Source organism: Mya arenaria, chromosome 14 (genome assembly GCF_026914265.1).
Source record: "Mya arenaria isolate MELC-2E11 chromosome 14, ASM2691426v1".
Classification (NCBI taxonomy): Eukaryota; Metazoa; Mollusca; class Bivalvia; order Myida; family Myidae; genus Mya; species Mya arenaria.
Genome location: NC_069135.1, coordinates 26,117,319 through 26,244,865, shown reverse-complemented (window position 1 = coordinate 26,244,865; position 127,547 = coordinate 26,117,319). Strand labels below are relative to the sequence as shown.

General features: G+C 34.9%; 5 protein-coding genes across 12 annotated transcripts; 4 read left to right on the top strand and 1 right to left on the bottom strand.

Moving 5' to 3' along the window:
- The first annotated feature begins 2,450 nt into the window (after nucleotides 1-2,450).
- Nucleotides 2,451-5,483, top strand: LOC128215954 (uncharacterized). Its single transcript, XM_052922553.1, has 2 exons — nucleotides 2,451-2,785; nucleotides 3,200-5,483. Exons 1-2 carry the CDS (start codon nucleotides 2,451-2,453, stop codon nucleotides 4,563-4,565), a joined length of 1,701 nt encoding a protein of 566 aa, XP_052778513.1. The 3' UTR covers nucleotides 4,566-5,483.
- Nucleotides 5,484-26,614: 21,131 nt separating this feature from the next.
- LOC128216650 (uncharacterized) lies at nucleotides 26,615-33,284 on the top strand. Its single transcript, XM_052923272.1, has 5 exons — nucleotides 26,615-26,664; nucleotides 31,730-31,866; nucleotides 32,063-32,148; nucleotides 32,509-32,775; nucleotides 33,096-33,284. The coding sequence occupies exons 2-5, from the start codon at nucleotides 31,763-31,765 to the stop codon at nucleotides 33,119-33,121; spliced, it is 483 nt and encodes a 160-aa protein (XP_052779232.1). The 5' UTR covers nucleotides 26,615-26,664; nucleotides 31,730-31,762; the 3' UTR covers nucleotides 33,122-33,284.
- A 7,808-nt stretch (nucleotides 33,285-41,092) lies between these two features.
- On the top strand, nucleotides 41,093-98,531 carry LOC128216639 (uncharacterized). 5 transcript variants are annotated; one of them, XM_052923251.1, is made up of 10 exons: nucleotides 41,093-41,307; nucleotides 64,899-66,971; nucleotides 67,361-67,456; nucleotides 67,886-68,984; nucleotides 88,970-89,120; nucleotides 89,949-90,087; nucleotides 90,538-90,963; nucleotides 91,500-91,688; nucleotides 92,613-92,752; nucleotides 93,811-98,531. In XM_052923251.1, the coding sequence occupies exons 2-10, from the start codon at nucleotides 64,913-64,915 to the stop codon at nucleotides 93,997-93,999; spliced, it is 4,488 nt and encodes a 1,495-aa protein (XP_052779211.1). In that variant the 5' UTR covers nucleotides 41,093-41,307; nucleotides 64,899-64,912; the 3' UTR covers nucleotides 94,000-98,531. The 5 variants fall into 5 exon arrangements, with proteins under 5 accessions (XP_052779211.1, XP_052779215.1, XP_052779213.1 ...); XM_052923255.1 differs by lacking the exon at nucleotides 41,093-41,307 and adding an exon at nucleotides 57,484-57,568; XM_052923253.1 differs by lacking the exon at nucleotides 41,093-41,307 and adding an exon at nucleotides 57,544-57,680.
- A 3,752-nt stretch (nucleotides 98,532-102,283) lies between these two features.
- LOC128216645 (cysteine-rich with EGF-like domain protein 2-A) lies at nucleotides 102,284-114,706 on the bottom strand. 4 transcript variants are annotated; one of them, XM_052923267.1, is made up of 10 exons: nucleotides 114,277-114,706; nucleotides 112,955-113,037; nucleotides 110,840-110,897; nucleotides 109,962-110,076; nucleotides 109,458-109,546; nucleotides 109,108-109,281; nucleotides 108,546-108,774; nucleotides 107,935-108,078; nucleotides 107,597-107,613; nucleotides 102,284-103,719 (listed from the first exon to the last, which is right to left on the bottom strand). In XM_052923267.1, the coding sequence occupies exons 1-9, from the start codon at nucleotides 114,406-114,408 to the stop codon at nucleotides 107,609-107,611; spliced, it is 1,029 nt and encodes a 342-aa protein (XP_052779227.1). In that variant the 5' UTR covers nucleotides 114,409-114,706; the 3' UTR covers nucleotides 102,284-103,719; nucleotides 107,597-107,608. The 4 variants fall into 4 exon arrangements, with proteins under 4 accessions (XP_052779227.1, XP_052779223.1, XP_052779224.1 ...); XM_052923263.1 differs by lacking the exon at nucleotides 107,597-107,613 and having other exon boundaries at nucleotides 102,284-105,919; XM_052923264.1 differs by lacking the exon at nucleotides 107,597-107,613.
- Nucleotides 114,707-114,760: 54 nt separating this feature from the next.
- Nucleotides 114,761-125,682, top strand: LOC128216647 (mannose-1-phosphate guanyltransferase beta-like). The gene is made up of 10 exons (XM_052923269.1): nucleotides 114,761-114,877; nucleotides 116,460-116,599; nucleotides 117,254-117,334; nucleotides 117,697-117,745; nucleotides 118,130-118,272; nucleotides 118,551-118,709; nucleotides 118,967-119,045; nucleotides 119,748-119,875; nucleotides 120,912-121,094; nucleotides 121,591-125,682. The coding sequence occupies exons 2-10, from the start codon at nucleotides 116,471-116,473 to the stop codon at nucleotides 121,720-121,722; spliced, it is 1,083 nt and encodes a 360-aa protein (XP_052779229.1). The 5' UTR covers nucleotides 114,761-114,877; nucleotides 116,460-116,470; the 3' UTR covers nucleotides 121,723-125,682.
- Nucleotides 125,683-127,547: the final 1,865 nt, after the last annotated feature.

Here is a 127,547-nt window from a genome sequence, read left to right as displayed (position 1 = left end):
CCATGAAAGTACTTACAATATGGTTTCATTTTGAAAGAGTATATGAGATGACCATGAAAGTTCTAACAATATGATTTCATTTTGAAAGAGTATATAAGATGACCATGAAAGTTCTTACAATATGATTTCATTCTGAAAGACCATGAAAGTACTTACACTATGATTTCATTTTGAAAGAGTTAAAGATGACCATGAAAGTTCTTACAATATGGTTTCATTTTGAAAGAGTATATTAAATGACCATGGAAGTACTTGCAATAGGGTTTCATTTTGAAAAAGTGAAAGATGACAATGAAATTATTTACAATCAAAATATAGCTTCATAATGCACGCTTTGCTATATGCACCAGTAGATCAATACTTATATTCATGAGCAACCACATGATATCAGCATGCAAATACAAGTAATACGTTTACACATGTACCTGGAACTCGTCAGCTAAGGTCACAGCTTCCTGATAAAGGGCATCCCATACAAGGCTCTCTCAGCTTGATCTATGTATGAACACCTTCGTTTGCTCGATTGCCTCCAACAGATCTTACGAGTTACCTACAAATGCGTTCCAGATTCAGGCGCTAAAAGGTTATTTAGTTATGGTTTGAGAATTTCACTTAGTAACTTAAGTAAGTAACATACTAAGTGGTTAACTAGATAAGATTCGTGTTACCACTTACTAAGTGAAACACGCAAATCATAAGTAGATAACCAGTTGTATAAATATATCTTATCACGTTTAACCAGTTAGTATGTTACTTACGAAGTGGAATTCGCAAACCATAACTTGATAACCAGTTGCTGCTACAAGCCAAAAGTGCATTTATAGATAAGAGGTAACACGAATCTTATCTAGTTAACCAGTTAATATGTTACTTATTAAGTGGAATTCGCAAATCATTACTAGTTAATCTGTTAGTGTTGTATAGCTAAAAAGGGTAAAATAGTGGCAGTTCTGGGCACTTTCAAGACTTATTTTAGTCTTATGATATTTATCTTATCAAAAAAGTATCGCGAGTATTAACTGGATAACTAGATAATTAACGTGAAAATTAAATGGTTAACAAGAAACAATTCGCTCACACTATCAGGTTATCTTACGGCAGTGATACGCCACCATAGAATATAGACAAAATAACTGTAAATATTTAAATATTGTATTGACGGGCATGTGTGGACGGACGGATCAATGGACGGAGTAAAGACGGACTGTTGGGTAGATTGTCTGCGTACGGGTGGATGGAAGAGGGGATGCAGGGAGGAATGAAATCACGACAGGAACGGAGAGATGGACGGAAGGACAATTGGATGGATAAACTGATGGGTCGATGGAAGGATAAACATACGGATTGTGTTAGGACGGACGTTCTTACGAGACGAGACATATATTCTGGGTTCTTGTGTTTTTATCTTTTTTACCCCACAATGTTTTTGTTAACCCCACTATCCAGTTTTATGGTTTAACCCACCATGACAGACTTAACAATTAAATGATAACCTAAAACCCTATCCCTGACCATAGCCCAAACCACAGAATATAGGTTTTGTATTTACGGATGTACAGGCGGATGCATATATGGATAGATGGGTGAACGAACGGACGATCTGACGGACGAACGGAAGGGAAAAGTAACAGTAAAACATAGTACCTAGCAGTATATATTTATACATTTTTCTTGACGGGTGAAAAGGTGAATAGGCCATTGTGATAAAAGGAAAGGAGGGATTGATTATAAATGAACTGCAGAAAAGTGTAACGTTATTGTTTACATAAATGGTGTAAGTTTATTAAACTAAGAAGAATTATATATCAATACAGCAGGAAAAGGCAAAATATAAAATATTAAAGTTATAATAGTTGCTACCTTTTTGTTCTATGATAAATCAAGATAATAATAATAATTTATTTTTGTCCGAAATTCCGAAACTTTTCCGATTAAACATCTGTCACACGTACCTCGATGGAAATTTGAAATCACTGACCAACTCCCACTTCTGTGATAAAAGTTTGAGTTTGAAGTCATCATTCCACGGTCGGGGTAAGGGGGAAATATGTTAATGACATTCAAAATATACTCCCGCTTTGCAACTTGTATACAAAACCGAGTTAAACAGATGCTTATTGAAATCATGCGCTTGTTAAAATATTATCGACTGTCTTCAAAACGTAGGCACTAAACGTTTTTGAAAAAAAAATTGCTCAGTTAACCTTGTGCGGTTAACTTGAATGTATATTAGGCATAAGCTGTCACCCCCCTTACGTTTCAGTTTTTATAGCAGATTTGGACGTTTTGTATTTTTCATTTTTGGAAACGATGTGTAGGCCCTGGCCTACCGTGCCTATTGGAGCTACGCCGATGCAGGTTGATACGATATATTTACTTCCCTTTTTGAAAGAGGGCGGAAGGACTCTGAAACGTTTTGATTGTATTTAAATCCAGGGTGTGACAGGAATATGGCATCAAACGTTGAATCCTCCATTCATAGGGGCGGTGATTTCATCCACGATTTCGTCTGTTCCGCTTGCGAAGAAGATAGACTGAACACGGAAGCTCAACATTTCTGCTCACAGTGCACAAAATATTACTGCGATAACTGTGTCCCGGTTCACAACAAACTGTACAAGAGACACGCGGTGCTCGATCGGAAGGACGTAAAGAAATGGGCGGCGGCACCAGGGACGGTGGATGCCATGGAAAGATGCGAGAAACACCCCGGTAAAGCATTGGAGCTCGTGTGTGTCGACCATGACAAGCTATGTTGTCCGGTGTGCGTCGCTGTAGGTCACAGGTAGGTTTCGAAGTTTACCATAACAGAACATAAGCATCAATTTCTGAAGTAGACATTCTGACTTATATGCTTCTGATAAACCCAAAGAAACAACTAATCATACCTGAACGAGCTACTCTGTTGCAGTTTTAATTTAGGGGCGTAATCTTTTGAGTTTCGCCCCTCAATCCGAACCGAAATTTATTTGGTTGAAAACGTTGACAGTTTCTTGTGGAACTGATCCATTTTGATCGTATTTTATTACTTTTTTCCTCCTATATAGATATTGAAAGTAAACTTGGATTTTGACTGGATCCGGTAGTGAATTCATAGTTAAAAACTTTTTGTTTGACATTGACACGCTTATTAATAGGCAGAAATAATCACACTTGATAAAGCACAAATTTGTACCATGTATTTATCTTTCGTTTCCAGACAATGCGCATCGATACTGCACATTCCAGACGTTGCAAAGGGCATCCGCAAAGATCCAATGTTTACACAACTACCAAAAGAGGTAGCTGATTTAAGAAAGCAATTAGAAGACATGGAAGACGCCAGAACGAAAAATAGCGCCTCACTGTGGGATACTCGAGCTGTCATTGTTGACGAAAACAAGACAATCCGTGAAAATATAAACGCCAGTCTCGACAAGATGGAGAAAACAACTGTAGACGAGTTGGACAGCCTGATAGCGAAACACGAAACGGTCATAAAGAAAGATATCGACTTCTGCAAACAAATGCATGAAGATCTGAAGAGCTTGATGGATGCAATTGAAAACAAAAAGTCGTCAGGCGAACCCACTTTGTACATTGGAGTTAAGAAGTGTGGAGACAAAATGAAGGAAGCAAGAGCACATGTACATAGAATGTCATCAGTTGAAACATACTATCTAACATATCAGCCTGACAAAACAATAGAGAAATGGTTCTCCTCTCCACAAAGCTTTGGAGTGCTAAATGAATGTGTTACTGTTGCAGCACAATTCCCACAAGAACATGTTTTCCAAGTGCTAGGATCCAAGGAGTATAATGTTAAGATGAGTTCCGAAACCCTTGAATGTGATATCGGGGGCGTATGTGAACTTCCTTGTGGACAGGTTGTTATCACAGACCGGAACCACAGTAAAGTAAAACTTCTAGACCGGGAGTACTTGGTTGTGGACGTCTATGATGTCGCCAGGGCTCCTTGGGGGGTGTGCCACATTTGCGGGGATGAAGTTGCCGTTTGTGTAAATTACTTTGATCAAATATGCGAACTTCAGTTCATGTATGTTGCAATAGGGAAACTCTTTGTAAGGAGGAAGTTAAGTTTTAATCATAAATGTTTTGCCGCTGTTTACCACGGGGATCAGCTATACATATCCTCCGGTACCGCTCTGTACGTCTACACGATGTCGGGACAGCTAGCGAAGAAGCTGTACGAAGACAAAACAGAGAGTGATGCGGTTGAGAAATGTGTAATCAGTAACGATGGGAAGAGAATCTACATCACAAACCCCTCCAAAAATCAACTGATCACACTAGACAACATGGGCAACACGCTGGCCACATTCACCGACCCTGACATGATACAGCCTACTGGAATAGACGTGTCACCTGCCGGTCACGTGTTTGTCTGCGCATGGGACTCCAAAACAGTGCTGCAAGTTGACAAGGACGGGAAGACGAAGTTGACCACCCTAGCCAAAAAAGTAGACGGAGTGTCCTGCCCCAAAGCTTTGTTCTTCAGCAGCCGTACTTCCTGTCTGTTTGTCGGCAGGTGGAAAGATACGCTTCTTGTCATAATGCTGCAATGAATAACAATACAAATATGTTTACGGTATTCTGTAAATTGAAAGGAACGAACTACGTGGGATTATATTTAAAGAATCCTTATCGATTTCTTGTCGATGATTTGGATAATGTTTAACTCTCATTAATGTGGATAATAACTCTCGTTAACAACATTCTATATTTTCCCGTTTTGAATAATATATCGGTACATGTGTCACTGTAATGTATATTTAATGATTTATAAGGCATGTTATTACCGTAAACATTAGTATGACATAATGACGACGGGGAATATTATCAACAAACGTATTGTGGGATCAGGTCTCGAATTATTTATTCTTGGTTGTAGTGAGATATATTTTGAAACAAATCTTATGGTTGCAAATATCACTCTAGCCTAGGCTTAAAAAGATTTGACGGCTAACAACATTAAATTCTATTTTTTACACTTGCTTAGTATTCAAAACGTGATCTTACGATAATTTGTCTTAGGCTTGTTGATTTATACAATGCCCCTTATATGTGTAATCATCTTTGCTGTCTTACTTACTTACGCACACACACACACACACACACACACACGCACACACGCACACAGGCACACACGCACACACGCACACGCACACACACACACACACACACACATATATATATATGTATAGTCTTGCGTTTAATTTGATGTAGGGTTGAAACTGAATAACATGTTAACAACGAACGAACGAATGAATGAATAGATGCATGGATGGATGATGGATGGGTGGATGGATGAATTAATGAATGATTGAATAAATAAATGAATGGATGGATGGATGGAAAGAGTCGATGAAATCTTTTTCACAATGCATGAACATTCAAATGATGCACACTTGAACTGAGAACTGTGCTCTCTTAAATATTCCATTTATGTGTGCCAATATGTAGTTTTATGACGACACAGTAAATGAAAATGATTCAGTATGTACTATGGTCCACGTATTTATCATTATATTATTAAAATATTGTTTTGTCTTAGCACTCATGTGTGTAACTACTCTTAACATGCAAACATTGAATAGCTCTCAACCTTTTATTAAAATGCGAAAAAAATGATGACATTTCCTACAAAGAAATATCAAATGTATTAGTACAATTTAAATATTTTGAGATTCCGTTTAGAAATGGTATGTTATAACCTTTAAACATACAAAAGTTATACAGTCATTATACAGTAGAAACTATAGAGGCACAACACGGAGGCAGATACTTGGAAAGAATAAGTAGACATATGTAAATTAAAGGAAAATATGGGGAAATGAATGAATGATTTATTAATCAATAAAATAATCATTCTATTAATTTATCATGTATTTAAGCAATCGATCAGTCATCCAATCAATCATTCAATCAGTCAATCGATCTTAATATATATTGTTTTCTAAGTCTCATGGTTTGCTGCTGGGATACAATCTTTAACTGTTTTGCTGCTTGGAGGGCCAAATGGAATCAAGACTTAATCTGTTTTGTTGCTTGAAATCAAAACTGTTCTTGTTTTCTGCAGGGAGGGCCATATGAAACCAAGACGTATCTGGTTTGTTCCTGAGAGGGCCATATGGAACCGAAAATTAATTGGTTTGCCGCTGGGTTGGCCATTTGGAATAAAGCCGTGTCTGGTTTGCTACTGGGAATGACCATATAGAATCAAGAGATGTCTGGTTTGGTGCTGAGTTGTTCATATGGAATAAAGTCTTTTCTAGTTTGTTACTGGGAGAGCGATGTGGAATAAAGGCTTGTCTTGTTTGCTGCTTGGGTGACCATATAGAATCAAGAGATGTCTGGTTTGGTGCTGGCTGAGATGCTCAAATGGAATAAGCCTTGTCTAGTTTGTTACTGGGAGGGCCATGTAAAATAAAGACTTGCATGGTTTGCCGCTGGGAGGGCCATATGGAATAAAGGCTTGTCTTGTTTACTGCTTGGGTGACCATATAGAATCAAGAGATGTCTGGTTTGGTGCTGGCTGAGATGGTCAAATGGAAAAAGCCTTGTCTAGTTTGTTACTGGGAGGGCCATGTAAAATAAAGACTTGCATGGTTTGCCGCTGGGAGGGCCATATGGAATAAATACGTGTCTGGTTTGCTGCTAGGGTGACCATATAGAATCGAGATATTTTTTATGCTGGCTGAGATGGTCGTATGGAATAAAGCCTTGTCTGGTTTGCTGCTGGGAGGGCCATATGGAATAAGACCTTGTCTAGTTTGCTGCTTGGAGTAAATGTAATGGAATAACGAATGGAATACAATGGAATAAAGGCTTGTCTAGGTTGCTACTGGGAGGCCCATGTGGACTATAGACTTGTCTGTTTTGCCGCTTGGAGGACCATATTGAATCAAGAATTGCCTGTTTTGCCGCTGGGAGGGCCATGTGAAATAAATACGTGTCTGGTTGCTGCTGGGAGGGCTATATGGAATAAAGACATGTCAAGTTAACTTCTGGGAGGTCCACATTGAATCAAGACTTGTCTGATTTGTCGCAAAGAGTGCCATATAAAATGAAGACCTGTCAAGTTTGCCGCTGGGAAAGCCATATTGAATAAAGACATGTCTATTTTGCTGTTTGAAGGGCCATATTGAATAAAGCCTTGTCTATTTTGCTGTTGGAAGGGCCATATTGAATAAAGCCTTGTCTATTTTGCTGCTGGAAGGGCCATATTGAATAAAGCCTTGTCTGGTTTGCTGCTGAAAAGGTCATATTGAATAAAGCATTGTCTGGTTTGATGCTGGAAGGGCCATATTGAATAAAGACTTGACTGGTTTGATGCTGGAAGTGACATATTGAATAAAGACTTGACTTGTTTGCTGCTGGAAGTGACATATTGAATAAAGATTTGACTTAATTGCTGCTGGAATGGCTATATTGAATAAAACCTTGACTGGTTTGATGCTGGAAGTGACATATTGAATAAAGACTTGACTTGTTTGCTGCTGGAAGGTCTATATTGAATAAAGACTTGACTTGTTTGCTGCTGGAAGTGACATATCGAATAAAGACTTGACTTGTTTGCTGCTGGAAGGGCTATATTGAATAAAGACTTGACTGGTTTGATGCTGGAAGGGCTATATTGAATAAAACCTTGACTGGTTATCTGCTGGAAGGGCCATATTGAATAAAGACTTGACTGGTTTGATGCTGGAAGTGACATATTGTATAAAGACTTGACTGGTTTGATGCTGGAAGGGCCATGTTGAATAAATCATTGTCTAGTTTTCTGCTGGAAGTGCCATATTGAATAGAGACTTGACTGGTTTGCTGCTAGAAGGGCTATATTGAATAAAGCCTTATCTGGTTTGCTGCTGGAAGGGCCATATTGAATAAAGACTCGACTGGTTTGCTGCTGAATGCCGCTGGCAGGGCAATATCGCATAAATCCTTGTCTAGTTTGCTGCTGGGAGGACCATATGGAATAAAGACCTGTCTGGTTTTCCGCTGGGAGGGCCATATTGAATGCGGATTTTTCTGGTTGCTGAATGAAGCCTTATCTGGTTTGCCGCTGGGAAGGCCATATTGAATAAAGCTTTGTCTAGTTTACTGCTAGGGGACCATATGGAATAAAGACCTGTTTGGTTTTCCGCTGGGAGGGCTATATTGAATGAGGACTTGTCTGGTTGCGGAATGAAGAATTTCTGGTTTGCTGCTGAGATGGCCATATGGTATGAAGCCTTATCTGGTTTGCTTCTGGGAAGGTCATATTTAATAAAGCCTTTGTCTAGTTTGCTGCTAGGAGGATCATATGAAATAAAGACCTGTCTGGCTTTTCGCTGGGAGGGCCATATTGAATGAGGATTTGTCTGCTTGCGGAATGAATACTTGTTTGGTTTGTTGCTGAAATGGCCATATGGTAAAAAGCCATATCTGGTTTGCCGCTGGGATTCACGACTTATCTGGCTGGCTGGCTGCTTGGAGGGCCAAATGGAACCAAAACCTAACTGGTTTGCCGTTGGGAGAGCTCAAAGGCATTAAGACCTAACTTAAGTCGCTGTGTCAGTGTGCCGCTGTGATGACCATATGGAATATAGAATTTTATGGTGTACTGCTGAGCTGGCTATATGAAATAAAAACAGATGTTCTGCGGCTGGGAGGACTATATTGAATAAAGACTTATCTGGTTTGCTGCTGGGAGGGCCATATAGAATAAAGACCTATATGTTGATTGCCATAGGAAATACAAATTTTTCTGGTGTGCTGGTGTGCTGCTTTGATGACTACATATAATTAATTAATATAATAAATACAATAAAAAATACAGGGACAAGCGCAGTAGTCGAATATTCAAAACAAACTCTGTTTAAGGGCAGACAACAAGAGCCCAAACGACAAAAAACTATTGACACAAACATATTAACACCACATACACAAATACAAACATCATAACCAAATTTACACAACATACACAAAAAAAAACAACACAAACAAACTATACCCTCATCAAGATTGCTTTACCGTTAAATGATCGGAATACCGTTTTGGACAATCAGTGAAACAATTGGACTTTACTGAGGGCTTTATCTAGTTAGCATTGCCTTATTCTAACACATGTCCAATCAATTATTAACGTGTCTGGTTTGCTGCTTTCATAACCATATGGAATTTAAAAAAAAACGTGTCTTGTTTGCTGCTGAGTAGGTTATATGGAATAAAATAAATTAAAATAAAACTGGTTTGCCGGTGGAAGAGCCATATGGAATCAAGATCATATGGATTATAGGTTATTGTAAGAAGACAACAGCATTTTGCTGGGAGGGCCACTTGCTCTTAGTATTGTAACAAGACTGGTTTGCTGACGGAATTGCAATAATGGGCCAGTAACTGGTACATTCGCTAAACATAAAGCGATGAAGATTTTCTTGGACATTGCCCCAGTTGTCTAAGTATTGTTACTAGACATCTGGTTTGCTACTTGGTCATATGGTATTATTATTATGACAAGACATCTGGTGTGTTGCTAGTATGGCCATATGGGCATACTTTTGTAAAAAGACATATGATTTCCTGCTTTGAGGGTCATACAGGATAATTCTTATCACACAATATCCGATTTGTTGCTGGGAGGGTCATATATGGTATTGGTGTTGAGATCAGATATCGTGATTGCTGCTGATTGGGCCACAGGCTGTTATAATTGTAACAAGACACGGTGTTGGCCGCTGGGAGGGCCATACTGGCATTGTATTGTAACAAGTCATCTGGTATGTTTTATAATTAAAACAAGAAACCTGATTGGCTGATCTTGGATCTTGGTATTATGTTGAGCTTGAATTGTGTTTTGAAAAAAGTGGTTTGAGCTTGAACTCGTGTTCAAGATTCAATACTAAATACAGAATGATGGGCTAACTATTACCACTAATTTGTGTGTTAGTGCCGCTGGGAGGGCCATATGGAATAAAGGCTTGTCTTGTTTACTGCTTGGGTGACCATATAGAATCAAGAGATGTCTGGTTTGGTGCTGGCTGAGATGGTCAAATGGAAAAAGCCTTGTCTAGTTTGTTACTGGGAGGGCCATGTAAAATAAAGACTTGCATGGTTTGCCGCTGGGAGGGCCATATGGAATAAATACGTGTCTGGTTTGCTGCTAGGGTGACCATATAGAATCGAGATATTTTTTATGCTGGCTGAGATGGTCGTATGGAATAAAGCCTTGTCTGGTTTGCTGCTGGGAGGGCCATATGGAATAAGACCTTGTCTAGTTTGCTGCTTGGAGTAAATGTAATGGAATAACGAATGGAATACAATGGAATAAAGGCTTGTCTAGGTTGCTACTGGGAGGCCCATGTGGACTATAGACTTGTCTGTTTTGCCGCTTGGAGGACCATATTGAATCAAGAATTGCCTGTTTTGCCGCTGGGAGGGCCATGTGAAATAAATACGTGTCTGGTTGCTGCTGGGAGGGCTATATGGAATAAAGACATGTCAAGTTAACTTCTGGGAGGTCCACATTGAACTAAGACTTGTCTGATTTGTCGCAAAGAGTGCCATATAAAATGAAGACCTGTCAAGTTTGCCGCTGGGAAAGCCATATTGAATAAAGACATGTCTATTTTGCTGTTTGAAGGGCCATATTGAATAAAGCCTTGTCTATTTTGCTGTTGGAAGGGCCATATTGAATAAAGCCTTGTCTATTTTGCTGCTGGAAGGGCCATATTGAATAAAGCCTTGTCTGGTTTGCTGCTGAAAAGGTCATATTGAATAAAGCATTGTCTGGTTTGATGCTGGAAGGGCCATATTGAATAAAGACTTGACTGGTTTGATGCTGGAAGTGACATATTGAATAAAGACTTGACTTGTTTGCTGCTGGAAGTGACATATTGAATAAAGATTTGACTTAATTGCTGCTGGAATGGCTATATTGAATAAAACCTTGACTGGTTTGATGCTGGAAGTGACATATTGAATAAAGACTTGACTTGTTTGCTGCTGGAAGGTCTATATTGAATAAAGACTTGACTTGTTTGCTGCTGGAAGTGACATATCGAATAAAGACTTGACTTGTTTGCTGCTGGAAGGGCTATATTGAATAAAGACTTGACTGGTTTGATGCTGGAAGGGCTATATTGAATAAAACCTTGACTGGTTATCTGCTGGAAGGGCCATATTGAATAAAGACTTGACTGGTTTGATGCTGGAAGTGACATATTGTATAAAGACTTGACTGGTTTGATGCTGGAAGGGCCATGTTGAATAAATCATTGTCTAGTTTTCTGCTGGAAGTGCCATATTGAATAGAGACTTGACTGGTTTGCTGCTAGAAGGGCTATATTGAATAAAGCCTTATCTGGTTTGCTGCTGGAAGGGCCATATTGAATAAAGACTCGACTGGTTTGCTGCTGAATGCCGCTGGCAGGGCAATATCGCATAAATCCTTGTCTAGTTTGCTGCTGGGAGGACCATATGGAATAAAGACCTGTCTGGTTTTCCGCTGGGAGGGCCATATTGAATGCGGATTTTTCTGGTTGCTGAATGAAGCCTTATCTGGTTTGCCGCTGGGAAGGCCATATTGAATAAAGCTTTGTCTAGTTTACTGCTAGGGGACCATATGGAATAAAGACCTGTTTGGTTTTCCGCTGGGAGGGCTATATTGAATGAGGACTTGTCTGGTTGCGGAATGAAGAATTTCTGGTTTGCTGCTGAGATGGCCATATGGTATGAAGCCTTATCTGGTTTGCTTCTGGGAAGGTCATATTTAATAAAGCCTTTGTCTAGTTTGCTGCTAGGAGGATCATATGAAATAAAGACCTGTCTGGCTTTTCGCTGGGAGGGCCATATTGAATGAGGATTTGTCTGCTTGCGGAATGAATACTTGTTTGGTTTGTTGCTGAAATGGCCATATGGTAAAAAGCCATATCTGGTTTGCCGCTGGGATTCACGACTTATCTGGCTGGCTGGCTGCTTGGAGGGCCAAATGGAACCAAAACCTAACTGGTTTGCCGTTGGGAGAGCTCAAAGGCATTAAGACCTAACTTAAGTCGCTGTGTCAGTGTGCCGCTGTGATGACCATATGGAATATAGAATTTTATGGTGTACTGCTGAGCTGGCTATATGAAATAAAAACAGATGTTCTGCGGCTGGGAGGACTATATTGAATAAAGACTTATCTGGTTTGCTGCTGGGAGGGCCATATAGAATAAAGACCTATATGTTGATTGCCATAGGAAATACAAATTTTTCTGGTGTGCTGGTGTGCTGCTTTGATGACTACATATAATTAATTAATATAATAAATACAATAAAAAATACAGGGACAAGCGCAGTAGTCGAATATTCAAAACAAACTCTGTTTAAGGGCAGACAACAAGAGCCCAAACGACAAAAAACTATTGACACAAACATATTAACACCACATACACAAATACAAACATCATAACCAAATTTACACAACATACACAAAAAAAAACAACACAAACAAACTATACCCTCATCAAGATTGCTTTACCGTTAAATGATCGGAATACCGTTTTGGACAATCAGTGAAACAATTGGACTTTACTGAGGGCTTTATCTAGTTAGCATTGCCTTATTCTAACACATGTCCAATCAATTATTAACGTGTCTGGTTTGCTGCTTTCATAACCATATGGAATTTAAAAAAAAAACGTGTCTTGTTTGCTGCTGAGTAGGTTATATGGAATAAAATAAATTAAAATAAAACTGGTTTGCCGGTGGAAGAGCCATATGGAATCAAGATCATATGGATTATAGGTTATTGTAAGAAGACAACAGCATTTTGCTGGGAGGGCCACTTGCTCTTAGTATTGTAACAAGACTGGTTTGCTGACGGAATTGCAATAATGGGCCAGTAACTGGTACATTCGCTAAACATAAAGCGATGAAGATTTTCTTGGACATTGCCCCAGTTGTCTAAGTATTGTTACTAGACATCTGGTTTGCTACTTGGTCATATGGTATTATTATTATGACAAGACATCTGGTGTGTTGCTAGTATGGCCATATGGGCATACTTTTGTAAAAAGACATATGATTTCCTGCTTTGAGGGTCATACAGGATAATTCTTATCACACAATATCCGATTTGTTGCTGGGAGGGTCATATATGGTATTGGTGTTGAGATCAGATATCGTGATTGCTGCTGATTGGGCCACAGGCTGTTATAATTGTAACAAGACACGGTGTTGGCCGCTGGGAGGGCCATACTGGCATTGTATTGTAACAAGTCATCTGGTATGTTTTATAATTAAAACAAGAAACCTGATTGGCTGATCTTGGATCTTGGTATTATGTTGAGCTTGAATTGTGTTTTGAAAAAAGTGGTTTGAGCTTGAACTCGTGTTCAAGATTCAATACTAAATACAGAATGATGGGCTAACTATTACCACTAATTTGTGTGTTAGTGTTATTTTTATACTTGAAATCTTTTTAGAAATATATTAATCGTATGAAAAGGGCCCTAATCAGGAACTAAATGGAAATGTAATTTAATTACAGTTATTGGAGTAAGTCTGTCTGCTGAGATAGTAAACATTATTTTTTCCAGTCCTCAATAGCAAATATGAAGAAGACAAATGCTTTAAAATACATGTAAGTCTGAATCTGACTCTACATAAATTGATAATATGTTAGACTTCTTTAGTTCTTATCTTAATATAATTATAAACTTTATGATTTATTGTTACTTAAGTCTGATGTCTTAAACCATAGACAAATGGTTTATATGTCCGTGCTAAAACATACCTCTTTTCTGTGAGTGACATATTTAGTTAAATATATTTCCTCATCAATATCGTAGTGTGTGTCCGTAACAATCAGCTGCGAGGTTGGCATAATTAGTTTCCGGTTTACTAACTTATCTCTCTAACTAATAGAGCGTCATACTAGTGGTAATGAGTTTGAACATGTCACCTAGCGTATATGTCTTTCAATGTTAACTTTCATAATATCAACTGATGGTGGTGCAGGAAAATCGAAAAATAGTGACATTTTTGCTGTGCGCATGATTCGCAAACATTTAAAATTTAATCTTATTGTTATTTCCAGAGGGCAATATGGTGCCTAAAGGCTCTGAGTTCATTGCTTGTTCTGGTGACAAATGGCAGATGAGGTATGTGGTTGTGCTATTTTCAAAATAAGTATAATAATGTTCTGGTTTTAGCCAAAATAGTCCTCCATGTTCTGTTAATCAATTAAGAATGAATGTACAAAACAAAACAATATTGATTCATGATAAAACTTTTATTTTCCATCAGTCTATAAGTTTGCCCAGGTTGAGCATTGGTTTTAAAAGGTTAAGACTCCTAATTTTGTTAAACTCTATTTGATAAATTATACTTAATACTGGTTTAGCCTTTTTTCCTACGTGCAAAATGGAGAAAAACGTCATTAAAAATGTTTAAACAAATCATTTAAGCTGAACTCTCACAGATTGACAGTTTTTCTTTGTCATTTTCTCAAAACCCTTTCAAATGATGTCAAAGAAATCAGGGAGGCGATTCTTTTACGTAAAGGTGCACTCGCAGAGATTGACATTTTTGGCATTTGTCACAAAATCAGCATTCAATTCAGTCATATTTGATAACTCATGATAGAAATGATCTCAATTGTTTGGAAACCTGCCGAAAATATCATTTTTCTTAAAGCGTTAGTCTCGCATAAAGCCATTTAACATCCGGCTATTTCGAGCATGAATATGACAAACTGTGATGTGGTATTTTGTTAGCAGTCTTATATCACTGGTTTCCAGACATTCAATTGTGCACAATAATTGACTCATTCAAAGACAAAAATAAATGTGAAAAAAAGTTTTCTAAACAGTCAATATGGAAATGTGCAGCTTTGAATTAGTGTTACATTAAAGATTTTGTGAATACTTTTCAATGTTATTGTACAGGCTTTAGAAATAATTGATGTGAATATCTCATTCCTATTATTTCTATTGTATGTTATGTTTTTATATTTCAGGCACTGGTATGTACCAAAATTTAATTTACCTGAAGATTGACATGCAATACAGCATGTTCAGTTCTATTTTAAACCTACAGAAAATGCTTCAATAGGGCACATCTTTGAAAATGCAATATTTTAAATTGGGCTCTTATGATGTCCACCTCCCATCCAATGTTGTGTGTACTTTCTCAAGGCCTCGGAAAAAGAAACCATCAGTACTCGTTTCCACCCAGGAAACAGACTTGAGAATGATTCTATAAACTTTCAGCTTTCTCCGCAATCTAGCTAAAATATTTTGGCATTAGTTACAATTTGACCATTTTTAGTGACTTGTTTGCTATCAATCAGAATGTTAATAATAAGTGATGAGAATTACTTACTGCAACTAAAATGTATTACATTATTTTTAACGACAATAAATGCACATCTGTAAGTTTGTGTGTAAATGATTTTTTTTTCGATTTATGATACTCCTATGATTTATATCAAGTTGAATTTAACATAACATGGCATGAGAGTTTACAAATATATTTTTATTTTACTGATTATGGGTATATTTTCTTTGGTGTAATAAAAGTTCTTCCAATATGCTTGTTTTTGTTTGAAGAAAGTGTGTTGAGGTTTTTGGATAACATTAGTGGCATCATAATCATTGTTGAATGATTATAGTGAAAATTAAGAAAAATTATAATTAAAAAACCCAAAGAGACACAAGTTCATTGCCAGTGAAACATTGAACTAGAGATCAGAATGCAAAAACGACGCACATAATGGTAGCAAAAATAGCCTTATTAGCATGTGTTGGGATTACCGCATTGAAATGGTAAGCCTAACATATCACTGTATGGGGGTTTCAACTAGTTAATGCCTAGCGTGCAGCCTCCAAATTCATTATTAGCTTCTACATTAAAATGCAAGTCGAAACGTATGTCTATTATATTAAGACAAAAGAAATGTATTGACAATTCCATATGCATAGAAAGGTCTATAACTTTAACAGAAATAGTTATGCTTTTATTCTCATATTGTGATTTTACAGTTTAAGCCTGGCACATTAATTATTTTTATGATGGACATTTGTTTTGGAGCAGCAAATCTTCAAGGTCATGCATGGGGGTTAAATCATAAAAACGAGTGTGAAGTCTACCTAGCTACTGAATCCACCTAGAAGGGTTTTGCAAAGTAAAACAAAATGGAAACAAAACCGAAATTATACTAAATATTACATTGGATTGCATACAGATAGCTCATGTATGTCTAATCTTATATTTAAAACAATTTTGAGGGCCTATAAGTATCTTCAATGGCCGAGAATGTAAGAAAGGTTCACTCCAATCCGAGTGTAGGGTTGAAATGAGCCTATTTTACACGAGCGGCTAAGTTAGATGCTTTTTCTCCCTCCTAAGTTAGACAACATAAAGTAACAATGTATTTTGGCTAGAACTATTTTGTGCGTAGTGAAAATAATGTGCGTACAGGTATGTGATAATTCGTGGTTGTCATGGATATGCACGCAGCGATTCAGATTGTGTAAATAGTCAAATCGTTATTCAAATAGTTCTGAGGAGAGTGCAGCATTATTTCGTATTGCCACTAGACAAGGTTTCCATGATGCTACAGACGCCAGTCTTCAACAAGGGATGTAATTGTGTGATGACAATAAATAAGGAGTTCAATATGGGTACTTGTTTTATCTTTGCCCGTGGGCAAGATAAGAGTTTCCAGAATGTCCATTGGATCTACTTATCTGAGGTGGGAGAAACTAACTGGAACTACACACTGTGATATAAAAAAACTTAGAACAATGATATAAAACTGGTCAAAATAAGTCTCTTGTTAAGGGTTATAGAAAAAAATGAGACAAGGTATGGCCTACATTGCCGAAAAACTTCAGTAACCTGATTAAATGTTTTATGTACAAAAATGTTTAATCTACTATCTATCAGTTGCTGTTTTGTTTTTGTTAACATAAAAATACAAATTACTAGAAGCTGTCAAGAATAATTTATAAGACAAATATATTTTGTACGGAAATTTCAGTGTGTGGGTTCATCCACAGCATAGGAAGATAAAAGTGGTCTTTGTTAAGCATAACAAGTTAAACTGTGCCAACTTAGCTTCTCCTGCTTGTTGGTTTTTAATTCCACGTAGTTTATATGGTACTCTTCCCATTAAAGTTACTGGTAGGTTGCACCCCTCCCCCCCCCCCCACACACACACATACACACACACTAAGGACATGCTACCTTAACAACATGCAAGTGTGCAGCCCGAACCATATAATACTGAAACAAAGGCATGCATGGCAATCAACTGATAAAGCTAACAGGTGACTAGCTCACCCCCACCCAGCCTACACAAATTTAAAAATGCACAATGCAAGCATGGTTTCTTACAAATTGTAATTTTGCTTTAATTGCAAGGAAAGCTGAAAAGAAAAACAAGAACGCTATGACATAAAATTTACATTTTGAAGAGTTATCCAACCTGGATTGAATCCGATGTATTAATTTATTCATGCCCTAATAACATTGTTGAATCTACCAATCTATTGAGAAATAATCACTTTTCCCACAATTTGGGCATTTATCCATACAGTAGACCATTCAATCGGAACACCTCGAACATTTTCCATCGAAAACAACTTCGGATGTATATGGACGGTTAACAATGTCAGAATTATTTACATTTAACTACGCTGCAAGTAGATCGCGAAGTGATTTTAATAAATGCCATCGACCTGATGTCTACTCAGCAAATATATAAATGGTGCTATATATTGAAATGAAACCTGGCACATACATGGTAAGAGTAAGTACGCACATGTTTAGATAAATATATAGCTATGCCATTAATCTTATTGAGTAAACAAATGTGTAAAAAAATAAACCTTTTATGAGCTCAGAAATACTTAGAAACATTTTTTTGATATTCAAATGACACAATATGCACATGTTCGTTCATACTGCTTTCTCACACACTTTTCATCACCTTGTTTGAAATTGATTGCCGTTTATCTGTTTCAAAGATATTTCTTGTTGGATTTGATGAACTTGAGTCTGTGGCTTACGGTCAATCAAGCAACCAATAAATTTATACCACACAAACATATCTTATTTCTAAGGAGAACATGGTATTTATTTACTTTTGATGAATAAATGATAAAGCGAAGATTTCTTAAAAACCTGATGTTTTAAATAGTTTTGCAGGTCGTGTTTTCAGCAATGAGCAAAGTAAACCGGAGCATTTATTATAACTAACATTTGTATCGCAATTAAGCATAATCCCGACGTTTACAGTAAGGAAAATGAAGATTTTATGGAAAATGTGCCTTGTAATCTGTCTAGTGATATTTTCGTCACTGACGTATACCAAAGTTGGGCCCCGGAATCACCGCATGAAAGCACGCGTGGATCCTGCCCTATGTAGCCCAGAAGTTGCGCCGTTTGGATGCCATCCAGTTCCTCGCGATTGTGACGTCATTGACTTACAAACGTTAGGAAGGACCGTAAGTAAAAGTTAATTTATATATATATATATAAATTAAAAAAAAAAAAAAAATTGATATTTTTTTCTTGCATACCTAAAATTATAAATTTTGGAAAAATTGACGTAGAAAACGCAGTTTTGTATATTTCACCATAACAACGATTAAACCGTTCCAAGAATTACAATAACACTTTAAAATCTAGTTAATTTAACATTTGAATTAAAATATTTTAACAACCCTCAAATGTAATGCAATTTTGGAGTCTATATAAGGCAGTCTGCAGTCTAAATAGTATATGGTTTAACCCATAATATTACAATGTTCCCCCAAAAATTGTAAAATCTGACTATCGTGAATGAACCATCTTTTGAGACTCCACCGTATGTTAATTTTGATGTTTTTACATGTGTTATAGTTTATATAAAAACCTGATGGCATACGACGATGTGCGTCACGAAAATCACCTCATGGGCGACAATGGTACTTGGCTTATTCATGTCTAGAATGTAAAATTACATCATTTTGGTGACATTTTGTGAGGAAAAAGAAAAATCTCCAATTTTTTTCTTCTTCATATTTTAGACACACACACCCTGAACATAATGCCTTTGGGGAGCGACTGTAATAAATATTTCAAACGTTTTGCCCAGAAAATATTAAAATTTTGCCAGCATTTGTTTATAACATTGGGTCGATTTTGTTTATTCATTTTTCAAATTTCTTTAATTTTTCTTACGCTTTTATGTATAACTTTAAAAGGTGGACGTTGTTTCATTATACTTAGTCGCTTTCACCTGATGAAGATTACATAAAGTCAAAACGCGTTGTGTGAGCATTAGTTTTTCTTTTTGTTATGATATTTATTACACGTATATATATGTGAAATAGTTAAATCACCAAATAAAGTGGATGAAACATGTATTCCCACTCCATCCAATGCATGACTAAGATCGCTTAAGATGAAACAGGCCGCAGGCTCTTTAAACAAATTAAATAGTTGAACATCAAAGGAAAGTTATACCACTTGAACCAACTAATGGTTTTGAATTACATTTAATGCTCATGTATGTTTAATGAATTAATTACTGTTTTAGTTGAGTAAATAATTAAATAAATAAATGAATGAACGAACGAACGAACGAACGAACGAACGAACGAATGAATGATAAATAAATTAATTAATTACATGTGTAATAAATAAAATGAATGAAATATTAACTTATCTATCAATGGATCAATCAGTCTATCAATGAATCAATTAATTAATCTGCAATTATCTTGTTTTCTATTTGTAGTGCTATAAAACCTTGGCAATATATCAAACTAAACTTTTCTGGGGCTGGTAGGACCATACCAGGTTATGACTCTTAGAACTGAATTAAAATTCAACTGGTTGGCTGCTGGGAATCAGTACGTATCTGTGTTGCTGCTGTGATGGCCAAATATGGGATCGAGACTCATATAGTTTGATTTTGGGAGGGCCATATGGGATGAGGATTCATCTGATTTGCTGCTGGTAATAAATACCTCTGCTCTGGTTTGGTGCAAGGAGGGCCTTATGGAATACACACTTGTCTGCCTTGTAACTGGGAGGACAATATGGATTCAATTCTTATGTGGTTTGCTGCGAGGGGGGCCATATGGATTCAACACTTGTCTGCCTTGCCGCTGGGAGGACCATATGGATTCAATTCTTATATGGTTTGCTGCGAGGGGGGCCATATGGATTCAACACTTGTCTGCCTTGCAGTTAGGAGGATCATATGGATTCAATTCTTACTGGTTTGCTGCGAGGGGGGGGGGGGGGGGGCTCATGAAATAAAAATGTGTCTGTCTTGTCTGTCTTGTCACTGGGAGGACCATATGGATTCAATACGTATCTGGTTTGCCGCTGGGAGGGCCATATGAAAGTAAGCTGATAGGGCCATATAGTATTATTATTACTGTAGCGAGACATATTGTTTGTTGCTGGTAGGGCCTAACCTTGTTAGTATAGTAACAATACATCTAGTGTATTGCTGTAACGGCCACTTGCTAATTGTATCGTAACATACAATAGTATTTTAATACAAATTAAGCTATATTCACTGCTACAGCAGTGATGGAAGAAAATCGCATGGACTGTATATCTGAGTTTCCTTTATGTAGTATCTTATTTTAAGAATTATTATGCAATCTTGATCCAAAGAGGCCAACCCAGAACTGTCAGGAGTTTTCGAGTTTACAGTAGTTTTCCCTTTCATATTCGTGTTTTATAAGTGTGTTCACTGTTAATTTACACAATATATTACTCGCTCTTACTTTTAACTAAACATCATCTTATTTCGTGAATCAAACATCATTCCAGGAATGCTTCACGAATTCATTTTCATTGAAATCTGGTATATTCTAGTATGATTTTGTTTTTTTGTGGTGTATGACAAAAGCCTTGAGCTAACGGTAAAGCCTAAAAACGTAAAAAAGACTTCTGACTCCATCTAAATTAAAATCTCTGTGGATTAGAACCGTAGTTATGACTACAGAGACTGAAAAGACTGTACTTCGTACAAATATATAATGTAAGTTTCAAAAGTGTATAGTGCACCTAACAATACATGGAATCGTTGTAAAATGGAGAGCATGTGTATCTCGACTTGATGTTATACACATAAACGTTAGAAGAATAACGTTACTCGTAACATACTATATTCCTCCTGTTACTTTTCCTCCGCAACCTCTGGGAAGCTTTAATGGTATACTAGTTACAAAATACATACACTTTCTTAATAACTTATTATGTTTTTGACGTAAATGTTTTAGTGATTGATCATATGTTCATGGGTATAATGTTGCCAAACTCTGTGACTGAATGCAATATTATAGTATTGGTAAAATGTAAAGGAAATCAGTTTCAGTTTCAGTTTAAAGTGTTGCAAAACACATCAAATATCAAATTATATACACAGATGGCCACACAACAGGAAACATAAACATAAACACATTTGACAAGTATAAGTTGTAGCCTCACATAATGCATTTATGTACCTATATTATATAATAAAATAATGCAAAACATTGTATCAAACAAATAAGCAACGACAGCAAGAGTTTCAGTAAATTTTTAAGAAATTATTTCAACTTCTTTGATTATTATTATTTTGACTACATTAAAATATGCATATAATTTTACCTTTTATTACTTTCAGACATAAATGGATGTTACATCAGCACTTAAGTAAATGTTGAAATCATGACAAACTTAGATCAAAGGAGGTATTAATATTTTGACTGTCAAAACTTTCCAAAGGAATTGTAATTTGAACCACTGAGCCACTCAATGACTTTAACTCAGTTTATTTTCCAAAACGGGCAAAAGAACGATTTGGACAATTAGAATTTCGAGGTTGATTTGGCTCTGACATGTTATTATGAGAAATATAACTGTAAAAAGATCATTTCAGGCTATGCTTAGTTCACAGGTAAGTAGTATCCGGAGTATAAATGCTCTGATCCATTCGTTTTGGTATATCATAGTTTTAATACATACATTTCTTGTATCTTCCAAGTTCTATTTCCAATTAATTTGCATTCAATCTGATCTGCACAAAGCAGTTCGATGGCATTTTTTACAAATGGGTTCAATAATATAGTTCCTTTTAAACTTAACGTAACATTCTAATTTACTCTATGTTAAATTTACTTCATTTGATATGTATAAATATAAGTGTTATGTCTAGTTAAAGATTAAGGTACAATATCTTGAAGGACCCTCGTATAAATGTACACATTTTTATCTTGAAGTCGTCAGATTGTTACCAGAGTTAAGGCCCGTTGATCTCATGTAAGTGTAAATATCACTAGCAGATTAAATGGTTGGCGCGGAGGTGGAGTGGTGAACATATTTATGTCAACAACGAAGAAAAATATGAATTCAATACATCAGAACGCACAACTACAGAATAAAATTAGTCTAAACCCCGCCAACAATATTTCAACCAAACCACACATTTTCGGTTTTAAGGGAGAGGCGCACAACTCAATACGTCAATCATATAACACCGAAGTAAACACGTCTTGATTCTTGCAGATAAATGGTCAAACGAATCCAGCCGTGTGGAGAATTGACGGAACAGGCTACAAGGTTTATATTCCTTCGTTTGTCATACAGATCAACTCTCGTTAGGATCTGAACCTTTTGGGGCGACAAATCACACATGGTAAAGAAAATGTCGAAGGTCAAGTTTTTTTTGTTTTTTTTTTTTGGGGGGGGGGGATGCATTACTAGTATTTGGAAGAACTTTTCGGAGGAAAACGCCCAGATTTCATCTTCTTTTGCAATATAAGGCAAACTGTCCTGATGTTCAGTATCATTTATATACACTATATTAAACAGTTGGTTTGTGTTAAAATATTAATCATCAGCACAAATCGTGTATCATATGTTACTCTTTACATTGTGTATGTTTTTTTTCAGAGTGCCTAGGGGACGTATTGCCGTGATGAGCCAGCTCTGACCTTATAACATTCTTGAGGCCCGTATAACAACACTTGTTTTGCTGTGGTAATGGTTGTGAAATATTATATTTTGACAAAGTTTTGATACCTTTAGAGTATCTTTTAAAAGATAATCATGATAAACTAGTGTGTTTTTGTTAAACCAAGAAATGTTGATATATGAGCCTGTTACGCTTAAGATGTTTAAAAAAAATGTGACATGTACGATTTTGATTTCTGCCATTTTTTTCAAAAATAAAATAGAAAACTATGGATGAAATTGTTTGTGTGATGCCTGATATCCATTGGACACTCGGAGGAAAACACGTTTTGCAAACGGAGGTAATTGAGAAGAAGATTACTAAGAAGAAATCATGTTTAGGAAAGTCATGCCATATAAACTCATAAATAATAAACAAAGTTACTTATATGCATGCTGCAAAAAAAGAATATCATGTAATGTCAATCCTGCAATTGGGATTTCATAGATTTCAGCCCGGCGCCGACTCATCATTTAGAAACCAAAAGTAAATTCTAACTTTTTAAGTGTTTAGTGCGAAATGCCACGCAAATGACCTTCTATTAGCCAGTGCACATACGTGAGCTTCTCAATAACTTACCTTATCAACCCATTAATGACGGAATTGAAGTGGAGCGGCTATTTTCGTTACTAAGTATGGCTAGAGTATTCAAATTGGCAGCTGGTCGTATAAATTCGTCGTAGGACCAGGATGACAAGACGGATGTGAATTCCGATTATTATTTGTTTGTTTGTTTGTTTGTTTTTAATGATATATCTTGTGGAGTTTACGTACTTCTTTCAATATATATAAAATTATAATCGAAGCCGGTTTGAATAATTTAAATAAACAAATAATAAGAATACGCATAAGCCATAGTAGATGGACAGCTATGTATCGTGTCCCATAGGATTATTTGATATAAACTAGTGATCCATGAATATGTAACAAGGATACCATTGGAAACGATGTATGCTCCCCGTCAAAGTACAAATTCGAAAAGAGCGCAATTTGGATTAATATTACTTTCCAAGTTTGTGTTTATACATAGGTCAAAGGAGTTTGTGTTGTGGACAGAACACGATCATCAGCACAAGTTCAATATTGAAATGATTTGTATCCGGTGGTTTTAAAATCATTTGTGAAATAAAAGAGACACAAAAACACATCGTAAGAGAAGTGTTAATTGGACAAGAAGCCGAGTTCCAGGCTGCCATTTCCCCTGCCGAAATAAGTGCAGAATATTTTTAAGTGTTTGGTACAAAAGCAGGGAAAATCATATATGCATACGCTCAAAACAGAAATAAGTAAAAACATTAACAAAGGACTTTTATTGTTAAAATAATAGAATTTTAGCACTTGTGCCTCCTCAATAAGATGTATCTGTGCATGCAAGCCTTGTAAAATATAAGAACCTAGGTCTTACACCCGACATGTCGCTTTAATGAACCATGTTAATTCAGTTTCTCCGTCCACTTGCATGGCACAGTTACAGCATTCCATTAGATTAACCTTAAGTGTGACCTTGACCTTCAAGATAGAGAAGTCGGTCGTACACTCGCTCTTACGTGCAGAACATACATGCTACTTTATTTCAAGCTAATTTTACTGTTTCAGGTTTATATAAATAGAAACATATTTTCGAGTGGCTTTTCCACTTTTGGTAAATATATGGGAAATTTTGCGCGGTTTAATTTCGTTCGTTCATTGTTAGTTGTCTCCAATTGTCGTATTTTCAACACTCGCCCATCCATCAGTTAAACAAAAATTGCGGGATTTTTGTTTTGCTGAGTAATTTTCAAGTCATGGAATGGTTATTCTTGTAGTTTTTAAATTGAACTTTCAAAAATATGTAGAACTATCTGGTATTTGTATACATACGGATTTAAGTTATTACTTTGACGATTGGTCATATTCTTTCTTTCTGTTGACACGTCTAAATTGACTCAACCTGTACTTTAATCATTCCTCCAAACTCTTATTTACATACTGTTTTCATGAACTTGAACAGTTCTTCACGTTTACAAAATTACAAACACATGTTTTTGTATTTAATGACGTTAAGTAAGTTAAGCTTAAGGGCATACGAACAACCAATAGATTATTAACACATATATTTGCATTAAGGAAACAAGGTATGTTTTTACTTTCAATAACAAAATTAACATTGGGATAGGATAGTTTTTCGAGTTCGGTTTTAGTATTGCGTTTATGAAGTAATACGGAGTATTTATCATTTTTCTTAGACTATAAGTTTTTATCGCATCTTAACATAAATCTCGACCCAAACAATAAGGAAAATGAAGATTTCATGGAATGTGTGCATTGTAATCTGTTTAGTAATATTTCCGTCACTGACGGATGCCAAAAGCAGACCCCGGAATCATCGCATGAGAGCACGCGTGGATCCCGCCCTCTGTAGACCGGAAGTTGCGCCGTTTGGATGTCTGCCAGTTCCTCGCGATTGTGACGTCATTGACTTACAAACGTTTGAAAGGACCGTAAGTTAGAACATATTGTGAATACATGGCTAGTGTCTCTTACATCGAGTGAACAATTCTAAAAATAATAATAACATTTAAATTTCCAGGTGAATTTATCGTTTCATGATAATTATTTAACGAGTGTTTAAACAGCCTTTATTTCATGCAATTTTGGGGTCGACAAAAGGCAAGATTCTGTAGTCTAAAGAGTATTTATTTTAACCCATATTCTATAATCACTCTTAACATTGTAAAATCTGGCTATCGTGAATGATTTTTGAGCTATTTTCGGGAACGCCACTGCATGATCAGTTTGATATTCCTATATATTTTATAATTCTTTCTCTAGGTGACATAGAAAACATACTCCCCGAAAAACCATCTCATGGGCGACACAGGTTTTTTGCGTATTTGTATCGAAAATATGAGAAAAAACATCATTTTGTGAAACTTTTGTGAGAAGAAGAACGAAAAATGTCCAAAGGTTATGTGTTTCCGTATTGAGGCTCACACTGAACCTTATACCTGTGGTGATAATATAAAATTTACTGTTAAAATTACTTATTAAAATTTGTTAAGACCCAGTTTTAAAAATCCCGATTTTGTTTATTCATTTTATAGATTTATTGAAAAGAGGATATTTGTTTATTTCAGTGTAAGATCGTATTTTATTTCACGAGTGTCATAGAAAAACATATTTTCACGAGTGGCGAAGCCACGAGTGAAAATGTAGTTTTTTTATGATCACGAGTGAAATAAAATACGATCTTACACTGAAATAAACAAATTTTCTGTTTCTTTTATGCTTATTTTCGGAGTTTTTTTTTTTAATTAATTCTGAATTACCCCCTTTTTTGAAAAGGGTGGGCTTTACGCCGCTACCCGTGGGGCGCCCCTCATGCATAGTTATGGCTGTCAACTTTTCTACTTTCGGTTTGATGAGAAATAGTTCTCTGCTGTTCATTCTTATAGCTTAATATTCGCTCGTTTTTTATTGCAAAGCTTTATGAACAGTAAACAATGAAGTATTATTAGTGCACATATGTTCCAAAAAATAATGAAAACACTTGTTATTTTAAGATGGGCATGAATACAAAACCAAATTACTACGTCGCTATTTAAAGAATGAAAATTTGGAAGGTCAAATGTGTTAGCAAAACAAATGTGGATACTCATTGGATTTTAACCATTCTTCTTAGTTTAAGACTGCATGTACGCGTGTTTTTTATAGTAAGTTAATATTCAGTCATCTTACTGTCAGAGACCAGTCTGTTTCGATTTAAAATGTTTGTTTTCCAGATAAAGAGTAAATGCCACGCTAGTTTGTTGACACATTTTGAGGTGTGGGTGGGGTAAAAAATATCGGATCTATCTGTAAATTGTGTGAATTCTCCAGGAAGCTCATTTTACTTACTGTTGTTAACATTTCAAAATACATTTGAACGAGGATATAAAATTTTATTTATGTTCGAACAGTTGTTTTTGTCTGTAATTTGTTTGGTATGAAAGCAAAGGTTCGAACACTCAGCTTCAAAGATCAGTAAAATGTTTGATAAACGGGGTAACCGGTTATAAATGGTAAGTTGTTAATTTCCAATTATATATTTATTTAAATTTATAAAATATTTTTTTTCTTTTTTTAACATTTTTTTGACATAATTTACTGAAGTCAAATGTTCTGTTTTGATCAAGGCAAGTACATGTATCAACAAAGGAATTTAAAAGTAGTTCTGAAAGTTGATATTTTCACTCCTTATTTTGCAGTGAAATATCAAATTGATATTTTCACTGTTGTTATTTCACTGTTAAAACACCATATTTCATCGTAAAACATGAAAGAAATTGAAATATTTCGTACACATATATGAATTTCAAAAAAGGCAATACGATATTTTATTATACTTAGAAGCTTTGATCAGAATGATGAAAACTACATCAAGCCAATACGCATTATGGAATTGGGATTTTGACTTCTTGTTTTGATATTTATTACAATAATATATAAAATAATTAAATCACACACCTTATAGCGTACGGTACATGTATCCCCATACCATCGAATTTACGACTACGATCGGTTAAGCTGTTTATTAAAACAGGCCACAGGCTATTTAAACTAGAAAATTAGTTTGACTTCAAAGGAAAGTTATATCTAATCAACAATTTAATGATTTTGAAGTATATTAAGAGTACATGGATTGTGTAATTCAATTTGATGTTATACATATATTGTAAAAATACAAATTCTTGACAAAGCAATTCGGTGGTATTCTTTATCAATGATTATAATATTTTTCAAATTTAAACTCAAATTTTATTCTTAATATACTCTGTGGATTAGTAATATCAAATCATGTTTGAAAATACTTATTGCAAAGTCTTTTAGGCAGCCTGTTTTATTGTTATAATTAAACCAACATAAAACTTACTAAAAAAGTAGACCTTTAAGATTGTATGCCAAGTTCCGTTTTTCATTTACAAAGGTTTTGTCTCTTACATAATTATAATACACAGTTATAATCAAAGAGTTTGTGAATTCCTAAATCTATACAAAAACTTCCGAGCTTTGTCTTTACATTAGACCGATAATGGGAAGCGAACGCATTCGATGTTTGCTGACGTTCACCATAAAATATTTTACAAAATTTGTAATGAAACTTGTCAACCTCATTATATTATAAATTCCCCAGATTTCATGGCCATATATACACGGTGGAGAACCCACGTGACTTATTTGGTAAAGTGCACGGCAACAAATGTCAACAAGTCTCGATTCAGGTAAGGTTTTTAAAGATAACTTTCTTAATATTTGGAGAATTTTTGTGAAATAAAGACCATAAACCCCGCATTTAAGAGCTCTATCCACGGTAACAAAAACTTTCTCTAATATCCTAAAGTTTTCCTGAAAATCTTGACCAACTGATTTCTCAGAGTTGAAATCTAAGGCAAAGTACACGGCTTTTGACAAATCTTCCGGTTTACTTCATATTATCCGTAAATAATTCATACAAAAATCTTATTTTAAGAAAGTTTTATGTATTTTAAAGTTTTCAGCGTGTATTGTTTAACTTCTAGTTATTTCAAAGGTAAAACTGAACTAAAACCAAATTGATAAAGTACACGGGCATTTTAGGATGATAAAGTACACGGTCATTTTAGTTTATGTTTGAAAGTAGAGTGAGGTTTACAAACTAATCGTTATATAAGCATTTTCTATTCATTAAGTCAGAATGTATAGTGTTTAGTTTTTATTTAAGTTATATCCATAAATTTTGCATTATAACGCACACCTAAATAACTAAATGTTTAGCAATCATATTTAATGAGGAGTTGAAAGATAGTCTATGGAATAATTTAAGAGAAAGTCTGCCATTATAAGTCCGATTACTTTTAAATATGCAGATCAATACAGGATCATACATACATTTCTTCAAAAATCAGATAGTTTTACTTATAAATTATAATCTGGACTGACGGCGAATAAAACATAAAATAGGCACATCACAATTACTTTATATATATTTCCACATTTAAAGCATATTGTTCATACCTTTCAGGTAACACTGAATCTTTTATTTGGTTCAGTCTGAACAAATATGATCTGATCTACATCAGTAAAACTGCGGTCGTTCGAACAATACAGACAGGAACTCATTGTAAAGATGGAGGCTCCGAGTAAGATGGGAAACAGCAAGGAGGAATGAGAGCACACTATATTACCAACTTACAGGCTATGACTAAGACTTGAACATCTAGAATAGAGCTGAGCATGGAACATTAGAATGTTCTAGACTAAAGGCTTTATTGTGATTACAAAATAATTGTGTTTCAAAGCTTGCTGAATTATATAAGATACATGCAGTTAAGAGCTTATAGGACATCAATGGGAAAATGACAACAATGCATCTCTAAACCTTGTGAAAATGTTTTATGCTCAATCCGTTTTCATACTAATTTTACACTGCAATGTTTTCAGTACTGTAAGACAAACGAAAATTTTGAAAGAGCACCATTTGGTTTAGTACGTTTTGCTATTTATCTTAATAAAATGTTAAACTCTTCAAAACGTTATTTTAACTCAGCAACATACTGGAATGCACTTCTAACTAGACCATTGTGATCTTTCAATGTGTCCTGATTAGGTGTGTTTCGCCTTAACGTGCCTGCTGAGTCCAGATTTGAACTTGAATGCTGAGCGACACTGTAGACATTTGTGACGCGTCATACCCCTGTATCTAGTAGAAATCTGGTCACTGAGATTGGTCGTGTCACCCAATTTGAACCCACACACACAACAGGTTAGCTTCAATTGGCCGCTTTCGTGTCTTTCGTGTATCTTCAAGTCTTGCAAGGGCAGTTTTGCCACATTATTTGCAAACGTGCAACTTTGTCTCACCGTGATTGCTGCACCTATAAAAAAGTTAAACAAGTTAGCGAGAAATGCTGGCAATGTCAGTACTTGAATATAATTTATAAAAAAACAACATATTACTGCCACGCAATGAGTGTTTGGTCGTGTAATCAGCACCATAAATCTGAACGACCCTGTCCCCTGAAACATGGTGGACCACATCATTATGTGAAAAACGCAACCCCTAAAAAACATTGAAAACACAGTCAGACGACGGCAAACCTTAACATCTACACGAGGGGAGTCGTAATAAAAGTATAACTGTTAGTATATTCTTATTTCTCGGCGAAAAAAGCTAAAAACTAACCTGTGTCTGTGTAAACACTTTCCCGCAAAAACGATGGCAATCGACCAGAATGCGTTCTATCGTGGTCTACTAGATGTTTTTTTTTTTTTATTTTGAAATGCCATTCCGCATTCTTTGCATAAAGTCGGAGTCTTCATATTCTGATATGAAACAAATATCACAAAATTATAAGTCGTTCAAATCAGCTAGCAATCGAATACATTAAAAGTACATATGAAAAGAAATGAAGAGTTAGTTATTAAGCAGTTATGTGTTACTGTTTACCATGTATAATGAATACAAACACGTTTTACATATACGATACGAAAAAGAAGTGGAACTCCCTTTACAAAAACTTCAAGCCCTTTATATGTCAATTGCGAATATATTGTTTAAATACGGGATTGAATTTTAGTGTGATGACACATGTTTCCATGATTCATGAAAATGAGCCGTCGGTCTAACTGTTAAAACGCGTTCATTCTTCCATTATCATTTCATTACAATGCGTCTTTTCAAACATGGAACAATGTTCAATAATGAATTTTAAGAATAGAAATAATAAATATATTTATAATAACTCGTTTTAGCACCAGTCAGTGAAATAATTAGTATATACACTGAAGGTTGTAAACGACCATGTTCTTTATCAAACCTAAAATGGCCGTGTACTTTATCAATTTGGTTTTAGTTCATTTTCACCTTTGAAATAACTATAAGAAGTTCAACAATACACGCTGAAAACTTTAAAATACATAAAATTTGCTTAAAATAAGATTTTTGTATGAATTATTTACGGATAACATGAAGTAAACCGATAGATTTGTCAAAAGCCGTATACATTGCCTTAGATTTCAACTCTGAGAAATCAGTTGGTCAAGATTTTCAGGAAAACTTTAAGATATTAGAGAAAGTTTTTTTTTTACCGTGGATAGAGCTCTCAGGGGTTATGGTCTTTATTTCACAAAAAATCTCCAAATATTAAGAAAGTTATCTTTAAAAACCTTACCTGAATCGAGACTTGTTGACATTTGCTGCCGTGCACTTTACCAAATAAGTCACGTGGGTTCTCCACCGTGATATAGTAAAGGGCACATCTAAGAAGTCATATTATAATCCGAGATTGTAAACTGAAATGAGTGATATAAATTCACGGTTGACATCGAAATGTGTACAGTTCAACAATCTTTTTTTAATTATTTCATCTTACTTATTAAAGGTGATATGTGTGATTATTATGTCTAGTAAACGATCTATGTACAGAGTCTATGCATGTTTGAATGACCCTCTAATGGAGTGTACATATCGTTGTTATGATGTGGTTAGTATGTGGTCCTTAGTTATTGCCCGTTTATCTCATTTAAGTGTAAATATACAATCAGATTCAGTGGTGGGGGAGTGGTGAATTATTTTATGTCAATATCGCAGGATATCAATAGGAATGTACTGATTCAGACCAAAATAGCCGAAGCCCCACTGACAACACTTTAACTATATCACCATTTTTCGGATTTGGGGAGAGCGGTGCGTCCTCTGTAATACCCCTGAATAACACATCAATTATATAACATCGAAGTTAACACTTGCGAGTCTTTCAGATTAATGGTCATACGAATTCGGCCGTGTGGAGAATGGACGCGGCAGGCTTCGAACTTGATTTTCCTACGTTAGTCCTACAGATCGGGTACGAGGTCAACGTTGGTCAAGGCACAGCAAGGGTCGGATATAAATATAGGTACTGGAAGACAAAACAAAATGAGTTCATATAAAGTACATAGTTTATATACTCGTATATGTCATTGTATTGCATTAATTGAATCACGTGTCAAAATATGCTTTCATCACTTTATTAATATGATAAACCCGTTATTCTACGATATAAACATTTTTAACAAATGGAGCAAACACACAATACATTTCATTTCAATTAGACAGGGCAAAGAACCTGGATCGAACTGTACCTTATTTCCGTCGAATGGAACTCTCGCTAGCAGGGAACGTGCTATCATGGACTTTGGTATCGTATTTAGCTTTATACTAACGAATTAAGTTCGATGATGAAGATATGTAGCTATTTAGTTGCATCAATCTTTGACCACTGGGCTCGTTTCCCTGGTACAAATTAATACTGTGAAATCCCTTTTTGAGTGATGATACTAGCATAACGAGGACTTAATTTAGCCCAGATCCACGACCTTAAATTGAGAGACGCGAACCTTTACCATTAGACCAAGAACTCTCACCCTTGATAAAAAAAAATGAAAATACGAAAATGTGAATATGAAAATGTGAATTTAAAATTAAACATCACAAAACATAGTTCAAAACCCAAAAAGTATTTAAATATATTGACATAGAATCCTTGATACCCTTACAGACTATGGTCTGCCGCCGCCTATCGGCTTCTCCCCCGTCCGCCTCTGGTTCGTGTCGAACAACCCAGACAAGTACATCTTCGAGTTCGGCTGTCATGATAGAAACCAGGTGATCAATGGTGTGTGCTATTACCGGTGGTACATTAACATCATCCTCCGCGAGGGTCAACTCGACAATCCACCCATGCGTGAACTTGTCTGGGAGCTGTGGCAGAAGTTTGGACTCAAATTCGACGACCCACGGAACACATTTCTGTGGGTTGGATATGGTATGATTGTACTTTGACAAATGTTTGATGTATGTTGCGCTTCAGATACAGGATATGACCCTTTTAGGGCCATAAACAACAGAAGGCAAATGAAATGTCCAAGGTTACCGTCGAATTTGCATGATTTGGAAGTTTACAGAGGAAGACGCCTAGATGACGACTCCTGCTATGTACCGCGTATTACCCCAGTCTGTTATACAATATTTATATGTATTATATTAGCAGGAACTTTTGCGTAAAATTACATCATGAACACAAATATCGTGTTTAATATCAAACTGATGCGAACAAAATGTTAACTATGGGCATGTTTATTTCAGAATGCCCCGACGACGTCTTGCCGTGATAGTCCAGCTCTACCCCCGATTTCTCGAACAATCTTGAGGCCCGTATATCAACACTAGTTTAGTTTTGATATAAGTTATATTCTAATTTAAAAGAGTGTTGAGACTTTCAAATGTTTTTTTAAAGATAATAGTGATAAACTAGCTTAATTGTTTTTCAGTAAAACCGAGTAAAATTTTAATACTTGAGCCAAATAGGTTTAAGACTTTTCGAGAAATTGGGGCATGTACGTTCCCTTTTTCTTGCATGTTTGCAAAAATAAAATATACCCCCATAAATTGAATGGTTTTGCCTGTTGTCTTATATCCATTGGACTTTCTGAGAGAAAAGGTTTGGTAAACAGAGGTTACCTAGAAAAGGAGCTCCACTCGTATATGGTGAATATAGCATGCCTGGTACAATGAATTGATAATGCAATTAACCAGTGATGTCAATGATTATATGAGTGTAAATGGATACGATATAAAGTGTTCATGCGTACGTTTTGTTTTCTTTAGAAAAAAACATTCGGAACATCTCGGCCATTTTCCATAGAAAACAGCCTCGGATGTATATTGACGGATTACGGTTAACTTTAAGGACTTTACTCCCGGAATTTGTAATCAGTTATGCAATAATTCACTTCGCTGGCAATAAATTTAAACTATACGAGCTGCTTCTAAGTACCGACATATATCCGAGGCAATCGGAACTCCTCGGCTAGTATCAAGATATGGCCTATCTCGAAGCTTACCGGAGATGGCCGAGTTGTTACGATTGATATCCGAGGTTGTTTACGATGGAAAATGGCCGAGGTGTTCCGAATGAAACAAATGCATACTTTTGATCTTATCAATAACTAAACTAACAAAACTGTTAACGACTAAATAAAAATGGCGGTTGATTTGTTATTAAATGGAAATTTGGCGGTCGTGTTAGTGAGTTTTGATTGTCAAAGCTCTTCTAAATGATTTAATGTAAATTTGTCTGGCGAACCGATTGGCGGATGCGCGAGTTTGACTACTAAGTCTGACTAGAGTACATAAATGTGCACCTGGTCGTATAATCTCGTCGTAGAACCAGTGGCTAGCAAGTAGGATGTATTTTGCAGTTGTTGTCTGTTTCTTATGACTTTACTTATTCAGTATACGTACCGTACTTTTTTGAAAATATATCAGTTGTATTATAAGCAGATAGGTTTGAATAGTTTAGATAACCAAATAACAGGAATGCCAATAAGCCATAGTGGCTGATATGAATAGCAAACCAGTTATTGCAGGGGATTTGAGCCCGATGATTATGAAATAAATTGCAAAAAGGAGCAGATACAAACACATTGCAAGAGATGAACCAACTGGACAAGACGCCGTCACAGACTACCACCCGCAGATATAAGTATAGAAGAATTCTAAGTGTTTGAAATGAAAGTAGGAATATACTTCAGACAAAAAACAACAACACAACAACACTTAAGTAAAACAATAATAATAATGGACAAACAATGTTAAAATATTAAATATAGAAATATAATATGTGTGCACTGCACTCCTCCGCAATGTGATTTAACAGTGTATGCTATTTAACGTCCTTGCTTCATAGATTTCTTGAGTCATGATCCAGAACAAAGAGTTATTATAGAAGTGAGCAATAAAATAACTCTAAAGACTACCAAAGACAGTGTTATTGTTCCAATGCATGCATTATGCTCAATATGATCTTCATGTTTATGACGTTTGAAGTGAATACCTCTAAGACTTTTGGTGAGGTTGCTAAAATTGTTTGTTTTTAAATATAATAAATCATAAGCATTTGTGAATGATGATCCCATGACTGTTGACTTCGAGTGTTGAACTAAATGGTGGGGATCTGGGACATCAAGAAATAAGGACATGAATCTTACACCCAACTTGTCGCCTTTGTGTGCAGAATATATATACATGTATGTGTCATGTGATTTTAGTCTCACCGCCTCATTGCACGACAAAGTTACAGCATTACATAAGAGTTGACCCTTTAAGTGTAACCTTGACCTTCAAGGAATGGAAGTCGGTCGTACACTCACCACATCGCCGACATTTGTGCCACTTTTTTCCAAATCCCAAATGCATGACAAAGCTAGAGCCCGGAAACGTCCATCTGTATTATATGTGCATAAATGCAACATTCCATTATGATTAACCTGTAAATGCTAATTCTACCTTCACGGTAATAAAGTGGGCCTTGAGCTTAACACACCGATCTTGTGTACCGTACATCTATCTGTGACATGTTCCTTTTCAAATCCGCCCCTCTTGCATGACAAGGTTAGAGCCCGGAAACAACCACCTAAACGCAATGTGCATATATGCATCAATCCATAATGATCAACCGCTAAGTTTGACCTTCACCCGCAAGTTAAGTACGTCTTGCGGTTGTTTGCCTAACGTCTGTGCCCGGTTATTTCAAAAACGCACCATGCATGACAAAGATACGGCCCGGAAATAAAAGGCTAAATGACAGACGGACGGTGTAGTTTTAATATGCTCACCTTGCTTCGAGTGCATATATATGAACAAGGGGTGATATTTCGTAAACAAATACCAAATAATGAGTTATGATTCATGTGCATTGAACTTCTCCTCACTGATTAGTGATGGATGTTTATAAAGTTTTATGTCAATATCTAGTCACCAACTAAGAAAAATGTCTTTATCACATGATATGCATTGTTTCCGGTTTCATATAACCATTACGTAATTTTATGTATTACAGATGTAAAATATAATATTGACATTCGTACAACCAAGGGCGACAAGTGCTCTTAGCGTTTAAATTTGCTAACGCGTTTTGTTCCCTTTCTTGTGATTAAAGACTTGTTCTCGAACCTTTAGGTCGAAAAAACTAAACAAATAAAAGAGAAAATGTAAACAAAAGTAAACCGCTACCGCGCTTCATGGTTATGCAAAATCGCGGCCGAGCGTTCATATTGCATGAACGCACAAAAAATAAGAATCAATCCTTAAAAAATATCACTCCATGCGTTTGTAAACAGGAATTGCTTAATTGACACTTCCGTTTACTTCCAGTTTTGCCGTTACAACAAACATTGAATTGAATATTATTTTATCATGCATAAAGAAATCTTAAAATCTTTGTCAAATTTGTATTTAAAGTGACACTCTTTTGTCAAAAACATTACATACACGTATATAACAAGCTTAAATTTTGACTGATAAATATTTAACTTCTTACTAAATAATGCATTTATGGAATATATTAAATACTGATAGCAAGATTGTAACCGAGTATTTAATAGCAGAAAGGGCAAAAATATTAAATGATTATAAGTGAATGCTACTGTGATCTACTATAGTCTCATGCGATAGAAATACCGTGTTTTATACATCGTGTATACCACGCGATAAATTGGGTCATAAATGCTACGTCGGAAGGCAATATTTTAATCTGAAAAAAGAAGACTTTAAACAAAGATAACTTCACTATTTCTTCACCATTTTAAATGAAACAAAGCGCAGTCTACGCCGCTTACGGAGCCCCTTATTCAGTCTTTCACCATAGTTTGATTGTGAGTTTAATTTCTTTAAACACTTCGACAAAACTTTCCACAATACGACCGTCGGACAGAGCACTGTCAACACATGATTTTGGAAACAGGTCTGTGGAAGTGTTTGATGAAACTAATGACTTTATCAAATGCCGGTAATAAAACAAATGCGGGACTCTTTAAGTGGCATAGACTGCCCTTTGTTTCATTTAAAATGGTGTTGTAAAAGAAAAGTTATCTTTGATTTAAGTCTTCATTTTAGGCAAAATGTTACCTTCCGACGTAGCATTTATGACGTAATTTATCAAATGGTATACACACACTGTATAATGGGTGTGTGACGCGGCCAGGCCATATGGGTCAGTGATATAAACGTTACTAGAACCCGAGCAAAAGTACGTCATATCGTTCAATAGAATATTGTCTCAGAAAAGCATTGAATTAGTATCATAAAATTATTGTCTGTACATATCTGACAGGTATGCCGTTTTCGGTATTTTGTGAAAGTAATCAGTTCCAATACCCATGAGCTCATACATGTTGTGGTCGACGGGTGTAGGGCAAGTAGAAAATCGATATTAAAAACACTTGGATACAAATAAATTTATATTTTTATACATTAAGCGTTTTCCATAGAGCAAACGATTATATTAATTGGTTAATATTGAATATTTTGAAACAAAAACATTCATAAATTTTGGAAAATGCTTTCCCTAAAGCGATATAATCCTTTTTTGCCAAAATCTATTATGTACAAAGTATTATTTCATAAAAATTGCTCACCATCGTCACACCTACACATGCTACCTACACTAGTATGCTTGCTTTATGTTGAACATCAAAACTAAATACAAAAATGAAATGTTGTAACAGTAAAATGTTTTGGTCCTTCCAACCAACGTTTGCACAATAGAAGGGCTGTGTTTACTTCAAACAGTTTCAGTTAATATCATGCGCAGTTTGTATGTACCTGGGGTTGTGTAGTAGCCTAAATAATTTTAATTTTATGAATTGATTACTTGATTTGCACGGTGTTGAATCGATATAAAGTAACCACGGTGAAACAGTGAATCAGTAGTTTTAGAAAATTACTTAAATTTACGCTGCATTAAAATTGTCTTACATGCATCATGTGATAAATATGTGTGCATTACATTATTTCTAATGTAAGATTGAAGTTGTAGCTCCCTATACATCCCTAATAAATACTCTTACAATTTCTACTCGAATTTTGCGTAACAAGTAATTATAAACAATTTTTTTATGTATTGCATTCGTATTTAGTTGTATCTAGCGTAGATTGGTACATACATGATACAAGTTATTTTGCATAGCAAATACACGGTACGTTTAAATTTGATTTTGTTATAAATATTAAAATGTGCTACAGCTCGTGTCTTTTAAACACTTTTATAAATGCATGCATATTCTGATTCTGCTTCACACAAAAACTGCATAAAACTTCGTCGCCCAACATAAAAGGTGTTTAAACATAAAATAATCGGCCATATAGTGCCCATGTAAGTGTAATATAATGTCGCTAAAATAGGTACAAGAATGGTAAACTTGGACTGAAAACACAGTTTGAAGTAACGCAATTTTCTATTTTCATTTTGTAAACAATTAATCGCTCAGCTTATACATTCAATAACTTTTTTGTTAATGCCTCTAGAAACAAAAGTTAAAAAAACGAGAGACGCTTACACATGTGGTCTCCGGGTAGGCGTATTTATATTGCGCGAATGGTGATGTAACTTACTTAAAAGGTGAAAAAAAATCGGCAAATACAAATCACATTGGACCCCCTGATTATAGGCATACGGAAACCCCCGGCCATTTTTCATCAAAAACAACCTCGGATGTATATGGACGGTTTACAATGTCAAAAATCTTAACAGTTTAACTACGTTGCAAGTAGATCGCGTACATGTAGTAATTTCAATTTTGCAGGTAAACTTTATGACTTTACTCTTGTGAATCTTAATTATTTCTGCAATCATTTACACTTCACTGGCAATCATTTTAAACTTAGTAATTCAAAATACACTTTTAAACATTTCTATTTATTAATATGACATAATAATATTTTATATATGCGCTAGTACAGCGGTCGTAGTACAGCAGTCTTACATTAGATGCAAATCTAGTTAAACGTAATCCAGTTAGCGCAATTCTTTCCCTTCGTTAAAAGTCTGCCATGAAACTGCATTAACTTTAACAATGAGATGATGGTAATTTTAATTGTTCATTTTACATTTAATTATCATAAACCAATGCCATATGTTGAAATCAATACCAGGTATACTTGCAGGGCCTCATCAGACATTATTGAAAATCGATATTAGAGCGAGCCTCGCGAGTGTAAGGTCCGCGACGTGAAGTACAAAAAAAGAGCATGTGCACTGAGTAAATAAATTGAACACATTTTTAGCTTATTTATTTATTTTTATCATTTAAAATAACAAATTAAATATAGGTATGTTAGTATATTTGGTAAAAAGGATGTATACAGTATATAGCTTGCCTCTGAAAAAAATAAATGAGCTGCATCGCATGATTCTGGGCCTTCGGATATACATTTGCTTTACTTATCCTTGAGGTATTTGAATTGAATGACATTTCAGGACTAACTGAAAATGTTAGGATGCAATGGATTACATTGCGCAAGATACAAGTTAACAAGCAAGACCATGTATTGCGCATTTTGAATACTAATGTAATGTGCGAGGCAAAAGACGCAACAGATCCCTTCAGAGAAAAGCTGCTCAAGGGGTCGACTGGTCTTACATACAGTATATTCTCCATCCATATGGAGACCTGGATATGCTAATTTGCATATAGTCAAGTACATCAACATACTACGAACGCACTTCCGCCTACAGCTGAACGTTACATTACTTTCCCCTCAGAGAAGTCTCAACCCAAGTCTTGGACTGGGAAACTCGTGAATAATGCAACGCCGGTCTGGCAGTTTTCTTCATCCAACTGCTGCTACCATTTGTTATGTGCATTGATGCCAAAGACGCAACAGATCCCTTCAGAGAAAAGCATGCTCGACTCTGAAGGGGTTGACTGGTCTTATATACAGTATATTCTCCATCCACACAGAGAACTGGTTATGCCAATTTGCATATAATCAAGTACATCAATGAACTACAAATGCACTTCCGCCTACAGCGAAACTTTACACTAAAATTGACGTCATTCATTACGGTAGTACAAATGACGAAATTAATGTAATTGAAATTAATTACTCAATATTACAGCTAGCATACAATGTTAATTGTTTTCTTACCATTGAATCTTTATGGAGCATAAATATAGAAAATAAAGGATTCATTTTTAATAAATTGACTAAGAATGCAGTCAACATAAGTCGGAACAAAATCGGAGGTGTTTAACCTTGGGGGTGTGACGAGGTTGAAGCCATAATGCATTAGAGGGTGTAGGCAGACCTTTATAAACTCAAGAATAACAATATTTTAATAACTTGAATAATTGCCAACTAATTCAAACACCACATTTATTCATAAGTCTAAAAGGAAAATATGTTTGTGCAAAAGTTTGTTTTGAAATTCACTTAAAGGTTACTAGTTTAAAATATGAACATTTCAAAAACGAAAACTGTTAAAGCCTAAAGGTATTATATTTCAGCTGGATTTATATCAAATAATAAGTAAAAATTTGATGAAAGGCACAATCATGTCTATCTCAAAGCTTTGTTCAAATTTTTTTTTTCATAATTTAAAATATTTAAATTACTTGTATTCAAGCTTGAAAAAACATCTGCTGTTATTGAAGGGGAAAACCATTATTCAGAAAAATTGATTATGTGTCATGTTAACTAGTATTTTAAAACATTTTAAGTTAAATGGATGCTGACTGCTTTACCGACTTTTACAACAATCACTGAATCAAAATGAGCATTTTATGATGGGTATGCGACCAAATTTTGTTAAGAAGTATGAAAGGAAATATTTGGCTATTTAAATCAGCTAAACATAGTAGAAATTAACTGAATTTATTATTACAAATATAGGTTTATGTTGGTAAATAGATTATTTATTAGATGAAAATTGGATGGATTATATTGCTAAGCTTTCATAAAGTTGAATGTTAAAACAGAAAGTTTTATGTTTAATAAAATATTGATACCAAAGATAAATTTGTGAGAAAAATTGTAACATTTTTCTGCATGGTTCAGATGTGAAAACAATTTGTAAAGATGGCTCATAAACAGAATCTGTAACATTGGTTGAGAAATCAGCTGAGAAATTTGTGTTATTGATCACTATTATTGGCAAACATGAGAAATGTAAACATCAGCAATAGAATAATGGGGCTGAGTCACAAGCATCCTGTTCCCAGCCAATGATTGGAGTCCCAGATTGTCTGTATTCATTTTATTGGGAAATCTACAAAATAGAAAACTGTTGTAAATCTTGTTTAATAAAATCAGATTTTTTGTTTTTCATTGTTATTCTTGTGGGGAAAATCTGCATGACAAGTAAAAAAAATGTTGTAGCTAGCTAAAACAACAACAATATATATATGTGCAAGTAGACTTTTGTTGTGTCTATAACATGATGAAAACACAAAGTGAGTTTCTTTAAAAAAAAAATTGATGGATATTTTTAACTGAAAGGAAAAGTTCTAACCCCTTGGTAAGTCATTAAAAGTTTTTATAGGAAACAAACATATATTTTTACTTTTCTTTATTTTATTTTTATTAATTATATCTTAAATCAGTTATGATGAAAATTATTTCAACTATGAACATTTCAGAGTGAATCAGACTTTAATTTTTTTTTTTTAAAAGGTTATAATTTTTTTATAAGCTTTGACGGAGTACATTTAATTTTGCATGAAGACAAAGGAAAAACACCTTTGGCCAATACAAGCATTGGAATAGAGTTGTCTTTCAATTTAGCCCCCACCCCAGACCACTTTGACAATATTTTCATATTTTTCCCAATTTTTGTATAAAAAAGCCCCTTGAATTGTCCTGCAAAGTTAACATTCAGTGGTATTTGATGAAATTCTCAGCCAATTACTACAGGCTATCATCCAGACAATATTGATGATCTGTATGGTCTTTAAACAAGAGGTCAATTGGCTTCATTTGGAATCAATTAGGAGGCTTTGTATGGGCACTTGAGCTAACAGTATTACTTCAGCATTTATTTGTTAGTCATCCTGGTTTTGATATTCTACACCAAAATACTTAAATCCCTCTATTTCTACTTACCTAGAGTTCAAACGAGAGAAGCAAATGCACTCTATTTTGATTATTAGTGTATGTTACTGGCTTGATTTATATTTTTGGCTGTGACATAGTGCTTAATCAGCAATATTAAAATGACAAGCAATTTGGTAATATATAGCTCACGTTTTACAAATTAAATGAACTTATTCCTGAGATTAACTGTTTCTCTCTTGGAATAACTTTGTTTTATATGTATTACTTGAACAATTACCAACCGTAAACATACTGCTCCAGATTTTCATGATATCCCATAGTTAGGAGCAGAATTCTAGACGAAATGTGAATCTTGAGTATAAAAATACATTGGATTTTGTCAAAATGTCCTTATCAATTGTCTTGCTTATTGACGAGTAAGATTATTGTAAATCAATTATATTCTGAATAGTGTAAAGTAGACAATTCAAGGCCGTGATTACTTCCCTTTACAATAATAGATCATATTCAATTTTAAGGGGAGGACACTAAGTTGGTGCTGTCATTTGTGTGGCATCCAGTTAAGCACCTACCTAAAATAATACCAAAATACATAATACCAATAACAAAACTTCACTTCTTTGGATACTAATTGTGTTGAAATGTTTTATTTGCTAAATACTCCTTGTATTTGAATTAAGCATCTCTGAATGTTTTTTAGGGTGTAACATATTCTTTGTAAAATTCTTTTTGACCCAAAACCTTATTTGGAGCTCTGTACTAGAACTACCTTAATTAATTTTGATATTAATTAGAATTATCAATTGTGTTAGTGTATGCCTATTGCAAATAATTCAGAAGCGTCTATTTATGATAATCTCGATCATGTTTATCAGTGATCCATTTCTAATAATCAAAGTAATCTTCCCTGGAACTTTTATTGTTGTATTTATTATGATTACTTAAATTCTTAAATATGATTCACAATATCATCAGTTCTAGAAACATGGGATTGACACATAAAATGTATTTCATCAAGTCAGGCTTTACAAATCCTATAAAAACAAATAATCTGGCAAAAATTCAAGTCTTGGCATCTTTAGAGAAATTATAAATGGGTACAGAGTCTGGTTTTAAGATTATTTTTTCAGATAATTCATTGGAATGTATAGTTTATGTTCTCAGCATGATTATGTAAATAGTCAATGTTTATGGTTTTATAATGGACTGATTTATAGATATAATAGTATATTTCCTTGGTTAAATTCGACATCTCTGGTCCAAATGTTATGTTCCGTGCTTTGAGTACTCATACTTTCTTGCTTTGAGTACACATACTCATTTGCTTTGAGTACACATACTGCCTTGCTTTGAGTACACATACTCATTTGCTTTGAGTACACATACTGCCTTGCTTTGAGTACACATACTCCTTTGCTTTGAGTACACATACTTCCTTGCTCCGAGTTCACATATTGCCTTGCTTTGCGTTCCTTGCTTGAGTTCACATACTTCCTTGCTTTGAGTACGCATAATGCCTTACTTTGAGTGCCTTGCTTGAGTACACATACTGCCTTGCTTGAATACACATACTGCCTTGCTTTTGTAAACATACTGCCTTGCTTGAATACACATACTGCCTTGCTTGAATACACATACTGCCTTGCTTGAATACACATACATGTACTGCCTTGCTTGAATACACATACTGCCTTGCTTTTGTAAACATACTGCCTTGCTTGAATACACATACTGCCTTGCTTGAATACGCATACTGCCTTGCTTGAATACACATACTGCCTTGCTTGAGTACACATACTGCCTTGCTTTGCGTGCCTTGCATGAGTACACATACTGCCTTGCTTGAATACACATACTACCTTGCTTGAATACGCATACTGCCTTGCTTGAATACACATACTGCCTTACTTTGAGTTCACATACTCCCTTGCTTTGTGTGCCTTGCATGAGTACACATACTACCTTGCTTTGAGTACACATAATGTCTTGCTTTGAGTACACATAATGCCTTCCTTTCAGTGGCTTGCTTGAGCACATATACTGTCTTGCTTTGAGTACACATACTTTTCTGCTTTGAGTACTGTTTGGGGTGATCAATGTAAAACATGTTGTGTAGGTTTGTTTCCTTTATTAAAAGTCATACATACAATAACGACACACAAGAAGTAACGTTACGCAAGTATCAATACATTTCGCGCATTACGTCACTCTCGTACATCGCATTACGTCAAATACCAACATTCTCCCGGCCACAAATGGTTTTAAGGTATATTCCCATAAAGTCTATTAAGCGTCCACTACTTCAAGTAGGTATAATTCTTAAAAACGTCATTACGGTAATTAATTAGTTTGTCTACAACTGCAAGGTTCCACTGCAATCTAGGTTTGAAATCATCTTGGAAAATCACAATGTCCCCTCTGCGGATCCTCTGGTGGTGGGTACCACTGGCAGTTGTTTGATGAAACCTCTGTTTTCCTGTCCTGTATAATATCCCCATAATTGTTCTGACATTCTCCATTATGCGACATTGCGCAGTATACACATTGTCTTCTTAACGAATCATTTTGTGATGGATTCTGATGGCCAAACATGTCACGGTCAGACGATTTATGGGCACTTGTAAGTAATGCGGCAGTTGGTTGGAAGGTAAGTTGTTCCTGTGTCTGACCAGTCTCCATAATCTCTTGTTCTTTGTTTATTGCTACGAGAAGTTCAGACACTGTCCAACTTCCGGTTCCATGTTCTCTGGCTATGTGACGCCTCATTTCCTGTGGAAGCCTCTCAAGGATTATGGGAATCAGCAAGTTTCCATAACTGTCTTCACCTAACGACTCGAGACCTCTGATCGAATTTTCTAGTCGATCATAGAAATCACGGAGCTCTCTAATGTTGTTGGATGGTGAAGGCAACTGTAGAAGTGTCTGCATGTATGCAGTTGAAATTTTGTGCTTTTGTCCAAAATGTTCGTTCAACAAATTCAGAGCTTGCCTATAGTTAGCATTGGTTAATGTGAAACCTTCAATTGTTTTTGCTTCATCTCCTTCTAGCAAAGATTTTAAATACCAAATTTGTGCATGTCGGATAACGTAGGATTTCCCTGAATGGTTGACTCGAATGAATCCCAAAATGTTTGCCACATTACAAGTTTGCCGTTGAAAGACGGAAGGGACAGTTTCCGCAATTTATGGTAGTATGAAGGTGTGATGACTTGTTGCAATGACTCGATGATCCGCTGTTCTGGTCTAGATGACTGGTTTTTGTTTCCTTATTCTGACGGTGGAAGTCGCTTCGGCGGGAGGTGTAGTTGTAGTGGCGGAGGTAGCTTCGTCAGATGGTGCTCCTGAAACATCAGGGATTACAGCGGCGGACACAATGGAAGGGATAACTGATGTTACCATTGCTAAGTGCCTTTTCTCCCTCTGCAGTCAAAGTTTCAAACGTAAATTATACGCGTTCGTCTCTTTCATCTAACATGTAGTGTTGTCAACATCTCTATGTGATACAATTTTATCGTGAAGAATTTTCATTGCATTTATAATTCTATCAATCGAAAAGACAATAAATTCAATGTCATTTAATTCATAACTCTCCTTTATGGTTTCAAGCTGTACAAAATGATCTTCTATGAATTCTCTGTGGCTGTCTCTCAGCGCTATGAGCTCCCGTAAATTCATGATATATCCTGGTCACAGCACCAAAATGTTTGGGATGTTCACTGTAAAACACGTCGTGTAGGTTCGTCTCCTTTATTGAAGTCATACATACAATAACAACACACAGGAAGTTACGTTACGTAAGTATCAATATATTTCGCGCATTACTTCACTCTTGTACATAGCATTACGTCGCGCCAAAATCCCAACAAGTACACATATTGCCTTGCTTTGAGTAGACAAACTTGCTTGCTTTGAGTAGACAAACTTGCTTGCTTTGAGTAGACAAACTTGCTTGCTTTGAGTAGACATACTTCCTTGCTTTGAGTAAACATATTACCTTGCTTTGAGTACACATACTGCTTTGCTTTGAGTAATCATACTTCCTTGCTTTGAGTACACAGTGCTTTGAGTGAAAATACTGCCAAACTTACAAGTACACATACTGCATAAGTTTTAACACAAATGTTACCTTGCTTTGAGTGCAAATACTGACCTATTTTGCGTTCAATTACTGTCCATCTTTCAGTATAAATGAGTATAATGTTTAGTGCTTTGTTTTGAATACAAATGTACGAATACTGCCTTGTAATAAGAATAAAAAACTGCCTTTTGATGTTTTTTGTACAAATACTGCCCTGCCTTGAGTACAAAACGGCCTTACTTTGAGTACAAAACGGCCTTACTTTGAGTACTATTCTTGCTTTGGCTGGAGCATGAATCCACCTTACTTTGAGTTTAAACACTGCTTTGTTTCATCTATGAATTCTGCCATGCCTTGAATACAAAAACTGCCTTTCTCTGCGTACAAATAATGCCTAACGGCCTCATTTTCACATTTTAGACACATGTATACATGTTTCTTCTTCTACGCTTTATTCCAAAGATGTAATACAGTAATTTGTTGGAAAAAAACCCTCTTTATTCTCAAGTTTACGGTACAAAGGAAAAACACATGATGTATCCATCAGATTGTTATGCTTTGCATTTTATGTCTGTCTGATTGCTGCTTTTTTAAGAACTCATTGTACCGGGAGGTAAATAAAAATGTCATTGCACGTTGATGTGTCAGTTTGTTTGGGCGCCATCGGGCCTGATTTCGGATGAAGATTACATGAGAAAATGACTTAAAAGGTGTATGAAATGTTGCAAATTTGATAAGGTATAATATATAACTGAATTGTTTTGGGCATTAGAAGAAAACACTTTTGGGGCCCACCTGAGTTACCTTGGGGGCATGTGCCACCTTCCCCAGAAACATTTCAAAAGCGATTTGGGGTTCTCCCCCCAAGAAAAAGTTGGCTTACTTAAGATTCAAATAATGCATTTTGGTGTATTTTTTTCTCTTCCACATTAACAAGAAATGTTTACTTGGGCAGTTCAAGGGGTGGGGGGATGGGGTTGTGTACGCTAGCTGTATGCTCCTCTTCCCCTTGCCCGACCACACACTCATTAATCCCTAATATACATGTATGTGAAAATGCATGTGCAGCAAAGTTCTGTTTTGAATTAATTTATTAAAGGGTCCCTATAACACAGCTTTGATAATTGAAGTTCTCTTAACAGTCAGTGATCTGCTTTTCTACTTAATAAAGTGAATGCTTCAGGATTCAGAGGCCATAATTTATTTTAATTTGATTCCTATTGATTCCATCTGAAGTAAATGCATGGAAGGAAAGAGGGACCCCTGCTTGCATTAGAAAAAGTCAGACAGTTCTAAGAGTTGATGAGTATTCCAGCTAATCCTGGCATTTGATATAGGTATGATAATTGCTGAAAAAGAAACCTGCTGGTGTCTGCTTTACTGCCAAAAAGGAGAGAACATGTCTCACTGCCATGGCTTCAATGTCAAGGCTTAACTGGTGGGTTAATATAAGTTCATTGGTAATTATATGTTGGTACAATTCAAACGTTGGCATAGATGGCATAAATGTTTACCATGTCAAGCTGACATGAAGAGCACATGTTTCAGCCAAGGAGCTTCAAGGTCAAGGTATGTAACTTAAGGGTCAAACGTTAGAAGTCACATGAGTTGACATGCATACACATTCCTTCAAGATTAAGGTCAAACTGATTTGGGGTCAAAGGTCATATGGCCATTTTTGTGACCACTCGATAACTATTCAACCATGTAAAAAGATTTCAAAACAATTTTCAAACACAGTGTAAGAAATACACATAATGATGTAAATAAACCATATTAATGGCTGTTGCCAGTCTAAACATTGTGCACATATCATCTTCAGAATCACAGCAAGAAGTCTGCTGCAATTTATCCTTCAACCTGTGCAATTACCTGCATGGTAACTCACAAGATTACTAGACTAAGCTTTCCTCACCCCCTACTGGTAGTGATTATAAATGAATCTGTGCCATCTCACAGAGGTGGGATTTCAAGGGCCTATCAGAGGAATTAGCTGGAAATATACCATGTTTTCCTGTTTTTGTCACACATGATAAGGTCTGATAAGCCCCTTTGAATGGTCAGTTATTGGCCATAGCTTTACAAAGAAGTTAATAAACATATTTTTCGGGAGCATTCACAAATTCAATATGAAATGTTTGGTATCAGTCTTGTACAGAAATTTGTTGAAGGAAAATAAAACATTTCTAGGTTTTTCAATCCAGATTAAGAAAAAGAAGAGAGGATGGGCAGTTTTGGTGTTTTAAAGGGACTGTACACCAGATTTGCACCAAAAAAAGTTTTTTTCTGTAACGAATCTCAGGACAATTATCTAATAGAATGTGTTATGCTTTTATATCATAATTGTAAAAAAAGTACCAAAATGTAAAAAAAAATTGTGTCGGAGATCGGGTTCGAACCCGTGTCGCCAAAACTGCAGACCAGCGTCGTATCCACTGAGCCACAGCTTACTCTAATCGGGTGACATAATTAAGCTATACACCTACCTCAGTAATATTACGTGATAACACCGACTAGCCAATCACACATAAGGAATGGATTTTACCTGGTAGACATATCCAGTAATCTTGTTTAATGGAAAAATACGAAATAACTGCTAAACTTAAATAAATTGTAAACTATGTGGTACTTCAGTTAGTAAGTTTCAATGCATTGTACACATCGATGCCAAGTTTATATCAGTTTTCGACAGTTTTCTTCTTTTTTTCGCTATTTCATCAGACAGAGTACAGCCCCTTTAATATGTTTCCCAAATTTCGACTTCTCTATCTACGTAAAGGCAGTATTTTTTTGTAATTATGGTACTGTATGTGTATAAACCAAATGGAAACGTTCTAAAACATAGAACATTATAAAAACAACAACATTGGTTTGTCTGACACTAGGAGCATGAATAATCAGTCAGATTCATCAAATGGTATTCATCATCTATGTTATTGTCAAAAGGACATTTTGAAATAAAAACTTGATCACTAATAACAATGTCATAATTGAACTAGGTCATTATTGTCTGTCTATGCTGTATGAAGTGACAATTTTATTGTTCTTTAGAGGACATCATGGGTACATTCTCTTCTATGAAATGTTGCTGGAAGTCTGTTGGGACTTGTGCTAATGTAATGATTATTGAGCATTTTAAAGCATGTCAAGGGTAACTTATTAAAAACAAGAATGTACCAACTCCATGATCTTGTGTGTGGTGATAAATTAGTTATGCCTTTATTGTGTAATTCATACACTACAGTGATCTTACATGTGCATCTGCAGAAGTCATTTTGCCTTGCAGCAATATTCATGAATTTAATAATTAAGGGTAAAATAGGAATATGTTTTATCTGCTTCTTAAGTGAATGGCGCTTAGAACCATTTGGCTCCCACCCTCACTAGTTGTTTATTCCTTTGTCCCATTTGAAGTGTAATGAGGCGGAAAATGTCAAAGTGACATCTGTTGGTCTGTTTAATGAATTTTTAATGAAGTTTGAAAGGTGTCATCTCACTCATGGGCCTTATGCTGTCCTTGACATTGTTATTGGAGTGTTTTTATTTCAATATCTTCTTAAACAAATTTTGCACAAACTCTTTCAAATTGAATCAGAAAATAGCAATTATACAGAAAAATATATGAAATAATCTGATATAAATTTGTTAGCTTGTTTGAGAAACTTGAGCAAATGTATTTCAAAAGAATCGTTGTTAGCCAACTTAATCTATACTGTATAATTTATTTATGTTTTCAAATATTAAGTCTACAAAAAAAGCCCAAAGATGACATTGAGCAGACATTAAACCACTAATTGACTAAGTCTCAACAAAAAATACATGAATGTACGAGAAAATTATCTTCCTAAATAAATTAATTAATTTTCTTTTGATAAAGCATTTCATGATGCTCTTGTATTATATAATTAAATGCCTATCTTAAAGTTTATAGATGACAGTATATTTTATGTATATAACTATACATAAAAAATCACCATCATAATTAACTGATGTAACTGCCACAATGGCTAAAAACAGTTCATTATTAAATCCTCAAAAGAAATTCAGCATCACTACTTGTGAGCATCCTGGAAAATAAACAACATTAATGGAAACACTTTGTATAAGTGTAATTGATACCCCAGATCTAGAAAAAAAGGCCCGGGGTTATCTGCTGATGAAGGGGCTGATAGCATGACAGAGGCAATCAATAAAGGCTCTCATGACATGCTGCACGCTTGCCTGTGGCATGCGGTTTTTGGCATGCAGCTTTCATGCGGCTTCCATTTTTGTTGTTGACAGGTCTTGGAAGGTGCTAATAAAAAGGGATCTCCTCTGGGAGAAGGGCCTTCTCATGTACACTTGAGGTTTGTGAAGTAAGCAAGCTGTGCATGCTGTGCTGTCAGTGCATGTGACCACCAATGTTGCAGCTTTTTTTTGTGTGTTCATTTTCAAGAAAATAATGGCCATATTGGATGTTTAAAATGCAATTTAATGATCTCTAGAGATTGATCATTTTGAAGTTCATTTGTCTTATTATAAGCTTGCTTGTTTTTTCGAGGAAACAGTCAAGGTGTTGTAAAAGGCCTTGGTGTTGTGATGTCTACATCTGCTGGTAAAAATTTGAACCTTAATATGTCACAATTCAGAAACTGTAAAGTTATTTAGACGATGAGACTAAGTATACATGATCTTGTGAGCAACGCTGTACACATACGCCATGTGTAGCAAGGCCCATAACTCTTAATAATAAGTTGAGTTACCTTTTTGGCAAAAAACAACAATAACAACAGGCTAACATAAACTGTTTTCTACTCACAGCTGAAGACAATTTAGTAGACACCAATGTGATATGTGAATATTCAATAAAAACTACTAAACCTTCATAGAACAGGACAGCTTATACCATAGCATTATATCTTGGATTATTAAGTTCAGTAACGAGCCAAGCCGCCTCTGCCACTCCAGAGTTATGACCCTTGAATTTGCTTAAACTGCATTTGCAGTGTCCGCTCTACATATTTGACTAAACATACAACCACTTATCACCAAACTTAGTGACCTAAAAATATGACAGACTATTTTGCGATAATTAGCACTCTTGTTGTATGCTGTTTTCAGTTGTGGTCTTTTAAGGAGTGCATAACTCCGGTCTCAAGAGGCTGGTACACAGTATGTAGAAATTGACACTACTTAGTATGCAGATTCACAAAGTACTTAATCTTATACTTGTTACACAGAAATTGGTAAGAAAATTAAAGAGCATTCAGTATCAAAGGGGGCAGGGTTGTTACACCATTATCTAACCAGAAAAGATACACAAAGAGGATGTCCTAGACAAGTTTTGTTTTAAAAAGCTAGGCTTCATTTTAAGAATTTCAAACCTTTCATTAACATTTAATGTCATAAACATCAATATGATTCAACTGACTTTGTATCTGTAAAATTAAATTACAGGGCAAGAGGTCACTTCACTGTTGTTTTTCTCTTCCCTCTGCAAATAACTTCAGAGGTTTCCATGGCTAATAATACTCATGAGAAATTTGATAATGAGGTTATTTTCAGGGCTAGATAGAGCTGTCAGAACCAGTTTGAGTCATACATGGTGTCTTGGGAGTGACCAGTTCATGAGTCAAGTAACCTGTGATAGCCTGACTGATAAGCCTTCTGGCTGAAGATTTTCATTACTCATATTTCTTGCCATTTGTGTTGGATGGCACATGTTTTCATGTTTTTGCCTTAGTGGTAATTGACTGAATAATTCAGAGGGCTTCCTAATAATATTTTCTCAATATTTGTGTTAAAAAATGAACTAATATTATTTGGCTACAGATTTTCAATATTTCTTTTGAGTCATTTGTGCGGGTGTGTGTGGAAAATGTTTTCTTAATACATTTTGGTAAGGATTTTAATTGAATTATTAAATTATAAACTGTCTGACAAAAGGAACATGTTAGTGTGAAACGTTTTTGAAGGAGAACGGGTAAGGTTATCGAAACTATAGTTTTTACTGTGTGTTTTTTGTTTATATGAAGAAATTCCATGGATTTCTAACTAGTGTTACACATATATTAGCAGTGCCATGGATAGATTTTATTTTGTTGCAAGCATTTTCTTTTTTTCTTTTTTGGTGGAATACTTTTAACGTGTCGTAATTGTTTGAAGCAAGAACGTCATCATGCAAAAGCTATATATAAACCTTGTTTATAACTCGTAACTGAATTTTGATAACATTAATTCAAGACATTTCAATGAAACTTGGTACACATGTATCTAGTAACAATATGCAAATTTATAGCAAGGCACAATACTCATTGTTGAGTTATGGCCCTTTATGACTGAAGAAACAACAACAGTGTCAACAAACGAGCGGACGCATCCACTTGTGGTGATCATGTAGCATTTGATTTTATATCTCTTCTGTATAAAAAATAAAATGTGTAAAGGTTTATAACCTAAATGAAAGAAGGTGAATGTCTGATAAGTAAAGCTGCCTGTTGTTTATGTCAGAGATTTGACTGATTAATTATCTTCATGGCTGCGTGAGCTGTTGGATTGTTTATGATTCAAACCTTTTCTTTTGGTACCACTTTATTGCCAGGAAAAAGCAGAATGTAAATGATTACCTCAATATTACTTTTTATAACATCTTGAAAATGATACTTAAATGATTAATATTGGTTTTTATGTGTCCGTTGTTGTTTTTTAAATCGGGTAGTACTTGTATTATTGTTTCACCTGTGGCGTGGGGGTGAAGCCTTAATTAAGTCCTTAAATTGGCAAAAACTGTTTTAAATTTGACTTAATAATGTTAAACCACTTAAAAATTATCAAACTTGGTATCCTTAAATTAGGACAGAACATTTTTGTAACAGTTGGCTCTCTTGTTGAAAGCACTATTGTTGTTGCCAATTAGGCTTCAACTTTGTTTTGAGGTGATCCCTTAAATTGAAATGAAATAAGTTGACTTCGACATTTCTAAGGATTGAATGAATCACTGTTCTCTTTTTGTTTCAAGCTAAGCTCCAGTGCAATTAATTATCATGCTTTGTTTACCACCAGTCATGATTTTCTGCTATTTTGCATTTATCAGGAAACATTGGAAGCACTTTGGCTAATTTACCTGTATTCTTGCTTAAATTTCTAGCAAATTAAGTGAGGTGCACTTGAGTTTTTATCAGGTTCATGATTTGGTGCTTCACCATACTGATTTGTCTGCACTGTTTGCAGTCTGGTGTATATGTACCTGAACAAAGCCAGTTTCAGGCTTATCAGTTGTAATATTTTTTATGCCCTCAATGCCTTGTTTATTAATCATGGTTCAGAAAGGTTTTGTTGAGACAATAGAGGCTTTATCTGCAAGGTGTTGTGCCGCCCTCCTCGTAAACCAAACAATATCGAATTTATATTTGCTAAGTGGGGTTGTCTTTCCCAATTATTTTTGGCCTTTTGTAGTCCGAAAGGTGTGTTATTGTCAATTCATTTTTTTTTTCACAAATTGTTTATGGATGGTCAGGGGGAGGGGGTCGCATGCAGGGTGCCTCAGCACACAAGCATGTGGGATGGTACGCCATGATCTATAAACCTATGGTTTATAGCGTTGTGGGAATGCTCATTAAAGTGCTAAAATACTCCTATTTTGCAACTTGAAATATTAAGAAAACTGAGTAAATATAAATAAATAGCTAAACCTCACACCCCAACTATAAAAGTAATGTAACTAAAGCCATTTTATATTGCCATTTTTGTCCCAGATGGCTCAGAGTTTCCTAATCTATTCCATCCTTGGTCATTGAGACTGTTATAAAAGTTGATGAATAATTTCTGTAACAAGAACCTTTCCCTGTAATATCTTACATATTGGTTATCTATGTTTATAGCACCCTGTATTATCTTAATGGTCATTCCTTGGAGCCTGTTGAATTCTAACAATATAGATTCTGTCTGGGTTTGATGTCATGTGCCCATTTAGTTGGTTGTTGATTTCCTTTAGCTTGTCTACTCTTCCATGGCGAATCTAAGATTCTAGGTATTGTCATCGCCTAGTTGATGTAGTCTTGGGTGGGGTGGGGTAAGGTATAAAGTCTTGCACTTGGTTGGTTGTTGATTTTAAACCTGTCTCTGTTGTAGAAAAAAAATGTTGAAGTCTTGTAATAGCCTTGGTGTCATTGTCGTCAGAGCTGTCATGCGTAAACTTTTGCTTAGGGCGTAATTAAAAAAAGTTCAAGATAATATTTGCATTAGACTTAGTACACATGTTGACAATACGCACACTTGTATTAAGACCAATTTAAATGCCGGCTTAAAGTTAAATGACCCTCTTTTACTTTGAACACCAGCTGACCACTGTGGATGTAAAAAACAACCCGCTTTTACTTTGAACACAAGCACACAATCAGGGTCCGGTTAGCGCAGTGGTTAGCGCACTCGCTTAATTCTCTTCAAGGCGACCCGGGTTCGATTCCCGGCATGGGCGCATGTGAGATTAGTGGGTGACCAACTGGACAAGTGGGTTTTCTCCAGGTACTCTGGTTTCCCCCACAACAAAGATCACACTCTTAAATGTGCAACACCATGCCAACAAGAGTGACTTAGTATAAGCTATCATAGCTTTCTTCACAATCGTTGTAAAATATATAATGTTTGAAACAAACAATGCGGGTCCTCAGAAGCGACCTGCATTTACTTTTAACTCAAGCAAACCATTCTGAGTTTAAGAAACGACCCGTTTATACTTTCAACACCAGCATACCATTTAGTGTAAGAAACAACCTTTTCTTACTTTAAAAACAAACACATAACCCGGTTTCAAGAAGAGACCGACTTTTACTTTAAACAAACTCAATTCTGGGTGTAAAAAACAATAAGGTTTTACTTTGAACACAAGCACATGATTCTGGGTGTAAGAATTGACCCTCTCTTACTACGCCAGCTCACCACTCTGAATGTAAAAAAACAAGCCTCTTTTACTTTGAACACAATCACACAATTCTGGGTGAAAGAAATGGCCCTCCATTACTATGCCAGCTCACCACTCTGGATGTAAAAAAACAAGCCTCTTTTACTTTGTACACAAGCACACAATTCTGGTCGTAAGAAATGACCCGCTTTTACTCTGAACACAAGCACACCATTCTGGATGTAAAAAATGACCCGCTTTTACTTTGAAATGACCCGCTTTTACTTAAAACACAAGCACATCATTCTGGATGTAAGAAATGACCCGATTTTACTTTGAAATGACCCGCTTTTACTTAGAACACAAGCACACCATTTTGGATGTAAGAAATGACAGGCTTTTACTTTGAGCACAAGCACACCATTCTGGATGTAAGAAATGACAGGCTTTTACCTTGAACACAAGCACACCATTCTGGATGTAAGAAATGACCTGCTTTTACATAGAACACAAGCACACCATTCTGGATGTAAGAAATGACCTGCTTTACTTTGAACACAAGCACACAATTCTGGATGTAAGAAATGATTGGCTTTTACTTTGAAATGACCCGCTTTTACATAGAACACAAGCACACCATTCTGGATGTAAGAAATGACCTGCTTTACTTTGAACACAAGCACACCATTCTGGATGTAAGAAATGACAGCTTTTACTTTAAAATGACCCGCTTTTACTTTGAAGTGACCCGCTTTTACTTTGAACACAAGCACACAATTCTTAATGTAAGGAATGACCCGCTTTACTTTGAACACAAGCACACCATTCTGGATGTAAGAAATGACCTGCTTTTACTTTGAAATTACCTGCTTTTACGTTGAAATGACCCGCTTTTACTTAGAACACAAGCACACCATTCTGGATGTAAGAAATGATTGGCTTTTACTTTGAAATGACCCGCTTTTACATAGAACACAAGCACACCATTCTGGATGTAAGAAATGACCTGCTTTACTTTGAACACAAGCACACCATTCTGGATGTAAGAAATGACAGCTTTTACTTTAAAATGACCCGCTTTTACTTTGAAGTGACCCGCTTTTACTTTGAACACAAGCACACAATTCTTAATGTAAGGAATGACCCGCTTTACTTTGAACACAAGCACACCATTCTGGATGTAAGAAATGACCTGCTTTTACTTTGAAATTACCTGCTTTTACGTTGAAATGACCCGCTTTTACTTAGAACACAAGCACACCATTCTGGATGTAAGAAATGACTCGCTTTTACTTTGAACTCAAGCACACAATTCCAGGTGTCAGAAACATCCCTCTTTTACTTTGAAAAACAAGCAGTTAAGACAGATGTTTTTGCAAACCATACATCAAAATATGTTTTGTCACTGCAGTAATAAATGTTGCCAGATTGTTTTTGCTCCTGTCACAATCAGGGAAGCCACTGTTCTGAATGTCAGGTGTAATGTTGATGATCTCCAGCAGTGTAGGAAACTCAGGAATATATATATATTTCTTTTGTTTGTTTACTGATCACTTCCTAGGAAGTGTATTAAAGTTAATATGACCCTTAAAAGCCCATATTGATGGTTGCTGAAAGGGTGTTGACCAAGTACCAAGTTTTTTTTACTTTAGAGATTACGTCTTTGGTTTCAATGTTTCACTTCTGTCGTGGATACCCCACACATGGGTGGCAACGCCCAAACATGCAAGGGCACCCCACACGGGTGGGAACCCCACATGGGTGTGAACCTCACACACGGGTGGGAACCCCACACACAGGTGGGAACCACACACACGGGTGGGAACCCCACACACAGATGGGAACCACACACACAGGTGGGAACTCCACACACGGGTGGGAACCCCACACATGGGTGGAAACCCCACACACAGATGGGAACCCCACATGAGTGTGAACCCCCCACACAGGTGGGAACCCCACACACGGGTGTGAACCTCACACACGGGTGGGAACCCCACACACAGGTGGGAACCACACACACGGGTGAGAACCCCACACACAGATGGGAACCCCACAAATGGGTGGGAACCACACAGATGGGAACCCCACACATGGGTGGGGATATATGTTCCCTTTGACATTCATATCCTTCCTCAAAGGGAATGCAAAGGGGTCAGATGTTTATGCAACCATCCACTGGCAAAGGCACATAGTGTTATTTTCAATACATTCTGGTATTGAGATTTCTTAGACATTTATTTAAATCTTTTACTAATTTGCCCACCCTTTTAAAAACCTTAGGAAGATGGAGGGGCCGGCATGGTTTATCTGCCTTGTTAAAATGGCAAGGGTGCGGGTGGTGTTCTCCTATAAAAAAGAGTTATACTAAGAATTTATTTATCAAATAAATGAACCTGAATATAGCCTTTGTTGTTCACTGAAAAAGAAAAAAACTCCTGACATCTCCTTGATAATATCAGGAGCATCCTCGTCTTAATGTTAAACTCAATTTTTTACAAGAATTTCCTTATTCGGAAATAATGAAAAAGTAGGAAAAAAATGAATAATTTTACTGTTTGAACACTTTAATACTGAGTATGATAAAGATGCTTGTTAAGGAGTTTCGTAAATTGTTTCCCTCTTGGCAAAACAGTTAAGGATTAGCATTGTTTCAAGTGTTACTTCTTTGTTTTCATGCTTGAGAACTACTTAAAAAGGATATAAATGTTCAGCCCTGCCATAAATGCTGTCAGCTTCTCTTGAGTTGGAACATTTTTCACTTATATGGTAAAGTATAGTTTGAAGTGCATAATTTACTGAATACTGAGTCAGAAATCGTTATTTTATATGTGACTCTTTAAGGATGACTTTCATAAAGGAAAGAATGGAAGTAATAATGGTAAATAGGAGTTTTTAAATATTTTTTTTTTTATTATGCAATAAAATGAGAACAAATTTGTAAACTGTTATACAGTTTCATCATTGTTGCTTCTTATTTCTGTGATAATGTTTAAAAAGGGATTTTTTATTTTAAATTAATCTTTTTTTTGGGGGGGGGGGGATTTTCTTCACAGCCATTTACTCTGTTATCTTCATTTTACAAATTAAAAGTAATCACGTTTAGAATTAAACGAAGATATTTGTGTTTTTCAGCAAACTAAAGCAATAAATCAATTATGTTCAATTAATGTTTTTCTTTACATTATTTTTTTTTGTGAATGGATTTTTTCTTTGTTTAGTTAGGTTCCTTTTGAAGCGGTATCAAATTTTTGCAATAGCTGGCAAAAATCCACAAAATACAATGTATTATCAGTATATCTAGAATTGATTGATTTTACACACATATTATGTAACTGACTGTCTGAGCTTTCCTGGAAAACTGAAGGCTTGAAATGTACAAGATAAGTCTGTCTTCTAATCTAATGGGGATTTTAAGAAACTTTCTTTGAGAGAATGAATTCTTGTTGTGAGAAAATGCAGGGACTATTTTGCCACAATACTGTCTAAGTTTTGCTTTAAGCAGGAATGAAATACTGTTATTTTTGTAATGCTTTGTTTTGTTGTGATCCGTATGCTCCTCATTCTATGAAGTTTCTAAGTGAAATTATTATATTATATATATAATCTCAAAGTCAATTGGTCAAATATAGCTTTTTAACCTAAAATTTAATTGGTCAAATTTCAGTTTTTAATGAAAAGGTCAATTGGTCAAACATCGATTTTAGTCATCCTAGTAAAATTGGGTTCACACTATGATGTTCGGACAGACGTTTAAGGATGTTTGGGCAAACGTCCAGCTGTGCTAGTAAAAGTTGTTAAAAGTTTATAAAAGTTGATGTTCCTTGGCGTACGCTATCGAACATTGTGTTTGTTGAAAAATTTAAATACATAAAAACTTTGTTGACATTTGGAAATAAACCTTGTGTATGTTGTGCTCCATTTGTAAGCCTTCTTGAACGCTTCATAAAGTCGTACAAAGTTTGCCTAAGTTGGACACCTTTGGCAAATCAGGTGACTGAGATGCTGGCTGGCGGTTGTAATCTTAGCCGAAGACTTGTGCATTGGGTATGTAACAAAATGAATGCAATGGTAATGAAAGGGGCTAGCGTAGGCGAACTTTCCACAGCGAACGTGTAACTTTGGACAACGGATCCTTAAACGGTTTAAGCTACTTCTTATAGACGTCACCAATAGTACGGTAACTTCAGCTAACCCTGTACTGAGTTCATCTCAGTTGAACTAAGTTGGCGACAGCTGCACATACACCATATCTGCATAAGTTTGCCAACACTAATAGAAAATATATATATATATATATATATACAACGCTGGCAAATGCTACCAATCACTAGCAAAATCAGTCAAATGCGGTAAAACGTTAGTAAAAGTTGATGTGCGCTGGATGAAAAATGTGTATAGTGGTAACTGTAAAGAATCCTACTTGCGAAGGTAATTTTGCCAACGTTTGGGCTCGTTTCTTAGTCTTTCCAAATGCTGGACAACGCTGCTTCAAACATTCATAGTGTGAACTTATGTACATACTTTATACAGTTTGACTAGAAACTATTACACATCAACTGGAAAGATCAAATAGGAACTTTTGGAACCATGAGCTCCTATATTGCTCCATTAGGATTCTCCCATATTGATTCTGGATGCTGAGAAATTATCAGACTGGCATATTCTAAATCATGGGTTGGTTGATTATGTCTGGAAGGTTAAATGGAAAATTAATGAGGAAATAATTATTTTGCCTTTTTTACTTTCTTACACTGCAAATTCAATAGCATACTCATGTTTTTGTAAAGATATTTGAAGAATTTACCTATGGCCATATGGTTTGAACCAGGGGATTCTTTTTAATAAAATATCCTACCCCGGTAGTCATAATTAAGCCTTAATACACTTCTTATAGAGAAATGCTAATCATACAGGCAGATCTATGTAATAAATGTCCTTTTATATTTATAAAAAAAATTGCCTGAGAATTTACAATGTTCAGCCTTACAATCTTTATTGAAGTAGGCCCAGAATTATTTGAGTAAGGAATAATTGGTTGTCTAAAAAGGCTTAAAAGTGAATATATTGGATTATCCTATTGTTTGCTTTTGTTCAGTCATGTAAATAAGTGAATAAAAACAGTTACCTGGTAACCTTTTTCTAGTATTGTAAAGTGCCACGTCAAAGACGCATTTAAAGATCCCTTCAGAGAAAAGCATGTTCGACCCTGAAGGGGTCCACTGGTCTTTATATATACAGTAAATTCTTAATCCACACGGCGCCCAGGCTTTTCTTTTTTGCATATTACCAACCAAGTAAACATACGTACTATGAACATAATTCTGTCTATAACAGAATGTTATACTATGAATGCACATCCACCGCCTAAAACGGACCGTTACATTATTATTTATATTATGGATAGGCTTTATATTCTGTGAAATATATTGAAAAATAAATACTAAAAGGAATGATCACCAATTTTGTTAAACTGCATGTACTGTGAAAAGTTGAGTCTGTCTTTGTCATTACACAAGCTGAGTGAAATGTTTCTGTGTTCCATCAATGTACTTAAAGGGACTTGCTCATTTTTTTGGACCATAAATTACCTTTCCCAGTAATGCATCTGAAAGCATATATTTTATCATTATTTTACTCTGTGGTATCAACATTGCAGAAAAACAAACAAATATAGTATAAAAAGTATTTTTGTTTTAACGGTGATGAAGAAAAATTTAGAAAACATACCCTTTAATCACTAGGACACCAGGACTTACTCAAAAGTGATGGATATTTTGACCTTTTAACAATACATTGATAACATCACATGATAATGTCAATCAACCAATTACGCAACAACAAATCGCTCTCTTATGGTCTCCAAAAACAATGTTTAAGCAAATATCAACATTTGCTGAAGAGTTCCAGCTTATAGTATTTAAGTTTAAAACTTCTAATAATTTGCCACACTTAATTTTGTCATACGAAAAAGTGAATTTTACAAAAACCTGTGCGAGTCCCTTCAATATAACCCCATTATATCATTGAACAAGGTTCTCATACAAGGATTTCCAGACCATGTTTTCCAATATCCTCAAGCTACTGGAAAATTGTGCCAGTCGGGATGTCTGTTGAATTTGAGGAGCCTGGCACTAACTCTTAGGTCCTGGGTTGCTTAATGCCAACAAAGTGTAATTATTTTGGATATTTGTGTGGATTTAAGCATCATAAAGGATATTTGATACTTTTTTTAATTGGTACATTATTGTTACATGTGCATAGTTTCAAAAGTGGATTTTATAAGGAAGATGGTATGTTGCTGTGCAAATGCTTTGAAATCTTGGGCTAAAATTATTTGTACAAAAGCAGTCTTTTCCGGGGAAACGTTTTTGAGTTTAAATATTGTCGAAAATACAGTACATTTCTTTTAAATCTGATAGGTTTTAATTAATCATAGTTTGCTATTTTATTATCAATACTACAACAATTATAAAACATGTTTTAATGATGCAAAAATATTTTAATTGTGCCATTTTCATATTTTGACAAAGATTTACCATTATTATGCATAATATCACTGATAATGATGATGAAAAAATAATGGCCTGTTTTGAGAGTTGTTGAGTATTTCAACAAGGGTATTTGAAAACATCATGGCTTCTGACATGCTTTTGATAACAGCATGATAAGCCAAAGCACTTTCTGTCAAAGTGCTCCATTTCCATGGCAACAGGAGCCAATTCTATCTTATCAGCAAATCATGGCTATATGATCTGCCCCCCTGCTGTGGCCCTGATGGGACCTATTTGTGCCTTTTGGTGATCCCAACTCACTTCTAGAGGCCTTATGTTTGTAAATGTTTGGTTATTAGTGACATATGGGATAAATGGTACATGCACAAGTTTGGTACTCACCGATTGTCTCTATAGTTAAAATCATATATCTTAGACTTATAAACCAGGTCCATGGATCACATGGCATATATACAATTTGTGTGTTCGTAATAATATGTTACATGACTTATTAATGCACCAAAGTCTGATATTATTCACTATTATAGATTCGTAATTCTGCAGTGATATAATGTTTTATAATGTTACATGTTTTTACATAAATTTTATGAGAATTTGTAAGTTAAGTACTTACTGAAAGCATTAAATGTCTTTAGATATATTTTTAACAAACTAATAGACAAGCACATATTCAACAACAGTTTATCTGTTTTGCTAAGAAAAAAAGGTTTATTATGTGATAGTCTTGGTATTGATGGTGTTGCCTTTGTTCAACATAAACCTAACCCATAACTCAAATCATTCAAGGTACTTAAATGAAACTTGGTACACATGTTGCCCGAGAAAATACTCATATACATGTGAAGCAAGGCCCATCACTCTGGCTGAAACACATGTTGGTTTTTAGGCGCCGCCATACTGACTTCTTTCTATCAATGTAATAAGCTTAAGTCTTTAAATAACAAATATATCAATTGATTGCTAAAATGTCCTATTTCCAAATAATTTATGGACTTTTAAGGAGGCTCAAATAAGCACTTATGAAAATTTAAGGGAAAGTTGTAATATTCCAAAAAAACCCACATAGCTTTTGTTTGGCCTAACAGACGCTGAGATGCTGAAAAATGATTTGTGTGATAAGGTGCCCAAATGTCAGAAGAATCTCGGTATTTCATGCTCCAAGGGGAACCAGACATGTTATAGGGATTGGTTTTAAAGTGTGTGTTAATTTTTGTTAATTTTCAAGAGAAATTTGAACTCCTTACACTACAGGAATAAAATTTTACTGGTTTGTGAGGTTTTCTCTCTCTCATTTTTTGTTGTGATGGAAGGGTTTTTCAAAACGGCAATTTATTATATTCCTTGTGGTCATTGTGATTATGGAAAAAGTTGTAAATATTAAGTATTTCATAAATATTAAATAGAATAATGAATCAAAACTTGAATGAGGATCTGGAAACTTAACAAATGAATGGCTATGACGTGTTGTGATACAGTTTTATTCTGAAAACATGTAAAATTATCTATTTTACTGCCAATGAAAATTGTGATGGATTTATAATTGTTTATTAGTCATTAAATATTCATTTGGAATGTGCTTTTTTTCCTGAAAACATAAACTAATATTCCATTAATTAGTTGCCTATTTTATGAGGGGAATAACATTTTTTATAACACATTTTTGATTAATTATTTCCGGGGTTTATTACAAAAATGTGTTTTTATTCATATGTTGCAAAATGTAGTACAAAAAATACAATGAATAAAAAGGCAAACCATGATTAAATTATTCATAAACAAAACCTTGTGAAAATGTATTACTTATTACGAAGAAAACAGAATCACTCAATGACTGCATGGAACATTCACACATTTGTACATTACTGCTTCCAATAACGCTACTTGTTATTTCAGTCGCATGATCATTTGCAGACTTATGTCCATGACAAGATAAAGCTCTTTGTCACTCAGTATTTCACCACAAACATGTTTACCAATTATAACATGATAATGAATTGATTGCTTTAATTTGTGTACCTAATGTTTGTATTGATGTATGGATTGTATATGATCAACTTAAAGCTGCACTCTCACAGATATACCATTTTTACAACTTTTTTATTGTTTGTTTTGGAAAGAGCAAATATTTGCGTAAATATCTGCAAACCAATGATATAACCGTGATATAAGATTGCTGACAAAAAATCAGATCGTAGATATGCATATTTCAGTTCAAAAAATAATGTTTTATGGCTTAAACGGTTACTTAAATGGTTTAAGAAAAATGCATAAAACATCAATTTTTGAACTGAAATATAAAAATCTGCCATCAATTTTTTTGTCAGCAGTCTTATATAGCTGGTTTCCATGGATTTTCGCAAAAAATAACTTGTTCCAAGACAAGAAATAAAAAGTTTTCAAAAAGTTTAATCTGTGTGAGTGCAGCTTTAAAATGTTAACATATAGATCTCTTTAGGGTGGAAATAAAGAGTATATTTAATAATATGTGAATTTCGTAATGAAAAACAAAATGATGGAAATGTGACCAAAGATAAGGCGTTAAAACATTTGGGTGTTTTTTTGTGGAAACAACAAATAGTCCAATTATTAACTGTGGTCCAATGTTGTATTCCCTATATGAGATGCCTGCTCCTAATTACATCACTGTCATTCTTATTGATTTTTCCATTAATTGATTGTGGAACTGACAGATAGTTCTGTCAGGAGATAACTGGAATATGAGCCCTGATAACAAAATACAAGCCCTTAAAATGCCCATTGATTCTCTAAGAAGGAGTTGTAATCAGTGTTTTAGCATTCTGCATTAAGCATTTAAGTATTTACGTGTTCCTGTCAATTTCCTGCTTACAAAAATTGCCCCAATTATGGATTCTAACAGTAATGGACCAGTTTCATCAATTCTTGTAGGGTTATTCATAGTTAACTGCTGTGCATGATTTCCATTTTGTTCAAATCAAGATTCCTGTTTTATGGGAAAGATAATATCAGAAATACAATTAAATTTTATGTAACAGATTAAATCCATAATATAATTTTGTCTAACAGATAGTATACCCATAATATAATTTTGTGTTACAGATTAAATCCATAATATAATTTTGTGTTACAGATTAAATCCATAATATAATTTTGTGTTACAGATTAAATCCATAATATAATTTTGTGTTACAGATTAAATCCATAATATAATTTTGTGTTACAGATTAAATCCATAATATAATTTTGTGTTACAGATTAAATCCATAATATAATTTTGTGTTACAGATTAAATCCATAATATAATTTTGTGTTACAGATTAAATCCATAATATAATTTTGTGTTACAGATTAAATCCATAATATAATTTTGTGTTACAGATTAAATCCATAATATAATTTTGTGTTACAGATTAAATCCATAATATAATTTTGTGTTACAGACAATATCCATACGTAATATAAAAAATAATTTAATGTAACAGAAAGTATCCATAGTATAATATTGTGTTAGAGATAATAATTCATAATAATTTTCTGTGACAGATAATTTCCATACTGGCTATACAATGGCAATGATTTTAAGTGAAATTTTGAAATAATTTCAGAATAAAAGCACAAGATGAGTGAAACAGACCAAGCCCTTGATCCAATACCTGTAACTAAGGATATACCAGTTGTTAATGGCAATGCTGACATTGAGCCTCTTGATTCTGACTTAACAAATGGAGTGAGTAAGCCAGTTATGGAGATGTCAAACGGAGTAGAAAATAATGGATTAAATGGTGATCACGTTGAGGAGGATATTAGTGAAGTGCCAGTTAATGGTGATTGTGAGAATGAACCTGATATAAACTGTGCTGATGACGGTGATGTGGATTTAATGGGTGGGGATGATCTTCCCCCACCCCCTGAAGAAGTACCCGAAATAGTTCCTGAACTACCACCCCCTCCTCCAATGGCTGATCCACAAGAAGAGGGAATTGATTCTAGTGTTGACCAAAATTTGGAATCTAGCGTTGACCCTGTAGTGGATACCAATGCAAATCCCGCATTTGAGTCTAGTGTTGACCCAGAAGAAGTTGATGACCAGTGTATGGATAATAATGATGAACTAATGAATGTAAGTGATAATGAAGATGCTATTGAGGATAAAGAAAGTGTTGACAATATTCTTGAGCTGCCCCCAAGGATTGTCGAAGATTTTTCTGAAGAGGAACTTGTGTCTGATGGTGGTTTGGAAGAAGAGTCATATGTCAATGTGGTAAATACACAAAAGCAGACTGGTGAAGAAGATCTTCAGAGTGACGGTCAGTTGATAGAATTTGGAGAAGCTGCACCACCAGTGCCACTAACAGTGGAAAGGACTGTTCCAGAACAAAAAGAACCTGAAGTAGAACCTGCTGAACCAGTTGAATCTGTATCTGAACCTGAAACAATTATTCCACAGATTTCACTGCCAGATGAGCAAGAGGAAACAGCTGTTGAAGAAGATGTACAAACAAATGAGATATCAGAACAAAATGAAATGTCGGTAGAACCAAAACCTGAAGTTCCTGTACAACCAAAGCAAGTAAAAGAGGAAGAGGTACCATCTCAGGTAGAAGAGACTGTACCAGTTGAAGATGTTCCAGAACCTGAGCCTGAACAAACACAGCCACAAATGGGATTCTCTGAACCCGCCATTGTTGTTGATAACAAACCTGCTGAAGAAGAGGTGGAGGAAACTCCACCACCTCCACCACCACCTCTTGTAGACGAGACCCCCGCTCCTCCACCACCTTTGGATGAAAGCATTCCTTTAAGGCGGGTCAGTGGTGGGTCTTCCCCTAGCAAGGATTCTAGTCAATCCCTTGAGTCACCAACACCCATGAATCAAAATGTAGCCGTTGTTCTTCCACAACCAGAAGCCCAGAAGCAAGAACAAGAAGCAGAACCACTACCGAAACCACTGGCTCCTGTGAACCAGGAGCCACAACAAGTTCAGCAAGAGATTGTACCTCCACCATCTCAACCAGTTGCTGTTGTTGCTCCACAAGTACATATGGAACCTGAAGAGGATGTAAGCCCTCCTGCTAGTCCACCTGGTAGTCCTTCTACAACGTCTGTTGGAGAAATAGCTGAGGGGGAACAGATATCTAGTCCTCAGGTCTCGCAGAAAATTAATAAGAAAAATTTTAAGAATAAGATTAAGTTTGGTACAGATCTGATCGAAGGATCTATTAAGCAGTTGCATTTCTTGAAAACGGTGAATAATAACCCTGGATTATATGAAGAGTGGCTTTTTAAGAAAGCGATACGGAGGTATGAAGCATTTTGGCTTCCACTTGCTGCTGAGCATAAGAAAGAATGTTTAACCGCCCCTTGGGATATAGAGTGGGTATGGCATTGTCATATGCTAGCCCCTGTGGCTTATGAGGCAGATAGCAGAGCACAAGTTGGATTATTAGTTGACCATAAATTATTGAGTGAAAAGGATAGAACTAAAGCCTTAGAGAAGTCTAGGAAATATTGGCATGCAAAATATCCGAAAGAGCCTTTCGAGATTGACCTTGTGTATAAGGAAAAAGTTGTTGAAGAGCAAAAAGCGGATGAGAAAACAGCGGAAGCAACCAATGCAAATGTTGAGACTGAAAAGGGAGAAAATGCTGAAGGTGAAAACAAAGAAACTGAAAATGTCGGTGAGTTGATAAACATATACAGGCGTTTCTTAAAATAAATAAAATTAATTTATTGTTTTTGCATATATTTGCTTTTTAGTACAATCATGTTGAACCAAATTAAATGTATATTTGTTTATTCCTATCCTTGATTAAGATGCCCTCTGAGTTTTTACAACCTCATACCTCTTTTCATGAAGGAAAAGAAGTTCAAGTATCTATGCTCCTGAAAATATTGTTGACATTCCAAATTTTAAGCAAATCTGCTTATTCAAGCAGGAGATTCCTAAAGATCATAGACAGGTTTTGTATTTATCATGTAGTCATTAAGTTAATATATCTGTAACATGCGTATAAACCATACTATGACACGTGTGATCACTATTTTAATTAGTGGCATAATATTGTAGTGGCAGCCCCTGCCCCAGAGGCTTCAGGAGTTACCCCCACAGAGCAGCCTGCTGAACCAACAGCTGAGAAGACAGATGGAGACAAGCCAAATACAGGTAACGGAAGGCACATACTTTTTGTGACAAGCATGGCAGACACAAAGGAAATACCATTGGGTATAGTAATCAAACTTGGTACGAACATTGGCCATGCATTAGATTTGGGGGTTATTAGGTCCAAGACATAAGACACATCTGATTTGCAGAATTGTAGTTGTTGTTTAAGTTAAATAAAATTGGTTATTGAATATGGCCCTCGAAGTAAGTCTGACTTTTATTTTAACTGTGCAGAGCTTGCATTGAATGCCATTTTTGTGGTATAAATTTTGAGCCCCATTTTTGAGCAGTAAAATTTCATTGACGTTCTGTTTGAAGCTGCATTATTGATTATAAATCAATATAATGATGAAACATGTATCTCTTACCATAATTAAATAAGTTTTCATATAATACAAATTATAAAAAAGGATCCTATTTAATTTTCAGAAGCCCCAGCAGAGCCCACCCCAGCCCCGGAGCCCACACCAGAGCCAGCTGAGCAGGAGATACCTGAGGAAGACTATGTCCAGAAGTCATCGTATGATATCTTTGCTTCGATCACACGCCAGCGTGTGTTCTTTTACCAGACCTCGTTGTCCCACTTCCATGATAAGCACTTTTTGAAGGCAGCACAGAAAAGATACCAGCGATTCCTGTTCTTGAAGCATCAAAATTCTACAGAAGTTTTGGTCCCATGTTACGATATTGATTTGATGTGGCACACGCACATGCTGCATCCGGGAGTTTATAAACACGACACGACTAAAGTTCTTGGTCAAATGCTTGTCCATGATGATTCAGTGAATAATAGAGCTCCAGGTTCAACCCTAGTGCGAGCTGACCAGAAAACTAGGGACTTATGGAAGCAGCATTTTGACGATACTTTCACCACTTTTGGAGCCATGTTCCGTGGTGAGCCACCAGTTCTGTGTGAGAGAATGTCTCTCATAGATCCAGAAGAAACGTACACATTCAGTACGAAAAAGGCGACAGTAAATTTAGATAGGGTTCAAGTCGAAGATCTTCCAGAGGAGGTTAATAAATACAGTGTGAAGCTTGCATTTGGCGCTAACGAGAGGGAAGGACCAATGATTAAGCAATTTAAGGGAAACAAGAAAAAGGTTGAGTTTGAAAATACAAAGAAGGGCTTGGCACACTTTGTGTTCGATACTAAAGAGTATGATAGAATCAACTTCAATATGTCCCAGCAGATTGGTTTCGCTTGTGCTGGGCATGATGAAGAATTAGGTCAACAAATGTTTAACCTTATGCCTGTAATTGAAGGAATACCAATGGACAAGAATGATTCGTCAAATCTTACAAACACTGTCACTATCGATGTTGATACGGAACATAGTCTCAAAGCAACGTTTTCGGCGACTATTGAGCCACCCAAACAAGGTCCCACTATGCTGTTTATGATGCCAGGAAATTTTGAGACGAGGATTTGCATAATGCCTGAGCAAATTCTACAAATGTGGGGCCCCATTCCGTTACCACGGAAACCAACAGGAGGAGACAATAGCTGCGTTGTGGCAACACACAAGTAAGTTTAAATGATACAAGAGTACAACAAAAAATTGAAATATCAAGAAAATCAGTTGAATATTGAATGAAGGTCACAACTTAAATTTACTTGGAAAGTAAAAGAAACTTATTATGAACAGCATTAGCTTTTAGAAATCTTAACATGAATGATCTACTCAGAAAATTCAAATATTTATTTGAAAAAATTATCACATGATACTTGTACATTGATAAGATGATCCCATTACGACATAATTACTAATTGGCATTCATGACTGATTTTTCTATCATGTACTTTTAATAGGTTCATTGTGATTGTGACTTGAGCATCTTTGAAGTGTCTCAATGAGCCTCTTCAACTGTTTACTTGCAATCATGACTGTTGTTCAACTGTTGGTTTACTTGCAATCATGACTGTTGAAGTACCCATACTCATCTTTGAGCTAATTATTGTTAAGTGTTCATGTAAGACCAAGGCTACAGGATTTTATGTGATATTCTTTTCATTGTTTACTAATAACATTAACAGCCAATTAGCCTTAATAAGGTAAAGTCACAAACGAATGGTAGCTTCCTAAATTACCCTTTATCAGATTAGTTCAAATTTATTAAGTCTCAATCAGATAAAAATATCTAGTTTATAGTATGTCTCAAGAAAGAGTGTAAACATATATTTATGTACTCTTTATCAAATAGATTAACTTGTAATCACTAATGGTCATAAAAATTAATACAAAGCTATTTGGTATTTTAATTGACAAATGATAGGGACTAAATTTAGTCTGATGGACTACGGTCTGCGAAATTAGACTGTTAGTGAACAATTCCGAATTCGAACACTAGTGCTTGGATTCGACATTCTTCACAAGCCCTGCTATATAAAATCCTGAATTGCAGCAAGCCCGGATAGCATTTGACCAGTGCAGGGCTTGTGGGCTTGTGCTAATTCCAACCACTGGGACTACTGTCTGTGGCATTTTGGGTACAAAATTACTCGTTTGGTGAATATCAACCGGTCGGCAGTGGGGGCAAAACTCCCCCTTTGGCTTCGAAATTTGATGCAGGCATTAAAAGGTGCGTGTAGTCCTTTATAAACTCAACAACAACACCATTGACTACTGTGACCTCCTCCGACAAAGTGACAAGGCTTGGCAATGCTCCCAAGGCTACCGTTTGTGTCATGTTAATTGGTCTGATTTGCATTCCATTTAGAATAGAGTAATAAGAACCACTTAATGTTTTATTTGGGTAATAAATTATTGCCAATAATGTCTGCTTGCTAACCGGTTTGTTAAATGAGGTCTCTTATTAACTGATTGTGTCATTAATGTATAGTTGATTATGTCATTTGTTAACATTACTCAGTTCATTAATTGTGGAAAATTTCTAGGAAGTTATATATAATCAGTTATTTCACCCATTGTGAAGTGAAAGTGCTCTTTTTCAGAGATCTTTTTTACGCTTCTGCATTTGTTTTGATAATAGCAAAAAAATGCCAATAAAGGTTCCTCAACTATAAAAAAAAATGTTTGTCGAAGTTATGTACATATTTTGCGAGGATATGCATTTCCAGATTTCCAAATGCTATGCATAAAATCTGCTAACATCACATAATGAACCCATAAAAAAATGTTAAGCACCCCTTTCATCTAAATTCAAGGTCTTTTCTTTGTTTACATAATCAGTTGTGAAATCTCTCTTATGACAAAAATGTGAAACCTACTCAAGCAGGAGTAGAAAGGAGCAGCTGTTACTTCATAACAAATGCAGAACTATAAGAGGTCCCCGTGCATGTTCCGCATTAAAAACGAATTAGGGGCAGTGAAGAGGGGCTTTTGATGCAGACAGAAGCATAATGGCTAAGGGTCTCATTCGGTAACATTAATTCATTACCATTAATATCTGGCACCAAGTATGAAACATATGATAATATACTTAATATCTGAATTACATTTAGTGAACATTCTGGATTAGTTCTAGTCTCAATTTTCATTTTTTATTATGGGAAGAAACAGTTGCACAAATTCTTTTTCTGATTTGTTATTTTGAAGGATTTCCTCCTACATGAATTTTCTAGTATTTCGGTTAGATTGTTGAATGTTTTCGCACATAGGGCTGTTTGTAATCATTTAAAAAACAACACACAAACTAAATAAACGTTGCTTTTTGCAATAAACGTTGCTTTTTGCAATAAATTGTTGATGTCTTAAATTATATTATCAGCTAGACCATTGTTGAATTATTTCAACAAATCATTATAAATTTAAAGCAAAAATAAGAACTTGTATTAGTGCAACACTAATACATGTGACATAAATTTACACATGATTTTTGATAAAGCAACAAGTTCTTTGTTCATAAATGACAAAAATATCAATCCACCAGAATAAACTCAGAATATCTAAGATTTCAAAGCCATCAACCACATTTAATTTTGTTTGTCCTTACAGCAACAATATTTCCCCTGAGAACTTCTGAAATAAGTGAAACCAGATGGTAGATTGGTGATTGAGTTTAAATCCTCATGACATAACGTAAATGAGGAAAAATGACTTGCACTTTGGATCATGAGTCTAATTTGTGTTGGTGAGGCTGGCAGATCATGCAGTTCATGGCTGGGTTTGAGGTTTTCCTGATTTTGGTTGGTAACCTTGACATTGATGGTTCGGTGTGGTTAAAATTTCACATATTATATATTGCCAGACTGTGCCCATTTTGTAACCAAATGCTTTTTAGGTCACAGAAGGCCTTAACTACTAAGAGTCCAAAGCCTATGTTATTTGCCTCAAAAACAGCTAAAACTAAATGTCAAAACATGATTTCCAAGACAATTAAAGCTGAAAGGTGAGTTGGTGTACTGGCATCATAATATAATATTTTTGCCCTTTCACCCCACCAGAACTTATCATACAGCCTATACTTTCAGCCAATAAAATTACGGATAGGCCTTTAAGTACCAGCTAGGCCTATTCATTAAGTATTTCGACTTCCATATGTGTTTAAAGGTCCACCAACTGCCACTCATCCAATACACACTCCCTGCGTCAGATTTTGTGTTTGCAGTGTGTCAGCCTATGAGATTGTATTCTAAGTCAGTTAGATGACCTGAAGTAATATCTTTATGATTACGAAAGGCTATAGTTTATGCTGACTTCGATGATTCTTAATCTTTAAGATCTTACTTCATTTCATCTATCTATTACTTAGTTCTGGTCATTGACCTAAAACAGCTGTAAAAGTTGGTGGACAGATATTGGCCAATGTTTTCCAATGAGTTGCTCAAGATTTATCAAGGCTATTGCAATAAAAGTAGTGATAAGGAAGGTGTTTATGATTAAATTATTGAATATTTACTTTAGTACCTTTTCCTCCAAAAGATGGCATTTCCATGTTCCTATCATCTGTAATGTAAACAGGGTGTGTTTGATTAAGATGACACCCCACCGATTCACTAGCATAACTGTGTAAACCGGTTTGAAGCCAATTCCATTCCTTATCAGTAAAATATCCAGGTGCAACGATCAGTTTGATAAGACAACTGACAGCTGAAGCCTCAAAACACATTCTTCTCAAATGGAACACACCCGAGGATTATCCTTCTGATGCCTTCTGTTTTAACAGTTTCTTTTGTTTACTGGAATTTCTTGCATGCATATTATAATATTTTTTCATGAGATTCAATGTCTGCCTTCAAGCTAAAAGGGGCTCATTCTTGATTAATAGTGTCAGACATAACATCAAATGATTTCATGTAAAAGGAATGTAACAATGATAAAACATCATCAAAAGTTTATCTCTTAACAAATAAAGCTCAGTACCGTTCTACCGTAAACATTTTTTGAAAAATAATACAGAAAATGCTTTATTTTATGAAAAGCATAAGTTATGCACAAGTCAATTGTAACCACGGCACCCCCTGGTCCAGGGCCATGTTTTTACCTTCAAGTTGCCCAACAGTAGTGTTTGTTTTCACGCTGAGGATAGCGGGGAATGGGCCTTACCTAGGATGTTCCCAGGGTGCGTGGGTATTTGGTGGGGATTTTACCAGCAGTTTGTCCCTGCATGGCGGGGAATTTAACTGGGATTGGCTGGACCTAAAGTCAAAAGACCCCGCTATTCCCCTGACCGGGTGGAGGGGGGGAGGGAGGGGAGGAGGGGGTACAATTGACAGGTGCATTGCATAATCATAGTGAAAATTAAAAAAAAACTAGTCTTAGATTTGCAATTTCTTACATTTTTGAAAGCATAAAATCTGCGAGTGAGTATTCATATTGGCAAATGTAAATTGTGCTTTTAGGTCTACAAGTTTGCTTAGGATGTCTTTGCTTCAAGATGTTTGCTTATTCTTTAAGGCTTCAGAACCTTAAAACAACCATGACATGGTCAATTTACTTTCATCATATGGTGGAAGAAAGCACCAAATACAGTATACCTAGCTCACCATTTATTCCCACAGTACACAGGTTATACCCAGTAACAGGCTACATGAAGGATTATCATCCCAAATCCATTTGTATGAACATTTAACACTAATTTGCATTCACAAAAGTATCTCAAGTACAGCTGATTCACCTGCTATTAAACTGTAACAAATTAAGCTTTACCTTTATATACCTTAAATATGTGTATAAAATGAATTAACATGATAAAATCTGATTTGGCTTGAAATTCCTTTAATATTTTTTTCTACCTTACTCCATTTTATGGAGAAATCTAACCTTATGTTTTGATTGAGCTCTGACTCATACATCATTATAGATTAGATATAAAGTACATGGCTTAACTTATTGTATGAACTATTTTCACCCATTAAATTGATTAAGTTTGTTATCTCAGCTAAGCCCTTGTTGAAAGTCCTAAAGATGCTGAAAGTTTTGGTGTACTTTCTGTCTGGTGTATAGCACTAAATATTTTTATAGTGTCTGGAAAATAAACAGAACAGTACTGTAATTTGTTTCACTTAGAACATCTTTTCAAAGACTTCTTTGTCATTGAGCATACCTTCAGCAGTTCCTTTTCCGTAGACCATCATTTTGGAAGGTTTATGACACTGAACATCATTTTAGAAGCTCCTTTGTCACAAACCACCATTTTAGAAGCTCCTTTTACACAGCACACCATTTCAGAAGCTCCTTTGACACAGGCCACCATTTCAGAAGCCACTTTGACACCCACCATTTCAGAACCCACTTTGACACAGACAACCATTTCAGAAGCCACTTTGACACAGACCACCATTTCAGAAGCTCCTTTGACACAGACCATTTCAGAAGCTCCTTTGACACATACCACCATTTCAGAAGCCACTTTGACACAGGCCACCATTTCAGAAGCTCCTTTGACACAGACCATTTCAGAAGCTCCTTTGACACATACCACCATTTCAGAAGCCACTTTGACACAGACCAACATTACAGAAGCTCCTTTGACACAGACCAACATAAGACTGAACATCATTTCAGATGTTCCCTTAAGACTGAACATCATTTCAGAAGTTGGTTTGACTAAGCTCATCATTCTGAAAGTGTCTTTGATTCAGACCATCATTTCGTATTAGCTTCTTTAATACAGGCCAACATTTCAGAAATGTCATTGACACAGACCACCATTACAGAAGCTACTCTGTGTTATTGCAGGAAGTTACTTCATGGACATTGGCAATGCCATTTGTTATGAATAGAGGTTTGTAGGCTACCAAAATATTCCTTTATATAGCAGTAAGTGTGTCATTGTATAGGAAAAGGATGATCGTAACTGGGAAGTTTGGGAAGTTTTAAACCAATTTGTATTATCAATTATTTAAAAGTGTGTTCTGTGTATAGACAATCTAAAATACTGTTCCTAAATTACATTCCAGAACAACCCAGGTTTGTTTCATAATATATAATACCAGGTTAAGTTACCAGGCATTGTTCTGGGTGGCATAATTGAAACAATTGCTGGCATTATTTGGATGGATTCATAAAACCAGGTACACTGGGTTAAAGACTGTTTATTATAAGTTTCTCTTCTATTACCAACATAGCAGTCCTCAAAATGAGTCTTTTGGATGATCAAAGCCAAAAACTTATTTAATATTTGCTTGAAATCATTGGTTTAATGCACCAGTCAATTGTAACCATGCGATGGTTTTGTTTTCGCGCTGGGAAAGGGTCTTTAACCTAGGATGTCCCTGGGGTGCAGGGGCATTTGGCAGGGATATAAACCTGGGATTGGCTGGACAGACAGTCAATGCCTTTGCTATTCCCTTGACCTTTTTTCATCGGAAAAAAAATCAAAAAAATCAACAGTTTGAAAATCAATCGGACAAGCAGTGCAGATGAATCACCAATGATTAGAGAACATTACCCTTGAGAAGTAATCTTCATTTTTATTGAAGAAAGCATTGAACTCCTAGAGTGACACCAACCATGATATACATGCATTCAAAATGTGTTTTCTTTCTCTTCTAAGCCTTTGTTGTGTCATAAAACACCCCTGAAATATGGGAATTTTTAACTTCATTTCCAAGAATCAGGTGCAAAAAATATTGATTTATCTGGCTGTTCAACTCACCTGTATTCCTTATCCAGATGGGGATTTGTTCTGATGAGCCAAAAAAGAATTTATTTGATATCAAGCCAAATTGCTTCTAGGATGAATTTAAAATTAGGTATTTGTAACAATTTAAAGGTCATAATCTTGAATCTATTAGCCATTTATGTGTTATTAAGAATAATTTGTAAAAGCTGTATGTGTTTCATGAGTAATGTTCATTGACTCAGTTTTACAGGATATTAATTGCAATTATTAAATAAAAAACTTTGTTAATTTTGGCCAAATATTATAATGTACAGTAATTTCCATGACAATTGCTGAAATACTTGTTTGATGTATTACTCCTAGATCGACAAAAATAACAGCATACAAAAATTGGCATCCTTTTCCGTTGCTGTAAGACGTGTTGACTGTTTGGCAATGTCTGTAATACTTCCGTGGTTTTCAAGGCTCATGATGTATATTTTTTGCTTCCATACTGGCTCTTAAAGGGATTTCTATAATAAGCACTTTTTTTAATGGGGCCAGACGGCCCTTAGGATAGTGAAATTTAAAACAGCAAAAAATGCCTGAAATTGTGAATTTACCTTTGTATATCAAAGAAAGAAACAAAGCAAAGCATTCTTTTAAAAGATCCTTTGTTTAAGAATAAGAGACTGCATTAAAATACATCTGTACTGGTTGACTTTTGTAAGAGTTGGAATAAAATGTTTGTATTATAATTTTAGTTTTTATAGAAATAGTTTTCTTTGTGGAATTTTGATTGGCGCCGAATTTCAGGCCAACTTTGAAAAATAAAAGGGCTGAAAACAAACTTTAACTGCGTATGTTTTCCCATTGTTCACAGACATCACAATTCAAAAAGCGCGTAAGAGAAAAACATAACAAAAAGCAATTTTAATGAAAAATATGTCAATAAATTATGTACGCACAGCAGACATTCGTATTATTTCGGCAAAAACTGACATGTTGTAAAAACTGGCAGACAGTTAAGCTAGTGAGAGGTGAAGGTTGGGCCATATTGCTAAAGAAAATAGGCCTGATGGATCGGATATGTCTACTGGGATGAAAAACATGGAAATTGACTTCTCAAAGTAAATAAGCCACCAAGAAAATGTTATGAATACAGAGATGGGCATGGAATGAAAACATTGGAAGGTGTTTCTTGTCAAAATTAGAAATTAATACTCAATCATACAGTCTTAGAGATATGCTTCAGTGCCCAGATCCAATGCCCCTGGAATCCTGGCAGTCATTAAATACCCATCTTCCATGTATCATCCTTATCTCTGAAATAAGCGAAATTCAAAGCACCTGTCTCAATCCTTCATGAACATTTTTATCAGCTTTGGGGGAGATATATCAGCCGGAGTATCATTTTTTACATAAACGGAACCATGGTTATAGTCCATTAACATAACTTATGCAACATTTATGTAACAAATGACTGCAATGCACCCATGCTTTTGTCACAATAATCTGCACTATTGTCATATTGGTGCATACTCAAAGCACAAATGGTTTCCTTGAAATGTGTGTCCCCTCTGTTGGCTTCCATGAAATGTGTGTCCCTTCAGATGGCTTCCATGAAATGTGTGTCTCCTCTGTTGGCTTCCATGCAATGTGTGTCCCATCTGTTTGCTTCCATGAAATGTGTGTCCCCTCAGATGGCCTTCATGAAATGTGTGTCCCTTCAGATGGCTTTCATGAAATGTGTGTCCCCTTCTGTAGGCTTCCATGAAATGTGTGTCCCCTCTGTTGGCTTTCATGACATGTGTGTCCCCCTGTTGGTTCCCATGAAATGTGTGTCCCAACAGTTGGCTTCCATTAAATGTGTGGCCTCTGTTGGCTTCCATGATATGTGTGTCCCCTCTGTTGGCTTCCATGAAATGTGTGTTCCATCTGTTGGCTTCCATGTAGAGTGTGTTTCCTATGATGGCTTTCATGAAATGTGTGTCCCTTCAGATGGCTTCCATGAAATGTGTGTCCCCTCTGTTGGCTTCCATGCAATGTGTGTTCCCATCTGTTTGCTTTTATGAAATGTGTGTCCCCTCAGATGGCTTCCCTGAAGTGTGTGTCCTCTCTGTTGGCTTCTATGAAATGTGTGTCCCCTTCTGTTGGCTTCCATGAAATGTGTGTCCCCTCTGTTGGCTCCAATGAAATGTGTGTCCCCTCTGTTGGCTTCCATGAAATATGTGTCCCCTCAGTTGCCTTCTATAAAATGTGTGTCTCCTCAGTTGGTTCCATGAAATGTGTGTCCCCTCAGTATGCTTCTTTAAAATGTGTGTCCCCTCTGTTGGATTCCATGAAATATGTGGCTCCTCAGTTGGCTTCCATGAAATGTGTGTCCTCTCTGTTGGTTTCTATAAAATGTGTGTCTCCTCTGTTGGCTTCCATGAAATGTGTGTCTCCTCTGTTGGCTCTCATGAAATGTGTGTCCCCTCTGTTGGCTTCCATTAAATGTGTGTCCCCTCAGTTGGCTTCCATGAAATATGTCTCCTCTGTTGGCTTCCATGAAATGTGTATCTTCTCTGTTGGCTTCATTGAATTGTGTGCCCCCGCAGATGGCTTCCATGAAATGTATGTCCCCTCTGTTGGCTTCCATGAAATGTGTGTCCCCTTTGTTGGCTTCCATGAAATGTGTGTCCCCTCTGTAGGCTTCCATGATACCTTTTCCTACGTTATTGTTGATAAACTTTTTTCAGCAAATGTGTTCATATTCTTGGAATGAAAAAATCCAGATTTTTTTGAGGAAGTGTGTTTATAATTATGTTGTTCATTAAAAGCTTTTGGGTTGAAGTGTTTTGGCGTAATTTACAGAAAAGATCCTAAAATGTCACACTTTATTACCTAATATTTATCAGGATTCGTGCTTGGAATTCAAGCTGAATGTCTTCCAGAATAATATGTAGAAATAATTTTTAACAGTGCCAGTTTTAGGAAGATTTTATGCAGTCTTTGTTTTATGGATGTCTGCATTGTGCTGTATGTTTTAATTACGGTGTCTGCTTTTTTTGTTGCTTCAACCAGCAGCTGAACATAGTGAAATACTGGAATGAGCCATACAATGATAGTATGGAAATATTCAAGATATTTTATAATGAGAATAATAAGGCATACATTTAATAATGTTTTGTGAAAATGCTCTCTTACAATAAGATATTCTTTGATTACAATGCAGGGGTATAAGCACATGATCATTGGCACCTTCTTATCAAATAGATAGTGTTTAGAGCCATCATCAACAATTGCTTGAACTAAATTCATCGCTGCAAATTGAGGGGTTAAAACATTCTATCTACAACCTTTTGGCTCTCACCCATCGTAATTCTAGTACAAGACATGTTTTGTGGCAAGATTTATATGTAATGGAAGTTTTTTTGTAACAAACAACACTCATAAATATCACGCTAAGAAGCTTTATAACTTGCAAGATGCAATGTTACAGAGAACAGTTTCCACAGTAACGATGTAATGTCATCACCTGTGTTGTCAATTAATGCACCAGTCAATTGTAACCACGCCCCCCCCCCCCCCCACCCAGGTCCGGGGAATAGCGGGGACTTTCGGTCCAGTCAACCCCGGGTAAAAGCTCCGCCCTGTGGGTACGAACAGATGATAAAATCCCTGCTAAATGCCCCCGCACCCAAGGACCCTAGGTAAGGCCCATTCCCCGCTATATTTTGCACGAAGACAAAACCACCGCATTCACCCGGCACTGCGGGGCCACCTGAAAGGTAAAAACAGGGCCCATTTCCCCGGCTATCTCAGGTATACCCCTGAACCTGGGGGGCCGTGGTTACAATTGACTGGTGCATAATTCTCTCATTCAGCTCATGTGTTTGTTAATTTTTAGGAATTGGACGCTTAATTGAGTTTAATTTTTGCGATTTACAGAAAAGAGAATTTGTATAACAGTTTGTATACAGGTTGTCCACAGCTAGCCAGCTTCTCTATAGATTGTCAAGATTGGACTTATTTGGTTTTATTGGTGCATTTGTTAGAATAGATCTACGTAAATTGACTGAACACAAAATTTGAAAAATTCTTCATTACCATTGTCTCATAACAAAAATAGTTATATTCTGCTAAAAATAAAACGCCGGGATACATAATTACAGCGCGGAAATAGCCGAACAAGCAAAAACTCATACTCGGACTGCAACACAACCAATCTATTTTTATGGTTTCGACGTCATTCTGCTAAACATAGAGCGCATTGAGACAAAAAAATGAGTTAAACCGACATGAATAGAAGTAGTTCTTTGGAGTTTGTGGTCTTAAGACTACCTGCGCGCATGGGCAGATAGTTTAACAAGAGCACCGCGAAACAGAGCATTAATTATACGCCCGAAGAAGATTCGGCTTGAGGTCTCTTATAAACATTTAGCTGTGAATACAAGTTTAAAAGTAGCAGGACTTGGAAAGTGCTCACAACACATCCTTTTAATGTAGCAATAATTTGTATAAAGTTATCTAAAAATTGCTTTATTGGTTACAAAGTTGTGGCTAGGACACGTTTTCTAAAAATTCCTTTATTAATAGTAACACAAAGTTGTGGCCTGGACACGGAATTGCTAACGCCCCCCAGTGAAATTAGCCTTTGAGGTACGGACCTGGAAAGCATGCTTGACAAATCCTTTTAATGTAGAGATGATTTGTATAAAGTTATTTGAAAATTGCTTTAGTAGTAACCCAGTTATGGCCTAGACATGGAATTGCTAACGCCCCCCCCCCCATGGTGATTCTAGTGTTTGAGGTATGGACCTAGAAATTGCGCGCGACACATCCTTTTAATGTAATGATGCTTTGTATAAAGTTATTTGAAAATGACTTTATTAGTGACCAAGTTGTGGCCCGGACACGGATTTGCTAACGCACCCCCATGGTGATTCTAGTCTTTGAGGTATGGACCTGGAAATTGCGCGCGACACATCCTTTTAGTGTAGTGATGATTTGTATAAAGTTATTTGAAAATCGCTTTATTAGTTACCAAGTTATGGCCCGGACACGGAATTGCTAACGCCCCCCAGTGAAATTAGCCTTTGAGGTATGGACCTGGAAAGCATGCTTGACAAATCCTTTTAATGTAGAGATGATTTGTATAAAGTTATTTGAAAATTGCTTTAGTAGTTAACCCAGTTATGGCCTTGACATGGAATTGCTAACGTCCCCCCCCCCCCCATGGTGATTCTAGTGTTTGAGGTATGGACCTAGAAATTGCGCGCGACACATCCTTTTAATGTAATGATGCTTTGTATAAAGTTATTTGAAAATGACTTTATTAGTGACCAAATTGTGGCCCGGACACGGATTTGCTAACGCACCCCCATGGTGATTCTAGTCTTTGAGGTATGGACCTGGAAATTGCGCGCGACACATCCTTTTAATGTAGTGATGACTTGTATAAAGTTATTTGAAAATCGCTTTATTAGTTACCAAGTTATGGCCCGGACACGTAATTGCTAACGGACGGACAGACGGACAGACAGACGGACAGACGATGGAGGCCATAACATAATACGACCCTTCGGGCGTATAAAAATGCAATCACCATGCAAGTATATGTTACCTTTTACTCCTGACACTAGTTTAACAAGTGTAAGCCTTGGTGAAATTATAGACTGACTGAATTATTCTCTTTTATTTTGGTGCATGGGTAGAATAAACCTACGTAAAATTAATGAACAGAGAATTTGAAAAACCTAGCTTGATTGTCATTGGCCCATACAAATGCAAACACCAATATACATTATAAGATGTTTTATGTAGCAAAACAACACTCGTAAATGTCATTCTAAGAAGCTGTATATCCTGCGAGATGCAATGTTCCAAGATCTTGGATTGTTTCCACAGTTCCTATGTAAGTCTCATCATTTGGGATCCGTATCAATCCGCTCATTCATCTGTAAGTTCATGTGTATGGGAGATTTTTTGGAATTGACTAAAAATGATTCAACATTTCACTTGAGGAATTAAATAAAAAAGCAAAGATGTTCATCCAAACATTTCAATGCCATTTGAGGGCCATTCCCTCCGAACTGAAATCAATTCAAATGTTTCTTCTGCAGTATGTTTTACCATCATCTCCAAGATAAATGCAAGTTTTCTGCCAGGCTGTCATGCATTTTGCATTAACTGCTTGACATGTTTCCATAAACTGCTTTTCTAGCTCTAGAAAATGATGAGTCATCTTTGTTAAGCTACTTTTAACACAACATCATTCTACATTATTCCTTCTTATTTTTTCTCCACTGAATAGATTGGCGAATTCTATATATACACAGGGAATTTACTTCAGTCCCAGACTGTGAAGATAATTAACCCAGTTTTTAGTGCACATGCTTTATGATATTTAAAAGGTCACACTCATGTTTTTGTAAAATGCATTCTTTTTTGTATGATGAAATAAAGTGTGGCAAATCACAAGGAGTGTTAAAACTTAAAATTAAGATACATATGACATCTGGAACCTTTCAAAAAATGTTGATATATGCTCAAATAATTATCTTTGAAGTCCATGATTTTGGAAGGCGTTAAAAATGGGAATTAATAAAAAGTTTAAAACTTAAGTTATCCTTAAATATGTGTTTTAATCCTTGTGGGTGGGAGGTTTTGTTGTCAGTTTTCCATTTTACCCTTGACTGTACTGGCTTGGGTTCACACCCAACAAACACCAGAACATTTCTTTCTCTTTATATTTTACTGCAATTTCATAAAAAATGATTTTTTTTTTATAAAATAAGTGTTTTCAGATGCAATATTACTGGGAAAAAAATTAAGGTGCCTTAAAAATTAAATATGAGCGAGTCCCTTTAATGTGCTCTTGTTAAAGAAGTACTAGTGTGTTTTTTTATAAGTCCCCCAGATGTTAGAAAATGTAGTACATTAAAACATCATGTTTATGAGATCTCATAAGCTAATTGTTGCTTTAAGTACTTTTCATTGTTAATCAGTCAGTTTTTGTTAGTGCTTGATGATACAGAATTTAAGTGTGTCCTTAAAAACATGTTTATGTTTTACTGAATTGATATGTTCGCTTCTAATTCATAATATTAATGGAAGTATTGTCATTGTCATGGCATAAAAAATTAACACATAGCCTGTTAAAATGCCATTGTAAGTGTTACAAGTCCCATCTCTCTCGCTGAAACAGTTTTGATATGCCCTTTGAAAAGAGGATCATTGTTGGTATCATGCAGTTTGTTAGGTTGAAGTAAGATGGTATAATTCATAGATGTACTAGAAGTAGTCAAGGTAGTATACAAAATACCAGAGGAAGAAGCAATAATGGTAGCAGTATTAAGTATTATAGGAGCAGTCATAAAAGAGGTAGTGGGGTGAACTCGACTGGACTTCAATCACAGGAGGCACACTCGGCCTTCTCCTAGGCATCAGCAGGAATAGAAAATGTAGAGGCCAAAGGCGGCAGTGGTGGGACCATAGTCATTTGGTTCAGTGAACACATTTGGAAATGTTTTACAGCAGCATGGTTAAAAAGACAACAACTTGGTTTGCAAATAATAACTGCTGTTATTCCATGTGTGAGTCAGTGTTTTTTTGCATCTACACATTATAACTTCCATATTGAAATGGTAAAGTTGAATGGGCGTTACCATTCTTTAACTACGGTGCAGATAAATGACAACACTATTCACTTATTGAAAGCTGTTACTCCATCTGCAACACTCATGATTAAAAGTATACACTTGCCTTAAACCACTTGTAATACTAATCTCAATACATCATGTTGTGGGTATATAAACGAAAAGAGTAACATGAAAAACTGTTCAACTGGTTGTCCGGTTAGGGCAGTGGATAGCACACTCACTTCTCACCAAGACCTCCCGGGCTCGATTCCAAGCCTGGAGGCATGTGAGTTTTTTTGGTGCTGACAAAGCTGGACAAGGTGGTTTTCTCCGGTTGCTCCGGTTTCCCCACCACACAAGACCACACTCTCGCGCAACGTTCTGTCTGAGAGTGACTTAGTATAAGTTAATCATGACTTTCTTCACAATTGTTGTAAAAATAATAATGTTTAATGTTTAAACTGAATCTGTTGACTGAAATAACATAAGCCTTACAAGTTGACAATAGAAACTTGTAAAAGAGAAGTGACTCACAATTTCTATTCTTCTTTTGCATTGCAAACTACTTGTGCACTTTTTCACTGAGGAAGCTCTCGATGACTTGGGTGTTGCTCATTAAACTTGTTCTTCTGTCTGCAAACAAATTATACAGAGTTCCTCATTTCAGTCTTATCTTTCAAGTATTCATGTGATTTCAAGTGGATTCATGTTTGCAGAATACTCTGATCATTTGATAACATTCCATTTGATTTTCAGGCCCCATCTAGAAATTTACACGGTCTTAGATAAACATCAGACAGTAAGGTTGATTGAGAGTTTTAACTGAGTGTGTAGTTTCTAATTTTGTTAAAAGGTTAAATAACTGAAATTTTATAGATTTGTTTTATTACTTCACATGCAATTGCCAAGTCATGTTATCATCTGCATGGTGACTCTTTTGTTTTGATGGAGGCTGTTTTGTTAGGTGTACCATGCAGTTCTGAGCATGTGATGCCAAATTTCCAGTCATGTCATTGGCTGCATGGTGACACTTTGTATTGATGCAGGTTGTGTTGTAAGGTGTACCATGCAGTTCTGAGCATGAAATGCCAAATTTCCACTCATGTCACTGGCTGCATGGTGACACTTTGTATTGATGAAGATTGTGTTATAAGGTAAACCTTGCAGTTTGAACTAGTAATGCCAAATTTCCAGTCATGTCATTCAGGCTGCATGGTGACACTTTGTTTTGATGAAGGTTGTGTTGTAAGGTGAATCTTGAAGTTTCAAAACTGGTAAAGATATTCTCATAAGGTGGGGGGGGGATTTGAAACATTTTTAATTGTGCAAAGATATTATATTGTACTTGGGTGAGTCGTTAACAATTAAAGGAGTTTCTCCTTTTTAGGCCTTCAATGTTAATAAATTTATTCCTGATTTCGATAATAATCATATTTGCAAATTTAGGTTGGTGGTGGGGAGATATAAACCAAAATGGTCTTTTTGCCTGTGTGTACCGGAGAGTGCTAAGTAAAATTGCCCATGCTCTTGAAACGTTGTATGCAATATATTATTTGCCTTGAAATGACGATGTCAGTCCAATCACATTGGCCATAAACTTATGTTTAGGTAACTTATGAATTATCTTTGAAAAGTAGATAAGTGGTGGAATGGCGTCCATTTTTGGTGTTATTGATATCCTGAACTGTTCCTCTTTTTGTCTCTAAAATAAGTCAGTATAAAAAAGAAATCAGTAAAACAGCTTCGATATGATTATGGCATGCATGATAAATAGCTGGCAAAATTGGAATAAATTTCTCAGAAATAACAAGTTTATGTTACCATGAATAATACATTGTATTGTACACATGAGTGGAACATTAATCATAGAGTCCATAAATTCATACAACATGAGCACAATTCTTCCCAAAGAAAGAGCAACTCAGATCAAGGTCCATAAAGATAGTCTCCAGCCTTCTATAAGTTCCCATCAAGTTCATAGACATTTCATTGATTTGTCTGACTTCCTTCAGACTTTGAATAAGAGACTCTTCCTGTGCAAATAAAATCTTTTTTGTTGCTCAGGCTGCACTTTCTCTCAAATTTTATCAAAAGCTTTGTCAAAAGCCTTTCAAAAGCTGAGTCGTTTCTTTGCCTTTTTGAAATCTTCGCACTAGCTGTGCTTTTTATTTGTCCTTTTTGAGAATATTTCTTAAAGGTTTGCTTTTTGTGAAAAACTTCGGCTTTATGATTAAGCAATATTTTCTTCATAAATATTCAAGAGGGCAAAACAAACTGTTTATTTAGTTCGTGAAACTTATTATAATCACTTCTAACATGGAGAAAGAGATTGTGTAATACATGATTAGTTTTCTGTGTAACTTGCCTTCAATTTTCGTAATATTTCACTTTTTCCCTGTTTGATTAGAGATTCAGGTCAATCTTTCTAAATATGTTTTTAATATGCTGATAAGCCTATCACCATCTTGATCAAAATATTTTGGCAAGTGATAAATGGCTTAGTGTTAAAGTATGACGTAATACTGAGGGAAGTTTTACACCTGTTGCTGTTCCAAAAGAAATGTTTCAGATATGAACATAATAATATTAGAATGCACTGTTGTCAGGGATTCTTAGGTTTAGGATTAATTACACAAGGGGCTTATTGTTAAGAACTTTGATTAAGTTAACAACAGGATCATTGTTAACTTTTAAACATGAATGATTTGATATCTCACTCATGTATTTGCATTTAACAAGTACAACTGAAAAACTCGTCTCAAATCTTGTTAGAAATACTGCAGATCACAAGTATATCCATTAGACTTCCATAGCAATAATGATTTTAAAGTTAACAGCAATGAGGAGAACAACATTGTTAACTTGAACAAAGTTCTGAAAAATCGGCCCAAAGTTGTAAGCTTTCAAAGGTAAACTATTCGAAGATGTGCTCATATATTTGAATATCAACAAGAACAGCCGAAACAGTGTATCACAAGTGTATCCATTAACTTACAGAGCAGTAACTGTTTGAAAGTTAACAACAATAGTTCAACAACGATGCCGTAAATAAAGTTGTTAATTGAACAATTGGTCCATTAAAGGTGTAAAATCTGAACAATTTGAGTTCCTGCAATGGTGCTGTAACTATAACTTCTATTCCATTATAACTGACATACATTTAATGGTACAAGTTCTACGAAAGTCTGTTTCAAATTAGTCTTATGCTCTTTCCAGTTACGTTATGTATGATGTTCATTATTTTACAAAAAAAACTTTATGACCCGGGCATGATTAAACCAGCCTCTTGGCTGCTGAGATGGCTTGCTTATTAGTTTTTGAAATATCAGCATACTGCAAATTACCTAATTGGTGATGTATAATTTCATAGAAATAGGGCAAAAACTGTGGGAAATGTGCCAGGCTGCTGTAAATTCCTTATATCTTGTTTGGGTTTTATTTTAGCTGACATTTGCAATTCATTCTGGTTGAGAAAGTAAACATTTGCGTGTAACTAAAACAAGAAAAAGTAACAAAGGTCAATAACTCTGTAATGAACTGAAATAGAGTCATGGTTCCTGAACACTGCACTTCCTCTTATCATGTTCTATCATTCTTCACCAATACTGAACTTCGCTTCACCAATACTGAACTCCGCTTCACCAATACTGAACTCCACTTCACAACTAATAAACTACGCTTCACTAATACTAAACTCCACTTCACCAATACTGAACTCTACTTCACCTGTACTTAACTCTGCTTCATCTATACTGAACTTTGCTTCACCAATACTGAACTCTACTTCACCTGTACTTAACTCTGCTTCATCTATACTGAACTTTGCTTCACCAATACTGAACTCTACTTCACCTGTACTTAACTCTGCTTCAACAATACTTAAACTTTGCTTCACCAATACTGAACTCTACTTCACCTGTACTTAACTCTGCTTCAACAATACTTAAACTTTGCTTCACCAATACTGAACTCTACTTCACCTGTACTTAACTCTGCTTCAACAATACTTAAACTTTGCTTCACCAATACTGAACTCTACTTCACCTGTACTTAACTCTGCTTCAACAATACTTAAACTTTGCTTCACCAATACTGAACTCTACTTCACCTGTACTTAACTCTGCTTCAACAATACTTAAACTTTGCTTCACCAATACTGAACTCTACTCCACCTGTACTTAACTCTGCTTCATCTATACTGAACTCTGCTTTGCCAGTACTGTTTGTTGCCTAAACTTAATTCCTTCTAGCTTTAAATTCTAGGTACTGCATCGCTAATACTTTACCTACTAAATTCTGCATCCCCTATTCTAAATTATGTGTCACCAAACGTAAACGAACAGGCAATATCAGTTGGGAAAAAAAAAACTCAGAAAGAAATCAACCCACAGCAATTTGATAGGCCTGTAAATGTTTCTTATATTCTGGAGATAGGAAATATGATTTGTCTGGTATTGACTTCTTTAGGCGTTATGTTTTTCGATTGTTTGGATTTCATGCTCGAAGATCAGGGGGGTGAAATTGATTACCGAGGTTATAGATATGGCATACATTGTAGAATGCCATCTAGGAGTTGGTGTTTTGTAAAGGAAGGGATTTTTCATTGTAAGACATTTCCTTGGAGACATGCTTCTGTATCTGTTGTATGTTGGGGTTTTTGAACTGTAATGTATTGTTATTGAAATGAGATGCCCATAGTTTTGATGGATGAAACCGAGTTGAACATGGAACAGGGAAATGCTCCATTATATTTGGTATATTAAAGACCTCTAGCACTGATTGGACATAGATCTCAAACTTGATAATGAAAACTACATGTATTTTCCACTATAAATCATGCTGTTGATGGGTAGATGCAAGAATTGGGTAGAAGTGGGAGGGGTTGGAATTGATAGTGGAGCGTTTCAGCCGCTAATTGGAGGAGTCACGCGGGAATAGATCAAGGTGCAGATGCTCAACTAAAGTAGGAAATATTAATTGTCTACATTTGAACATGAACAAGATGTTGTAAAATATACCAGACTAAACTGAAGTTTAAAATACCTGAAAATTAGAGTCAATTTACACTTTGCACCAAATTCCATGAAGAGCTTAAGATTAACTAAACCATGTGCAAAGGTTTGGTGATACCGGGTCAATGTAGCTGCCTGCCAAAGATAAGAATGATTGACGAGCTTCAAAATACCTGAGTTTACCTGGTACAAACGTCTGAACATAATTGGATAATCCTTTTCTTTATTTTTTCTTAATCTTGCTGAAAGTTCATAGGCTTTTAGGTGTAATCCGAGACAGCAGATGGTTGATTTCATCTCTTGTGTGTTGAGGTCTCTCACAGAATTAAGATTTATTGCAGTAATTATGAAATAAATCCACTCTGTCTAAGTCATTAAAGTGATAGGTAATATTCTCATTTTGGTTCTTTCATTGTTTTATGACAATTACTGTATTAAAACTCAAACTGTTAAAAACACCTCTGCATTGAAATAGAAAAACAAATGTGTTGCACTGTCTTATATAACAATAAATTTGACCAAGCCCGGCATTTTGTTGGAAGAGGTTGTGGTTACAAGTTATATATAACTATTTGATTGTTTGGAAAGTTTCCATAATAATAGTGCCAGTTTGGAGTTTCTATTCTTCTTCCACCCACTCTAGTCCTGAGTAGTCTTTTAAAAGCCCCTGAATACCAAATCTACATGCTTCTGTAAAGGTTGAAATGGCAACTAAAGAATCCATAACAATGGCATGGTTTGTTGAAAACTCAATGTCAGGAATTACTAACTTGTATCAGAAAGCAGTTGAAATGATGACTGTTTATTTTAAGTGTCCTGGATGTGAAATATGTATAAATAACATCCATATTTCCTTGTATTTTTAGGTTTGTAAACCACACTGGACAAGTGACATTCTCATGCCGCCTTCTACACAGTGTTCCATTGCTGATGTCCGCCGTTCAGGTGTTCTTCCAAGGGCGGATAACTGCTGTGGGTCACTTGGTTGGCTCTGACCAAATTCCTCTCCCCTCACAGGTAGGAGTTACTTCCCTTTATGTCATATTCAGTTTCATTTAGAGGCAGATAACTTTTGCCAACAATTGCCATCATGGTTGTCTCTATGTTGACTCAGACCAGAGCCCTCTCTTCTCTCAGGTAAGAGATACTTCCCTTCATGTCATAGTTTTCCATTGCAGTTAACTTCAGTCATGCACCTGATTGGATCTGATTCGTCCTCCCTCACAGGTAAGAGTTACTTCCTCTTATGTCAAATTAAGTTTCTTTTAGAGCGGATTACTTCAATTGCTCATCTGGTTGGCTGTGACAAGATTCCTTTTTCCTCACAGGTAAAAATTTACAATTTGTCTTATTGAGTTTCTTCAAGGGGCAGATAGCTTCTATAGCGTATATGGTGCGCTCAGACCAGGTTTTTTTTGTCCTGGCAGGTGAGTTTACTTGCCCTCGGTTTCTCTGAAATAGCAACAACAAGAGCAAAGGCAGAATATTCCAATGCTCCTCTGTTCCTCTTCTTTCAGTGTAAAAGGGGGTACCACTTCACAATCATTTCAGGCAGAGTTATAGGCCTTACTGCATATTGTATTGTAATTATTACCTGGTTTACCAAGTTTCATGTGGATATCTTGAAAGAATTTTGAATTTGGGCCAAGGTTAAAGTTTGTGCATGACATATCATTTGAAATATCTAAATATCTGTTCAAGATATTCACATTAAACCCTGTACACATGTCATATTTGCCATTAAAAGCAAAAACAAATCTGAAGCTATTTACAGGTTGGCTTCTGGGCTTTAAAGTGTTATTTCCATTCCATGTTTAATTGTATTATGATATTAATCTATTATAGCTATCTGACTCCAAGAAAATATTTTCGCTTAACCCAGAAGAGGGCCAGAGGGCACTGCTCATCAAGAACCAGACTGGTGATTGGGGCCTCATAAGGGGCCAATGGACTGGTTTCCGAAAACACCAGCCAGCTATAGCAGGTAAGATTGCTAAAAACCGGTCTAGAGCTTGGACCTGTCACCTCTATTGATATCTTTAGTGATCGTTTTTCCAGAAAAAAATATTGATCAAATAATATCTTTGGTGTATCTTTCATGGGTAGTGGGTAATACTGAAACCGAATGCACATGTTAAATGCTTGAAGTGCTTTTTAGGCGATAGCTTTTAAGAAAGATTATTATATATTTAGCATTGTTTAAGATTTGTAACCATTATTAAATTCCAGGATAAATTTTGTTATTGAAGTCTTTGTCAGAAACTTAAATCAGATGAAGTTGATGATAACGCATTTTGTTATTTAATATAAACATCAATAAAAAAAATATGTGTCAATATGGATTTGAGATCTGCTTACACTTTCACTTATTTTAATGTCAGCTCTTTGATTTGATAAACCTTCATAATGACATGTTTTATTCTTTGTACTTCAGCCACCAAGGGCAAGAAAGCAAAGAAAGAGGTTCCATGGAGTCCTGGCACATTGTCTGTCTCCTTCTACAAGTGTGCCACAGGGGCCTGGCAGCATCTTACACTGTCTTACCAGCAGGAAAACTACAAATTCAACCTACAGGACGCCCAAGTTGACTTGAGAACTGGCACTGTTGAGATTAACAGTGAGAGTAATGAAGTGGCAGAAAATTTGGCACTGGCATTTTCCGTAGCACTCTTGCACAGTCTTTGCCAACCGAGATACCTGCCGCCCCCACCACCAGAACCCATTTCAATTACAGTGGATTCACCACCAGCCTCACCTCCCCCACAACCATCTATGCCAAAGGAAGGAGAGAAGAAAGAGGAAGGAGGAGAAGGGGAAACAGATAAGAAGAGTGGAGAGGCAGAAAGGGAGGGCGATAAGGGTGGGTTCAGCATAATAGCAGGATTTGATTTTCTCTCCATTTTCAAATGCGTCTTCAAATTTGGGAGTCTAAGGTCAATTCGAAAAGACCTTTTGGCTAATCATGCAATATAAGTTATTTGAGTTGGGCGCCAAATGTAACAGACCTCACAAATTGCTATGTGCATCTGGTGGGGATCAAACGCTCCAGTTCTCGCTCTGTAGACAATACTGCATCGCTTTAAAACTAAAAGCTTGTTCTAGTAAGCATTCCTGCCTCTATTAACATATTGAATTCCCAATAACGCTCAGTTTTTTGGTAATAATGCCTGCAAAAAGCCGAGACAAATAATCAATGAAGGTATTAGAATCATGAGTGTCAGACAGATGAACCTCTGGCTAATAGTGTTAAAGCAGAAACTGCACAAGATATGACCTTGAAAAATTAACAAATTGCATCATGAAAAATAAAAAAAAATGGTAGAAATTTAGTCTGAAATTTATTGATCAGCTAGACATTAACCTATTTCATAAAAAATGGCCACTTACAATTTACAGGGGAAGCTGCACCAGAAGGAGCCCAAGCCCCGGCTGCGCCCGAGGAGAAGCCCCAAGAGAAGCCCCAAGAGACACCTTTGAAGACACCAAAGAGTCCAGCCAAGGTGTCTGAGCCCCCAACTCCCAGCAAGAAGATGAAGGAGATTCCAGCCATTCCAACATATGACCTTGCGCTCATTCTAGCCTCAGGTTGGTATAGTAAACCTGTGTGATTTAAATATATGAAAAAAACATCACCATGTTTATAGTTAAACACTGTTACTCAGAAATCGTAGGGACCCAAAAAATTATTTCGAAATAGCCATATTTTGGATTTAATAACAATTTCCAGAAAATGACAGCATTCACGAATGATAGATAATGTGAAATGTTAAGTCATGAAGATTGCAATGTCTGTTACACGTTAACAATACAATACATTGGGTTTGAGGGATCTTTTGTTTATGGTTCATGTTTGTTGAATTATTGTTTAATAAATGACAAATAATTCGCTATTATAGTGCTTTATTCAAACAACATTAAACATTTAAAACAAAATGACAGTTCATGTATGCATGTATGTATGCACTGGCCAAAGGTGAAAGTGAAAAAAGTCTTCAGTTTTGATTGTACCTCTATCAAACTTGTACAGAAGTTACATATCCATGAGTACGCAGTTCCTTTCGAAATAACTGCCATATCTGCCTTGACATGGTTATAGCCTTTGAAATGGTGTAGCCACTTTAAAAGTGTACATGTTTAAGGGAGTCAACCTGTACAGTGTAATATTGTAGTGTTACTTTCCCTTGCCCATTGGCACAAATAAGCTGAAAATCAAAGTTCACTGTTGGCTTCAAAAGTGTACTTTAAGGGAGACAATTTGTACAGTAAATTATGTTATACTGGAGTGTTACTCTCCCTTGCCCTTTATTACAAATAAAGAGGAAAAATATGGTTCACTGATTGCTTCCCTTTGAATGTTGGTTTAACATATTGCCTATTACTAGTATGTACATGCTTTGGATATAAAAATACCAATAAAGTAATGTCAGTAAAGCATAGGATCTCGTGCACCTACTATTTAGAATCATATGAGAATATCACCCTTGCTCATATCCATTTATATTTTCGCAGGCTACAACTATGACACACCGACCAATGAGACAATCAGGAAAGAATACGGTGCCAATGCCTGCGCTGGCTGTGTGGCTGTCGGGATTGATGTTGGTATTGGCCATATTGGAACAGTTGCTGATGTTGCGGCAGAAACAGAGGTAAGATCAGAAAATTTGCTGTTTTTTTTTTTTATTTTTATAAGTACTAACAGAAGAGAAAAGTTTTTGAAAAAAATGTTTGGATTTTGTCAAAGCCTGGGCACAATTTACAACATTGGCCATTTCGAGCAAAAAACAACAACATTGAACAGGAACTAAAACCAAGTTTAAAATATTCCAAAATAATCTTGGTAAACATGTTGCTAAATGAAAAGATATTGTTCATGACACTTGGTACATGTAGAAAAGATATTGTTCATGACACTTGGTACATGTAGAAATGATATTGTTCATGACACTTGGTACATGTGGAAATGATATTGTTCATGACACTTGGAACATGTGGAAAAGATATTGTTCATGACACTTGGTACATGTGGAAAAGATATTGTTCATGACACTTGGTACATGTGGAAAAGATATTGTTCATGACACTTGGTACATGTGGAAATGATATTGTTCATGACACTTGGTACATGTGGAAAAGATATTGTTCATGACACTTGGTACATGTGGAAAAGATATTGTTCATGACACTTGGTACATGTGGAAAAGATATTGTTCATGACACTTGGTACATGTGGAAAAGATATTGTTCATGACACTTGGTACATGTGGAAAAGATATTGTTCATGACACTTGGTACATGTAGAAATGATATTGTTCATGACACTTGGTACATGTAGAAATGATATTGTTCATGACACTTGGTACTTGTAGAAAAGATATTGTTCATGACACTTGGTACATGTAGAAAAGATATTGTTCATGACACTTGGTACATGTAGAAAAGATATTGTTCATGACACTTGGTACATGTAGAAAAGATATTGTTCATGACACTTGGTACATGTAGAAAAGATATTGTTCATGACACTTGGTACATGTAGAAATGTTGCCATTGTAAAATTAGGTAAATGTATTGCAAGACTTTAATAATTGTAGAGGAGTGCCAGTCAAGGGGTTGCTGTGGAGATGAAATGTAGCCCCGAAAAGAGAGAAGAAAAATGTTTTCTATAGAGCATAACATTTATTTCCTGCTTCTGTATTAACCTCAGGCTGTGGAAGCAGTAGAAGCAGCAGAAGCAGCAGAAGCAGCAGACAACAATGCAGACCATACTGACAAAGTGGAGGCTGGTCAGGGGGATGCTGGAGGGGAGGAAATGGAGGCACCAGCTGAGGCTCCAGTTGACATGTCTGGGATGGAGGCCATGGATGGGGGTGCAGCTGCCTGTGGTGCCTTCTAGAATATTCCTTAGGCTTAGATGATTAAAAAATGTGAATAAGTGAATTTTAGCATTATGAATAGGTGTTTTATTATTGGTTTATTTTGTACTATGTGTTGATGATAAATGAAATGTTTGCAATTTTATCACAACATGCATCATGAACAGTGTTAATCTTATTGTGTTCATTATGTATTCATGATTTCACCGCATATCGGTGAATTAATCCCTAAGGGATCTTATCACTTAAAGCGCTTTATTAAATTTCTTTAAAGTGAAGGATTTCGTTTCCATGATTAAAAAAAGATGATGCAGTTCTGTTTTGGTGTGATTTGAGCTTGGAACACAATAACGCAATGTCATTTAACATTATCTTTTAATTGTTATTGGTCAGACTGGTTTTAGCATGCATTTGTGTGAGTGCAGGCTTGTTACATGAATATAATAATATGTGAGAATGGACTTGTTAACTTATTCGCCATTTTATGAATGATACCATGTATTTTCTGATTACTGAAATTCATATATTGGACTATGTGCTCTGTTCGTGTGGAACGCCTTACAATGTTCATTAGATATTTGGATGCTTGACTCAATGTATGTTTCATTTTAACATGATTTAATTGCATGATTTATTCTTTGTTATTGTATAGGTATTATCTAAATATTTATAAATTCTTGCACTTAATTTAGATAACTAGCAGCCGTTGCAGAACTGAATTGTTTGATTGTATGTTTCTGATACTTGTATGGTGTTTAAAATTATCATTAAGAATGACTTTTAGTTATTATGATTGATTCTTGTTGTTTGAAAAGTAAGCATTACTGTATGATCATATGTGTGTGCCTGTATTGGAAAGTGAAGATGTACCATGAAGGAATTACATTAAAGTTTTGAGTGAAAGAGTATGTGTTAAACTGAAGTTATTAGTATGTTAGTTGAAGCTGGTACGATAATGGGTCTAAGATATTTGTACTATTGCGAATCATTGTTATGTTGAATATGCTAACACACTTGTATATATATACTATGTACTAGGTATATAGTTATCAGTATAAGGGGATTTTTGTCAGTTACTAGGTTTTAAGGGTTCAAGAACTTGCGTGTTGGTTTTCGGACAAATCAGTGTTGTAGTTTTGACAAACACAAAAAAGAAGGCTTTCTGACTGAAATGTTACCAATAATATGCTTAACTGTCGAGTTACTAACATTAGAAGTAAGTTTTATCAATACCTTACAGTATACATGTATTTATGTTATGGTTCTATTCTCGATATTTGTATATTATGACTTATTAACCCATGCATGTATTCATATACTAGTACTTGTGTATTTTAATGATATATAGTATTTAAGCAGTCGATGAGTATGAAACTAGTCAAATATTGTTGAAAATAGTCTTAATCAATACATAATGATTATATTTTAATTGTATTTACATTTAAATCATTTCAATTTTGTGCATAATAATCATTTTTAACTCCTTGTCATCATCATAAACATCTTTAGTGATTGCCTCTATGACTCTTTGCTTAACAGAGTATATCGCAATCAAATCTACTGGTCATGTGCAGATCATACTTCGAATTCAATATTCATTTTCTAGTCTGTATAATTTTTCTTTGTATGTGCCAGTATTTTGTTCTGCTTTTTGATCTCAGTTTTATTTTTGAAATTATTTTATGTTGCTTTATTTTCTTTCTAAGTTTTAAATGATCTTAAGTTCGTGAGCTATTTGTACTTTTTTTACTTTCTATTTTTCTAGTCAACTTGTTCATAGTAACAAAGAGCTCAACAATCAAATCACTTTTACAATTCTGCTTTTGCAGATGTATATGAAGCCAAAGATCATGTTGATTTTTATAATCATGAATTGATTGTTTTGAATTTTTTCTAGTGTTTTTTTTTAATAATAAAGAGCCTACTTATCATATAGGTGCATCATTTTACATAACAGTGCATAATGTAGGTGCATCATTTTACATAACAATGCATAATGTAGGTGCATCATTTTACATAACAATGCATAATGTAGGTGCATCGTTTTACATAACAGTGCATAATGTAGGTGCATCATTTTTGCATGAAAAGAATGAATCAGGTGCATCATTTTACATAAAATAGATAACTAAATAAATTAGGTGCATCATTTTACATGAAACCAAAAAAATAGGTGCATTAGTTGTGTAACTGTCAGAATAGACTATCATTAAAACCTAGCTACTACTAGCTTCACGGACATTTAAGCGTTTTATGTTTTGCAACAGTCTTTATTATTTAATGTATTATTCAGTACTTTTTCGCCTTAAAAAGCTGTGTATATTTTTCCTGTATGTGTGACTTGCAATAAAGAAGGATATCATTGTGTATTCTAATCACCACATTTGTAATAAGAATCATTTTATGTTTATTTCGTAGATATTTCTGATATTTCACATTTTTAATTCAGTTTGTATGATCTGAATATTATCTGAATATTGAAAGTGTGGACATGATTATAATGGACCAAATGTGTATTAAGGCATTAAGCTTTGGACTTGTTTGGATATATGTTGAATTGCTTGTTTTTCATTGAGTTGAATATAAAGTATAGGATGTGCATAGTAGTGTCAGGTTATATTTTATTACATTTTTTCCAATGAAGATTATCTAAAATTATTTTACAGGCATTTTCATGGAGTCCTTATTCCAGTTCTTTGATTCTAGTTCCTTTGGATTCGTTTTAAGAATTTTCAAGGAAGTGCTTTTTTGCACTTGCTTGCTGACTCAGAAAATTATATATAAAACATACTTAAGAAATATCTAAACAATAGTTGCATAATCATTCAATATCTAAACAATAGTTGCATAATCATGCTTGTACCATGGTGTCTTTGTTTCGTTTATAAATTATCTCCCATAGCGAAATGGAAATAGGTAGGCAGAGCTTTTCTGTTCAATAACTACTGTGCAGATAAATTATAAAGCTGTTAACTCATACAGCACGCAAGTAAATGAACATTGTCTTTAACAACATGCTACAAAATGGTTAAAGCACCCACAACTCTCGTGATTATGTATGAGTTCAATAACTTGGGTAGCGGGCACAGAAACTATTTCTTAATGTATTCACTTTGTGTCATTTAAGATCGTGTTTAAAGAACCTCAGTTTCAATACATTTTAAGTTATTTTACCAACTGCACTGGCATTAAACACTTTTTTAATTTTAATAATATTTGTGAAATACACAAATATTCTAAAGGTACATAAAATACATATTTTCGAAAGTCCTAAATTGAGCATTTCAGTCAAATGAAGCATTTTGATGGCACAGTAAAGAATAAGTATGCCTAAATGTTTAATGCTTGAACAAACAAAAGTTTGATTTTCATATATATGTTTTTGAATATGATATGATCATTTATCATAAGATGTAGATATATTGTTGTTGCCATACATTTGCAATCTCAGTGCATTATTGCTATTAGTATCCTTCAAGTCGCTAGCTTCATGTTCATTTATTGCGGTATTTCATTAAATATTTACATTTAAAGTAATTTTGTTTCATTATTCAGCCAAATTGTACTAGTGTTCATAAGCATACAATATCTACATGAGTTTGAAATTAATAGATATCAATATCTGGATCTAACTGGTCTGCTTGCAAGAAAAAAAAAATGTGCCAAAATTGAAATCAAAATTGAAATAATTTGTAGTCATTTTTCATCAGCTTATAATTGAGCTTATAAAGAAATAAACAATATTATAATTCTGCTATTCTCGATTTAATTAAATTTGTATTGAATTGTATTTGTATTGCTAAATATTTTTTAATAGAAAATAACAATAAAGTGAAAAGCAACTTCAAACGGTATGTCAATTATTGTACAATTTGGTATTTTTTAACTTGCTGTGTCTCGTCTTTTATGATAGGCTGCTTCATTGTGTTTTCATTATAATCTTACCTCTACTGTGAAACAGTACTTGTACGATTTTGTAAGCCAACTCTCTGTGCATACATGAATTTAATTTTGTACATGATTATAGAGCATTTTTGTAGTTTTTTTGTACGTTATGTAATCATTAGAGGAATGCAACAGTTTCTAATGTTTCAGCAAAGAAAACCAAAAAGTTGTATTGTGAAGTATGGTTACTATAATTGCCAATTCTCATCTGCTCTTGTCAAAACATTTTTTATTGCTTTCCATCAAAATTAAACGAGCAATATTAAATTATAAATGTCATCTTAACAAATAGGAAATCTCCAAATATATGAATAGAAATTAAATACAAAGGATGAAGATATTGAATTATTTCAGTATTACATCAAGTGAATGATGATTTGAGGTAAATTCAATCTGTAACTCCTAATGCATTGCAGGATTTTTATATAACCTTAAATGGTTTGTCCCCACCATGATGAAAATTGGCTGATATTTCTTGAAGTTTTGTGTTTTAACGACAAGACAGAGTGGCATACAAATGAAGGTTTAGTATTGTGTCATCTTATTAGACTCTGTTGCATGTAGATATTCATGGGGTGTTATATCAATAAACTATATCCTAGTCTTATGTTGGTGTTCTTGTTTCTTGAATATTGATGGCCTCACTTCAAAACACAGAAGCTACAAAGTCCCAAGTCTCCAGTAGCAACGTTTTTGGTATTTTCTTGGTAATTTGGTCACACATGCTTTGTTTACAAAATGCCAAAGTTACAATTGTTGTACTTCTAATGAGAAGGTTCGGCATTTCTGTTTATCTGTAAGATGTCTTATCATTGTCCCACATTTTAATCATATGATACCACACTATTTTCTCATGAGAACATTTATTATTCATTTTGCAAATAGACGCAGCTTGCCTTTATAATTTTAGTGATAAAAAAATACTGAAACAAGAAATTGAAGCTTCAGTATTTTGACCTGAGGCCATGGATATGTAATTGTCCTCAATATTTGCAGCTTCTATCTTGTAAACACAAGTCCGTTCTCTTTTTGTGTCCACTTGAACTTAGGTCCTGGGGGATGTGTTTGGTTTGTGGTCACCAAGCAGGAGAAGTGGGTTTTCTCTGGGTACTCCGGTTTCCCCCATGAAAGAAAAAAACACTCCTGTGCAACCTCGTGCCAAGAAGAGTTACTAAGCATAAGTTAATATAACATGCTTCATAATAGTTGTAAAATATAGTTTAAAAATCAAAGCAACAGCGGTCAATTATTGTAAAATAATTTATTTCATATTCTCTCAATAATTTCACTGAAATAGTTACATAAAAAAATGTATTCATCTGCTGATTTCCCACAATTGACTGTCTGATAGAACTTATTTTTTTCCAATTTATACAATCCCCGTTCATTAATAAACTTTGGGGAGCATACATCCCTTCAAGCATCATTCATGATTTCAAGAAATGCAATCCATATTAATTAGAGGACAAACAGAACAAAGTGGGATAAATTTGTAGTAATTCAAAACTAAAAATATTAAATTCATAGGAATTTTTTTTGTGGGAAAGAATCATTTTCTGAAGAGACAAGGAAAGCAGTAAATATTGCACTTACATCTAAATCATGCAAGGTAAAATGTAACAACAGCAAATTACCCTTCTATAAATCAGGGATGTTATTTGATTTCCAGTTTCCTCAAATCTGTTGGCTAAAGGGACCCCTCCTCCTCTACCCCCCATTTTTTTTATGACTTAAAAAATTTACAATGGTTGCTTCTGGTTGTTCATTTATTTGTTGTAAGTTTAGGCATCCCAGTTCAGTTCAAATGTGAAATAAGGAGAGCTCCGGCCGTAGGGAGCTTTTAGTTTAAAAAAGCAAGTATTGCCTCTGGGCAGGATGCTTCATCTCATTGGAGGCCTTAAAGCTGCACTCCCACAGATATACCGTTTTATTATTTTTTTGTCTTTGAAATAGCAAATTTTTGCATAAATATCTTCAAACCAATTATAAAAGATTGCTTACAAAAGATCAGATCACAGATTTTCAAATTTCAGTTCGAAAATTAATGTTTTATGGCTTAAACCGTTACTAAAGGTTTAAGAAAAATGCATTTTTTGAACTTCATTGTAAAAATCTGTGATCTAATTTTTTGTCAGCATTCTAATTTAACTGGTTTCCATGCATCTTCGCAAAAAAATGACTTGTTCCAAGATAGAAAATAAAAAAAGTTGTCAAAACCTTCAATCTGTGCAAGTGCAGCTTTAAGGAGCGGGCTGCAAATCCTTTGCTGAAATGGTTTCAGCCCTTCTGCTGCCATATCAGTCACATCCCTGCATCATCCCTGCATATGGTGTAATTATGTAAATCCAAAAACACACTAAACAAATTATTTAAGAAAGAAGGCGTTTCAATACATCATCAACCATCTGGAGTTGATTCTTAGCTCAAAAAGAAAACATTCCTTACGGTTAAAACAAGTATAAGTAAGTTGTATCTAGCAAGTGACGAACATTTCTCCGCACCATCTGTAGGAACTCTGACCTTCGTACAAAACCGTGGCTTGTTAGGAGTTGGGCACAGGTTTTGGTCACCAGTCAAAGGAGGCGCCCAATTGTCCAGGCTGCAAGTTGCCGCTAGTATATCCAAATTTTCATTGGTGATGGGAAATGCCGACCTCTGCATTTGATTCACATTGGCATAAGCCATAAATCCACTCATCAGTCTTGTTAAGCCAACAATATACATGTTGTTCTCCTTTGTCTGTTCGTATGTTCCGATGCATTCTTCATCATTAAGGATATCTTCGATGATAATCTGACCAGGTATTTGAGCATTGGGCGCTTTTATCACACAATGGACATCGAATCTTGCATCTAGTTCAGTTGGGTAACGAAATTTCCCGTGGTCAATATCCTTTCCATATAAGACAACATCTGACCGAAATAAAATCTCAGCCATTGACATGTTTCGCCATTCTCCGGTCTGACAGGCTTCTGTGACATGTATTCCATGGCACCAAAATAGGAAGAACATTCCAACTTCCAGTCCTTGGAGTGATTTCATTTTTAGTTATTACCTGTGCTTTCCACTTCCATATGAAAAACTCATCGAGAACAACGTTCCCACTTTGCTTCTGTTTTCCAATTAAGCTTTAATATAAATACTTCCAGAGAAAATTTGTCATCAAGAAAATTAATGTCCTTCAACTAAGATGCGTGTTAGTTATACAACCATGATATAATTAGTCTAACCAATAAAAAATGGGCTGATAATTTGAACTCCCAGGTAGCAATGGTTCTAGCGGTCTCAAAGCTAGTGGCCATAATCGAAGATTTTATCATTTTACACACTGTTAACAGTCCCACATAATAGTTATTGCCAGTAGTAAAGCCACATGATGTTGTCATATATAATGAGGTCAATTAACAGAGTTAACATGTGGATTTTTTTCTTTTACATTATTGATGATTTTGGTGGTTATTGCTTGGAAAACATGTCAAAGAATACAATTATCTTTTACAACTTTGAGGTGTTGAAAGAGCGCTGGCATGATGAATTAGTCGATGTTAACCACTGAGGTGTAAAATCTCAAGTACATAGCATAAACAATACTTGTCTTTAAAAAAGTGGCAGATCCGTGGTCTTGTGGTTAAATATTTGACTGCCAATCCAGGGGTCAAAGGTTAGATCACTTGCCTCAGCACTATAAAAACTAGCAGTCTTCCAGAAGGGACGTTAAACAGAGTTCCCGTGTGACAGTGTATACACTGGTGCATGTTAAAGTTAAAGAGTTACATCTGGTCTGTGCAGTATGGCCCACAACCTTACAAGACTAATACTCTCACTAGGTCTTAATCTAATTGATAAATTTCTCGGAAGTGTCATAAAATAAACATACATCCCTCCCAAAACCACCTTATAATAACTGAACCATGCAGGTCTCATCTGATGTAACAGGATAAAACTCCCACTGGGTCAGATGCTAATGGATTAGTTTTTTGGTGGTGTCATAAAATAGACATACATCCCTTTCCCCAACCCCATCTCCCCTTTAAATAACTTGAACAGATTTCAACGGAATGGGTAAAACTTGATACACCTTCTTAATCATTAAAATATTACTTCAGGTCATCTAACTGTCTAAGAATACTACCTCAATTGCTGATACATTGTCAACTCAAAATCTGATGCAGGGAGTGTATATCCAATGAGTGGCAGTTAGCAGACATTTCAACACCCATGAAAGTTGAAATTCTTAATAATTAAGCCTAGTACTTAATGACAGCATAGCTGCAATTTCATTAGCTGAAAATGCAGGTTGTATTTTAAGTCTCATTATTATCCACACATAATTTATTAGACCAATAACTAAAATCAAAGTGAGTTTTATCTTTTATTTTCATAATCATCATTCCACAAGAATATCAAACACTTTCACGTTCAAAATTCTCATTCCAGAATCAAATGTGGCCTAAAACAATCTAAATGTGCAGCATCATTCACTTTCACACACTCGTTAAAAAAATATTTCAGGGTACAAAGAAGTATGATTAAAATATTATTATATGCTTTCTGGAGATTTATAGAGATAAATCAGTGAAATAAAATTGATATTTCACTTTTTCAAACAGAGACAATATCAATTTTTGTTTTTTAATGTTTTGAAATTTTAGCCCATTCTCAAATCAAACCTCAACGCACTGAATGAATTTCAATGAAGTAATTTCTGAGATGACATTGTTGACATGCAATTTGGCGCGCTTGTTTGAAAAACAAAATTTAATATCCTTTTTATGCATACAAAAACTCTTTATTTCAATGGATGATTGCAAGATATTTCACCTTGTGAAGACCAAATAAAGAGATTATTTCACTCATGGCTATGCCACTCATGAAAAGTCGTTTTTGGTTCACTTAGTGAAATATTTTTCTATCTGACATTGAAACAAACAATTATCCTCTATATATTCCAGTTTTGTGTCAACATGTGAACAATTAAAAAAATAAATTTGTATGGCTGATTTTCTTTATATTTGCCCATTGGAGTAATTCATCTCATTCTTATCTCACTGAATACGAAATAATTCTTTGAGTATACTATGGAAGAATTGATATAGATTAAAATAGTTACGCCATAATCATGTAAAACACATGACAAAAAGAAAAAAAGAGATTGAATTATGCAAAAGTATTGCATAGTCTCAATAAAACAGAACATACATTCAAAAACTATACATGCAATAAGAGAAGTGAAAAAAACCCCATCAACTCTTTACAAAAGTAATAAAGTTTATTCTACTTGACATTTTCTCAGTAAGAGTTGAATTACTCAGGTTATAGTTTCATTCAGAGTGCCAGACGCCTTAAATAATCCATAATCTATGCATAGAAAAATATACTGATGCACCCCAAAATAATTCGTTCACAACAATAAACTGTTTGAGCATAATTCAATTTTCCTTTCCTCTTTTGTTTGGTATATAACAGACATACAAATGTATGCAAAATTCCTAAAGTTTGTATAGTTCCATAATATACAATGTACAGAAAATTGTATTTAACTGCATCTGTCATATACACCACTTAAGCATAAAGGAACTAAGCTTAAGGTTACATCACAATTAGAATAAAACTTCCAAAGATGAAAACTAATGAGAAAAATGCAGAAAAAATATCTGTAAAATTGCTTAACATACAGCCAAATTACAGTGCAAGTTGAAATGTTTGGAAATATAAATATAATGCACTTTTGTATCTATGGCTGATGTTTCGTCACAATTCTTCCTTTGTATCCTTTTCAGTATCCTCTCCATTTTCTGGAAAACAAAACAAAACAATAAATAACAGCAAAAATTAAACCTCATTTTTCCATTTTAGAAATGACTGTGTTTATCCTGCAATATCATTTAAAAAGATGGTTTCATAAAAGCCTATAACTGGGGCTTTACCAAAAACAGTTCAGACTCAGTTAGTGGCAAAACTGCAATATTTATTTCATTGTTACTTTGGTGAAATTTCCTGAATTTTATTACTATATGTTATTGATCAATTGTTAACATAATTTAATCAAGATTATTCTTAGTAATTAAATAAAAGTGCTTGTCTGAAAATATAGATAGAGACTGGAGATTGTTCATAATCACAGCCCCTGGCCCCAATATCAAAAAAAAAATAATCTCAATTTTAATCTCAACTCATTTTACCATAAAACATCCAATGTTATTCAAAAACAAGTCTTTTTCTACACTTTTTTGATGCACATTCTCTCATAGAATATGTTCATTAAAAACTTTGGCCAAGATGCTAAAGAAAAATTATTTGACAGCAAAACATGTAACCAAGTCCAAATCATTGTTTCTGAGCAATCTACTATTATCAATTTATAAGCATATAGAACGTGGACAAAAATAAAGGAAACATACGATTGAGATAAATCTTATGTATGAAATTCTCCCCAGTTTGGTCCCGGGAGTTTAAGAAATAAGGGATTTTAACTACTTTTTACATATATTGCACACATAGAATGACACAGATAATGATATGATTGTCATTTAAACAGCAAACATATCTGCTTCACTCCTACTTGTATGTATACTCTTACAAAGTTATAGTTTCATCAAAACAATATAAAAACACATCATATTTTGATAGTTTTGCTCTTGCATCACTTTATAAACAAATCAAAACACTCCTCTACATAAATAATATCAATTACTAGTAGTTCGATTTGGCTGTTTGAATTATAAACATATACGAGTAAAAATGCACACAATTAACACACAATTCTGACACATGTTTGCATTAATAGCATCAAAATCAATAACATATTATGCAAACAATTAGTAAATTATTCAATTGAGGCTGAGCAGAAACTTATACATGTACTGCCTGCTTACAAACTGTTCCATATTATAATTAATGCTCTTTTAATTGCTGTTTTAAAAATCTAACAAAAATATTACTGATAACTAATTATTTCACCTATCACTTAGAAATATGCTAAAGTGGTTAGTGAATTCAACTAGCAATATGAAATAATTAGTTTTATTTTTTGTTATTTATCCAACAAAATGTCATATGTTGTGCCATATTTGAATGCACCAAAGTATTGTATGACCATTTTCGGATGGGATTATAGTTGGTGGTCATGATGGAACATTATCTTAAAACAAATCACTTGACTAGTCACTTTGAATACAATTCATTTAAACAATACTTGTTTCAATTGTTATAACCATTATAACAAAAAATATCTTTATGAAAATAACTTGTCAAGTCTTATGGTCAACAAATAAAAACATACATGTATGTACAGTGAATTACTTACAAAATGGTGCTTGTCAATTTAATTGAACTCGTAGAATAATTGCACAAGTTACACATAAATGCTAAATTTCATTAGTGATACAAAATTACTGTTCTACAGATAGGTTGTATAAAAAGTCTCCATATGTATATATATTTATTTATAAAACTTAGCTTACAAAGCTGCCTTAAGGTAACAAAGTGCCTCAGAGCAAAAATCATGCCTATATGCTTGTTGGTTGTTTTTGAGTAAAAAAGGGGGCATAATCCAACTATTAATAAAGCATTTTTCGGTTATGGGTCTTGCTGTATGTGTGCAACAATTGTGTACCAAGTGAATATCTTGAACACATTTTGGGTTATGGCCAAGGTGAAAGTTTTGCACAATCCCGTATACACTGACAAAAAACTTCAAAAAACAACAACAGAAGAACTACTTGTGCTGAAAATTTGTAAGATACTTAAATTTCACTGGATTATCAATTCTGTCACTCCATTTCTATTAAACATATTCATGTTGGGATCCAAACCAGAACAAAAACACTCCAAACACAATAGAAAGGAAGAAGACAATTATAAAATTCCACTGAACAATTGAGCCGCAAACGTAAAATACAACTAGCATTCCGAGTAATATAAGCAGGCCTGGTCTATCTTTTTCTGAATGTTCTTTTTTCTTCTTTTCTTTAGATTTTGGTGCTTTGGATGGGTCTGAAAAATATTAAGGAGAAGATTTTTAAAAAGGGCCATACCAAATTGATTATATGTTGAGCGTCAGGTTCCAATTTAAAGACCTCCCCAGAATAGAAAAAAAACAGACTAAGTGCAACCATCTTTAAGTTCAGGGGTGTGATTGACCGGTCAGCTGAAGGGTTTAAACCATTTTGGCCATGTGTTTTGTAGCGCTTTAGAACCCCCAAATGGGTGAGGAACCCTGTGGCTCTCTTGACTTCAAATTTAAAGCAAACTGGAGTGTCAATACTAACAATAAATAAACAACCAAAAACAAGCAGTTGATTTTAAAAACAAAATATAGGGTCCCTGGAGCCATAAGATCAACAGCAAATCAAATCCCGTTTAGTTTCTTAGATAGCTCTTTACAACTGGATCTTTGCACGTTAAGCACATATTTTACCATAAAATCTACATGATATTCTGGTCAATCCCTTACATTTTTTAAAAATTTTGGCTGAATTTTATGGGATTTTTTATCATCATTTTTAACAATCCAAAGACCAATACCCCCCCCCCCCCCCCTTGCTAAACATAGAAAGAAAATGGCATGGTTCAATTTGTTTTTAAATGAATTGACAAAATATTTTTTCAGACTTAACACAGACAAAATTAAGGAACAAAATGAAAGAAAATTCAATTGATGGTGTGAAAAAATAAACCAGGCATGTGCTTTTTTTTAAAACTGGAAAGCACAAAGAAAATAAAGAAACAAGGAAGTGACTTGTGATATTTAACAAGAGCTGTCTTAACACAGCGCGCTCGACTACGCCGCTTTGACTTAGAATACAATAACGATGTAATAATACCAAGTTTGGTCTCTTTATGTCAAACCTAACTAAAATTATTTGATACATAAGATGACTTTGATGCTGCCCTCCCACCAGCCCGCCCAAACAATGACGCAAGTCATTCAAATAACTTGATTTCCCATTATGAAAATGTGGTTAAGAATATACAAATATGCCTTTCAAAGGAAATTCAAAGAAAAATTCAAGGGCCATAACTTGTATTTAGGCTTAAAACAGAGTTATATTTCTTGTCGTAAGATGGTCGTAAATAATTTTGAATTTTATTAAGTGCATTTAATGAATGGTTTAGAAGTTTTTTTTATTAAAATCCCAACTTGCCCTTAACTTTTACTTGCCTAAAACTTTAACCTAAGTCAATCAGGGGCCATAACTTGTATTAAGGATATTGAGTTATGTAACCTCATTGGGTGATGGTCCTGAACAATTGTGTGAAGTATTAAGTCAATTGAATGAAGGGTATAGAAGTTATTAAACAATATCCCAACCTGCCCTAAAACTTTAACCTAAGTTCCATAGTCAATCAGAGGCCATAATTTGTATAAAAGATAATATGGAGTTATCTAACCTCCTTATGTGATGGCTCTGAACATCTGTGTGAAGTATTTAGTCAATTGAACTGGGGCGAGTAGTATAGCCCACCTATTCTTCGAATAGTCGAGCTAAAAAGGGAGAAAACCAAAGGATAACTGTACTAGAAATCTAGATTCTCTTTCATTTATAACACCACTACAATTATTAATTTGAAAAAAACCCACACACTTGAACAAACAATAAACAAAACTGTGAAGATTTTTTATCCTCAAATAGAGGTAATAATATTAAAATTATGAGCAACAATACAGACCTAAGCCGATGATTATTCTTACAGATGTAGGATAGTCAATATACATGAAGATTCCAATGAATAAATCAGAGATGTTTCAGATTACATCATGTATCAATTTATTACAATTTTATTTATACTAATAGCAATAATAATTTTAAAACTAATCAATATCTGGCTTGTTTATCCCCAACTTTTCATCCCCTCTTTATTGCCCTAGTTATTTCAGTTGTATATATGTGACATAAACATAACTGTATTTTATATATTAACTTTATCTTACTAAGTTTTAATATTTTGTGATACTACTTTATATGGTTAAAAGAAGAACCCCATGATCTACATTTAATCCATCTTACCTTTAGGTTTGGGTATACATATTTTGCCGCCTTCTTCGTAGATCATATTATCCTCACATTTACATTCGTAGCTTCCGTCAGTGTTGTGACACGACTGTTTTTCCCCAGAACACAGCGTTGTGTCCTCGGTGCATTCATTTATATCTGAAAACGACAAATATATCTGAGTTCAGAGATTGAAATAAACACTTGTCTGTAAGCCCGCAAGCGCTGTACTTTTATGCTGAGCTTGTTCAAAATTTGTTTTGTGTAAGAAGGGCATGTTACATTCTTTATAAGGGGCACAAAATAGGTTTACACTTGACTTGATTTTTTTTAATGCATTTTCATGTATAACTCATTTGACTTTAATGATCAAAACAAAGAAGCATATGAATTGATTTAGGTACAGATAAAAATTATTAGTGATATTTTAATGGGGGAATTTCTGGCCACATAGCTTTTAATTAAAAAAGCCCATTTCAAAGTTATTTTTTGTTATCTAAGCCTGAATTATGTTGTTTTTAACATTTAGTGTCAAATAAGTCAACCATGAAAATGCATTAAAAATCATTTTTTTCTTTGCACCAACCTTTATTGTGCACCTTAAATAATTGAATGAGTGTCCCTACCAAGACAGTGTTCATCCTGCAGTTGATATCCGCCTTTACAGGTCACACAACGGTTTGCCCCGTACCCTGTACACCCTGTGCATGACCTATGACATGTGGCACAGTTGTACGACCCCTCTGTGTTGGAACAGTACTGGTTTTCCTCACAAGGGGTGTCATCACATTCATTCACGTCTTCACACCCGTTCTCTTCAGACATTTTCCAGCCATTTTTGCATTCGTCACAGCCCTGAAATGTTCAATCATTATAAGGCCTGTAATAATTTTTTCTCAAGCTTTTGAAAATAAAATTTACTTTACACAATACATTCCTTATGTATTAAAAAACAAGGGTTGAAACAAGTTTAATTTAAAGGGTCACCCAAAAGTATTTCTGTTGGGGCTCAAACCCATGACCCCTGGGGTCAGTGGAGGACTTAATAAACCAAAAACAACTAAATATTTTCAGAATATTTACTGATTGTTAGAGTTATCAGATACTTAACATGCCACTTAACCACAAAAGAATCTACCATATGTAAGGAAATTGCATTCCCCCACAAAATCATTTAACATGCCAAACCTTGGGTCCTGCCTCCCAGCAAGTAGTTTTACACGAGGTATGGCAGGCCGTACACGATGTGTGAGTGTCGTTCTTGCTCTCCTCAAAGTAATGGTCCGTACATTCATCGCAGAGGTCACCTTGATAGCCTGAGTCACACTCGCACTTTCCTGTACCCTCTCTGGTACCCTCACCCTGGAGAGTATTCAAGGGGGCTAATATGAGACATGTGTTGTTAAAGGGAGACAATACATTCATTACAGAGGTTGATGCTTAATGTAGTCTTAAATAATATAGAAAGTAAAGCATTGTTTACTACAATCTCTATGTAGATTGGTTAAGTATAATGTCTGTATAAATAAATGTTTTACATTGCATTTCCCGTTTCCCTTGCAGGGCCTCTCATTTCCTCCGGCACATGGTAAACACTTGGGACCATAACTGTTGCTGGGACAACATACTGAAACATAAATTAAATGTTTAACTACATGGTTGTATGAATACACACTTTTTTATTTCTGCCTCTTGATGACTCCCTGTGTTGATAGGCCCAGGTTCTATTTAAAGATTGAACATCAAGGGTTGATTTTAGTTTAATGATTTTCTTAATAATTTATGAGTTAATTATACATTGCCTGTGGCATGATAACACATAAATAAAATGTCTTAACTAGTAAACAGTGATACTCGTAAATGTAAACAATCCACATTGTTTTGACTTGTCACACTTAGCTGAGTGTACTACAATAACAGATAAACTATGTGAACAGGCAAACATGTTAGTTTTCACCCTTGATTTCCAGCTTTTAAATTTCTGTTTATTCTTTGCATCCATGTTAAATTCGACAACGTCTATGTAGATTCAAATAACGTACCTTTTATTCTATCCACACAGAACCACTGGTGCATGTCAACTTGTTCATTCTTCGCGTGCACTTTGAACCAGAAATTTTCAATATCTTCTTCATGTTTCTCCAACATAAAATGACACTGCAAAATATGGAACTTCATGTGACTTTCAAAATATATTATTCCCCTAAAGAATAAAGAAGGGTTGTCAATAACTTTATGGTAGAATTTAACTTCACAATAAAAGGAATGTTAAGTTGATGTGTTATTTGACATACTGCATGAATTAAAATAAATCATGATACAGACAATGGTCACATTGGTTTCAGCATTATTATTTCATTTATGATTAAAGTTGCACCATCACATTTGGACCGTTTTAACAACTTTTTTTATTATTTGTCTTAGAATGAACTAATCTTTGAATAAATATCTGAAAATCAGTGATATAAGACTGCTGACAAAGGATCAGATTGCAGTTTTTCATATTTACGTTAGAAAACGATGTTTTATACCACAAACTTCAGTTTTCTAACAGAAACATTTTCAACTACAATCTGATTTTTTGCCACAATTCTTATATCACTGGTGTCAAAATACTTACACAATGATTTGTTCATTCCAACACAAAAAATAAAAAAAAGTTGTCAAAACGGTCAATCTGTGAGAGTGCAGATTTAAAAGTCTAAGTCTTATTACAGCATATTCTTAAATATGTAATTGATCTTTGAAATAAGCGTAAGGACTGAGGAGAAGGTCTAAAGCTCATATAATTTAACATTGAATGCTATTGCTCCTTAAAGTTAAAGTAAAAGCTATATATATATATCAATGGAAATCATTAAAAACACAGACTTATTCCACTTATTATGAAGAGAAAGGGTCACTGATAAAATAGACTTACTTCTTTTGCATCCCCTTTGCATAGGTAGTTTTCCCATATTTCAATCAGTCTGGTTTCACTAAAAATACAAAAAACTAGAGCTGTCACAGGAGTGACGAATACCCCCAAATGCCGCCTGGACACAGGAATGGCAAACCATTCCTTTGAAAAGAGGCCGTAGCTCCAAGGTTACTGCACACTGCATCTTCTTTTATCATGCATGTATTGTTTGTCCGGAAACCGTTTTTCTATTTTCGTAACAGTGCACAAAAGCCTTTACTCCACTGGCCCCATTTTCAATCACAAACATTGTCTTCACAGAGGCTGCCTATACAGCAAGTTTCATCACAATATCTCATGCTCAATTAAAGTTATGAAGCAGAAACCATTTTTCTATTTTTAGTAACAGTGACCTTGACCTTGGCCCCACCAGCCCCAATATCGAACTTGACCTGTATCTTCTGATGTTACACCTGTGTACCAAATAATGTTCAAATCTGTCAAGCCTTTCATGAGTTATCGTCCGGAAACCATTTTTCTATTTTTAGTAACAGTGACCTTGACCCCACCAGCCCCAATATCAAACTTGATCTGTATCTTCTGATGTTACACCTGTGTACCAAAAATTGTTCAAATTCGTTTAGCCTTTCACGAGTTATCGTCCAGAAACCGTTTTTCTTTTTTTAGTAACAGTGACCTTGACCTTGGCCCCACCAGCCCCAATATCAAACTTGACCTGTATCTTCTGATGTTACACCTGTGTACCAAAAAAATTTCAAATCTGTCAAGCCTTTCATGAGTTATCGTCCGGAAACCGTTTTTCTATTTTTAGTAACAGTGACCTTGACCTTGGCCCCACCAGCCCCAATATCAAACTTGACCTGTATCTTCTGATGTTACACCTGTGTACCAATTTTTTTTCAAATCTGTCAAGCCATTCATGAGTTATCGTCCAGAAACTGTTTTTCTATTTTTAGTAACAGTGACCTTGACCTTGGCCCCACCAGCCCCAATATCGAACTTGACCTGTATCTTCTGATGTTACACCTGTGTACCAAATTTTTTTCAAATATGTCAAGCCTTTCATGAGTTATCCGCCGGAAACCGTTTTTTCTATTTTTAGTAACAGTGACCTTGACCTTGGCCCCACCAGCCCCAATATTGAACTTGATCTGTATCTTCGGATGTTACACCTGTGTACCAAAATTTTTTCAAATCTGTCTAGCCTTTCATGAGTTATCGTCCGGAAACCATAAAAACCGACAGACCGACCGACAGACAGACCGACCGACCGACAGACCAACCGACAGACCGACCAACCGACAAGCTCACTCCTATATACCCCCTCAAACTTCGTTTGTGGGGGTATAATAATAATGTGAATAAACAATTAAAGTGAAGCTTAATCAGATTACTATCACACACACTATTACGTTCTATTAACCAAAAATTATATTGAAGTCAACATGCATAATTTATTTGTCAAGGGTTATCATGTGACTAGTAAATCTCTCAATTGGTTTAACAGTTATGAATATTTATATCAGGGAGGTCTGGCATCATGGCAATTGTCTCAAGTAGAGAACACTGTTCTACCAATCAGTTTATGTAGCACAAATTATTCTCTAAATATTCCTTTGTTTTATTGAATTCATTTTTTTGACAAAAATAAGACAGTTACATCTTACATGTAAGTAAATAATGACAGATCACTTCATACAGATTTATATTTACATCTGTTACGGAGATGATCAATATTATATGCAAATGACCATTTCACTTGTGTGCCCAAGAGCTTTCAATTACCTTAACCTTTGTGCCTAAGAGCCCAATGACCATTTTACCTGTACACCAAAGTGCCCACTTTACCTATGTGCCCAAGTGCTATAAATGACCACTTTACCTGTGCACACAAGAGCTCAATGACCACTTTACCTGTGCACCAAAGTGCCCACTTTACCTATGCGCCCAAGTGCTATAAATGACTACTTTACCTGTGCGCCCAAGAGCCCAATGACCATTTTACCTGCGCACCCAAGTGCCCACTTTACCTATGTGCCCAAGTGCTATAAATGACCACTTTACCTGTGTGCCCACTTTACCTATGTGCCAAAGTGTTAAAAATGACTACTTTACCTATGTGCCCATGTACCCAATGACTTTTCCTCCCAATGAGTATTTCCTCCACCAAAATTTGACTTCCTAGTCTTTTCAAGGCCCTAAAAATAAGAACAATGAACATGTGATTACTTTTAAAAGCAATTTCAAGTAAATGTACTACATATAAATCATTATTTATTAACAAGATTTTCAATTGTATATTTTAATTACCTATCTTGAACATGTTTTAATTTAAAAATATATTTACTTTTTAATCAAAATAATCAATTATCACGAGCAATTATAAGAAGAAACACAACCAGAGAAGAACAAGTAACTTAGAAGCATTACCATGCACATGTTTTCAGAAACATATGTAAACAAGAGCCCCCCTAAGACTGAATGATAATGCTTGTCTTATTTTCAGTCGAAAAAAGGGTTATAACTTGATAACTATTAAAACTAGAGTTATGGGCCATGTCACAATGTGTATCAAGTTTCATATGAATATCTTAAAAGTGTTTCCAGAAATTGCCAGTGTTACAAGTTTTCAAACAATTATAACAATGACAAGGAATCCAAAGTATGTATGTATATCTTTAGACCTTGCGGTCAAGGATAATCCTGAACCGTGAAAGTGTCTCCTTTTTTTTTTGCTGAAGCGACAGCACGGGGAGGAGACAGTTGTGGGATACAAGGAAGTCCAGGTGCGATAGCATAGCTCTTTTTCGAAGAGACCCCTTGGTTCTTTTACATGCTCGGTGTAAAGCACCGTTACACGGGGTACAACTTTCCTGGGTTGAACCAGTATATACTGAGTTCCACACTTTCCCAAGAACTACACTTGAAATGCCGGGCACCAGGCAAGGGAGCTACTTGTACCAACTTTTAATGTCTTTTGGTATGACACGGCCAGGGATCAAACCCATGACCTCCCGCTACGTAGGCGGATGCCTTAACCACTAGGCCATGGAGACGGTTAAATCCAATCAAAGGCTATAACATTATCTCTACTTTCTTTCTGTAAGTCAGGCATAATTATTAAAACAGCTCTGAGCATAGCCTGGTAACAAATGACTTATATCATGCTGGTTGCTATCATAATAATTAAATTAGCTGTATTCAAAATAAGTGACAACAGTCTGTCATCATACACAGGCTGTGACAGCACTACATTTAGTTTGCTGACACGGACCTATATACTGGTATGGTTTATAGGTCAATGGTGTTGCCGATACCTCAACTGAATAATCGGATAGCAAAACCAAACATCACAAAATGAAATGTAATATGACAGACCACAAGACACTTGAATTTTAAAAGGCATTTAGAACTACAGATCTACAGTATGGTATTACCTCTTTGAAATTTTCAACAATATCCTTGCATGTATCACATTTCTCTTTCACTCCTCCCCCAAACACTGCGCAGAGAACAATTATCAGATTTAGGTGGAGTAATGCAGATATAACGATCTTCTGCAGATTCATAGTTCTATATTCTTGAAGTCAGATTGTCACAACAGTCTTATTTCTGAGGAGTTCTGACTTTCTGATTTTTGCACCACTCCGTTCTTCAAAGCTGCACAACTGCACAGAGCAAATTTAAGTTATGGGAAATTATGCCGAATGAATATATAAATGATTCCTTGATATTGTTTCATTAATGACTTCAACTGACTGTGGCTAGTTTTGTAGAAAAAAGCAAATGAACACTACTGACATTTCTCTTTCATTCAGAGACCATGTTGTCAACTTCTGGCAACCAATCAAATCGCGCCACGCCTGATTATCGGTCCTGGATATATTCAAGGGAGATAATTTAACGGGAAGCGGAAGTAAACGCCGGTTAGTTTGGAATGTTTTTGTTTTTATCGTTCAACTCGTTGCGAAAGAATTGTTTTGACACGCGTCGTGGCAAATATTTGTTTACATTTGTAGTTTTACATTTTCTTCCAAGGTAAAGGTATTTTTATATTATTAAATGCTACTATCCTTGAAAAAACTTATTGTTTTCAAGATTTTTTAGCCGTCATTTGCTTTTTTTGTCTCCGAATCTCCTTAAATTGAAATACACAAACTGAGTGACACAGAGGATTATTTTTTTGTTATGGTGATGCAATACAAACGGCAACACCCTATTCCGGTCAAATACTAATTTACCGTCCCTATTGTTTCTTTGCATATGGTGTCGTACACCAGGGTGTATGCTTTAACTTTATTTGATGTTCAATCATTCCTCAGTCAGTTATATTGAAAGGGCCCCCCACTAGCTACAATAATGAGCGATCAGTGATACTTTTTTTATTATTTTGACATTTCTTATGTATCCCTGTAACGCTACAACTCTCTACCATTTAACAACGGGCGAAATGATATACTGAAATAATATGCATTGATGTTGAAAAATAATGACAAAGTTGTTCAATTTTTATCCGACAGTGATCTGAACTGGATTAAATTTGTCATTAGAGTTGTTATTTTCAGATTAATATATTATGGGTCACAAATACCGTTATACATGTACACAACCAGTCAGACTTGTCCCAGATTTACCGATATCGGGATACTTGATAAACAATCGACACTTGTAAGTGTTTTATGATAACTTAACATGTTTTTTGGGCATACTGACATAACTTAATATGTGTTTAATAGTAGGCAATAATATTTTCGTAGAAATTTGAATTAATAACGGAGATAATTTCAAAATTGTGGCCGCGAGGATTCTCTGCGCAAGGACCGCTTGCTACTTTTTGCTGGGATGGTGGACGTCACGAATCTGCCACATTAAAAAAATCGTCAAAAGACTCGTTGACGGCCATTTAGGTGGACTAGGCCCCCCATCAACTCCCCTGACTGCAATTCCCCCCCCCCCCACTTCTCCCTGATCTTAAAATCTCTTGTTTTATCAAGTAAAACAAATGAAAGCACATTTGTCATCTTCATTGACCAGATAGAGAAAGTTACACACGGCCGTTATGTTGAAAACAGTATCAATACATCATGATGTTATTTATAACAAGTATGTTCAATTTGATCATAAATCTCTCTTAGCCATCACCCTTTTTGTTTGGCAATAGATAATAGGGATGAAAATGACAACAATTTATAAGGATAAAAATGATCATTGTATGTCTTTGACATTTATGTGGAATTTCCCATTGTCCTGGACATTTTTATGGAATTTGGACAACCAAAATTGATATCACAATATGTCTTTCCCAACAATATCCATCCAAAGTGTATTGTATATGCCTCTTGGTTAATCCGTCCCTGGGTATGGCACCAGATTTAGACCCCTAACTCAAGGTGCCTAAAACACATTAAAAGATTTTCCTCCAATACCTACAGGCCATATATGCATCTACATTTATACAAAAGGATTTATGTATTGGGATTTTGACCACAACAAGACAGATTTCCATAGACAAATGTTGATTCTCTGCATTTTTTGCAGTGACACATCTTCGCTGCTGCCCCCCACATGTTAATATTTTAGTAAATTTCAAGGTAATTGTTTTAATATTCATTAATTCCAGACAAATCAATCATGAAGGCCCTGATCTTGGTCGGTGGATATGGCACAAGGCTGCGACCACTGACTCTTAGTTGCCCCAAGCCACTTGTTGAGTTTGCCAATAAACCTATGCTGCTGCATCAGCTTGAAGCCCTAGTTGAGGTGAGTGTTTCAGGGTAACATGCTGGTAACCACTTCTTCTTTGCATCATTATCATTTTCTTAATTTTATAAAGCTAAACATTTAAGAGGGCAGGGCCTCCATTAAGAATTTAAATTTGAAGTGAAGCTTGAACTTTCTTGCCATCAGTTTTGGAAGTTTTTCACCCGAATCTGGAAGTTTAAGTCTAAGAATTTCTCCATTTTTGTACAATTAACAATTTTAACACCAACACCAACACCAACACCAGGTTTCGATAATGGAACTTCCAAGTTTTCCTTTTTGAAGTTTTATCTGAAGTCTTAAAGACTTTTGTACTTCCAAGATTTACCCTACTTTTTTGGAGTAATATAATTCCATACATCTTGTTTTACTTCTTGTTTTGAAGTCCTGGTAATCAAGGTATTGTTTATAAGAGGTCTTTAGACCATTCAGTTACATTTTGCATAAAACATTTGTTTACTAGTTAGATGAAAGCAATTGCAAACTGTAAGTTAGTTGTCAATGTATACTCATACAGTTTTTTTCCTTTAGATAAAACAGAGTAAGCAATTTTTTTATTCCATAAAAAATAATATGTTGATTTGTGTTTATATGTTGATTTGTGTTTTCATGCATAATTGACAATGGCTCTACCATGTTATTATTTGTTTTCAGGCTGGTGTCAACCATGTTATTCTTGCTGTGAGTTACAGAGCGGAACAGATGGAAAAAGAAATGAAGTCTGTGGAAGAAAAGGTACTCAAATGTTGCTACTAAATTTAAAATAAACAACAAGGTTTTTCTGTAATTGTTCAAATTCAATATTTTGTGGGTTTTAGAGATTTTTTGGGTCAAAATCCTGAGGGACTGAGGTGTTTCAGGCATAACAAATCCGATCAAGTCTAATTCTGGTTATCAGTCTCACGAGTCCCGTAAAAATACTGTTTGTTAGAGAATCCCTTATGCTCCTTCCCCCCCCCCCCCCCCCCCCCCCCCGGTGTGGAAAAACAGGTGTATGACATGTACTTGTATTTTCAAAATGTGCAAATTTTGATTTTTATCTGATACATGTTTGTGTTATTTAACTCTAAAACTGTTAATTTTTTTGTACATTTCAGCTTGGTGTTACTATCACAATCTCACTGGAAACAGAACCTCTCGGAACTGGTAAAAACAGATTTATTTCCAAATTCTTAAATTTAAAAAATAAAAGAGGAAATTTGTTATCAGATTGAAATCTATTTCACTGGTTGGACTAATAAAGTTAAGTTATCATGAATGGCAAATGATGATTTTCTGTGATCAAAAGTAAAGTATTTCTATTTTCTTCATACTTGCAATTTAAATGAAATGTGAATCGATTTTAAGAATAGTATCTATATTGCTGAAAATAAATATGAGTATTTCCCTAGCAATTTAGGTAATACCCGGTAAACAGTTAAGATGTCGATAAACAAATAATCATGTAACCATATATTTTTTAACTGGTTCACTAGCTCTAGTGAGACGTTATCCTACCGAAGATCCTAATAATACCCTCCATTTTTCTAGCCGGTCCTCTTGCCCTTGCCAGACAGCACCTTACCAACGACCTTGACCCATTCTTCGTGCTAAACAGCGACATCATCTGTGATTTTCCCTTCAAAGATATGATCAAGTTCCATAAACATCATGGGAAACAGGGCACTATAATGGTAAGAAACTTACGGTGTCATTTATATGCTTTTCAAGGTACTTCCTAAGTTGTTTTTGATGCATTTGACTTTGGAAACAAGTTCATGAAGGGTCTAAGCCCCTTTACCCTGCTTTAGCAATAAATCCGTCCTACTCAATCAGAAACCCTTATACTAGTACAGAGATCTGGCTATTTCTCAAAATTAACAAATATCAGCTCTAGTTGCAAATGCACATACCCAGAAGCACTACACATATATTTCGAAGCACTATAATGTATTTTACATTGACAATGTAGGTAACAAAAGTAGAAGAGCCGTCAAAGTATGGTGTTGTAGTGTACGATGCTGAGACAGGAAGAATTAACCAGTTCGTAGAGAAACCTCAGGAATATGTGTCCAACAAAATTAACGCTGGAATGTACATGTTCTCACCTGCTATGCTTGACAGAATTGAGGTATTTATCTTTCATAGTGTTTAGCTCAAGTAAAAATTGATAATATCCGAATATTTATCAGACCAAAAATTATTTGATTAAACATTGACTTTTTTTGTTATTTTGTTCTTTCGAATTCATTTGAATGTAGTATTTCAGTATTCCAATATTTCAATACAATTGATGTCAGCTTAAATAAATGTTTTGTTTCTTCATTAAAATAACACTGAATAAAGTATTAAATATATGAACCTCAATTTCATATTGTTTTTTTTTAGTTAAAACCAACATCAATAGAAAAAGAGGTTTTTCCTGACATGGCCAAAGACGGGCAATTGTATACAATGGAATTGCAAGGTAAATCATAAATGAAGCAAATAGGATATTGTCGTAGTCATTATAGCTTCAAGTTTGTTTCGCAAAAGTAGAAGTGTTGGAGTGGTCTGGTGGTAAATGCGTGGGCCTCTCACCCAACAGGTTGGTGGTTTAATCCTAATGTGTGAATCCTTTCTTATGGCCTCTCAATATGGACACCAGTACTGGTTTCTACTGAGGAACTGGATTCATGAGTGATTCTATAAGCTTTCATCACAATCAGTCTGAAAGAAATTTGTATATAAATTTACTAGATGTTGAGGTTTTGTCATTGCCTACTGAAGCATGCTGTATGCTAGATGAGGCTTTCCAAAAAATTATAATCTATAAAACATACATGCAAATGGGTACACATGTTAGAAAAGGACACACTTGTATGATACTGGTACAGTTGTTTAGTACACTCTAGCCTAAATATTTCTTGAGGATTGCCCCTTAATTATCTAAAACAAAATAAATGGGTCTTAAAGTAATGAAGTTTAAAGACATAAATTTTGTATAATTAATGTAGATGATGAGGTTCTGTGCTTGCTGTACGCTAGATTAAAAAATATTTTATGCTTAAAAAAATCGTTCAAAATATGGTGAATTGGCTATAAATAGCTTACCGTAAGTATGCTATCAATAAAATTCTATAAAGTACCGGAAAGCATAAAATAACAAAATAGGCATTATTCTCCACAGGTTTCTGGATGGATGTAGGACAGCCGAAAGATTTCCTCACAGGGATGTGTATGTATTTAACATCACTAAAGAAGAAAAATTCCAACCTGCTTTACAAAGGGGATGGTGTCAATGGAAATGCACTAGTCGTAAGTTTTAATGATTAACATACGCAACCAGTTGTATAAAACTTTCTTTAGTTTGGATAAAGTTAGTCAATATGTTTATTGATTGGTCAATATGTATCCAAAAATCAATATCAACCAATCAAATCAAATCGCTTAAATGTTCAAACATTTTATACAGTTGACTGAGTTATTATCATTAACATTTTTCTTGCTGAATGTAACTGTCTTCAGTGGTTATAAAGCTTTTACTCAAATAAAAGGTTATCAAACTGCGATAAAATAAATGAACCACATTTGACACAAAAAGAACATAGCTTTTCTGTTTTTCTGAAAACAGTCAGGTGATTGTGATAGCCCTGGTGTAGTCGAAAGCTGCATCATTGTCATGCAATAAATGTATTCTAAGCCATAACTCAAAACACTTTCACAATTTGAAAAAAATTAACTTTGTATACATGTGGCTAGAGATAATAAACACTTGTAGAGCAAGGCACATTATAGCTCTTTTATAATTATTGAATACCCTTTGTTTGTCTGAAAAAAACAAAAACAGACAAGAATTAGCGTTTGCTCTCTTTATTTGTTTTGTTATTCAAAGAAAATTCTGTCTGTAATGATTGATGAGTTATGCCCCTGGATGGCTTAAAAAAAAGCAACATACAGGCATGAGCATGCACTCACAGTGTTTTGTCTTAATTTGTGTAAACAAACTTGATTGGTGTCTTCTTTTATTAGTTGCTATTGGCTTGTCTGTTTTTAAAAAAACAACAACACTGAGGCATTGTCATAGCTATGGCATCAGTGGCAATGGCATCAGTGTCATGGTGTAAACCTTTAAACATTGCTCATAACATAAAAACTAATGAAAAAAAAAAAAAAATGTTGTCATAGTCATTACACAAAAGGCGAATAACATTGGCTTTATTGATTATCAAGTTTAGCCCCTTGTTTGAAATCATAGGATTTTTTATGTTTTTTGTTGTTCTCCTGTACATATTAAAAAAGAACAACTTACTTTAACTTGAAGTTTTCAATACTGATTGTTTATTTGTTCCAGGACCCTACTGCTAAGATCGGGAAGAATTGCAGAATAGGTCCCAATGTGACAATAGGACCTAATGTTGTTATAGAGGATGGAGTATGCATTAAGAGATGTACGGTATTAAATGGTGCTCTCATTAAGTCACATTCCTGGCTCGACTCTTGTATCATTGGCTGGAAATGTGTCGTAGGAAGATGGGTAAGGGTTTTGTTTTACAATGTATAATGATCACATGATCAATTTATTATTTCTATATACCCAAAGTAATTGTTGTTACCTAACGAAATGGTGAACACTTCAATTTTCTAGAAAAAACACAACCAAAACTGTTTTCTTACCACCAAAGAGATGCATCTGCTTCACTTTCTTGCCGTGTGAAGCCACTGAGGATTTATATCCCATACACCCTGAGCCACTGACTGTGTAACTTCTTTATAAGTTCTTAATGTCCACAGATTTAAGTTAACATTGATTTGGTTATCTGGCTAGCACAGTGGTTAGCACACTCACTTTTCACTAAGGCCATAGTTGTATGTTATAACTTATTGGTGTGATACAAATTTTATTACAAGAATATAACTATCTGAATATCAATATCAACATGATTTCTTAATTTATCTTTACTGATTTATTTTTTGTTGAACAGAAAAAATATTTATTAGTTTTATTGTAAATGATTAATTTCTTCATCCAGGTTCGAATGGAGAATGTATCGGTACTGGGGGAAGATGTAACAGTGAAAGATGAACTCTATGTAAATGGTGGAAGAATTTTGCCTCACAAGTCTATAGCTGACTCTGTAAAAGATCCACAAATCATCATGTGAAAACATGTGAACACTGTTGACAGCGCATTTATACCTTACAGAATGTCATTTTCGAAATGCCAATTATTTGTCACTTGGGCAAGAGAGTTTTTTTATATTTAGTTTCCTCTAACTGTCAGTACAATTACTATTCATCTTTTAAAGAAAGGGACACTAATTTGACAAATTCAAATTACAAAATAATGGTTGTTTCACATTGATGTTGAGAAAAAAAATAAAAAAAATTATGATCAAATCCATGTAACAAAAAAATATAAAAATTCTCACCTTGTTATATACATGCTACTTTTATATGATTTTTTTTCGGCTGAAATCTTCTTTTTTTCCAAATAGACTAGGGAATTATCTTTTGTGATGGCCTGTTTGATTAACGTCAAACATAGGGAAAGTAGTGCCTAAAAAGTCCACATAATATTTCTTTTAAAATAAAATTCTCGTCTGCCCAAATTAAGCTAAAGTTTGAATGAGGATCTAAAACTATTTTTCCATGGCCTTTTGGTGTATCGACTGATTCAAATAAAAAAGGTTAAGATTTGCACGTTAGATTGCTTATTTGGGGATTATATTATATACCTATTTGTATATTTGCAACGAGCAGTAAGCAAATGGCATTTTGAAAATGGCAAGTTGTATATTTCTACTGGCTTTTCTGAAGTCAAACCCTGTTCCGAAATAAAATGTATGAATAGTGTTCATTTGGGATGAAATCTTTCCATGGTTTCTTTTTTTTCCATTTTTAATTGCATAGACATTGAATTGAAAGTTCTGAATTTAAATGTGTTCAATTGAAAATATGTTTGGGCATACTGCTTATTATTAAATGAAGTTATCATGTTGTGGGAATACTTTTTAAATGAAAATATTAAAGACCTACCTTCACACATTTTTTTTTCATGATTTTTAACTTGGCTGTTTTTGGGAAACGGTTGAGGTCATTTTGCATAGCATTGTAGTTGTAATCATCATTTTTAAGCATGACCATAAAAACCTGTTCACGATATTAAATTGAACCAAATGTTGGCAGATACAATACGGACATGTTTAGCAAGGCACATAACTCTGGCTTTTATTTTGTTGAGTTACGCCCCTTTTATGACTGAAAACAGCACTCTTGTTATTGCTTGAAGTTGTTGTTTTTTGCTACTTACCAATTTAGTTTTGTTTGTTCATAGATGCATGTATAAATTAGGGTTAAAAAGTTGATGGGGTCATCTTATCAAAGTGTGTACAACAAATTATCATGAGATCATGAATTTTGGTATAATATGATATAAGTTAAATTAAATGTTTTGTTGGAAAATCAAAGAAATATTGTTTAATCTGACAAATGCAGCAATTACTTTGGATATAGGTATTCTAATTACACTGAAATATTGATTTAACAAATTGATTGTATATACGATCCTTGATTAGATGGGGCCAATGTGTATAAATGAAGATGAATTAATGTTAAGAGTTTTATTGATGATTATGTTAAATATTATTATCTGTATTTTAAATATACTTTAATGGTTCTTTTCAACTAGTCTTGGATAGTTTGTGCTATCTATTGATGCTCAATATCTAAGTGTTCAAAACTATTAGACGTAATTTTAAATTGTTTGGTGTTTATCAAGAATATTGCACATGTTAGCCATGATCAACAAACAAATTTAGAATTAGATCCAAAAATTGTTTAACATTAAAAAAGTAAAATTTAAACTGTTTATAAATACTTCAAGAAATTATATCAAAACATTTAGCAGCTGTTGGAACATTTTCATGAATTAAAATTATTTATAATGCATATGTTAAAAGCATTGTTTGTACAGCCTTGCACATGCTTGAAAATTCGAATAAACCAAAAATATATTATTTCTGAATAAATACTTTGTACTGTGGAGAGAAAGATTGAATTATTGTTAATGAAGTGTTAATTTATTTCATATTTATTTGTTTTAGATGTGTTTTGTTGTTGATAAAATATTTTTTAGTTTGGACATTTCGTGAAGACCCATGTTTCTAGGTAAACATTTTGTGTGGAAGAACCATGTTTTAGGGAGATACATTGTTTTGTATATATTTTAAAATACCATTTATCAGATTGTGTAAGGCTATCCTATTTTATTTGTAAGTTTGCAATGGTCTGACAGGCATGTGATTAAAAATATTTGCTGAATTAAGCAGTCATAAAATATTTGAGTCTGGACATTGCCAATGAATAGCTTAGGCCACTGCAAATAACCATTTGATTGCAGATGGCCTATTTTGGGAAATTATTCCTATGAGATATCATGACTGACAATTGTTAGAATAAGCTGGACTAGAATAGAATATTACTTCATATTTCTAATCAGTGGTTCATTAACATTGGCAGCTATTTGTATATGTAAAAAAGTGTGTGTGATATTTTAACAGTTTAGGCCATGAAATTTGGATATGCAATATGGATTTAATATTCTACATATTACATTTATCTAGATTTTGTAATTTTACACGTTATTTAAAAATCTCATTTTTTTAATTTTTGTTGACCGATATGTCTTATTAATTCATTTTCTGGGAATTCGCATTACAGCTTAGGGTTAACTCTTAACCCAATTTCTCAATCTTTCTCAAACCTAATCTTAAGCTTAAAATCTCCTTGAAATATAAAGTGTAACAAATTAAGGTATTGATTGTACATAAGTCAATAAACTAATCTAAATTGATTAAACAAAACAAAGCAAAAACTTTATTATGTGTTTTTTTTTTAATATAACTTCCTTTAAAAGTTTCAAAACTCTTTGAAGGGAGAATTTTCACAATGTTTTCCAAACCCATATTTCAATTCTTTATATAGCTTTACAATCTTATATGGGACTTGAAGATTGTTTTAAATAATAGGGTGAGAAGCTAAATAGTAATTACACCAATAGACACTTGAATGGTAAGCTGTTTTGAATTAATCATGGCAAAACTTTGTTCACATCTCCTCACATTTATGTATGGTTCAAATATGTTTGTTTTTTAATGAAGGTGGCACTCCATGTTCACAATTGACAGGAAAAAAATATAATTCATGAACATTATTTACATCAACCATTTAACCATAATGCCTTGAAATTTTTTCTGTGTTGAAGTATTTGGAACTGCAAATTATGAGTTATAATCACCAAATAAACAAAAGTAACAAATAAAAAATTTAGTTCCATTATGAACATGAAGTGCCACCTTAACCATAGTTAATCTGTATACTGCTTTGTTAAGAGTATTTTGAAACTGCATAATTCCAAGTTGTTATATAAATTTATTATTATAGTGTAGAATCTTTAAAGGAATTCATAAGGGCTGGAATGCTTAGACAACCAGGCTTAATGAAATTACCTTGTAGCTTTAGTATGATTTATTCTGGTTTAATTTATTGAAGTTTTTGTATTTATTATTTAGAATTTAATTATTTTGTATTTTAAACTGAGGAATTGATCCATATCAGGGGCCAAAATCTAAGGGGATTATATAAGGGTCATATCAATAAGCATATGATAAAATATGGTTTTTACTATGATCAAGAATTTTGGGAAAATACTTAATTGGGTGTCACAAATCAAATTAAAGTTTTTACTATTAAAATCAAATAAATGTTGCCTAAACTATCTATTTGAGCTCATAGTTTTGAAATAAATATAATAACTTTTCAGAATTATTTATGAAAAAGTGATCATACACATGTGTGCTGATAAGAGAGACCCAGGGTCCTTTATGCAATTTTCATACAGCTGCAGTGAACCACATTGTTATACCATGTTAGTTATACAGAAATCCTCTTGTTTATCTCATACTAATTGTCATGTAAAAGTGTGATTCTAACTTATATTTGTATTTAACTTACAGTATGGACTTACCTGAATAATGCTTGTTGTGTTCCATGTTATATTAAAGTATTTATTATTTTACAATTTGGGATATATCTGTATCAAAGAAATAAAATCATGAAACTTGTATGATTTATGGTATTAAATCCTCCTCCAAATGAAATATAGATTTTCGTCTGAAATATGTCTTTTAGGTGTTGCACCATGACAAGTTTTTGTCATACCCAAAACCCCAAATTTGAAATACACCCTCTCAAACCTACCCAAAGGCATCGACGAATACTTTTGTACATAATAAAGTATTTTTTAGTATAAGAGATTGCATATTATTGTAAAACAAATACAAACACACGAAAAAACAAGTGTGATACGTTTCGTACGTCAACTATTTCGGATGAAATGGTAAAAGTCATTGCTTACCAGGTTATGAGGTATAAGGATGAGTTTCAGTGATTCTACTTTTTTAATTGAATTTGATACTTATAATTTCGTGTCATATACAGTAATCAAATAAAAACAGCTTTGTCTGAAATTTTGAACCGGTATTGTATTCCATCTTCTTGAATGAAATAAAATAAAATACGGTAGATCTAATATTCTTGTTTAATAAAGCAAAAACATTTATACTACTGATAGAAAACTCAACAACTGTCTTTGGTAAGTTAAATAATAACGATATCGATGCCTTGTTTTCATAACGACTATATGACTGAATGATGCATTGAGGACAAATTGATGCATTTGATTATATCAATGAATATTCATGTTGCCAGAAGAAAATGAAAAAAAATAAAATGATTTCAGTAACTTTTTTGTTTATGATGATAGATACAGAAACATCTAAGATAAAAAGGTGCTAAGTCCATGCAAGACGCAATTACATGCCAAATTCATTTCCAAGTTCACTGTTTATCATTATTCTGTATTTAAAGTGTATTATTTTATAATTTATTTAATGCATATATATTTTAGGCATGCGTTTCCATGTTTTCTTTCCAAATATGGTTAAATAGGATTTACACTACAATAATTGCATAAAAATCATCAGAAAACAGTTTTAAAGCTTGCTTAAAACACCATACAGCTGTTTAAGGCCAAAAAAGGGTAATTGTTCGAACATCTCTTAAGTTAGATTAAGTGTGCAAAATTTCATTAGAATGTTAAAAAAATCAGTTGTTATCAAACAAGCATAACTTAACAAGACATAAAATTAATGAACAAACTCAAATTATCAGATTTTGTGTAAATAACCAAGTGTATGCACATGAACGAAATATTGGACCAAGAGCTAAACATAAAATGATGATGCAATTCCAAATGTCAACAAAGGCATACCAGGTACAGTATTTTACAATGACATGCAATGAAAACTACTAGGAAATGCTCAGCAACAAAAAACAAATGCTATTTTGTTTTCAATGTCAACATCCAAATCAGAACAGACGCACAATACTATGGTCAACAGCTAAATTTGACACACACGACTACATGGCCCCAACATTCGTATGTTCTTACTCAACTGAGTACACTATTTAAATTATGTGAAGATTTATTTCGTAAAAAACAAAGGAAAATCATTCTGGTTCTTATATATTTTTTATTATATTTTTACTTATTATTTTAACCACGACCATGGCTTTAAAGGGACTGTACACCAGATTGGCACCAAATTTTATTTTTTTCTGTAACGAATCTCAGGACAATTATTTTATAGAATGTGTTACGCTTTGATATCATAATTTTAAAAAAAGTACCAAAATGTAAAAAAAAAAAATGTGTCCGGGTTCGAATCCGTGTCGCCAAAATTGTAGTCCAGTGTCGTATCCAATGAGCTACGACGGCTAACTCTAATCGGGTGACATAGTTAAGCTATACACCTAACTCGGTAATATCACGTGATAACAACGACTAACCAATCACGCATAAGGAATGAATTCTACTAGGTAGACATACCCAGTAAACTTGTTTAATGGAAAAATACGAAATCACTGC

What these genes read in the sequence shown, in the direction of transcription:
- LOC128215954 (XM_052922553.1), top strand. Translation starts at nt 2,451, where the DNA reads ATGGCATCAAACGTTGAATCCTCCATTCATAGGGGCGGTGATTTCATC. An exon ending in TGCGTCGCTGTAGGTCACAG is followed by an intron (nt 2,786 to 3,199) that starts GTAGGTTTCGAA and finishes TTTCGTTTCCAG; the next exon opens with ACAATGCGCATCGATACTGC.
- LOC128216650 (XM_052923272.1), top strand. Translation starts at nt 31,763, where the DNA reads ATGGACGCGGCAGGCTTCGAACTTGATTTTCCTACGTTAGTCCTACAG. An exon ending in AGGGTCGGATATAAATATAG is followed by an intron (nt 31,867 to 32,062) that starts GTACTGGAAGAC and finishes CATTTCAATTAG; the next exon opens with ACAGGGCAAAGAACCTGGAT. An exon ending in ACGTGCTATCATGGACTTTG is followed by an intron (nt 32,149 to 32,508) that starts GTATCGTATTTA and finishes ATACCCTTACAG; the next exon opens with ACTATGGTCTGCCGCCGCCT.
- LOC128216639 (XM_052923251.1), top strand. Translation starts at nt 64,913, where the DNA reads ATGAGTGAAACAGACCAAGCCCTTGATCCAATACCTGTAACTAAGGAT. An exon ending in AAATTCCTCTCCCCTCACAG is followed by an intron (nt 89,121 to 89,948) that starts GTAGGAGTTACT and finishes AATCTATTATAG; the next exon opens with CTATCTGACTCCAAGAAAAT. An exon ending in ATGTTGCGGCAGAAACAGAG is followed by an intron (nt 92,753 to 93,810) that starts GTAAGATCAGAA and finishes TATTAACCTCAG; the next exon opens with GCTGTGGAAGCAGTAGAAGC.
- LOC128216645 (XM_052923263.1), bottom strand. Translation starts at nt 114,408, where the DNA reads ATGAATCTGCAGAAGATCGTTATATCTGCATTACTCCACCTAAATCTG. An exon ending in TTGGGTACATGGGCACATAG is followed by an intron (nt 110,898 to 112,954) that starts GTAAAGTAGTCA and finishes TTGTATTTTTAG; the next exon opens with TGAAACCAGACTGATTGAAA. An exon ending in GCAAAGGGGATGCAAAAGAA is followed by an intron (nt 110,077 to 110,839) that starts GTAAGTCTATTT and finishes CATATTTTGCAG; the next exon opens with TGTCATTTTATGTTGGAGAA.
- LOC128216647 (XM_052923269.1), top strand. Translation starts at nt 116,471, where the DNA reads ATGAAGGCCCTGATCTTGGTCGGTGGATATGGCACAAGGCTGCGACCA. An exon ending in AGCTTGAAGCCCTAGTTGAG is followed by an intron (nt 116,600 to 117,253) that starts GTGAGTGTTTCA and finishes ATTTGTTTTCAG; the next exon opens with GCTGGTGTCAACCATGTTAT. An exon ending in TCAATGGAAATGCACTAGTC is followed by an intron (nt 119,876 to 120,911) that starts GTAAGTTTTAAT and finishes TATTTGTTCCAG; the next exon opens with GACCCTACTGCTAAGATCGG.